General features: G+C 38.2%; 14 protein-coding genes and 1 long non-coding RNA gene across 23 annotated transcripts; 7 read left to right on the top strand and 8 right to left on the bottom strand.

Moving 5' to 3' along the window:
• The first annotated feature begins 24667 nt into the window (after window positions 1-24667).
• On the top strand, window positions 24668-29997 carry LOC112185543 (biotin carboxyl carrier protein of acetyl-CoA carboxylase). Its single transcript, XM_024323801.2, has 9 exons — window positions 24668-24821; window positions 25265-25453; window positions 26655-26731; window positions 27961-28020; window positions 28159-28392; window positions 28460-28522; window positions 29301-29369; window positions 29494-29539; window positions 29646-29997. Exons 1-9 carry the CDS (start codon window positions 24812-24814, stop codon window positions 29714-29716), a joined length of 819 nt encoding a protein of 272 aa, XP_024179569.1. The 5' UTR covers window positions 24668-24811; the 3' UTR covers window positions 29717-29997.
• A 2638-nt stretch (window positions 29998-32635) lies between these two features.
• On the top strand, window positions 32636-35527 carry LOC112189632 (mRNA decay activator protein ZFP36L3). Of its 2 annotated transcripts, none has more exons than XM_024328971.2 (2): window positions 32636-33598; window positions 34484-35527. In XM_024328971.2, the coding sequence occupies exons 1-2, from the start codon at window positions 32959-32961 to the stop codon at window positions 34663-34665; spliced, it is 822 nt and encodes a 273-aa protein (XP_024184739.1). In that variant the 5' UTR covers window positions 32636-32958; the 3' UTR covers window positions 34666-35527. The 2 variants fall into 2 exon arrangements, with proteins under 2 accessions (XP_024184739.1, XP_024184742.1); XM_024328974.2 differs by lacking the exon at window positions 34484-35527 and adding an exon at window positions 33952-34433.
• Window positions 35528-38712: 3185 nt separating this feature from the next.
• Window positions 38713-41008, bottom strand: LOC112185440 (broad specificity amino-acid racemase RacX). The gene is made up of 2 exons (XM_024323694.2): window positions 39855-41008; window positions 38713-39147 (listed from the first exon to the last, which is right to left on the bottom strand). The coding sequence occupies exons 1-2, from the start codon at window positions 40536-40538 to the stop codon at window positions 38866-38868; spliced, it is 966 nt and encodes a 321-aa protein (XP_024179462.1). The 5' UTR covers window positions 40539-41008; the 3' UTR covers window positions 38713-38865.
• Window positions 41009-42143: 1135 nt separating this feature from the next.
• LOC112190297 lies at window positions 42144-44608 on the bottom strand. Of its 2 annotated transcripts, XM_040515231.1 has the most exons (4): window positions 44276-44324; window positions 43684-43755; window positions 43289-43517; window positions 42144-42648 (listed from the first exon to the last, which is right to left on the bottom strand). In XM_040515231.1, exons 2-4 carry the CDS (start codon window positions 43701-43703, stop codon window positions 42382-42384), a joined length of 516 nt encoding a protein of 171 aa, XP_040371165.1. In that variant the 5' UTR covers window positions 43704-43755; window positions 44276-44324; the 3' UTR covers window positions 42144-42381. The 2 variants fall into 2 exon arrangements, with proteins under 2 accessions (XP_040371165.1, XP_024185499.1); XM_024329731.2 differs by lacking the exon at window positions 43684-43755 and having other exon boundaries at window positions 44276-44608.
• A 14579-nt stretch (window positions 44609-59187) lies between these two features.
• On the top strand, window positions 59188-61208 carry LOC112185615 (F-box only protein 6). The gene has a single exon (XM_024323877.2). It carries the CDS (start codon window positions 59691-59693, stop codon window positions 60840-60842), a length of 1152 nt encoding a protein of 383 aa, XP_024179645.2. The 5' UTR covers window positions 59188-59690; the 3' UTR covers window positions 60843-61208.
• Window positions 61209-72575: 11367 nt separating this feature from the next.
• Window positions 72576-77029, top strand: LOC112190329. The gene is made up of 3 exons (XM_040515152.1): window positions 72576-72581; window positions 72940-74001; window positions 74782-77029. Exons 2-3 carry the CDS (start codon window positions 72955-72957, stop codon window positions 76873-76875), a joined length of 3141 nt encoding a protein of 1046 aa, XP_040371086.1. The 5' UTR covers window positions 72576-72581; window positions 72940-72954; the 3' UTR covers window positions 76876-77029.
• Window positions 77030-77191: 162 nt separating this feature from the next.
• LOC112189702 (DNA replication complex GINS protein PSF1) lies at window positions 77192-80625 on the bottom strand. 2 transcript variants are annotated; one of them, XM_040515153.1, is made up of 7 exons: window positions 80352-80625; window positions 80132-80279; window positions 79981-80048; window positions 78747-78860; window positions 78470-78632; window positions 77606-77758; window positions 77192-77530 (listed from the first exon to the last, which is right to left on the bottom strand). In XM_040515153.1, the coding sequence occupies exons 2-7, from the start codon at window positions 80204-80206 to the stop codon at window positions 77504-77506; spliced, it is 600 nt and encodes a 199-aa protein (XP_040371087.1). In that variant the 5' UTR covers window positions 80207-80279; window positions 80352-80625; the 3' UTR covers window positions 77192-77503. The 2 variants fall into 2 exon arrangements, with proteins under 2 accessions (XP_040371087.1, XP_024184826.1); XM_024329058.2 differs by having other exon boundaries at window positions 77194-77530; window positions 80132-80270; window positions 80352-80620.
• A 1684-nt stretch (window positions 80626-82309) lies between these two features.
• Window positions 82310-83106, top strand: LOC112189542 (uncharacterized protein At1g15400). The gene has a single exon (XM_024328887.2). The coding sequence runs from the start codon at window positions 82499-82501 to the stop codon at window positions 82865-82867; it is 369 nt and encodes a 122-aa protein (XP_024184655.1). The 5' UTR covers window positions 82310-82498; the 3' UTR covers window positions 82868-83106.
• A 2954-nt stretch (window positions 83107-86060) lies between these two features.
• LOC112185876 lies at window positions 86061-90675 on the bottom strand. 5 transcript variants are annotated; one of them, XR_005805516.1, is made up of 5 exons: window positions 90500-90675; window positions 88225-89792; window positions 87891-87974; window positions 87723-87802; window positions 86061-86680 (listed from the first exon to the last, which is right to left on the bottom strand). It is a non-coding gene; the product is annotated as an uncharacterized LOC112185876 (long non-coding RNA). The 5 variants fall into 5 exon arrangements; XR_005805517.1 differs by lacking the exon at window positions 88225-89792 and having other exon boundaries at window positions 86061-86307; window positions 86390-86680; XR_002930505.2 differs by lacking the exon at window positions 88225-89792 and having other exon boundaries at window positions 86061-86307; window positions 86412-86680.
• Window positions 90676-91957: 1282 nt separating this feature from the next.
• On the top strand, window positions 91958-95426 carry LOC112188210 (probable polygalacturonase At1g80170). Of its 2 annotated transcripts, XM_024327288.2 has the most exons (9): window positions 91959-92269; window positions 92780-92911; window positions 93036-93206; window positions 93301-93321; window positions 93410-93617; window positions 94056-94137; window positions 94212-94320; window positions 94410-94526; window positions 94969-95426. In XM_024327288.2, exons 1-9 carry the CDS (start codon window positions 92027-92029, stop codon window positions 95266-95268), a joined length of 1383 nt encoding a protein of 460 aa, XP_024183056.1. In that variant the 5' UTR covers window positions 91959-92026; the 3' UTR covers window positions 95269-95426. The 2 variants fall into 2 exon arrangements, with proteins under 2 accessions (XP_040369672.1, XP_024183056.1); XM_040513738.1 differs by lacking the exon at window positions 93410-93617 and having other exon boundaries at window positions 91958-92269; window positions 93036-93186.
• Window positions 95427-96322: 896 nt separating this feature from the next.
• Window positions 96323-98969, bottom strand: LOC112187958 (peptide deformylase 1A, chloroplastic/mitochondrial). The gene is made up of 4 exons (XM_024326941.2): window positions 98466-98969; window positions 98080-98169; window positions 97902-97969; window positions 96323-97055 (listed from the first exon to the last, which is right to left on the bottom strand). The coding sequence occupies exons 1-4, from the start codon at window positions 98877-98879 to the stop codon at window positions 96815-96817; spliced, it is 813 nt and encodes a 270-aa protein (XP_024182709.1). The 5' UTR covers window positions 98880-98969; the 3' UTR covers window positions 96323-96814.
• Window positions 98970-99458: 489 nt separating this feature from the next.
• LOC112185602 (F-box/kelch-repeat protein OR23) lies at window positions 99459-119292 on the top strand. Its single transcript, XM_024323867.2, is given in 4 exon segments — window positions 99459-99755; window positions 118098-118369; window positions 118371-118463; window positions 118465-119292. Coding segments are annotated over 4 exon segments (1107 nt in total). The 3' UTR covers window positions 118910-119292.
• Window positions 119293-119411: 119 nt separating this feature from the next.
• Window positions 119412-120021, bottom strand: LOC112185603. The gene is made up of 2 exons (XM_024323868.2): window positions 119600-120021; window positions 119412-119516 (listed from the first exon to the last, which is right to left on the bottom strand). Exon 1 carries the CDS (start codon window positions 119966-119968, stop codon window positions 119672-119674), a length of 297 nt encoding a protein of 98 aa, XP_024179636.1. The 5' UTR covers window positions 119969-120021; the 3' UTR covers window positions 119412-119516; window positions 119600-119671.
• Window positions 120022-122636: 2615 nt separating this feature from the next.
• Window positions 122637-123758, bottom strand: LOC112189720 (eukaryotic translation initiation factor 1A). The gene is made up of 2 exons (XM_024329068.2): window positions 123520-123758; window positions 122637-123429 (listed from the first exon to the last, which is right to left on the bottom strand). The coding sequence occupies exon 2, from the start codon at window positions 123408-123410 to the stop codon at window positions 122976-122978; it is 435 nt and encodes a 144-aa protein (XP_024184836.1). The 5' UTR covers window positions 123411-123429; window positions 123520-123758; the 3' UTR covers window positions 122637-122975.
• An 8691-nt stretch (window positions 123759-132449) lies between these two features.
• Window positions 132450-138488, bottom strand: LOC112184530. The gene is made up of 4 exons (XM_024322795.1): window positions 138354-138488; window positions 133984-134034; window positions 133118-133886; window positions 132450-132997 (listed from the first exon to the last, which is right to left on the bottom strand). The coding sequence occupies exons 1-4, from the start codon at window positions 138486-138488 to the stop codon at window positions 132450-132452; spliced, it is 1503 nt and encodes a 500-aa protein (XP_024178563.1).
• Window positions 138489-141631: the final 3143 nt, after the last annotated feature.

Raw genomic sequence — 141631 nt, 5'->3', positions numbered from 1 at the left:
CGGTGCCGATCCCGAAGGGATCTGTCTCGGCTTCTGCTTTGGATCTGCTTATCGTCGTCAGAGTGGTGCGGGGGTGTCTTGCTGGGTGTCAGGGTGGTGCTGCGGCGAAGGGATTCGACGTGTTGCTGTTTTGATGCGTGGTGACGGCATGGTGGCTTTGGGGCTCGCTGGCAGTAGGAGGGGTTGCCTGCCGTGCTGGCTATCTGTTTGGGATGGTGGTCTTTGGGCTGGGCTTTTGTTCTTAGGCTTCTCTGGTTTTGTATGGTGTCATGGTGTTTAGTTACTTGTTTGTTTGTTTTCGGTGATTGTCTTACTGAGAATAAGTCCCTCCTCTTGTGAGTGAGGGTTTGGTTGTTTCTGGGTAGGGTCGATGCTTTCTGGTTATCAACGTGATGGTGAATCACCAGGGGCGGATCCAGGATTGAAACTTTGGGCGGGCTGAGATTTCTTCAACAATATATATATATATATATATATATATATTATAGAGAAGCTCGACGGTGCGAGAGAATTTTATTAATTTCAGAAAAATGTACACCTAGTCGGGGGGGGGGGGGGGACGTAGTGAGCCTTACCCCTCAAATGCATATCTATACAAAACTAGAAAACAAAATCAACAACAAAATAAACGTGCAATGCAATACAAGAACCTAAACTAACCACAATATAAGCCACAATGATATATATGCACTGATGCACAATGAAACTATGAAAGGAAAAGAAAAAAGCACCTCAGATTCTCGGAAAGCAGTAGACTCATTGACCTAAGCTTTTGCCATTCACTTAATCCCTTTGTGTTCCACTTCGTATTTCCAGATTTGGATTATCAAACAAGACAACAACTGCAGCTAAAAAAAGCAGCAAATAGGTTGGTTCAATGAAACCGCTTGACAGTTTACACAAATCAATCACAATTCAGTGACAGATCACAGATATGTTCCCATTTCATACAATCATACCTCCATTTATAAGTTCTCCAGTCGGATCATCCACTTAATCAATTATTCAAACATTCAAACCCACAGACCCACTTACCCACATCACATTTAACCCACAACAATTAAACAATAAAATGATAAATTGCAGATTTGCAAGACAAGGAGAAGGAGAGAATGCTCAACAGTCAACACTGCATACCAGATTTCCAGAATTCCAGACGATGAGACGAAGAGAATTTGACAGCAAGTCCCGAAGTCCGCAACCTTCATTCTTCAATGAGTTCAATCCACGAAATCTTCACCTGAATACAACCTACGAACATGAATTTCACATCAATCCTTAAACCCTACAAATTGCCCCAAATTGGATTGACTCAATTAAACAAAATCTTACATTGAATAATTTCCCCAAATTGATGTTGATGTCTTGGAGAAGCCGAGAATGCCAGAGCCCAGAGGCCAGAGCTGCAGATTTGCAAAAGTTTAGAGGAGGAGGAGGAGTGGAGGAGCTGACAGCTGAGGGTCGGATTAGACGAACTGGGGCTGGAGCGTAGTCGAAGAATCGAAGTCGACTAGTAGAGTGAACGAGAAAAAAAAAATTGGACCGGCTTGGGCTGGAGTGCTGGACAATACCCAACTAAAAACAAAATGTATATATCTAATTTTTTTTTAGCCCAAAATTCTCGGACGGGCTTGAGCCTGCCCCACTTATATACTAGATTCGCCCCTGTGAATCACCCCTACACGTGGTCTGGCTGTTTTAGACACGGTGTCCGAACGGGTGGAAATAGTTCATCTTAATTTTGATGGCGGGATTGCATCGATATAGTTAGGTTTGGTTAAGGGTTAAGTCTGGTTAGGGGTTGGGCCTTTTAGGCTTGTGTAAGTCACGTTGTTGACGGTCCCGTAATTGTAGCTACGTGGATGTGCAACCTGTATGGTTGTCTGGTTATTAATGGAATGTTTTACTTTTCTAAAAAAAAAAAAAAAAAAACTGAGCTACCAATTACCAACCAAAATTTTCGGTTGTTAATTATATCTACCAAATTCCATATTTCAGTTTTCGGTGTTACCAACTTTAGAACAACTAATTCTTTATAATATAAATTATTTTAAAGGAAAAACATATTATGTGCCTTCGTCAAAGCAACTGACGGAGAGGGAATCAAGGAATCAATGATTACTATCAATCAGCACAATTAAAGATCAATTAGCATTCAATGTATTTAATGTAATGCATATTTCCGTTGTAATCTTCTCCCTATAAAAAAGGACAATGAAATGAAATGAGTAGACCATTCCAATCCATTTTTACTTTTACACGTTATCAGCACGCTCAGAGCAAATAGCCAAGAAAGAAAAAAACCCAAACCCTAAAAAGAAAAAGTTTTTCTTCTTTTCTGCCGCCAATCAAAAAAAAAAAAAAAATTCGTGCAGCAGCCTCCACCCTAGGCCATCCCTTCGCGCGCACAGCCCAGCCTCCGCTCCCTTCCACAGACCGGCCTCACCCAGCCCAGAGCAATTGCTCTTCTCACCCAGCCAATTGCTCTCCATACCCAGCCCAGAGCAATTGCTCTCAGCACCTGCACCTGATCATCACAACTCATTCCAGACCGGTTGCCAGATCCTCCTCCGAACAGCAGCAGCGCCTCCGATCCTTGTAGCAACGCCTCCGACCCAGCCTTGCTGCCTCTCACCTGCAGATCCCTGCAACCCAGCACCGATCACAGCCCAATCCCAATGCTGCAACCCAGCCCCAGCACCGATCGATTCCTGCAACCCACCGGACATCAGCGCCTGTTGCATTTCCAGATCGATCCGGACACCAGCCCGCATCACCGCATCAGTCTACCGTCGCTCCCCACTGTCGCAGCAACCACATCGGCGACAACGTAGTAGCCCCGCGCACCAGACAGCCCTGCCCAGCAGCCCACTGCCCCGCGCCACCAGCCAAGCGCCCTCCCCGACCTGCAGATCCCAGACCAGCGCGCTCCTAAACCAGAAGGAAGGAAAGCAGGAGGAGGAAGAAGAAAAAAAAAGGAGGCAACTCGGGCCGAAGTAAGGACCCGGCCCAGAAAGAAAAAATCACAATTCAAAAAAAAAAAAAAAGGGCCCAAAGAACAGAAGGCCAGAACAGAACAAAAAAAAAAAAAACAGGCTCTGCAAGCCCAGAAACGAAAAAAAAAAAAACAGAAAAAGAAAAGAACAAAGAGAAGGCCCAAAGAAAAGACCAGGCCCAGAAAAAAAAAAAAAAAAGGGATCAAAACCCACTGCTGAAAAGGGAGAGGAAGCGGCCCAGTTTTTTTTCTCAAGCACACAAACATCGCTACGCACGCTTGCATCAACACGCGCGTGCGCTAGGATTGTTTTATTTTCTCGAAATCAAGTATGTTTTCTTTATTTTATTTTATGATTTTAACAAAGCATGTGAATTTTATTATATTTTGTTATTTAGCATGTTTAGTCGATAATCTTTTATCATTTGAAGCATGCCTTGTTATTTATGTTTTATATAATTACCTTTAAGCATGATTATATATTTCATTGTTTATGGTTTATTTATGAAATTTTGAGCATGTTTTTATTTTATTTATCCTTATATAAATTATTCCTAAGCATACCTTTATATTATGTTATCATTTGTATTTTATTTTATGCATGATATATTCTTGCTATTGTTATATGTAGTATATAATTTGTTGTATATTTGTGAAATTTGAGCATGCCATGTAATTTATTTTTATATATGCTATGTTTTATTATTAAATGTGTTATAGTTATTTTTGTAATACAACATATAAAATTCTGCTTTGCCATGATAATTCATGCGCATTTATACACACAACATTACCGTGATAAAGTATTTTCACATAGCATCGAAAAAAAATGTGACCATTACGAATCTTGGTCTTGAAATCTAATTCATATTTTTGGAAAATAATACACGTGGATGTCTTTATGACTGCGTAATTTATATCTTCTCTCTTGTTGATGTAGATGGCTGATCCAACTCGACCTGAATTTGACATTTTGGACTCAGAAGGACTTGAGTACCACCGTTGGGTTTCCGATGTAGAAACCGCCTTTGTGGTAAAAGAATACACTGCCACCATCAAAACTACCACTGACCCCAAAGACGATGGACTGTCTGATAAGGTAAAAGCAAATGCCTTAATGTTTTTGAGGCGACATATCGATCCTAGCCTACGCTGGGAATACCTTCAGTTGAAGACATCCAAAGAATTGTGAGATGCCCTTAAGGGAAGTTTTGGGAACATTCATGACACCTTGCTCCCAAAATTGACCGTTCAGTGGAATGAAATCCGCTTGCTTGAGTACAAAAGGGTCAATGACTTCAACAAGGACATGTTGCGCCTAAAGGCACGTCTAAATTTATGTGGAAAGGAACTCACAGAAGATGATATGATCCAGAAGACTCTTTCCACTTTTCCTACTTCAGCAATTATACTAGCGAACCAGTATAGGCTGGAGTATGATAATAAAAGAATCACAACCTTCAATAAACTTATCAACCTACTGCAAGTGGTTGAGAGGCATAATGAGGTTCTTTTGAGCAACAATGCCAGGCCCGTTGGGACAAAGAAAATTCCTGAGGCTAATTATGGCAAAGTCAAAGGTGGAAAGAACCCCAATGAAAAGAGGGTTGGACGTGCTGATCCCTACCCACGTGGCAACAATGCACCATGTGGCAAGGGACGTGGGGGTCGTGGTATGGGCCGTGGAGGCCCTCCCAATGTATGGCGCAGAGATGGTGGTGCTGGCCCTAGTGGTCATGGAAACAAGGTGCAAAGGGCACCTAAGAACCCTTCAGTCAAACAGGGTAGAGTTGGCAATGAACCATGCTATAGGTGTGGAGTCATGGGGCATTGGTACAAGAACTGTCAAGCAAGCAACAGAGTAGCTGCCAATTACAAGAGGTATAAGGAGTCTAAAGAACAAGAGGCTCACTATATGGAAGAAGGAGGCAATGACCCAGACGTCAACCTCACAATTGCAGACTTCAATGGCAACAAGAAACTTGCTCAGTCAATGGATGCTTCAGATTTTAACTGATCTGCTTTATTTATTTTATTTTCCAAACACAGTTGTGAAGGCATAATGCCTCATTTTTTTAATTAGACTATTACGTTGTCTTAAAGTTTATTTCAATAATTGTTTGAATTAGATTTCTGAACAAGACCTTGATTTGATTATCGTTGGCTTATTAATAAATTTCGGATTTTATTCTGAAGCATTGAATTTATTCGATTTTTATGTACTACACAAATTCACATGGTTCGAAAAAGCACTATAAAGATGTAAAGCAATACATCTAGAGAAAAATTATTAGAATGAAAAAAAAATTTATCATTCTAGTAAAATAGACATGCTCTAAAGAATATGAGTTATCTTTTCAAAATTAATAATATATCCCATTTATTTGTAGGAATGAATCGAGGAGAAATCAAGTGCTTAGTTGATAGTGGGACTACCCACACCATATTAAGGAATATGCAATTATTTATTGAATTAATAGCCTATAATTCCTCTGTGACTACGATGATTGGATCATCACAAGTAATAAAAGGGCGAGAAACTGCCAGATTTTTGCTGCCTAATGGCACAACATTAAAAGTCACAGACGCTCTATATGCACCAAGAGCTAATCGAACATTGTTAAGTTTCAAAGATATTCGTGCCAACGGTTATCATGTAGAAACACACTGTGAGAATGGAACTGAATACCTTTATATTACCTCTAATGAATGTGGAAGGAAACGCATTTTAGAGAAACTTATGAGTCAATCTAGTGGACTGTACCTCACTACGATTCAGATCATTGAATCATATGTTGTCACTGACTCATACAGGCTTTGGCATGACCGCCTAGGGAACCCTGGTCGTGACATGATGATCCGTATTTTGAAGAACTCACACGTACATCCCTTCTTTCGAGTGAAAAATAAAATGGGAGAAAAATCCGCCACACTGAAAGGTGTCGGTCCTCGTATTGCTCAAATGCAGCCATTACCTTCTGAAGTACCAGAAGCACTACCTCCCTCCCATTATGCCTCATTGACTATTTCAAAGGCACATAACTTGTTTTGCAAAGCCTGCTCTTTAGCAAAAACATGATCGAGACCTTCCTATGCTAAAGATACAAAACAAAACATTTCATTCTTACAAAGGATACAAGGAGACATTTGTGGACCTATCCATCCAAAATGCGGACCATTCAAGTACTTTATGGTTCTGGTGGATGCCTCGAAACGCTGGTCACATGTCGTTTTATTGTCCACAAGAAATGCTGCATTTTCAAAATTCCTAGCACAGATTATATGCTTAAGGGCTCACCACCCTGATCACCCTATCAAGTCTATAAGGCTTGATAATGCTGGAGAGTTTACATCAAAAGCATTAGATGATTATTGCATGTCTATTGGGATCGACGTAGAGCATCATGTACCCAATGTGCATGCACAAAATGGTCTCGCAGAAGACACTATCAAAAAGCTACAGATGGTGGCTAGGGCATTGGTTATGCGCACCAACTTGCCTATATCTGCATGGGGTTATGAAATATTGCATGCAGCTTTACTCATTCGTTTCAGACCCACTGCTAGTCAACCATTTTCTGCGTACCAGTTGGTAACTGGATATGAGCCTGACATTTCACACTACGTATATTTGGTTGCGTAGTATATGTGCCTATTGCGCCCCCACAGCGCACTAAAATGGGTCCTCAGAGATGATTAAGTATTTATGTTGGATACGAATCTCCAACGATTATCCGCTATTTGGAACCCTTGACAGGCGATCTCTTTACCGCTAGATTTGCGGATTGTCACTTTGATGAGACAGTCTTCCCGTCATTAGGGGGAGATAGGAAAAAGGATTTTCCAAGGGAACGACAGGAATTGTCGTGGTTCCCACTCTGTCTCATTTTGATCCCCGCACTTCACAATGTGAAAGTGAAGTGAAAAGACTAATCGATCTTCAGAACGTAGCAGATTCGATGCCTGATGCGTTTACTGATATCGCAAAAGTGACGAGATCACATATACCAGCTGCAAATGTTCCTGCAAGGTTAGAAGTCCCCAACAAGGGGCATGGTGCCGCAGATAGAGGCACTACAACCACACTTAGTGGAGGTATGGTTGAGGCCGTGGCTCCTCAAAGGAAGAGAGGGAGGCCACTTGGTTCGATGGACACTCACCCAGGGAAGAAGAGGGCGAGTAAGGCACAAGCCGATCCATTAATCATCAATGTAGAGAATCCCTCTCATGAGATTGTCTCTGATTATAGTTATGTCTATGAATCAATACTGGAGGATGCTCCGATGTTTGAAATGATTCCAGAGAACAAAGAAATCTCAATGGATTATGAGAGTGCGTATGAGTTGATAGAAAGATCTTCCATACACATTGATGATGTATTTGCATACACTGTTGCTCAAGAAATCATAGAGCACAATGATATCGAACCACGCTCTATTACAGAATGTCAACAAAGAGCAGATTGGCCTAAATGGAAAGAAGCAATCCAGGCAAAATTAGATTCTCTGACAAAGAGACAGGTATTTGGTCCGGTAATACTAACCCCACCAAGTGTAAAGCCTGTAGGACATAAATGGGTCTTTGTTAGAAAGCGTAATGAGAAGAATGAAGTCCTGAGGTACAAGGCTTGCCTTGTGGCACAAGGTTTCTCCCAACGCCCTGGAATTGACTACGAGGAGACATACTCTCCCGTAATGGACATTATAACGTTCCGCTACTTAGTTAGCCTAGTAGTTTCCGAAGGACTGGAAATGCAGCTCATGGATGTGGTGACTGCATATCTCTATGGGGATCTAGATTCAGAGATATATATGAAAGTGCCTGATAGCCTTACATTACCCAAGTCAAGTGACTCTAAACCACGGGGTGCGTTTGTAATTAGGTTGAAACGCTCACTTTACAGATTGAAACAATCTGGGCGGCTGTGGTATACCCGTCTAAGTGACTACTTGATTGGGAAGAGATATAAGAACGATGAACTATGCCCCTGCGTATTCATAAAGAAAACAAGTTCCGGATTTGCAATTGTAGCAGTATATGTCGATGATATGAACATAATAGGTACTCTTGATGAAATAAGAGAAACCGCGAGCTACTTGAAATCCGAAGTTGAGATGAAGGATCTTGGGAAAACTCAATTCTGTCTAGGCCTTGAACTAGAACACCGAGTTTGTGGAATACTAATCCACCAGTCTGCGTATGTCCAAAAGATGCTCAGGCTATTTAACATGGACAAAGCGCATCCTGCTAGCACTCCTATGATCGGTCAAACTTTAGATGAAAAGAAAGATCCATTTCGTCCAAAGGAAGATGACGAAGAGGTGTTGGGAGCTGAAATTCCCTACCTAAGTGCAATAGGCGCATTATTGTACTTAGTCCAATGTACTCGACCAGACATTGCATTCTTAGTGAACTTGTTAGCTAGATTTAGCTCAGCGCTAACGCAACGTCACTAGAATGGTATCAAGAACATTTTCTGATACCTAAAAGGAACCATTGACTTGGGACTGTTCTTTCCCTACAGAGAGACAAGAGGGACCGCAGATGGAACTGCAATCCCTGAAGGAAATATTGATGGCAAAAGTGCCACTCACTACACCGAAACGCCAAAAGATGTTTTGGTTGGTTTTGCTGATGCTGGGTATCTCTCTGACCCACATAAAGGTCGTTCCCAAATTGGTTATGTATTTACCATTGGGAACACGGCGATATCTTGGAGATTAACCAAGCAAACCCTTGTGGCTACCTCCTCGAACCACTCAGAGATCATTGCTCTAAATGAGGCGGTTCGTGAGTGTGTATGGTTAAGAGCTATCATCACACATATTCGAGGGACTAGTGGTTTTAGTTATACCACTGAAGAGCCTACTTGCATTTATGAAGATAATGCAGCTTGCATCGAACAGATGAAGCTATGATATATCAAGGGTGATAATACAAAACACATATCGCCAAAGTTTTTCTACAATCAGCAACAATAGGCCCTCCTCAAGATTCAAGTGAATCAAGTAAGGTCTGAGGAGAATGTGGCAGATTTGTTCACCAAATCATTGCCTAAGGCCATATTTGAGAAACATGTGAAAAACATAGGAATGCGAAGACTTTCCAAGCTCCCCCGATTAATGTAAGTATCAGGGGGAGGTGTAGACGTCAAGGGGAGTCTAACACACACATGTCATACTCAAATGTAGAAGGTGCGTTGTGCTCTTTTCCTTCGACCAAGTTTTATTTTTGTCCCACATGGTTTTTTTTTTGTTACTTGGTAAGGTTTTTAGTGAGGCAACAACTTATGCACCATCTCGTCTTTGACTTGGCACAAGGGGGAGTGTTAAAGGAAAAACAAATTATGTGCCTTCGTCAAAGCAACTGACGGAGATGGAATCAAGGAATCAACGATTACCATCAATCAGCACAATTAAAGATCAATCAGCGTTCAATTAATGTATTTAATGTAATGCATATTTCCGTTGTAATCCTCTCCCTATATAAAGGGACTATGAAATGAAATGAGTAGACCATTCCAATCCATTTTTACTTTTACAAATTAGGATTAAATTTAGTTTACTCCCCTGAACTTTGGGCCTAAAATCAGATTGGTCCCTCTTTCTGAAAATCGATTACGATGGTTCCTATACTCTCAAATGACATCACCCGAGTCCAAAATTTGAATTTGGCTCGGAAGATGACGTCACAAGCTGAGCTGGCCCCGACATGGGGGCCCACTTTTCATATTTTAGAAGGGCAAAATGGACATTTCTAAATTAATCTAATTTCTAATTTTTTTTCTCTCTCTACATTCTCTCTTTCTCTCTATCTCGGGTTCACACCTCACACACTCCCACTATCCACTGAAATTCTCCACCAAACTCCGGTCGACGGCGGCGCTTGCAGATGTTTCACCAAAGCTGGAACCGCACCACCTACAACGATGACGTTCACTACGTTCTCTACCACCAAACCGCACCAAAGCAGCACTCCCAAACTGAAATGGTCGGCCCCCAAATCTTCTCTCTACACCTAAAACCTCTTCTTTCTGGGCACATCCAAATCATAGGCCTCCCAAAAGAATAGACTTCCCAACAGATAACAAGACCAACAAAGCACGAATCTGTGATTGTTTACCTGAGGATGGATCAGAGATCTACGGCAGCGGTTGGAAGGGAAGCGATCGGAGGTTAGGAATGCCCCACCTGCAGGCATAACCGCTGCTGCAAGGGCTCTCTGGCCCGTCGGCCTTCAGCTCCGATTTGGTCCTTGCCCACAGAATACCACCACCTCCATCACTCCCCAAACCCTCGCTCGATTCCTTCACTTTGCAATCTGGTTGGGCTTTGGGTTGAAGTTTTCGTCTCAGGAGCTCGACTCGGAGGTTATGGAGAAACTAACCGGGGGTGACATTTGATGGAGTTGAGTGAATGTGAGAAATTAGGGCTTTAATCGAGTTTAGGGAGATAGAGAGAAGGGGTTGTGCCTACGCCACCGATTCTGATCGACGAGGAGCGAGACAGCGTGGTGTGGAGCTTCTGATTGAAGGGAGGTGGAGGTGGAAGTGGTAGAAGGGTTTTCGTGGTTGTCGATCTAGAGAGAGAGAGAGAGAGAGAGAGAGAGAGAGAGAGAGAGAGAGAATTAGAGAAAAAAAATTAGAAATTAGATTAATTTAGAAATGTCCATTTTGCCCTTCTAAAATCTGAAAAGTGGGCCCCCATGTCGGGGCCAGCTCAGCTTGTGACGTCATCTTTCGAGCCAAATTCAAATTTTGGACTCGGGTGATGTCATTTGAGAGTATATGGACAATCGTAATCGATTTTCAGAAAGAGGGACCAATCTGATTTTAGGCCCAAAGTTCAAGGGAGTAAACTAAATTTAATCCTATAAATTAGAATGAACAAAACTAGGTTTTTGAATTTTATAATCATAAACTTTGTATTCATGTACTAATTATAGCTTTCTTTTGTATATATGACATCAAGTTTTAGCAATTTTCAATAACACTAGGTTATTTAACCATCGTTCACTAGGTTACTTAAAATACATCTACTATTAATGTAGTATATGTAGTAATGTTCATACTATTATAAAAGTTTTTATGTTTATTTCTTAATATACATTTATGTGTATTGAAAAATGTAGTATATAAATCTAATATTTAGATAATCGGTAGATTCGGTATTTACTAAAACCAAACCAACTTTTTCGGTAATTTTTGATTTCGATTTTATCGGTCTCGGTTACCAAAAAGTCGGTTTACCAAACCTAAAATATTGGTTAGTATTAAGTCGGTTTGGTAATTACCAAACCAAGTGGCAGCCCTAGTAATTTATAAATTAAAATGACGGCAATACTGTCAAACACTGTTGGATTGGGTAAATGGGGTAAAAAAACTCTTAGTGGAGTAAGTGAGCAATTTTTAGGCTAAAATTGGGTAAGCGGTCACGACCCCTTTTTTTAATTCTCCCTTACCCATAACAACTTTAATAAGGTCTTCCCTATACCCAATTAAGTTTTTTTTTAGACTATTTTGCCCTTTCCTCTTTCACTAGTAAAAAAAATTGCATTCGCTTCGGAAATTTACGACGGAAAACATTTCCGTCGCAAAAAGTTAACTTTCACTACGGCATGTACTACGGTTATTTTTCTGTAGTATATTTGTTAGTTTTTGCGATGAATACAATGTTGCCGTCGTATAATTTTAAACCAATGCCGTCGCATAAATTGTTGAGGAAAAAATAAAATTTTTCTAGATCTAGATGTGTGGCCACACTCTCCTCCTCTTCTCTCTCTCTCTCTCTCTCTCTCTCTCTCTCTCTCTCTCTCTCTCTCTCTCTCTCTCTCTCTCTAGCTCTCTGCTCTTTTCGATCTTCTCTTCGATGGCCACCCCGACCTCAACCACCTATCTTATTTCCTCTGTTAATCACTCTATAATGATATGGTGGTGGAGGAATCACTGGGATGGCTGACGGAGTCGACCGTAATGCCAAGAAGCACTGCGCCGTCTCCCGCGTCGGAGCCTCTTCGATAATGGAGCTCATAGCCTAGCTTTACCAGTCTCAAGAAGATTCTAAGAAGTCTAAAGACCTCGCAGAGCCAGATGCCGAGTTTCACCTCGCTAAGTAGAAGATCACCGCACACGATGTCTTCTCCGCCAAGAACTCCGGCGTCGACGCCTGGGCCCACAGGTACTCAACTATCTATCTTATTGTCCAATTTTTGATATGGGTTTTGCTCTAATTTCCTTTATGCGCTATTTAAGTGACATTTGGATTGTTCTAGGTTAGGGTTTTGGGATCAGATTAGGATTAAATTTTGAATTGAGTTTTTAGGGTACTACTCAGTGATAAAGATGAGGTTTTTGAGCTCTCTATGTTGGGAGCGATGACTCATATCACAGTAAATCAATTTTTGGTCTCAGGGCTTAGAACATATAATAGTGGGTTAGCAATGGCATCCCCACACGCATTCACCCGTCTCAAGGAATTGAGACTTGGTCCATTTTGGAATGAGCTGGATTCATTCCCTGCTTTTTTAGGTTCTACCACAACTTAAATCTTGCGGGAATACCGAAGTTGATAGGCGCCACTAAATCTGGTGGAAACCATGTTGAGTTTGTAAGCGTTGATAGGTGTAAGGTACATGCTTGCATACTTAGAGCAACTCCAACAGTTTCCCTATAATTTTTGTATTATAGGGAAGCAAAAGTCAAAGCTTTAGCTATTTTTTCTTCTCTAACTCCAACAGATTCCTTATTTTGCAGCAATCTCTAAAATCTCCATAATTCTTCCTTAAATTTTGGAGTTTGCTGTAAATATAGGGAATTTGGTTTTCTCTCTCCTCACTTTCCCTAAAATAGAGATAGTTATAGGGAATTTGTTGGAGCAAAATAAGCTTATTTTTCTCTAAAGTAGAGAAAAATCAAAATATAGGGAATCTGTTGGAGTTGCTCTTAATATGTGCTCTGAAGTCATTTCTTTGGTTTTATGATGTTTTTCGGTAGATAAAGAGTACATTTTCTTAGCAAGAAGAAATCATGTTTTCGTTCTAATAGTTAAAGCAATGATTACATCTTATAGGAGGAGAACAGAGGCCCCCTACAAGGCATCAATTCCATTGATTCAGGCCACAAGCCCAGAAGCAGATATTTTACTTGCTTATGAGATGAATGGAGAGGTAAGTTGAATCTTACAGTTATGCCATTTGTTCAGCTTTGCTTATCAATCACATGTTTATGTTTTTTTGCATAAGTATTTGGTTATGTACTTGGTGCATTTTGGTCGGCCTTGTATTTTTTTACTTTGTCTCCTTTTCATTTCTGCCCAGTAGATCCTCTAGTGATTAATTTTTTGGCACATGGCATCAGGATATCAGTCTCACATTGGGTTTTGTTTTATATTCTCTTATCATGTGAAGACCCTAAATAGGGATCATGGGTATCCATTGCGTGTGGTCGTACCTGGTGTTATTGGTGTCCATTCTGTTAAATGGCTTGGATTCTTTAGTCTATTATTCATAATAATCTTTTATTATGAATAATAAACTGAAGAATCCACAAGCCCAGAATGAAATAAGAAGTTCAACATTAGAAGTTCTATTGAGATCAGCTAGAGAGATTAAATGCTTTCACTAGTGGAGTTATCATAATCGACTATGGGTTTAGAAAATTAGTCAGTCTAGGTAATCGAATTTTGTCAACAATATTCTTGCTGTGAGTTGAGTCATTTCTTCTTGTTGTTTATCCTTGATCGAATTATAACTTCACTTAGTGTGATTTTACTTTGTGATCTTTGGACTAAGGCACAATTTTTCCAAACAAACATTAACATGAGTCATTGTATTTCAACATGAGTCATTTACGTGCACGCCATTTTCTCTATTCTTTCCTTTTCTTTTTAGGGATGGGAGATAAAACTAGAACATGGGTATGCATCCTTTTCTTTGATTGGATATACCTAATTAAGTGAAATTGCATCCTTCCTGCCAGGTTGATTGAATATCTAAATAGTACTAGCCAAGACATATGGAACAACATACCTAAAAACCTTGTAGGGCTTGTTTATGCAAAAAGACTACAAAATGTTTCCACCTTCAGTAAACTGGTATAACATTAATTGGTCCACCAGGAGACCACAAATGGATTTTCCTGTCCAGGTATGGAAAGCCGATCTTACCTTTTGCTGAATTGCCATGAATTTTCTCAATTACAGTCTGTTCTATTTGGCTGACATAGGATATTGTTGATAGACAGTGTGTAATTTGTTCTTTAGAGGATGTGAATGCTGTAAAGCTTGGAAAGGTTAGTTCTATTTGCAAACTGCAATATTTTCCTTCTCTTTTGCAATTGAATATATCTATTGTTTACTTCACATTATGACATGCACAAAGACCTGAATTGCTGCTGTTTTGGCTCCAAATTCCAATTCAATAAGTTTCTTTCAGCATGCATGGTGAAGATCAAAGCTCTCTAGTGTTTTTACCTTCTCATAGCATAGAACTCTTATTTCGTGTGCATGATTTGGCTGGTGTAAATCCCATAATATTAGTCATTACTAAGGTATTAAGCAGCTCATTGATACTTATGTAACGTGACACTGGATTGTGGAGGCCACTGTAAAGAAGCTTAAGTAAGATTTGTTTCCTTGGCCATGCTTTTACTTATGCATAGAGTACCTATTTCCTTGACAGTGTTATGAGTGTTCATCTGACGAGTTCAAAGTCTTTGGTTGGAGTAGCTGGAGTTGCATCAGAGATTCAAAAGAAGAAGGTATTTACTTCTAAGTTTTATGAATGTGTGCATGTGTGAAATTTGTTAACTTGACTAAAGCCATTGATATCAGATAGTTAATTATAACCAACAAAATAAATAGGATTACATATTGTCATTTTGTACTTTTTGGTCAATGAAATGGAATATGAATTTCTGTCATTTACATGCCTCAAACTAAGTTCTTTAGATGTTTTATGGTGCAGGGGCGGGACATGTATGTTATGGTGAGCTACTTGATGGGAATTCTGGAAGTTTACTTAGTACGTACTGACTGTAGTTTTGTTAAGTGAATTTAACACTTTTCAAAACCTGAAGAATTTTTTACTTAATGCCCTTGCTTTAGGTAGTGTTGATAGTTTGGCAATTTTCTTCGACTTCTAATGAAGGTGCTGCAGTGTTGGCATAGATTGCTTTTTGCTAATCTTTGTTTTTAAACAACTCTTGGCTGGTCTTAGAATTGTGATTGTTGGTTGGTTATAGTTGATGGGTTTCATAATATTTTTCAATTTATGATATCTACTGTAGATGGTACTAGCTTTGGTGTGCAATTTAAAAGAATTATGATTCTGACTAAATTAGTTTTCCTTCTATTGATAATCACCAATATATACAAATATACAACCTTGATCAACAAGGAATTCCTATAATCTAGGGATACAGATAAAGCCATAATCCTCCTGTACATGATTTCCTAAAAATACAAGAAATCTATTCTTAATTAAATAATATTCTCAACTAATTACATAATATTCTCAACACTCCCAACTTGTGCAACAAATTCTTAAACCTTTCTTTGCCCAACGCTTTTGTAAAAATGTCTGCCAATTGCTGCAAGGTTCCAACGAACCTAGTGCGAACGGACCCATCAACTATCTTATCACGAATGAAGTGACAGTCCATCTCAATGTGACGAGTTCTTTCATGAAAAACTGGATTTGCAGTAATGTGTAAAGCTGCTTGATTATCACAATATAACATGGCAGGTTTGGCAATAGGTATGTGTAAATCAGCAAACAAGTTTTGCAACCAAGTAAGCTCACAACATGTACTTGCCATAGCTCTGATACCATAAAAGAATTATGATTGTGACTGAATTAGTTTTCCTTCTATTGATAATCACCAATATATACAGATATACAACCTTGATCAACAAGGAATTCCTATAATCTAGGGATACAGATAAAGCCATAATCCTCCTGTACATGATTTCCTAAAGATACAAGAAATCTATTCTTAATTGCATAATATTCTCAACTAATTACATAATATTCTCAACACAATTCACACCATTTTTTTAATTTTTATTTTTTTTTATAAATGAAATATTCTTTGCGACGGCAAAGTATCCGTCGCAACCAATTCACCCCACTTTCTTTTAAAAATGAAATATCTTTTTGCGACGGCAAAGTACCCATCTCAACCAATTCACCCCACTTTGTTTTAAAATTGAAATATCTTTTTGCGATGGCAAAGTACCCGTCGCAACCAATTCACCCCACTTTGTTTTAAAATTGAAATATCTTTTTGTGACGGCAAAGTACCCGTCACTAATAGTTTAGCCATTGCGACGGCAGCAGTTTTCCGCTGCAAATAATTTTTGCAACGGAAATTTACCGTCGCAAATAATTTTTGCAACGGAAATTTACCGTCGAAAATGGATCTTGTGATGCCATCTATTGCAACGCTGACATTTCCGTTGCAAAAGGCTCAAATTGCCATCGCGAAAAGTTTTTGCCATCGCAAAATAGGCGTTGCAAAAACAATTGTTTTTAGTAGTGTTTGTTACATAGAGAGAGAGAGAGAGAGAGAGAGAGAGAGAGAGAGAGAGAGAGAGAGAGAGAGAGAGAGAGAGAGAGAGAGAGAGAGAGAGAGAAGCCATAGGAGAAGTCGTTGGACTCGGGTTGCCGACTGCCAGATTCCTGCCAACTATCGCCAGATTTTGATCACCGGTTGCCGGAATTCTGTCACCGACCGCCACCCAAAGAGGTCATTAGAAATCTCATAGGTCGCTAAAAAAGGCAGCAGTTTTCCGTTGCAAATAATTTACCATCGCAAATGGATCTTGTGACTCCACCTATTGCAATGCTGACATTTCCGTCACAAAAGGCTCAAATTGCCGTCGCGAAAAGTTTTTGCCATCGGAAAAGCTCAATTTGCCGTCGCAAAAGCAATTGTTTTTAGTAGTGTTTGCTACATAGAGAGAGAGTGAGAGAGAGAGAGAGAGAGAGAGAGAGAATGGAAGAGAGAGAAGCCATAGGAGAAGTCGTTGGACTTGGGTCACCGGCTGCCAGATTCCGGCCAACTATCACCGGTTGCAGGAATCCTGTCACCGACCGCCACCCAAAGAGGTCATTAGAAATCTCATAGGTCGCTGAAAAAGTTTATTGCCCCCCCCCCCCCCCCCCCCCCCCCAAATAGAGGGGCAATAAACCTCTATTGCCCCCAATAGACCTTTATTGCGGGGCAATAAAAGTTTATAAAACCTTGCCAGAAGTGCCTAAAGATGTTGTCTGAGATCTTATATGAGACCGGAGAGGTTTATTGCCTCCCTCAATAAACCTCTGTTGCCCCTCAATAGACATTTCGGTTGCCAGAATGAGAACTAATCTTCCTGAAATTAGACAAATATAAGTTTGATTAAGGAAAAAACAATGCGATTACATTAATTCAAAACTTGTATTGCCCCCCAATAGACGTCTATTGCCCCTCAATAGATGTCTATTGCCCCCCAATAGACATTTTTTTCTTTTCTTCTCGGACTTCTGCGCACAGTTTACAAAAATAAAAAATAAAAAAAATAAATAACGGCCTTGCCCACTCTCGTCTACCCACTTTCTCCAAAACCAAAGCAGATTCAACAGAATTCGAGATGATGAACCAAACAATGGAAATTCAAAAGAGAGCAAAATTCAATACTACCGAGAGACAAGTTTTGGTCAATCAATAGGAAAAAAAAAAGACAAAATATAAAATCTGGGTTTCACTTTCAATATCTAATCCCATCGAACCCAAAACAGTATTGAATTTCGGATTGAATCAGACAGAGGTGAGAAGACGTGGTGATCGGCCGATCATGATACCGCCTTAGTGGACGCCATTACCGCCATGTCATCCAACATTATGATGCTAGATTAGATCATGATCGAGGAAGCGGGCCGAGGTGGAGGTTAAAGAGAGAGAGATTTGTCGGAAGCGGGCTGAGGTAGTGATTCTGCAGAGAGATTTTGAACGACTGCGACTATGATTTCTGGATACTGCTCTGACTCAACGGAGCGTCTTCCACTTCTGGTACGACAAATCCGAAACTGGAATCACTGGTTCTGGAGGACCACATCGACGAACCACTGTGCTGACGACAATCAATATGATGGTCACAAGAAGCAGTTTGAAGACGACGTTGTGGTGAACGAAGAGGATCTCGGCGACGACAAAATGATCAAGGGAGAAGACGACGATGACCCGCGCACAATTGATTTGGTTCTATAATGATATCATTGTGGTTTTGATGGAGCTCCGGCGTTGATATCTCAGAGAGAGAGAGAGAGAGAGAGAGTAATCTGGTGAGAGAGTGGTGGATCAGAGGGATGAGCTAGAAAGAGAGGAGAGAGTGGCATGAATGTAGTTTTTTAATGGGTTAATTACATATAAGTGCATTTTTGAATTTTTTTAGCCACAAGGCCACAAACTATTTTTTCCCTCTCATAAGGCCACTAGATAAAAAAATGTGTTAAATTTTGGATATAAAAATAAAAATATTTACATAAATGCCACTAGAGTAAAAGGTCAACAATCATTTTCTCTATCATCCCCTGCGAGGTTTTCGGCCAATTCCTGCGGGTCTTCGGTCAACCTCAGGCCAACTCCAACGGGTCTTCGACTGACGCCAGACCTCCAGCCAACTTCTGGCGAACTCCGGCGATCACAAAAGCTACTGTCACTAGTAACAAAAGCTATTCTGATGAAATTTCCGGCAACCTCCAACTAGGTCACAAAAGCTACTGTCATCAGCAACAAAAACTACTGTTATCAACAAAACCTACTGTCACTAGCAACAAAAATTACTGTTTTCAACAAAAATTACTGTCACTAGCAACAAAAGCTACTATGGCAAGATTTCTCGCAACCTTTGGCGAGGTCAGAAAAAGCTACTGTCACTAACAACAAAAACTACATTCCTCAAAACCAAAAGCTACTATCCCTACCAACAAAAGCTACTGTTACAAACACCAAAAACTATTGTTACAAACACCAAAAGTTATTGTCATCAACAATAAAAACTATTGTCATCAACACCAAAAAACTATTGTCATCAACACCAAAAAACTACTCTCACTAGTAACAAAAGCTACTCACACTATCATCAAAATCTACTCTTATCAATGCCAAAAGCTATAACCAAGTAAAACAAAAACTACTCCTAGAGATTGAGAAAGCTATTCTCAGAGACTAACAAAGTTGTGGAAATGTAAAGGATACAACCAAAATAAAAATGCTGCAACAATAGAGAAAAAGAAACAAATTCAATGGTATAAAAAGTATGCAGGGTTCAATAATGATATAATTATGTAAAAAGCAACTTCCATAGTTGTCAAAAGCAACTACCATAGTAATGAAAATCTATTACAATAGTTGTATAAAGCTACTGTCAATGTTGTAATACTACTGTCATTTTTCAATGGTGACGCTCTAAACCCATGGGCATAATTTTGCCACCTTCAGCACGAATAGACTTCATTTCAATATTTCTTGGTTGGCCGAATAATCTCTTGGTCAATGGAGGCTTCAATATCCAAATTCACATGATTTTCAAAATCTACTACTACATATGCAAAGGAGAAGAATTCTGCAATAACAAAGATACAACAAAATATTAGTATTTGAAATGAAAACTAAAAACAACAATAAAAAATAAGCAATCTAAAAAGTTATTTTCATACAGAAAGCTACTATAACACACGTACAAAGTTGCTGGACTAGTAATAAAAAGCTATTGACATAGGTGTAGAAAGCTACTGTAAAACTTGTACAAAGCTACTGGACTAGTAAAAAAAGCTACTAACATAGGTATATAAAGTTACTATAACACATGTCAAAAGCTATTGGACCCGTAATAGAAAGCTACTGACATAAATATTGATTACACAAAACCAGCTTATTATGCATGTTGATAGTGTAACACAAATTCCAAACAAGAAATGCTAATGATACAAAATCACAACAAGATAGAAATTGAATTTCATTCAGAACCATGCTTTTCCAATTTGGTAAGCTTTTGAACCACTCAAAACCAATCAAAATGAAAACAAAAAAGCTACTGACATCAGATTGAAAATATACTAATAATAGGGATAGAAAGCTACTATCACTGTGTTGAAAAACTACTATAACAGTTTTAGACAGCTACCAATAGTCTGAATCAATCTTGAAACATATGAAATCAAGTATAAGTAATTTTGCACATATAGAGCCCAAGAAATCAAAACAAAGCAAACTAAAGCTTGATATTCACCAACTTGGTGTAATATGACAGCATTGACTCTTCTAAGTATTTCTAGAACAAGACACTAGTCAACAGTTTGTAAAATTCATGTAATACGAAACAATTCCTAACATGTTATAGAGCAACCCTGCGAGCTTGACAGAGAGAGACTCTAAAGTTGGATAACACACTTTCACTATCATTTGCAAGTCACCAATAGTTGAAGGTGCAACCATCACTCTCCTCCAAAGAGTAGAAAGTGGACTCCCACCTATCGCCAAAGAGTTTTGACATGAACTGATGAACTGAAATATAAAATATCACTTGTTCTAATGTATAAATGACATTCAACACTATCCCATCTTTGATTACAATGGTTGGTGATGTAAGATTTTTTGTATTTAAAAAAGAAAAACAGAATAAAAACAAAAAGAACAGTACAAGTAGTGAACATGAATTCCACCCCAAAAAAAAAAAAAAAACCTATCCTAGAACAGTCAGGCTTCCACATCTAGACAAAGGAAACAACTAGGTATCTCTTCCAATACAATTGCATTTCAGTCTGGCCTCTCCCAGCCACGCAGACATTTAATACACTATTTTTTTTAATAAAGGGCTGGTGTGGCTGCCATCAAGCCTTGATTAATGAAACTGTCGAAATCACAGGGGGGGACATAGAGCCTAAACCCCTAATTACAATAAGCATCTAGAGTATTTTCTGAAATAATATCAGAAATCTCTACATGAGACATGTATTCTAACAAGCACCAACTAGCAAAGAGTGCACTATTGGCTACTCCATTTGCTTTGACATAACAGAAAGATAACTCAATATATGACCCGATTACAACAAAGCATAATTACCATAAGCATAGCTTTCCTACTATGTTGCCGCCGGAAAATAGATCTAACGACACTTAGTCTCATCCTGCCACTAGGCGGCAGCTACCATTTGACCATTTGACATTTAATACACTATTTGCAGACCATAAAAGTGTTACAAGTTGAAAAAGAAAAAGTAGGATACAACTACAGATATGCATAAAATTGTCTTTCAAGCTTTAAATATATCTTTTGGGATCTTACTCCAATCTACATACGTTGCTCAAATTCAACTACTACATGCATTAGTACAATTTAGATCACATTTTCAACATAGAGCAATGAAATGAAGACACTATTCCATTGTGATTTGCGTCTCAATGAGCATCATTACCTTTCTAGCAACCAAACAAACAAAGAAATGCGATTTATAATTGAATTACCTGAGATAGTGAGAGAAGTGGTTGATGAATCTATTCTTCTCAATCTCGTTACACCATAAAAACAAATGAAGCTCAGTTCAAATGGCAATCAGAAACGAAAGGAAAATTTGAAAGGATCGGAGGCAGAGATAGAGATACTTGATTTGGTTGAGAGTGGCTACCTCAGATTTGAGCTTGGAGATCTAATCAATGGCAATGACCATTGCTGAACTAAAACACGAGCTTCTTCAACTTTCTAGAGAAAATGAATTAGAGATCAGAGAGAAAAATGATAACTTGATGTCTGTGAATTGGAGGTGTACAATAAAAACACACCTGAGATGGAGGAATCTGAGGGAGTCATCGAGGGAGACATGGCCGGTGGCGTTGAGAGGAAGAAGAGAGAATCAGAGATTTGGTTCCAGTCGGCGTCGTGCATTGGAGATCCCATTCGTGCATCAAAGATCCAGTCGCGAAACGACATCGTACATAGGAGATTCAATTCTCAATTCTAGTCGCTGACGTGATAGTGAAGAGAATGAGTGTTTCGCCGGAGAGAGAGAGAGAGAGAGAGAGAGAGAGAGAGAGAGAGAGAGAGATCTAGTTCCAGTCGGTGTCGTGCATCAGAGATCCAGTCGCGAAATAGCGTCGGAGATTCAGTTCCAGTCACTGATGTGATGGTGGAGAGGAGTACTTCGTCGGGGGGGGGGGGGGGGAGAGAGATCAGATTTTTTTTGTAATTGCAGAGAGATATTAGAAATTTTTGTTTGTTCTAAGGTGGATGGGCAAAATTGTCATTGCAACAAAATAGTTTGGGTCTGAAATGGCTTTATGTGTACAAGAAACAATTGGTGGCTTTATGTCTAATTAAAGTTTCAAAATACCACTTATGAGTAATTTTCTATTTTTAATTAGACTGAGGGCAAAAGTATTTTAATTTGTGTAAGTGGGAATAAAAAAAGTTGATGGTGTAAGTGAGAATATCTTGACTTAATTTTAGATTTTGGGTCAAGGACCCTATATTTTAATCAGGAATAGTGAAAATAGCACCCCTATATAACACCTCATGGTTGTAGATGAGAATTGGGTGTTATATAAATTGTGGAAGAATGATGAGTTGCTAAAATGAGGATAGCACCCCAGATGAGACTTCATGGTTGGAGTTTTCCTTTAGACAAGCATTATACAGAGACTTAATTTTCATTTAAATCAAGCAGAATTTTTTTTGAATAAAGGGCTAGGGCGGCTGCCCTCAAGCTTTGATTAATGAAACTGTCGAATACAAGGGGGGGGGGGACATTGAGCCTAAACCCCTGATTACAATAAGCATCTAGAGAACATCCTGAAATATTATCACGAGTCTCTACCAAATGACTGTATTCAACTAGGCACCAACTAGCAAAGAGCGCTCTACTGGCGACTCTATTTGCTTTGCCATATTGAGGTCCGGTGTGGACATGCTTCAAAGCTTGTCCGTTTTAGGTAACCCTAGCTTGCTGCTTGATGAAATCCTAGGGGGGGGAGAGAGAGAGATCAGATTTTTTTTTGTAATTGCAGAGAGATATTAGAAATTTTTGTTTGTTCTAAGGTGGATGGGCAAAATTGTCATTGCAACAAAATAGTTTGGGTCTGAAATGGCTTTATGTGTACAAGAAACAATTGGTGGCTTTATGTCTAATTAAAGTTTCAAAATACCACTTATGAGTAATTTTCTATTTTTTAATTAAACTGAGGGCAAACGTATTTTAATTTGTGTAAGTGGGAATAAAAAAAGTTGATGGTGTAAGTGAGAATATCTTGACTTAATTTTAGATTTTGGGTCAAGGACCCTATATTTTAATCAGGAATAGTGAAAATAGCACCCCTATATAACACCTCATGGTTGTAGATGAGAATTGGGTGTTATATAAATTGTGGAAGAATGATGAGTTGCTAAAATGAGGATAGCACCCCAGATGAGACTTCATGGTTGGAGTTTTCCTTTAGACAAGCATTATACAGAGACTTAATTTTCATTTAAATCAAGCAGAATTTTTTTTGAATAAAGGGCTAGGGCGGCTGCCCTCAAGCTTTGATTAATGAAACTGTCGAATACAAGGGGGGGGGACATTGAGCCTAAACCCCTGATTACAATAAGCATCTAGAGAACATCCTGAAATATTATCACGAGTCTCTACCAAATGACTGTATTCAACTAGGCACCAACTAGCAAAGAGCGCTCTACTGGCAACTCTATTTGCTTTGCCATATTGAGGTCCGGTGTGGACATGCTTCAAAGCTTGTCCGTTTTAGGTAACCCTAGCTTGCTGCTTGATGAAATCCTAGGCTTGGGAAAAATGGTGATCAAACAATTAAGGTATGCCTAGGGCTTTGACACTTATCAATTGCAGACTAGCTTTTAAAAAAAATTCTTAGCTTTGGGAATAGAAACAAGTAGAGCTACAAGGATATCCTCCCCCAACTCACAAATTCGCCTATTAGCCGGAGCAGGGGGGGGGGGTGGCGGCACCGAGTAAGATAGCGTAGGGCTAACTATTTCTAGAGAGAAGATGCAACAACTATGCAACTATAAATTTTAAAAAGTTACTTAAAATATCGTATATGAAGTATTGCGTCCCATTTTTAATATTCTTCTTTTTCAAACCTAAAGGTCTAAATTGGATTTAAGACTTTAATAACAAAAGTCTCCAGTAGGGGTTCTTGTTAACCTAAGTTTCACGAACTGTTGAATGTTGCCTATATATGATCATCATGGTTCTTGCGCATCTTGGTTAGTTGTAATATAGATACTACTTTGAACACTTTGATAACTATATCGAGGGTTGGTGTACAATCCTACCTATGGTGTCGCCTTCACACGATAACTAGTTGACTGGTTTTAATAACAGAAGGCAAAAACGACATATAGAAGCTAAGAAGTAGATGAACATGCAGAAGCAAGACTTGGAAAATACTTTGGGAATGAAGAAAATAAAATACTTAAGCAGAAAAAGATTTCAGAGATTCATCTCTTTTTCTTTGGTCAGGTTCTCACCCTCAGATTTTGATATTTGAGCATGAATAAGCAGAGTCCGATTTTAACTAAAATACAAAAAAGAAAAAAGAGAGAAAAAAAGGGGCGGACATGTGGAGAAAAAAGATTGTTGGGCTTGGGCTGATGGGCTGACCCAGCGGTTCCTTCCTGGAACTTAACGGCCGTGTGTCCCTCTGCCTCCAACTCTGAACTCTCTGCTCATGTCAGTGCAAACTTTCAAGTTTGGGTTTTTCTGAACATTTCTGGAACCTCTGAACCCACTCTCTTCATTTCCTGGTCCCCCCCCCCCCAAATCATCTCAATGGCTTCCTGTGAGTTTCTCTCTTTCACAGAAACACTGAATTTGCATTTGATGTCAGTTGGGTGTTGCTCAATTCTGTGTCTCTGATTCATTGCTTTTGATTATGGGGAAATGGGTATTTGGTGATTTGGTTATGGTTAGAAGTTGGGTATTGAGATTCCTGGGTTTTTGTTCTCTTTATTCACTGAAGCTTTTGGGTTCTAGCTCTACACTCTGAAATGGTTAATCAAATTAATGATGTAGTGATTATTGATTGGTGCATGTTTGATACAATGCACTGAATCTGTGTGTTGATTCTGAGGTTCTTGTTGCAGGTTTCATTTCCAATAGTTGTAATTATTTCTTATATCAACCTAGTGTTTTCTCGGATTGATTTCTGTTTAAGACATAAAGCAAAGGAATTTATTTGTAGGTTATATAAAGTCGTTCGTTTTTGTGATATTATTTGTGCAGGTAGCCTAGGGACATCATATACTAAAGTTACAAACTTGAACTTGGGTAGAACAAGAGTTGGGATTTCACAATCTTATGGTGCAAGAACTTGGACACTGCAAAGACCGCAGCTTTACTCAGGTTTATCAATATCAAGACGGATAGAGAAAGTGTTACATGTGCGCAGCGCTCCATCTTTAGAAATCATATGTAAGTTCTTCCGGCCCTCCATCAGTAAATCATGTAATTTGGAATTTGGTTATCAGTGCTTGAAAATCGGAAATGTGAAGTTTGTTGGGTTATTGTTTAATAATTGTGTTCTCATGGATGCGTGTGTTTTGTTCTCACTAGTCTCTTGATGCTCAAGTTAAAATGACAAGTTTAGTGCTAGGAAAAGTAATTGAAAGGATTTTGAAGGTGATACAGACAATCTTCAGAAGATTTAGGAATCAGTAAAGTTTATTGCCTAGGTTCTGTTTAACATATCTATTGCACATGTTTCCTCGTGTGGGATGGGGTGAAAGTGCTTTCATGTTCTGACTTTTTTCAGAAATAAGCTTTGACATCCATATCTCTTAGTACATATCCCACAGTTCTGAAGTAGGTTTATGTAACTTATCGTTTTCCCTATATTGACTTGATCTTGTTATTCTTCCTGATTGTATCATTCAAATGGGTTTTGAAATGATGAATTATGTTTGTTTGCTTTTTCAAAAATCCAAATTGTGACCTGTTAATTAAAGGTATATTCTTATTAACTGGAACAAATAATATAAGTCTCAGAGAACTCTGTGGCCATATCTAGTCATTCTTTATACTGCCCAGTAATATAGGACCTAAAAGTTAGTTCTGGAATTTGCTAGGCCAAACATTCTGCATTTCCTTGCCAGTATTGAGATCCATTTGACAAAATATAGTGAGCTTGATTGATTTGGAAATTTCAGAATTTCAATCTTTTCATTTCATCATAATTTGCCTTTTTTTTTTCTTGAATGTGTATCCATCGATTGTCAACACTGCAACCTCACAACTTGCTCGTTTTGTTTCTTTCTACCATGCTTACCCTTTCCTTTTTGGTTTAGTGTATGTTAGTAGTCAAACTTCACAACTTGCTCATTTACTTAGTAAGTGAGTTTGGTATGTACATTCCGTACAAACAAGTAGATGGAAAAAATGTCTGAACATTCTCTTGCACAGCCCCTCTTTCGCTGTCTTTTTTATTTCTTAAGTAAAGAACGACAAAAGAAGTGGTTCACAAGAGACCCATCATTTTTCTCCCTTAATAATTTTGTTAGTGTTTGTAATATGAGCTTGTAGAAAATCAGAGAAGCTTTACATTGCATGTTATATTGGGGTGTAATGTTCCTGTTATTAATGTCATATCCCTATGTTCTTGTTGATGATGTAATAGCTGCTACAAATTTAGAAGACGCTTCTGAAGAGAGTGATTGTGGTTCAGCAAGCCCACGCATTCCAAACTTTGATGAGGTAAGTTGGCTTAAAATTTGTGAATTAATAGGTTATAAACTGGAGTTCCAGCTATGTGTCTTTTATTCTGCGCCATTGTCACATCTTTAGATATTAGTGGAGGTCTGAATGTTGGTATTTTTGTTTCTTGAAGTTTTACTTGTAGTTGAGTTTTGCATGTTATTCTTCCAGATCCAAATAATAAAACAAAGAGAGAAGCCTAAATTTTTCAAGTGTCAAATCAAGTCCAAAGAATCTGAACTACACCTAGTAGACATATAAATTATCTTTTTAGGTTCATACAAATCAAGCCTGTAGCTTTAAATCTCATATCCTTGCATCTAGAAACTTATCTTTGTTTGTATCTTATGCAAACTTCATACTTTTTGTTCTTTATGGGTTTCTTGAACGGCTGTTGTTCAGATGGTGCATTTGTATCCATATCAATTGACAATCGGTGGATAGATCGAAGATTCTATATAGTTGCTGTAGGGCTTAGATTATTGGATGCAAAATTTTGTATTCTGAAGATGCTCTCTCGTATGTGGTTGGATGAGCCAAAAAATGTGGGTAAATTTAAATTAGACTGGGTGACGTCCAGCATGTGGCTAAACCGGGTTAGATACACAAATGACTTGTCCATTTGGTTCCATGTTCAACATGGAGCTGAAGATGCTCTTCCGTATGTGGTTGGATGAGCCAAAAAATGTGGGTAAATTTCAATTAGACTGGGTGATGTCCAGCATGTGGCTAAACTGGGTTAGATACACAAATGACTTATCCATTTGGTTCCATGTTCAACATGGAGCTTCCAACCCAGAACATTTGTGCGATGTGTTACAGAGGCCTATAATTTTGACTTGTGTAAACTTAATGGTTGTATTTCAATGCACAAGTTTTGGTTATTTATTTCTGGCTAATGTTGAAAAGAGGGGATGGATATATTAGATTACTGCATGCAAGATATCCTCTTATTGATCATTGTACTATCAGAAGACGATGCTATTTTAATACGCAGAACATGGAATGGTTGAGATAATTTTAATCCATGTAGGCTTGGAAGTATGTATTGTCAGGTTTGGACTATTAAAGACCTGGATGGCTTGGTGAAATATTCCAGATATATTCATCTATTTCCTTTAAGTTCATCTCTTAAGGAAAAATTATTTTATTAATTTCATCCATGCTATGCTCCTCTTCATAGTAGTTGTCAGTTGAAAACTAATATTTTGGTTTGATATTGTCTGCAGATACAGTCTATGCTTTCAACAATATGCGATACAACTTCAGTTGCAGAGGTTGAGTTAAAAGTAAGCTGAATGGTTTAGATTGAATTGTAAATTGCATTTTTTTATTGCTTAAGCATAACTATTTCATTCCTGTTCTCTCTCCTTTTTGTCCTTCTGTTTCCTATGTATTAATATCACGCATTCCCCTTCTATAATCAGCTCGGTGGATTTCGGTTACATGTGGTGAGGGAGTTGACTGAAGAAGGTAGCACTCCACCTCCTCCAATTCCTGCTCCTGTCAGTGCAAGTACACCTGCTGATGCACCCAAATCAAATGGATCAGTTTCTTCACAATCTTTAGCTATCACTAGACTAGAATCTTCTTCAAGAGATATCCAAACATTATTAGATAAAGCTGCTGATGAAGGCTTGGTGTTAATTCAGTCTCCACGAGTAAGCACATAAATTGAGTTCTATCCATTATCTATGAATTTGGGTACTAAAACTACCAGTGGTGCAGGTGGGGTCATTTAGAAGATCTCGAACAATAAAGGGAAAGCGTGCTCCTCCATCATGTAAAGAGGTACAGTTTATATATATAAATTTTTTTTTTTTGGAGAACCTTCTTAATTTAAAGGGAAAATTTCTGGACGATGAGTCAACTAAAAACCAGGAAACAGGAATCTGTTTGATCCTACATGAGTCAGAAAGTTAATGGTTTGAGAGATTCTTAGTAAGTTATTCTAGGGGCTGTACTTCTTGCTCAGTCATATGAAATGGAGTGAATGGTATAAATCTGTCAAACTATTTCTCTAGACTTCTCTGTCATATTTTTCTTTCTTCCTTTTTTCTTTTTCCTAGTCTATAAAGCTCAATCGAACTGCTCCAACATGAAAGAACAAAAGTTTAGGATTAAAAGAACCTCGGTAGGACTAGTATAAATTAAAAATGCCACAAGAGTCCTAATTATGCAAGAAGTTAAGTACAAAGTTCTGGCTCTGGAATAGAAGTGAGGTCTGGCTTGAGGGTGCAGTGGCTTGAGGGCATTGCCGACAGTACAGGTTGATTGCCTTCTAGTTGGAGGCAAGTGAAACAGTAGCAGAGATTGAAATATAGGTTTGAGATACCGGTTGGATGTAGACAACTAAAAAGTGACTAATGAAACTGAGTTTCTGAACTTTATGTCTAATTTTGACTTCTTGCTTTTATCATTTAGTAAACCCCTTTCACTTCAATACCCTATGCCGAAATCCAATACACTTGTAACTTTAGCAAAACACTTCATAATATACTTGACGATGTAATAGCATTTTTTTGTCTTTTAACTGATTCTTCTAATTTTTTTAATTGTTATGCAACAGAAGCAAATAGTGAAAGAGGGCCAAGTGATTTGCTACATTGAACAGCTAGGAGGAGAGCTTCCAATTGAGGTATGTGGCAGATGAGAGAGGCAGGGTTGTTTGATTTTCTCATTGTACCCAGCTTTAATCCAACTCTTTTCTTATTATTATTTTTTTAATTAAATGCTTGACTCATTCTTTGTTTCTTTTGAAGTCTGATGTGGCCGGGGAGGTCATCAAGATACTACGGGAAGATGGTGGTAAGTTTGGCTGTCAGGCTTTGCTTTAGTTCTTTTGATGTAGGGATTTTGGTTATAACATTTAGTTGTGACTTGTGAGTTCTAACGTGAACTGTTTTCTTAATAGAACCTGTTGGATACGGTGATGCCCTGATTGCAGTTCTCCCCTCGTTTCCTGGGATTAAGAAGCTTCAATAGACAATTGGTTTGATATTTGTGTACTGGAATAAAGGACGATTTGTTCCAATTTTCTTTCTTTCTTTCTTGTTTTTTTTTTTTTTTTTTGCTCCGCCCAAATTTATACTTGCCTTTACTGTATGGCTTTTTTTAACTGGATGTTTTTGAATGAGCTCTATACATGAAACTGGATTGGAACTGGCATGTAGAGGCTTTTACGAGTACCATTTCCACTATCATACTGATTCTGCTGCCTCTTGCATGAGCTAATTCTAGTATGCTACCTTGCGGCTCAGTTTGTCTTTCTTTTTTGCCTTGGACCGTCTGCTGTTGGAATTAGGTTTCTTGCCTTGCTCTCTGCTTTTGGCATTGTCAAATGAGGCGAGGTTATGTCGAGATTTCAGACAATCGGGTGTGCTTGTTTAGGATGTGGTAGCATTGGTTTGCGGATGTCCGTAAGCCCCGAACTCAATGAGGCCCGAAATTTTTACATATAAGGGACACACACTTCCCAACTGCCAAAAGCGGGTATAAAAAGTAAAGGGTCTTTCAAATGTACCCGGCAAAAATCTTTTCACACCCAGCAACATAGTTTTTACTCCTTATTTCCCCTAGTATCCTTTTTTTAATAAACTGAAAATAGAAAAACAAAAGCAGCAATAATAGTAACTGCACCTGCACTCTCTTAATCAAAAGAACTGCACCTGCCCTCTCCATCGAAAAACAATTGCACCTGCACTCCGACACCTTTGTTCCTCTTCATCCTTTTTTATTCTTCTTCTTCTTTCTCTATATTCCCTTCTTCTTTTCGGTTTTCTCTTTTTCTCTAATCTTGGAGATCTAGATTAAGCAATCTAAGTTTTAAAACCAACAACTTGGTTGCTCCACTTCTATCTCTCACCTCTCATTTTTAATTTCATAGTTTCATATATTGTTATTGATTCATTTTTCTAACTGAATCAATCACGTATATGTATATCTTGTATGTCCAAACTAATGTTAACAACGACATAAGTAAAATTTCATACGAAGAACCAGTTTTACCTGAGAAAGAAAGAAAGAAAAAAGCAATAAAAAAAAAAAAATAGAAGCAGCAGCAGCAGCAGCAAAAGTAGAAACCTCTGTACGAGACCTTGAAGAAAATAAAACAAGATTCTCCCTCCCTTCAATGAAGAAGGTTTTGAGACTCTCAAATTGAGAGTGTGACGGCAGCTAGCCAATGAGAAATATGGGGAGGAAGAGACAGACTCACGATGGCGGGGTGTACGTTTTTCTCTTCTTTTTCTGTTTTTTTTTTAAATTTAAATAAGGGGTAAAAATGGAAAACTAAGAACAATAATTGTGTTGCTGGGTACACTAAGAACTTTGCTGGATACAAATAGCAACACCCAAAGTAAATTATAAGAAGATGCACGTTTCGTTGGAAAAATCTCTCATAAAAAATAAAATATAAAGACAGTCCGCTAATTAAAGTTCTGTTAGGTTTGTGTATATTATATCAATGTGTTAATACATTAAGTTGACTAGTCCAATTTAGAGTTAGACTGGCTTCATGCATTAGACTAATTTGAGTCCTCTAGTTGTATTGAATAAGTCTACATTTGTATAAAGTTATGTCTATTCGACGTATCGGTATATTAATGTACAATAAAACTTCTATTGTCATTAAAAGCCTTTCATAAAATATAAAATATAGACGGACACACATTTGCTGATGAATATATATTTCGACAAAACTTGCCTATAAAAAAAAACAAACACATATTTGCCCACAAAAAAGTCTCTCACAAAAAGTAAAAAAAAGGAATAGTAAAATTCTCATATTGTACTTGAACTATCACGAAATATATTTTTTGGTGCCTACAAATCTTGAGGGAGCTTGGTGGTACCTGTATTATCCCTCTGTTAGCCTCTTTAAAATTTCCTTCCATTACTCTGCTAAAGTAGAGATGAAATTATAAAATACTTATTTTAGTTATTTTTGACAAATTTTTTATTAACTAAACTAAGTTGTAAAAATAAAAAGTTTGCCGAATATCTAGATTACCTACTGCCTCTATTGATTGATCGGATTAATTATTCTAAAAGAGAAAATTAGTTTATTTTCTAAGGACATAATAGTAGAACAACAATAACAACAAAATTAGTTACTTTCTTTTTTCAGCATAAAAGAAAGGAAAAATTATCATTTTGATAACCCAATTATGATTCGGTCGACATTTTGGTCACTATACTTTTAGTAATTTCACTTTAGTCATTGAACTTAAATATTGTCTATCACTTTAGTCACTGCCGTCAACTTTACTATTAAATTCTTGTAAATAACTCATATTTTCAAGACATTTTGGTCAAATTGAGTACTGCATTCCTCTTTTTTTCCTTTTTATTTTCAAGATATTTTGGCCAAAAGAAATTAAAAGTTTTGAACTTTTCTCCGAGATTATTTTACTTAGTTCTCAAAACCTTGATCCTTCTGGGTTTTCCAATAAAGAAGCCAAATATAACTGTGTATTTTTTCTTTTTTAAATTATTCTCAATTTTAATATTTTTTTAGTAATTGGACCAAAATGTCTTTAGTTTTAACGGTAATTACTAAAGTTAAAAATAAGCCTAAACTTAAGTGACTAAAGTGATATTTTTAAAAATAGAGTGACTAAAATATCGATTGAGTCATAGTTTTTGTCAAAATTTCCTAAAAGAAAATTGAAATTTATCAGTTACTTTTTAGAAAAAGAAAATTGGGCTTGCTTCCAATTAAGCCGGAAGAAATTAGACCAAAAAAAGAAAAAGAAAAAAAAAGAAAGAAGAGAATCACCCAAGAAAAAAAATTGGCACGAGTGTGGCGCCAGCTAATTGGTTGGTTTTCAATAAAAAAGAAATTAGAAAGAAAAAACCAATAAAAATGATCGGTCACTCTACACTCGGGGTTTAGGGGTTTTCTTCTTGTTACTCTCATCTGAGACTCGTATTGTCTCTTCATAATTTGCTTAGTTAGAGAGCTTTCATTCGTTACCTTCCCATTTCACTGAATCCTCGTGTTTCTGGGTCAAATTTCATCTGGGTTTTCTTGATATATACTTGCATGGAGTCCATTCCCAACTCATCATCTTCACCTGTACTGTGAGAATGGGTCTCATTTCAGCATCTGGGTTCCTTAGATTTCAGCTCTAACCAGTAACCAGACACTCACCACAATTTTGCTTCTGGGTCCACCAAAAACTTTGATCTTCTGAGTTGGTTTTTAAGCTTTAAACTGTACCAACATGAGTAATCTTCAATCAACCTGCCAATTCTTCACTCCATTTCCGAGAGAGGGTCAAGAATTCGAAGCTGTATCGGACACTGAACCCCACCAAGCTTTCAAGAAACCCAGAGTCTCTAAGGTTGGGTCAGACTCGATGGTTATTGAGAGAAGATATAAGTGGTTGCATTACAAGACCCGACTGTGCAATAACTTCAAACGGGGTCGTTGCCTTTATGGTGAGGCGTGTCTCTATGCTCACGGCATTGAAGAAATCCGCAACACTTTGGGTAGTTCGGCGAATGAGAAGGGCATGTTGGGTAGGACTGAGTATGCTCGTCACAGAACTTGTGATGAACTTCGACTTTGCAAGTTGTTCTTGAATGAGGGGAAATGCACATATGGAGAGAAATGCCGCTTTCGTCATGTGATTCCGAAAAGTATCAGAGATGAGTCAGTGATCATTTTGACTAGTGGGTCTAAAGGGTCTCAAATTAGTGGCTCTGGGCAATTTGGGGGCAAGAGGTCTTTGGGTTTGGATGTTGACACTAATGGAGTGAGTGGAGGCAGGCATTTTAGGCAACAGAGCTCTGTTGCAGCTGGAAGAGGGATGCTGAGTAATACCTGCATGGCTAGTGGAAGCTTTGCTCATGGACATGCCGGTAATAGAACAGTTCTGTGTTTGATATGTTCGAAATGTTCATTGTTGTTATTTAATATGATTGCATCATTTTCTCTTGGCATATTTCAATGTGCATGACGTAGTTTTGATGTTGTTTCCTTTTGCTATGAACATTAAGATGTCATATCTAAGGTCATGTATGTTTATAATATAGAAGACTGGGAGCTGGGACTAAGTTATGTTACATAGAACTTCTGGTTTATTATACCAAAAAGGAAACAAAGAATAGAAGAAATTTCTGCTTTTGTGTTAGATAGATAAAACAACTTCTGGTTTTGCATCAATAAGTGGAAAAACTTGTTTGATATTAATCAAATGATTTCATCAATACAGGCAATAGACTAAAGTGATCTCTTATGGCCCATAAGAGCTCTAGATTTCATTGCCTAGGCTCATATAGCAGAAGATTAAAACTCAGGATCAGCCATTATAGCTTCACTTGTCCAAAGAAGTGTGAACAAAACCCACAGAAGTTTCTGAACCACAGCTGTAAACTGGACTGCTTACAGGACTTGGCATTTGGACAGCATTATTTATCGTTCATTAGTTGTAGAAAATTTATAGAAAAGATCCATATGTTATGTATCACTTTTTGTGGACTGGCATCCATTTTGTATTCCCTGAACTTTAGTACATAAACCTACATTTTATATTGTCATTGGAAAGATTGCATCCATTATCGTCTAGTCACGTCAAATGATGAATTTGTATCAGTTCATGATATCTAGAACATATGTAATTCCTTAATTTCTGATTATTCCCATTCTTCAATGCCCCTTTACTTGCTTAAAGACAGACTCAATCTTATGGGATGTACAATGATTCTCAGAGAACTAAGATTGTGAGATGTCTCATGGTTTTACAGTGCTCAGGAAGCTCTGTGGCTACACTACCAGGGAGACTAAACATTTAAAGACTTTTACTACTTCTAGGGAATTGCAAGTTACGGACGGCAACTTCAACTGGAATGAACTTGAGAAAATGAGTCGCATCTATGCTGATTGGATTGAAGAAATTCCTCTTGTACATAGGAAGATGGAGTTCTGAGTTTGAGTGCTTCATGGGAAAGATTTATTGGTTCTGTTTCTCTTGTTCGCTTCTATGGATATTAAGTGTGTTGTGTTTTCCTCTAACACCTTAGTTTTTGATGAATGGATAAGGGACTGATTTTGTTCTCAAGGCATGGCATGGTATTCTGGACACGGTTCATAGGAAGCCAGCTCTGCTGAATCAGGAAAATTATATTTCACTAGAATACATGCTACCCCAAGTGTGTACAAAACGGATGTGGAATATCTTTTTTCTGAATTTTTTTTCAATTGTCAAAGTGTATGGTTTCCTTTTACTAGATGCTTTGTGAATAGTTAATGTGGCAAAATTATGTTTGTGCGAAATCTTAGAAATCTCATTAGTTCAACATCCTATTTGGTACCTTTAAGAATGGTCCTTAATATAAGCTTCTGTGAGTGTGTGCACGCGCTTGCATTGTTGCATGTGGCTTCTCTAATTCACCTTATGAGTATGCCAGCATTCACAATGTTATGCTCCTCTTCTGACTATTTATTGTGGTTGATGTGAACAAAAAATGTGTAATGCTTGTTACTTCTTTTGCTCAAGGTTAGCTGGTAGCATAACAGACAACCGGAGCAGTTCCTGATATTGTCTTACAGCCAATACTTGGTCTATCTCTACTTTAATGTTTTACTCCACTTGTAAGTTTTCATGGTTGGAATAGAAAGGTCAGTAGACATGCTATTTGTAGCAGGTCTTCTCTTTGACGAAGTTGTAGCACTAAAAGCTGCAAATACAGGGCATTTGTTGCTCATGGTTGCAGATATTGCCTGTGTAGATTTGGGTCTGCATAACGAAACAGGGCTTGATTTTAGCATTTGGAAGGGATACAGTTATCTTATGGGTAAGTATTCTATATACTGGATATTTTCAGATGGATGATTAGTATTCTAAATACTGTAGGTTTTGTGGTATTACGGCTACCAGGTCTGTATTGTAAGTATGCAGTTACAAATAATCCAGCCAAAGTCATAGGAATTAGACCCAAGACGATTCCAAATAGAAAAACTTCAATCATTTCAATTTGTTTGAGAGGGAAAGGGGAGGTAATATCTATGTTTAAATATAAATAGTGAAACTCAAAGCTGCAGATGGGGTTGAGGTGCTAACTTTGCAGTTATTTGATAGCAAGTTGTGAACCGTATACTGCTGCTTCTGCTTGGTTAGTCTTAACTTTTGCGTGCTAAAACATTCCTAGAATGAGCTTCATTATGTGGTTGGCCATTAAGGGGAAGTTGGGCACTATGACTCTAGACAGAATTGCTTATGTCACTTAATTTTTTAGTGCCCTTAATCCGCTGCTGTTTGGAACCATGTCTTGGAAGTGTGAGTTGAACAAGTGTCCTCGATTATGGCCTCAAGCCGTCAAGTATTTCTTGCGCTCCAAAATGTCACTTTCAGCGGCTAATAGTATTATTAATTGCTTCCAAGTAGGAAATGCCTTCGAGCTGAGTTTGTTTTCTCCTTTTCTTTGATGTGCTCTCCTCCAAGTTACTTTCTTTTGCTAGAATATATATGCCTAGCTGTTCTTCATGGCTGTAAAACCATGTTGTACTCTGTTCTTTGGTTTTTTTCCCCTAATAAAATTCACAAATTATGCTTGAATCAATAAAATTTACGATGTGTAAATTAAGCAGCAAATTAAAACACACACACGCAACACTCATGCAAACTAATCATCTCGATCTGCACGAGACTTCTCGATTCCTTGTTATGGAGCATCATTCATGGCTTCACAGCAGACGGTGGGTTGACAGAGGGGGATGGTGCTGTTGCCTTTGCCTTTCTTTTATCTTCTGCTCTCATCTCCACGATACGACAGAGATCTTCGTACGTGAAATACAGTCATTTTTTTTCCCTTTCTGATATATAGAAATGTGTGGAGAAGCTGGGTGGTGATTGTCATATTGATAGATGAGTTTTGAGAGTATTGGTGGAGTTATTTTAGATAAAATTTAACATAAATTCTTCAGTCAATCACTGTGAACACTGACCTCTGTTATTACAATTTGAACCAGTATAACCACCCTTCCTTCTTTCCTCCAGATGGTCAAGCAATCACAAAATGCCCTATGCTTTGATCAGAAGACAAGAGTGATGTAACTAAAATAGTAGTTCAAACGCCAATTAAATTTTCACTTTCTATAATATATATGCCCAATTACCAGCAGAGGTAACTTCATCAAAAGGCCCACAACTCTAAACCAATTGCTTATAATTTCTCTTATAGTACATTTGGTTACACAAAGTCCTTTGAGCACTTTGCAACCAGTAAGTTTCCTATCTAGCCAATCCTAACTCCATATCTCTCTCACTTAAATGTCGTGTACTTGTTTTTATGTTTAATTGAGTTCTAGTTTGACACTCTGATGAGAAGTCTATAGAGTATTGGATAATACCCGTTAATCTTATAGAGTAGAGATTTAGAGACCAAAATCTAAAAATTCGAGATGTGACATCTAAGAACTTGTAGACGCCCAAAAAGAGGCCATTTATTTTTCTTTGTTTCATACATATGACCACAAAAAAGAGGGGTCGCATGTGTGTGGGACTGTTGAGCCCTAATGTCAGATTACTTCAGCTGAGTATCTAATAGAAGCTACGTACTTAAACTTTTCCTTTGCAATATAGTTTCATCCAAATTTCATTGTGGCTGTCTCTTGTGTGGCAGGTATATCTGATATGGAAAACTACTTTGGAACCTGCTACAACAGTTGCAAAAATCATTGATGGCTAGTTCCATCTTTTTACTTGCTTGCAGGAAAAGGAGTTACATGTGCATTTGGAATCAAATAAGCTGTACTAGACATTTTGTTCCATCCAATGCTTTAAATACTACCCAGAATCTTGTATTCCGATCGGTTGATAAGAATCCATAGAGTATTATGTGTACATGATATAAAACTTGAAATATATTACTTGTACAGAAGTACTATATGTCGTATGCCAATAAGATTTATTATCTGTTTACTGCTAATTTCAATGTTATGAAGCTGGAATGATTGCCATAGCTGAGGCTAGTTCCTTCTGAAGGCTTGGGATTTAAAGCTGTCTGTTCTCCAGAGACTCAGCTACTCTTGTCTTTCTTCTTTATAGTTCCTAGAGGAATCAATAAGCTCAATTGCAAAAGCTTCTACATTGCACATGATATGTTATTATGTTTGATGGGAGTGAGATTCCACGATCTAATGTTTCTAAGAAACAAAACCTGCCACTAGTCCATGCTCTATGGGATCTCTTTTTTCAAGGACACTACTGCTCTAAGCAAAGAGGCTCTAGAGCTTTTGTTTTCCTCGGAAAGTTTAACAGTGAAAAGTATAAATCCCTTTAGGAATTTCACCCGTAAGGCCCTAGCTTGACCAAGAGTGCTTTGTTAAATTCTACAACATCACTAAATTACATAGCATCCTTGTATTTAAGGTAGGTTGATATAGTTTAGCTTCCCTTGTGAAACCTGCCTTCTTCACCATTTCTGAAACCAGCATAACTGAGCTATAAGCCTATAACAGACTGGACTTTCTGACAAAAGCTTTGAGGAGATTGAAAAGAGGACATAAGGAAACCTAGGATAGCAAAGGCAACGATCATAAGGAAATGTCTCCCTCCTAAGAATACTTTCGTTGCTTTCGCCATTACTCGTAGTTTAGTCTGTGACATATCATGACTTTCTAAGACCTCAATACTGGGCAAACCTAAGTACTCATTAGAATATGGAAGACATTCTTTGATCCTCGAAATAGAATTAAGAATTTCTGGAGTCAAACTAAAAGTATTGAGGCTAAAATAGATGCTGGATTTTTCTAGGTATTTCTTCTAGCTAGCATGAATACCACATAACCTAAATGAAGGATTCTCAAATCTCAATATTGTCTTGCAGCAATGTGGTCAAATACCATGTTTCACCAAACCCATGGTTGATAGATTATGATTTTCTATGACATAAATATATGAATAAATAAATAATCAATTGAATACAGGGGAAAATGAGGTAGTTCTACCGAAGTTCTTTCCTCACTACGCTTCTTAAATGGGCAATAAATAAATATATGAATAAATAAATAAGCAATTGAATATAGGGGAAAATATTCTACACACATTTCCCTGACATAATACAATATTTAAGAATGGAGGTCTTATGATAGAAATACAGATTTAGATTCCCGAGGAACTGTATTTTCATGTACCTTTTTCAGCAGATGTAGCCCATTTTATGGTTGACCAGGCCAATGCATCCATAGGGTCAATGCATTTCTTAATAAGAGGATCATCTCGGGGAAGGAGATCATGCATATCATCAAAGGCAAGAATCACAGAGTTCACAGCCCTCACCAGAAGAACCTGGAGTGCAATCCTCAAAAGATTTTGTGACCCCTCTATGTCTTTTCTATTAAAAGCTTCAATAGCAGGGATGACAGTGTGTTCCATGGTCGCTTTATCTGGCAACACAACCTCAAATCCCTGCAATTGCAATCAAAATGAGTAATATTTTCTGGTCACAAAAAGAGTGCTAGTATGAATACCCTAACCAGGTGTCACAGTAACAAATAAATCAAGGCTAATAGTATTCAGTTATAACTTATAAGCCTCATGATTGCAACTTTAGTGCACCAAGGAATTCATATTTAGCAGGCAGGAAAGGAATGCAATTGTATGAAGTTACCACCAACTAAAAAGATATTAATAGAGCGGCACATGTTAATCTATAGTGAAAATGCCCCAAAGGAAGTAATCTACCCAAGCACAAGGACTTGGTTAAGTTGTGTAAGTTTGCATTATTGAAAATGCTATGCGATGTAACCAAAAACATCTATGCAGTGTAAAACTGGAATCTAAGTCTTTTCATTTCAATCTAAGGTATCTGAGAAATGACATAAATCTGAACCATGCTTGCTGTCAATCAGAAGAATTTGTATGTGTGAGTGAGTGGACTAGTGAACACAATGAAATTTTAATGAGGAACTAAGAAACACATTCATTTTCTGATGTAACACAGAATAAGTTGGATATCCAGTTCCCTTAAATCTAAAATTTATTCATGACCTTGAGATATTCTTCTGCATCAGTATTGTTCAACACAGTTCAGTTAAAAAACATATGGGGACTTGATACTAATTTATGCCTACAACACTACATAACCTGAAACAAAAGCTTCAACAGAAGATTACCTCCCTTTTCAGTTTCTCCTGATAGAATCCTGCTGTCAAAGTTGCATTTGTAGCAAGCACTCCAATCCGCAAAGGACTCCTGGCTTCAAGTGGCTTCAACTTTGCTTCCTTGAGCTCCTTGGCAACACACTCACCCATATGGAGGAAAGGAACAGAACATCCATCAGATATTTCATTATGCCAAGAATGTGAAATATGACAAGGCATTACTATGCAACGAGCACCAGAATTTTCAAGATAAATCCTCTTACTCCTCAGATTCTCCACAACTGAAGTAGGATCAAGTTTAGTTCGTTCATTTTTACTGTCAAGCCAAGGTAAGGAGCTTCTCTCTGTGAATAACAGCTCTTTATTTAACACAGGATCAGAGCATAGAATAAAAGGAGGGCAACTTTCTCCATTCTTACTCCAGTGAAATAGTTTTTTCAGAAAAATAACAGTAGAATCGACAGATTTCCCTCCAATTATACCAATTGTATTTGGTTGACCCAGAAAAGAATTGCTGCATGCGGTACTCAAACCAGAATTCTTCTTATACTCTGGAAACTTCCTAGTTTGCAAGAGAACTGGGGATAGAGCTAGAGCTAAACCCTGATTCCTCCTTGTCTTGTAGAGGGTTTTATGTGTATTTACAAAGCCCAATTTGCGGAAAGGATGGTTCAAAGTGTGGAAAGAAGTTGTCATACTTCCATCAAACCAACACCAAAACCACTCCTACATGCTAACAGCTCTGCAAAAACTATTGAATTTTGCAACTGGCCTCCAAAAAGTATAAACTTTTTCAACAAATAAACATGTAACATGAAAATTGCACAGAGGGTCCTGTGTAGAAACCCAGCTTCGTCAGTCAACAAGCAGAACAAAATACAATCCTATAACTACAGATTACTCCCAAATCCATAGACTCTCCCTTTCTAGTCTTACACAAATCCCCAAACCTGAAATCTCAAGGTCATTCTTAATTTCTATGATAGATGCAAGGAAGAAGAAAACATGTACACAGATGAAAATCACGATCAGAAAGCTAGAGAAGTAGAGCAAGCGAGTGAATGCGTAGAAGTTTTCAAAGATTTGAGGATTATAAATCACTTAATGGTCTTGGTTTATGGCCCTACAAGAAAGACATATAATTCACCAATGGACCATTAGTCAAGGAAGTGAGAATAAATATTTGTGCATGTAATGATCTAAATAGTGTCAAATTTGACACTAAATGTTGTCATGTTCCAGCAGACCAACAGGACAAGACCTAGCAGTTGAAAAGGAATGCAAATTAACTGTAATAATATTAACAGCATGTACCTTATTACCTGTGGATTATTTGCACCTTATTGGATCCTTTCTGAGGTCACTTTATTCTGGTGTCAAAATTCGATTCTTTTTACCTTACTAATTGCTCGACTGTTTTCGTAACCTAAACCCTAGACTGTCTCTCACAAACTTGGAGGCATAGTACTCTATTTAATTTCTATCTTAAAGAAGAATCACACCAACTAATAACAACAAAATTAATCAGTAAGGTGGGGAGTCAATGTCTCGATGACATATGATTTTGCAAACTTGTTCCAGAGTTACAGATGATGTCATGTGCATATGATTGTGTATTTGAACCCTCCATGTGAGTTTATCCACAAAAACCATGTACATATAGTGATGCCAAGCAGCATATGGACCACATTTTCATGCCCCATGATATGAGTGAGGCCACATGTACTCACCATTCTTGTGCAAGTGACAATTGGAAAAGGACTACTTGAATTACAACAGCACTGAGAAAAAAATCCAGTAAATTTTGGAAATAATATCACTTTGAAAACTTGGGGTTTTTGATGCGGGTTTGGTTTCAACTAGCTTAATGCATATCCATCATGACCATGCCAGCCGGTTAAAGAAAATGGATTTTTGTGGCCGAATAAGTATCAATTTGTGCTCTGCTTCAAATAATGGTTTATGCCTTCGAAAACAACCAAAACCAAGGGTTTTCCATATGATTTGGCTTTATGCTGCGTGAACTGTAATCTGTACCTAGTGATTCATACAAAACAAATACATAACAGAAAACCAGTGACTTCTCATTTCCTACATAGAACTCTTAAGACTCCTTCACCCCCCGGGTAACCCATTTTAAAATCCATTATATAAATTTCTGTTCCCTTTCCAATAAGGAATAGTAAGAGTTCAAAAGGCAAAGAATAGGAACCCAGAAGCTGCAGAAGTATACATGTAATGCAATATAAATTCAAAGAAAATTGAAAGCACGATCACCAAGTTAAGCAAACATGTTAGTAATAGATTACTCAGAATATTAAACCAATAGCTTTAGAAAACTCTCCATTAAAATTCCTCTCTAAATGCAGTCAGTTCAACGACAATACTGGTTTTGCTAGCATCACAGGAGTAGATCTGTTCCTTTCTCTTTACCTAGAGTAAAGAAAGATGAACTTTTTACATCAAAATAGGTTTCTTTCCTCAAACACAATTAGTCAAAAGAGTTTGAAACGAACTAATGATTTCTGACGTCATGTACTCATAAACGTTTTTCTTTTACAATCTGAAGACCTCTGCAACTTCGAATCATCCTCCTTACATCCTTAGCTAGAGACAAGAAGGAAGAACAGACGGCAATTGACATTGCTGGGTGGATGTATATAAGATTTGGACTAGCTGATTTGCTCAATATAATTTCCTTGACAAGGCCCCATAGGATAAGAAGCACTCCATAGAAGCTCATTCTCCATGGTTTTATAAGTCCACAGAATGCTCCAGCGACTGACAGGTAGCTTCCAACCAGAACCTGGTGCAAGCCAGAGTGAGAACAAGTACTACAGACTTTAAGCAATGTTCATGCTCTTTATCTCTCTTTCACTTCTTTTTTCCGTTTCATTCAGCATGCTCTATAACTCACTTTGTTCTTAAGTTCAGTTCATAATATCTCTTTTTTTCATTTTCTTTTTGTTGAAGCGAGCATACGAAAGGAGATCAAAGATATCAAAGAGATAAGGAGGAGAGGATGAATGATAGATAGAATGGACTGGAAACAATTTGCTAATACTTCAGAATTCAGAATTTATTACCAGTGGAGCTGAAATTGTTATCCTGTTACAAATTTTAGCAGGTCATTTAATCAAAAGTTAAAAGTCGGAACACCAAACTCAAAACTAATAGGCCATGAGTGGAGAAGGACAGAGAATTTAATACACACACGGAACTCTGGGCATTACAGGCAGATGAATTACATGTCTGCGCTGATACCATGTTAAGGTTGGCATAGCAAACTCAAAGCCAATTAACAATGATTAGAAACACTCAAGATTTTATATACCAAGTCTAAGACTTAGACTGCTCAATGTGAGAGTTCTGTACTGAAAAGCAGATACAATAGAGTTTTCAGCAACATCACATCCAGTTGAGAGAAATGTTATAAACGTACTAACCTCTAGGCGCTGCAGATCAGCAATTGCATCAGCTGCCTTTACAGCAGAGGGGTCATGTAACTTCAAGTTACTATAGCTTGGAATTGCTTCATTTTTCACCAATGCATTCGCAATGGCACTTGGGTAGACTAGTGCTTTTATTGCAACTAAAGGAAACAGATCACATGCCATCAGATGAGGGGCTGTGACTGCTATTGGTGATGTACATGTTCCAGATCTACACGGGACACTGGAAACATAGAAAATAAATATGTTTACTCTGATAAAGAAATACAGTAAATGCCTAGCATAGTTTCAGGAAATGAAATTGGCAATTCTTTGTCTGTTACATTTTGTTGGTTCTTTCTGAAATAAGAGTTACAAGCAGGAAGAATCTGCTGGCATGAGTAACATACCAAAATAGACCACTAAACATTGGATACCAACTTCTGTGTGCTCAACGCTCACACTTTTAACCCAATTTATTCCTAGCAAGCAGAACAACATTTGTCATATAAGCACTTAAAAGTGTTGTAGTATATTACTGCTTTGAAATAGTCACATGGTACTGTTCCAACTTCAGTAATAAAAAAACAGGAGCTAGTTTAATTTCTCTTTTACAATCATTTCTCAGTAGCTGCCAATTTGACCACATACAGCACATATGGTACCAATAAATTTTAAAAATGAGTAGAACCCAGATCTCACAAATGGAAACAAAGCAGTTTGGTCAACACATCGTAACAAACATATGAGCTCAGCTTGCACAATTTGGCCAATCAGAACAAAACCCACATCTGTTCTTTACAAAGCAAACTGAGTACTACATACATTTACAGATATATCAGTTCAGTTTCATCAAAATGTAAACCCATTACGGAGACCTGGAAAATGGGATTTGGGAAAGGAATGTAGGCGCATTTGGGTTTGCTTATTGCATAAAAATGTGTATTAGATTGGTGTGTAATGATGAAAATTAAGAGAAAAGAAGACAAAAAGTGGGATTACCTGAAAAGAGGTATCTGAATGATGATGACAGTGAAATAGATACACGAAGCAGCGAAGGATATGGTGGTTGCCCATTTCCTTGAAGAGGCCATGGCAAATGGGTTTTCAGAGAGAGAGAGAGAGGGGGCGGGGCCTAGTGGGGGAAAAGGTAGACGGAAAGCGGCAGGGGCGGTCCCGGAAAGTTATCGCGGGGGCACAACTGAAAAATTTTCTTCTTCTTCTTCTTCTTTTGCAGCACAACTGCACGAATCATATGTGAGGTAACTTTTCTTTTCTTTTCACTTAATCGTCCGGTGACTATGGTCCTCGTACACCTAATTTTACCTCTTTAACCTATCAATATAGGTGATATTCACACTCCATTTTGTATTTTGAATTACTACCCACACTCTCTTTTGGTGATTAAATAGAATACAAAAGAGAGGTTGGATAGTAATTTTTGAAAAAACTTTTAACTTCTTATCCCTTAGTTATTAAATATAATTTCAAATTAATATATGATGTAAGGATCCATATGTAATTTTATATGCATTTTGGCTAACAAAATATTTTCTCTTAATAATAGTATAGATATTGAGTATTTATATCCAACAGAAAAAACACGTCAAAATGGTTTTTTTTTTCTTTTTTAATTTTAGATTTTTTTTTAGAAGAATTTTTAATTTTAGATTATAATAATATATTAAGACTGAAGTTTACACAATATGTGACATAGCATTCTCTAAACAGATATGCTAAATTGGTGTAACAACGAAATTCTATTAGTAAGGATCGCATTCCTGCTTGAACACCGACTAACTGTCCTGAATCATTGACATATTCGTTGAAACCAAACTACATCTCCATGTGGTTCAGATATCATGTCTCCCCCATGTATTTTGAGGTTTCATTAATGGTCAAGGCCTGATCGCAGCCATACTGGCCCTATTTCAAAAAAAAAAAAAAAACTACATCTCCATGTTGATGTTTAAAATTGCACCAAATTAGCAGCTTGCATGTTAGCATGATTTTATATTTTAGGGGAAATGAGTCAAACGACCACTCACCACACCAAACCACATTCCCTAAACCACAAGCAAACTCATAAACTTAATTTGCTAATCTTTGAACTTTTTATCCTGAAATGAATGACCTCAAAAGCCTATACGAAACTTCTTTCTCAATTACATAATTCATCGTCAAACGAACCTATAATCATTTGAAAATCCCAGAAACAAAATTGGGTATGAAAGCCCATATCTATCTTTTTTTCTTCTTCTTCTTTAATCAATATTTGAAACACCACAAGCAACATTGAAATTGTCGTTTAGTCAAGAAATACTTGTTAAGGCAATTGAGGATCATTAGTAGTTTGTGTTTGTAGGAAACCCAATGCCATGGTTTTTTTTTTTTTTTGAGAAGGAAACCCAATGCCATGGTTTGGTGGTCCGTGGTCGATTACAGCCAAAAGCCTGAACTGCTAGTTACCAGTCCAATCCTTTCTATAGCTATCATTAGGTGAACACTTCCTTTATGTAACATCGTTTACAATTATGATGCTACGTACTGGGGATGGGATGAACATGCTCATTCACTCCACTTGTGATTAATGAACATACTCATTCAGATCGTTCGAGAGACATCAGTGTCTCCGACCGATTCCACGATCTAGCGACGTCGCGAACCGACCCAACTTCAGCTTCTGATTCCGACAATCTTAGGTTGGCGAACCGGTGGCAATTGAACTGCCTTGGCGGCACAAGGCGACCCGTGGCTTTGGAGTGACCAATCGATGACAGACGATGACGAAGTAAAGGCCAAAAGCTTTGCGTTTTTCTAGCAGTTCTTCAGCAAATTTGGGCATCTCTGGCGGCGGATTGACCTACATGAGTGGTGATAGTGATGTGCTCATATTTTTCTATATTTCTATGTCTCTTAATCTTTTTGTTTTTATGTTTAGTTCTCCTTATTTATGATTCATTTACATATTTTAGTGTTTTTGTAGGTTTGTTTCGTAGAAAGAAGAAAATAAGCTAGAATGAGCTAACTAGGATTGAAGGCAATGTGCAATCCCAAGTCTCAGAATCTGTTAGTGCAGAACATACAACTTCTCCGAATTACTAGAAACGTACCAGATCGAATCAGACAATGAGCTTTATATGCATTGAAAGCTACGGATGTCTACTTTCTGTAGAATTTTACGGATCTCAATTTCGATACTTTAGAGAAAGTTATGATTGTTTGAGTGAAAATAGGTCGGACAAGAAACTTGCTCGGGATTTTACAAACGTTTGTGGAGAACTCAAGTTCCGTGGCACAAGATCCTCAATCCTAATGTTTTGAGGGCAAAGATTCAGATGAGGATGCAAAGAACACATGATTCCTACTTCTACAAGAGATATTTCAAGGTTTTTTCATACCAAATCAAGAAATGAATTTGAATCCAAGCCTTACAAGGAAACTTGAAGCCAAAGATGTGTAGAAATCTTCCCTATATAAGAGAGCACAAATTTCATATGAGGAGGAGTCTTGGGAGCACAATGTAGACGCCTAAGGAGTAGAGACGACTCATCTATTTTCCCCTTCTTTTCCCTTTCCATTATTTTTATATTTTTCCTATGTTTTATTTAGATATATTTTGCTAAACTTTTTTCTAGGGTTAGGATGATGCCCTGTAATTATTGTTTATGTACTTTGATGTTATATTGATGGATTTATAGTTTCATTATGATGAAAGCTTAATCACTATTTGAATTGATGCTTTATGTGTATGGTCTTTGATTGATCACCTTAGGGCTTTGCATTTAGTAATTGGAAGACAAATTTGAAGCAGTGATGCAATATAATTTGATCAACTTCTTGTGATTAAGTGTGGTAAATTACATAACTTGAGAAAGAATAACGGTTTGCTTGATTCTCTTATTTTCTAGAACGTAATGAATTCTTGCAGTTAAATTTATACCTGAGAAGGATAGAAGACATAGCTAGGTGATAAGATCTTTACCTAAGAGAGAGAGCATCATACACGTAAGGAAAACTATGGTCTAGAGTACCTGTGAAGGACTTAGATACGAGAATTATCATCTAAAGAAACAAACGAATCTGTTGACTGCATCGAAACATAAATAGGATTGTTAGTGGTTGATTCTAAAATCCTAGGTTATATCATCTTTGCTTTTCAACTTATATTTTGTTTGTTTGTTTCTTTAATTTTCACGGGAGAATCTTCAGTACATAGTGTGAAGATACACGCACCATTGAGATTGGACGATTTTGAGTGATAAATAACGGACCCCACATATGGATGGCTGAGATTACATAGTTGGTGTGTGTGGACTTGCACCACCGTGTATAGAAGAATTTTTAAATTTTCACATTATCTCTTTATTCAAAAATCTAAAAACAATCGTTTCAAAAAAAAAAATCTAAAAACAATATCTTCTTTCTCTTGATTGTTCATTGTGTTTATGTGTCTTTAGTTTGGATTAATTAGGTTATGATTTAAATTGATTATTAATCTTCAGTTGAAACGACATCGTACTTGCACACTATACTAATGACGATTCATACGCTTGCGAGTTTTAATTAAAATTTCACAACAGATAGCATTGTAATTTCATATATTTTTATACCCTTAAATGTAAGATTTTAGGCTTAGTTCTTTTCATTTTTGAGTCATTTACTTTGTCTTTGTGTTTTGTAGTTTAAGTAGGAGAAAAGAAAGATTTGGAGCTTAAGATCTAATACATGGTTGAAAGTGTGCTTGCTATCCTGAGTTTCCAGAATTACTTCTGCTGAGCATAAACTTTGAGGATTAAACTGTACATTCTCACAGGGAACTAGCAGGCAAGACATGCACCATTGGAAAGATATGGATGTTAGCTTTCCAAGGAACTTTACGGAAGTGTATTCGCATTCTTTTAGAGAAAGTTATGATGATTTAAGTGAACCCAGTTCGGAAAGGCAGATTCTGACTAGTTTTGCATATCTTTTCAGATATCCAATTTGTGAGGCCCAAGTCCGTTGATCTTAGCACTCGATAGAAACAAGACAAAACGTGAATGAATACAATCAGGAGTTTTCTTCTTGTACCAAAAGAATCTCGAGAATTTCTCTCCAATTAAAGTGCAATCCTATTTCAAGTTGGATAAAGAGACGTAAGAGCCAAGAAAGCTATGTTGGTTGGACTTTCTGTCAAAATAAAAGGGTCAGAAAGGTGAGATACAAAAAGGGGACTTGGAGAGCAGATTGGAGACGCAATAAGAGCAAGAGGAGTCACATCCATCTTCATTTCTCATTCACTATGTTTTTCTTAGTTATGTTTATCGTTTCTTTTTTGCTAAATTTCTAAGCTAGGGCTGAGATGAAACCTCTAGTATGAATATTCTATTTGTTTAGTTGGTTTGCTATTGAATTTCTAGATTGCTATGTTAAACTCTCTTAATCACGGTTTCAATAGAACTTTTATTCAAAATCTTTGCTCAGGATCAATAAGACCAAGGTTCTGTTTACTACTTATTTGGTTGGAGAACATGAGGCTTGATCAAAGATTAGATGTTTCCTAGGGTGCCAAAAGATAATTCAATCTTGTGATTAAAGAGTTGTAAATTAAGGATACAAGTGCTTGATCATAGTTGATATTCTTGTTTGCATGATTTCCTAGTTCTTTTGTGCTTAATAGAGTTGAACATGTTTGCTTGAACCAGATCATTAAGTGAAGTAAATAAGTTGGAATTCATGAGTAATTATATAAGAAGAACCTTCCCATATGTCCAGGATCAATAAGGCTTATCTACGAGAATCTTTAGCATGAAATCTAGGGAATTCAATGGTTATCATCTATCAATAGAGTAGAAGTACTAGGTGGTGGATTCAAAGTCTTAGCATTCAATTCTCATAGTTTTCAACCTTATGAAAAACTCTCTTAACTCTTTTGTTTCTATTCTTAGCTGTTTAGTTATAATTTCAATTATCACAATCTTCCCAAATATTTTTTTTATTTCTTTGTTCAATTGGTTATTTGAGTTAGAATCAATTCGATTTTCAATACTTGTTGGAACGGCCTCGTGCTTGTACTAACTATACTACAATCGATTCGTGCGCTTGCGAGTAATCATTTAAAACACAACAAGAGGGAGAATAGATAGTGGTAGTACTCTAGTAGCATAATTGAGTAATTGTTGAGAAAGTGAAGAAAATGGGGAGTTTTTCTAGTGTCGTGTTCTTCGTCAAGAGGTTAATTCACCGATTTGGATTATGTTGTAGATTGATTTAAATATCAAGGACTCTAATTACTCGAGGAACCAAAGGTTCGTGACTTCTGATGACATGAAAGTATAAGTATCAGAATTCTGATCAATGGTAAGCCCATGTAGCTACGCCCATGATGCGAGTTAACCATTCCATGAGAGAGATTGTTGATGGCTTGAGAGTGAAGGGTGGTCACTAACTTCCTTGAGTTTGATCCCCTTAACCTCTGGAGGGTTAGCTACACCGGTCAAATGGTGATTTCGATCAATGACGACCCGTTTATATTGCTAGGTAGTGGAAGCTCTTGCTACACTTACCTGGTTATGAGTTGATTAACTTGATTTGAGCGTGGATGCAGATACTGTCCACTGATAACAGGACTGGAATGGACGGAGCTAGGTGTGCGGACTTTGATAACTTTTTTTTTTTTTTACTTTTTTTATAAGGAGGATCAAAGGGTTTCACTCCTGCCCACATGATGACTCGAACCCATGACTTCGTGACTTCGTACATAGGTAGTGGATGCTCTAACCACTGAGCTAACACCACTTCGTCACTTTGATAACTTATCGTATCAAAAATCTTTCATTTTCTAAATCACTCTTTATTAGGGCTGTCATTTGGTAGGTTCGAATCGATTATAGACATTACCAACTTCAAAACCAAATCTTTTAGTTTCAAATTGAGCTACCATGTGCCAACCAATATATTTGGTATTTGATCATTTCTACCAAATTCAATTATTCAATTTTTGGTATTACAAATTTGTCCCTTAAAATCCATCAAAAATTGTCCTTAAGTGAGCAGTTTCAATCAATCTATATCAAATAAATAGAAACAAAGAGCTTCAACAAATTTAAGATTAATTGGTGCTTCTCTCTCTCTCTGTGGCTTTTGTAGGTTTTACAACTTTTCTATCTCCTTTGTATTGATCATGTGTTTTGGTGTTTTGGTGTTTTGGTTTCAAAAGTTCATGGATGTAAATTGGTTTTAGCTCTAAGAAATTTCACCTACGCAACGAGTGACTAGGAAAAACAAAAGGTTCATAAAGAATAAACAAAAAGTACATATTTTTCAAACGTATTAGAGTTGTTATATTTGTACATCCTTCTTATATAGATGCATATATATAGATGCACATCCCAAAAAGGTTTTTTTTTTTTTTTTTTGGAACTATTAAATCTACACGTCCATCCAATACAAAGAAAAAAGAATCTGAAAAATTGAAAAAAAAAATGGACTAGAGAAATACAGACATTCATGACGAAGCCTTCCTCGTCGACCACCTTCATCGGCATTAATGTCGATCTTCTCAAAACATGGTCAAGACTATCTTCGTTGAGTTGTTTTCCTTGTCATATGATAAAGTTCTATTATCAAAACCATATAAATTTAAAAGAACAAGGACAAGGATTGAAATTTAGTTGAGCATATTTAACAAAAAAACTCTTTCACATCCCGCGTTAAATTGCACTTCAATTCACTCTACAATTAACAATTTATGTAGGGGGGGGTGAAATTTGCACACCCAAACTTACAAACCACACACCCTTTTATTTTTTTAATAATATTTCAACTGACATCTTTTTGCACCTCCTAAACTCTTTTTTTTTTCTTTTTTTTCTTTTTTTTTCTTTTTGGGTCTTCTCTCTCTCTCTCAAACCACGACAAACGGGAATTCCCAATCCCTTGTGGAGAAGAACTACTTGGACGCATAACCACAAGACATGCCTGAGAAACATTTTTATCTGTGGAGCCATTGATTGCATCCATGTTAGTCGAACTATTCACAAAGACTGGGTGCGAAGATTGTTGTTCTTTAAACGAAGTACTAGCTATTGTACTATTATCCCTACTAGATCCATCATGATTACAACCAGCACTTACCGGATGAGAAATGAGCTCCTTACTTTTGGACAAGCACTTCCCCTGGTTACTTGTGTCAAGACTTCTTAAACCTTCTTCTAAGACCAAAGAATACATAATTCGATCCCCAAATTTGATAATTGACCTGATTAATTAATACTGCCAATCAACAACATGACCCTAATTCAGCAATTTTTCATTAGCCACCAATATTCACAGATACATGATAAACAAGAAGTAAAATTGACGAAATGTAGGGATTCAAAAATCCTATTGAACTGGTACTACTATCGAGTGTATTGTGTCAAGAAACCCTAGGGTTTAGCAGAGTGTGGCAGCGTCAGAATCGATCACAGGCGCCGGCCGACATAGCGACGATGATGTTTCTTGTCGTGAGGCAGGGTCTCACAGACTGCTGGGCGTGCGTGTTGATGCAGGTACAGATCCAAGGCGAGGGATCTATCTCTAGTATTGGCAATCTGACTTGTTGGTTGAGCACCGGCATTCTAGGGAAGCAGATGAGGTCGCACCGGCCGGGGACTTTCGGTCTTGGGAGAGAGACGCGCGGCGTGCTGTCGTTGCAGGCTTGGAGGTGTGGCACCTGGCTTGACGTTGCTTCTCGTAGGTGGATCCGGATCGACCTGCAAGTCGGGCGGTCCTGGTTTTTCCAGCTTGGTGTGCTGCTTGAGGTCACCATGGCCAGGCTCAATCGTGGTCGGCCACCGGAGGGCTGGACAGTAGCAGCGGTGGCTTGGTTACTGGGGGATAGGGCTGCTGTCTTGGCAAATCAGGTTTGGGCTTAGGCTTTTGGGCCTGGGCTTAAACTTGGGTTGCCGGGCTGTAAACCTAGGCCCACATTATGGGCTTAAGGTTTTTTAAAGTGCCAGTACTAATTCAGATCATGGTTCTTCAGAATTGGTAATTATCTTGAGTTGGACTAGAGGAAGCGGCTTATGGATGAGGAACTGACTCCTATTTGTTTGCTGGGAAGTGGCTTTCTGTTGGTACCGCAATTGCGTGCCTGGCTAATGGGGATACTAGTCAATGATTTTGCCCTAGAAGACACGAAGTTGTTCTTTGTTTATGGGTCCGCTTCCAAAGTGGGCTCAAAATCAACTTGTAATGAGTTTACATTACTTAGATAGGAGCGTGGTAGTTACCCCGCCATTTTTCTGTCTTTAAGTGTATGTTTAGACTCTGGCTTTTTGGCTGGTCATCTAATTCAATGAACATTTGTTTAAAAAAAAAGAAGAAGTAAAATTGACGAAGGAAACTACAAAATCACCAATCTTTCACCAATAGCTTATCAAATTCATGAAAATAAACCCCAAATCAATCATTTAGGTTTTCTCCTTTCCACTAGAAAGCACCGACCTTTGCACCAAACAACCAAATCCCAAATCATCCAAACCGTCCAAACCCAATAAAGATAGAATCTTTAATTCAAATTAGCACAAACGAAATAATGGGTGATGAAGATGGAAGAAGAAAGGAAAGGAGCAACTCGTGAGCGGCACGTGAGGAAGAGCCTCCGCAGACGAGAGAGGAGTAGGGAACGATTGGCGGTGCAGTTGGGGCCGAGATGGGCGCGAACCCAGTTGACTAGTGCTTGAACCCATTTCAATTTTCAACAAGAAGAAGACGAAAGCTTCATAAATGAATAAAGAGATTGAGATTGATGATAATAGAAACACCACCTAACTGAGAAAGAAGGGTCATAGAGAGAAGACCCAAAAAGAAAAGAAAGAAAAAATCTGAGTTTGAGGGTATTTTAGGAAGTGCAAAAAGATGTGAGTTGAAATATTATTAAAAAATAAAAGGGTCTGTGGTTTGCAAATTTGGGTGTGCAAATTTCACCCCCTTTATGTATCTCCATAACTTCGAATCCATTTCATTTCAAATATGATCCACGTCAAAATCCCATCACTTTGCAGTCCCCTAGATAAATTGTGCCAAACAAGGGACATTGGTTTGGAGATTTCTATCTCCCTCCAAATTATCTCGTCCCATCTTCATCTCAAAAAAGGGGACAAGGACCCCTCACCCAAACATTCCCAAAAAATAGTATGACAATTTTACCATGAGAAAAGTGAACTGTTTTTCAATTTACAGTGGCTAAAACTACCATTGCAAAATTGCCACTAGTCTTTTCTATTTTATTTTACAGGTGGAAAAATCACATATTCCCATCAAACAAATACACGTAGTGTTATCCAAACAAGTCATTTGCGCCCTTCCCTGTAATTCCTTCATTTCAAGCTTCCATCACATTGGGGTCCATTTACTTCAAGCTCCCATCACTTTGAAGTCCCCTGGGCATTTTCCACTCCCTCACCCAAACACTGCCAAGAGGTTTTGATGAAAGAACTTGAGCATGGAAGCGAGTAGTGAACTAGTGACCAGTGAGGATGGCCTCTTTCGCGATCGAATTTTTAGCAATATTTTTTTGAGTTAATTAGAGTTAGGGTACGTAGATTTAGAAGTTCATAAAAGCAAAAAAAAATTAGATTGTGTATCTATATAAATAAAAGAGAAGTGCAAATAAAATTTCTCATCATATTGTTTGGCTCCAAAACCAGTTGGCCACTGTCTCTTTTGAGCGTGTGCGCAGGCGTGCCAGCACTGTGGGGTAAAGTCGTTGGGGGAGTCCCTTGACCTGACTTCTTCTTCAAGCGTTGCAGACGAGGAGAGCACCAACCTCGCCGCAAAGGTTATTTTCTAGCCTTTCGAGAAAGGACTTTTTGCCTTACGGATAAGGGCTTTGGGTGTGATCTCTTCGCGTCACCGAATCGATACTCAATGTTGTAGGCTGAGCAGAGCAATCACTGGGAAGTTTAGAGAAAGCACGGGTTTTTTGCTAAAGCGTGACTTTAGCTTCGTTGGGTTGCGAAGGCGTTACCCTTACTTCGCTAGTGGTATCGGTGGCAGTAGCACTGGCAGTCGGCTCTTTGAGAGACTAGAACTGGAAGTACGGTCACCGGGTTTCAACAAGGTTGAAGGTTTTCTCCGGGGAGGCTTTGTAATCATTGGGATTGATTGATTTGAGAGAGGTCCTTTCGTATATCGTCTTTAGCCTCTATATACAGGCTGCTCGTAGATTCACTTTCCAAATATGAATGAAATACTATATTTTAGGCCACAGTTATTGGCCTTGAATTGACGCGCTCAAAGCAAGCGCGCAATTTAACCCTGAAATATCGTTAGTAGTATAAGCAAATAGGGATCGTTCTATCCGGGGATTGAGGGTACACTTGTAATTGTGAAACAAATAAAGAAAAGTATTATTTACAAAATAAAATAAAGAATATAAATATATACAATTGTATAAACAAATAAAGAATTAAAATAATAAAGTATTATTTACAAAAATAAAATAAAGAATAGAAATATATACAAGTAACAAAATAAAAAGGCGGGGGGGGGGGGGGTTAAGAATTATAGAATTAAAAATTAAGATAAATAAAATAAAGAAAATGTAAAACATATATACAAGGGTGAATCGCAAGGAACAAAGATCAAAATCACATCCATATGCAAGAAATCCAATTACAATTCCTATAGTTGATTTTAAATGTCATGAGAGAGGAGTTGATCATGTGAAACATTCGAAAGCAAATGATTTCCCATATTTTACTTTTCAATGCTAATTAACCTAAGCGAAAGCACCTAGATTAATCCTATCAAACATGCAATCAAGCCCTAGAAAGCTAGTCAATCATGACATGTTCAACGCATTAGACATAGAGAAAGGCTATCAACTCAAGTGTACAACTTAGTATGGAAAAGTCCACCTAATTTCAATCCTCTTTAATTAAATTCGGTCTTTGCACAAAACCTTTACTACTTTGATTCAAGTTTACAAAAAACGAAAAGTCGATTTCATGTTCTTAAACCTAGCACCAATTATATCAAAACCCTAAGTGTTTGCAACCACATAAGATTAAATAACAAAAGTTTTCTATCATGCAAATTTAATTAAACAAACCCACATAAGCAACATAAAAATCAACATATAGAAATCACAACTTTATCTCAAAACATATAAACGGGCTTTAAACTTTGCCCTTAACATTATTTGTTAACTAGAATTCATAGTCTTACAAAATCAAACAAAGAAAACAAGAGAAAGGATATAATACACCTTGGAAGATGAATGATAAAGCCTTGAGACGAAGAACTTGAAGATCCTTGAAAGCAAGCAATCTTCTAGGGACGACACAAGAGTGGATGGCGGTTGGGAAATTGATGTATTGCATGGCTTCTCTTTCTCTTGGCTTGAAAATGAAGAACAAGAAAACTAGAGAATGGAAAAGAAATATGAAGAGGAAATGGAGAGACAAGGAGATGGAATGGATGAAGGAATGTATGGGAAAATGAAAACTAAGGAAAATGGAGAGGAAATGGTGAGACAAGGAGATGAAATGGATGAAGGAATGTGTTTTAGAATGAGAGGAGAAGGTGTTTATATAGGGAAGAAAAGAAGAGTGAAATGATGAGTGGAAGAAAATAATGAAAGTGGAGTATGAAAGTGATTTGTAAAATATGGAAAAGAAAGAGAAATGATGAAATGAAAGCAAAGCATGAAGGTGCAGCAACATGGAAGTGATGATGATCTATTAAAGAGATTGTAGAAAAAATATATCCAAGGAAAAGAGAAAAGCATCTAGCTTTCTTCATGTGGGTGGGAAACATGAATATGTGGTGTTGAGCTGTTTTCAGGTCAGTTTCTTCCCCTTTATTCCTTCAATTATTTCTCCAACAAGACTTCATTATATGCCTTTGACTTCTTCATATGAAATGTTCCACTATGAGTGTAGATCATCCTAACAAATTTTCAGAGCTTCAATCCATGTGGTTGGGCCGGAAATGCTGCTGGACCTCTTACAGGTCCAGTTTTCCGGTTTTGCTTCTGTAGAAAATTGGGCTGATTGTTTGAAGGCCTTCCACTCATATTTTTCTCTGGCACTCTTCATAAGAAATGATCCTTTGGGTGTCTAGAATGGATCTGGAAGGTTTCAGCTCATTTGAAGTTCATTTGGTCAGGCGGCCGCTCCTTCTTCCTTGCTTGGCTCTGATTCTCCTAGCCGGAGTAAGAAAATATTCAAGGTTGACTTTTTAGTGCATTTTCATTCTTCTCCATCATTTCTAGGTAATTATGGACCTAACGCTCATTTCACCTTCATTTACTCCAATGTACCTAAAAATAGAAATTGAATTAAAATCGATTCAGTTAAGGAATTAACTAAGCAAAATGTGAGGAATTAACTATTAAAATATCACATTAAAATGCTCCTATCATGAATCAAATCAAAACACTTAATAGTTTTGATAACTATCGTAAGTAATAAAAGATTGACTCTGTCGTAGCAATCTTCTAGGCAAAGTTAATTACCTTTTGGAGTACTGGACGTAATCTTCTTGGTCGCGAGCTGTTGGATATGCACGTCTTATATGCCTTCGCGAAGACTTCGTAGCTCCATGCAATTATATATATATATATATATATATATATATATATGTATGTATATGTGTGTGTGTGTCTTCTTGGTGACGTTCAGCTTAATTACATGGGCAAGAATTGATTGCTTGATTGGCTGCAAATATCAGATGGCCTGGCCCATGCATGAGCCACTATACATGCAATCTTTAATTGCATGATATATATTCCTTGTTGATTTGTAATCAAGGATAATTACACCCTTCCTATCCTGTTCAATCTCCAGCAATCTTTTGGGTGCAATATATGTGGGTCCCTTGATATTTCCCTCTCATGCATGACACCTTTTCATTTCCTTAATTATTGTCTCACCATGTCTTAATTGCATGGTAAGTATATATGCATGCCAACTTGATCTTCGCGAGCCAACCAACTCGTCCGCGCTCGCATCCTTGATTATATCTTCGCGAGGACTCTTTAATTGCAATATATACCTTCAGCTGCAAGTCCACGCCATTTATTACTTAATCAATAAGAGCCCCTGTTTTTACGTCCACAACCTTTCCTCCTGCTCAATCTTGGTAAGCAAACAAATATCCTTAATTATTTGATAATTAATGGTAGATCAAGGAATATTCAAATTTGCTTCAAGATTGCTTGGCCTCTAAGTAGGCTTTATTTAGCCTCTAAATAATGTATTCCGAACTCGTAGGAAATATATCGCTTGGGCCACGGATATTGGCGCGGATTTCTTCGAGTCTCCCTTATCGGAAAAAAATGTTAATTTTGGATTCAAACACATATTATACTAAAAAAAAAAAACTAATGAGGTATAACATTCTGCAACACCTATTATAGTCTGCATGTGTAGAAACTCATCATAGACAGCAGATAACAATTATAGATTGCATGTAACATCTATTAAAGAAATTCTTTGGGGTTTCGTGTATGAAGAAACTCTTTTAACAGTTGTTCTTACACCTAACAAAGTGATTATGATATACATCCTTGTGACTGAACCGGAAGAAATTCCCTTCTCACACATCATTGGGGGGTCAAACTTCATTGCAGATGTCTTACATGCTTTGGCTACAAGAATCTACCTACTAACGTCTAGGAGCATAACCTCCCCCTTTTTGAGTACTGCAACTATTATTTTTAATGTGTAATTCGGATTGTATTAGAAAATTGTCTTTGTAATTTTTTCTCTAGTATAAAAAAAAAAACAAAAAAAATATTTCTCTCCACTTGTGTAGTTGTGTTCTTCAATTTTATCTAAATAGGACCACAGCTGCAAACTGTTCCAAGGAATACAACGAAGAATAGGAGATTTTGTGAAAATGAGAAAACCTGTCAATGTTGTCATCGAATAATCTTCACCTGCTTCAAATTCTCAAAATTGAGCAACCCGATACATGTTTGTTGCAACATCAATCTCAGATTTTAGAAGCTAAGGGCATCTCCAACTCTTTAGTCAAAAGCCAAAGTCATTTGGAAAATTTGACACCCCTAGTGTCATTACTATTCATTTATATTTTGCATTTCCAACCATCTTTAGTCAAAAGTTATAGTCATTTCATAATTTTAATTATTTTAGATAATTATTTAACTACAATATGAATTTAATTATTTTAGATAATAATCTTATATAATATATCGTCGTTTAAATTTTTTTTAAAAATTTTTATTTTATTTTTTCAAGTTTTTCTCGTTTAAAACTACATTACTCTATTGTTAACCGTTGAATTTAATTCATCGCATTTTTCTGACTGTCAGATTAGAAATTAAGTAATTATATATTTATTTTTTAATTTTTGATATCAATTAATCTTGGCTTTCCATTTTGAATCGAATTCATGAGGAGTGAATCAGAGCCGCTCATTTTGAATAGTAGAAAGTGGGGTCAGCCTTCTTCCCCTAAGCCATTTTGGCTTTCTACCTTCATTACTTAGTCATTTTGACTCAAGGTATAGCTCAAAAGCCATTTTGACACCCTTTTGATTTGGATTGGAGATGGTAAAAAAAAACTCCTCCGTCATGTTGGCTTTTGCCTCTATTATTGGAGATGCCTTACCCAAATTTTGCTTCTAAATAAATGTGGCTAACCAGATGTTTAATTACTTGTCTTATTTATTAGAATAAATTGTGAAAGGGCGGCTCCCTGTCCTACCTTAAGGTGCCACCTTAATTCATGAAAGACATGACTCACCATCCCTTCACAACCGTTGATTGGTCTAACTAATTCTTATAAAAATTAAGCTGTCACTTCAGCGTCCCATAGTTCATCTTATCTTCAGATTAGGAGCTTTCTTGACAAGGAATCATACAAATCACAACTCATCTTATCATTTACATACCAATTTTTCCAAGACGAATATGACATTTTTTGTCCAAACCAAAGATGTATCACACCACTTGGGCATCATGAACTTCTCTCAGACTTCATTTAAAAAACCCAGAAACAAATCCTCATGATAAAAGCAGCGGTTGGCAATATGAGCGAGGCCAAAAGTGAAAACAGAATTTATGCATAGCTCCAATATCCCATTGATGTCTATTGTCCTTTGAGCTCTACCAAGAACCACTCCTTTTAAGGTCTTTCATTTTTTTCTAACACAAAAGTACAAAGTAGAGAAACAGAGGCTCTCGCATGTGGGTCTCTGATATCTTATAGTATTACTTAGCTCATGTGGGTTGCGCATCCCAAGCCTAATCTGTTTCATATCCCTCTCAAATAATTCACCACCAATTATTGCTACGTGACCACACTTTGCATCATCATCGTCTTCATCGAATCCTAGCGTTTTTCTGTTCTATATAAGCTTACATATATACCTATCTTCGATCTTATCGAAAGCTAGCTTCCACAGTTTTCTTTCAACTATGTGGAGCGACCTCCCCTTTGATCTTCTCTCCAACATCTTCTTCTTCCTCTCCCCCGACTCTTTTGCTTGCGCCAAGGCAGCATGTCGAAACTGGCATCAAGCTTGTGCCTCCACACCGAGCTTCAAGAACCCCTTTTTGTTGCAGAAGCAACTTCACCCTCCATGGTTCATAGCATTGCCTCTTCGAAACAACAGCCTTTCTTGCTATGCTCACAATCCAATCAACACCACCAACAACAACTGGTATGAAATTTCTTTAGATTTCTTAACCCACCCAATTCGTCTCGTGGCTCACTTTGAAGGCCTCCTCTTGGTCCGACCCTCGATCTCTACCGTTCTCCAATTGGGTGTCTGCAACCCATTTACAAGGCAATACAAGCAGCTTCCGACGTTAAACATCAGAAGAACCAACCCGGCCGTGGGGGTGATATCACTTCCAGCATTTTCAAACACTAAATTAATGTTCGGAACAGATTCATTTCATTGCTTCGGAATCTACGTGGCTGGTGGGATGTCTGCGGCGCCTCGCGGCGGCGCCACGTACGAGCCGACGCTGGAAATGTACGACCCTCAACTCGACGCGTGGCGAGTTGTCGGGTCGATGCCGATGGAGTTTGCAGTGAGGCTAACAGTCTGGACTCCAAAGGAGAGCGTGTACTGTGATGGGGTGCTGTATTGGATGACCTCTGCCAGGGCATACAGCTTAATGGGGTGTGACATTTCTTCTAACAGTTGGAGAGAGCTGAGCGTGCCAATGGCGGACAAGCTGGAGTTTGCTGTGCTGGTTCTGCGCAATGGGAGGCTTACACTTGTGGGAGGGACATGTGCTTTGGGGGTTTGTATATGGGAGCTTGGTGAGGGAGAGAGTTGGGTGATGGTTGAGACGGTTCCTAGTGAATTGGGGATGAGGTTTATAGGGGAGAAGGGAAGTTGGGATAGAACAAAGTGTGTGGGGAGTGATGGGGCTATTTACTTGTATAGGGACCTTTGGGCAGGAATGGTGGTTTGGAGGGAAGTGGGAGAAGGGAATAGTAAGTGGGAATGGTTTTGGATTGAAGGGTGTTCGTCGATTAGAGGTAAACAGGTGAGAAATATGCAAATAAAGGGACTTCTTATGCATCCTAATCTTGTACCCTCATCCATTTTCTAATCAAATAATACCAGTTGACAACAGAAGATGACTGTAAACCATGTGACTTGATTTCTTTTTCTTCGCCTTTGCCCTCTTTTTCCTGTATAGAGTAGTGAAAAAGTCTTCCTCTCTTTCTCGCGTATTTGAAAGCCACCGGCCACCATCAATACTTCAATAGCCACCAACCGCAACACCTCAATTTGGGATGGCAATGGGGCAGGTTGCGTTTCTCATATCCAAATTCATTCCTCGCCCCACTCTCTAATTAAAATTATCGGAGATTCATCATTCCTAATGATAGAAACTACAACGTATTATTTTTTTGTCATCTCAATCTTACAAAACATGAACAAAAGGGAAAAAGACTACAAGACAAAAAAAAAAGTGTATAAAACCACGTACTTTTTAATTAAAATAATTTATTAGCGTAAATTCAGAAATGAGAATTGGAATATCATCCCCGCCCCATTATCCATTTAAAAAAGGGGATCCCCGTCCATTCCACAATTATCCCCAAACTCCTTTCCAATTATGATCAGGGATCCAATGAAGACCCGCTCTTTGTTTTTTGCAATTCCTACCCCAAAGCATCTACTAACTACAAATGAGCAGGATGTGAAAAAGATTTTAATGTGCGTCGGGGAAAAGTCTTGAGGTTTGATTCAAATCTTGAAGCATCTGATCCTGAAATTGTTGATAAGGATGTTAATGTGCAGATGGCGGACAGCGAGGCTACTCAATTGGTGGAGTGTACTGCTGCGGAGGAAACGGTGGAATGTGATGTGTCACATTCTACTGATAATCTAGTTTAATTAAGTTTTTTTTTGTTATACGCCTTAGTTGAATCCTTTTATGTCTACTTCGAGGTTTTTTTGTTTTTGTTAGAATAAAGGTGCATGAATTTTCTAAAATGTGGGTGTACCAGGGACTTTTTGAGTTTTATTCTTCTATAATAGGGTTTTCAGAGGTGTTTCGTTTTTGTACTGCTTGCTAACTTTTAATGAAAGAGCTTACCTATTTTGAAAAAAAAAAAAAAAAAAACTTACAATTGTAGAAGAATTCACTATTGTATTTCCTCAACACGCATATGATAGAAAACATTGTTTATAAGAAATTACTTATAATAAAGAAATATTAATTAAATTGATAAGATCAATATACACCTTTAGAAATTGTAATTACAAAATGTGGTGGTACAAGTTCATGCAGGTGTGCGTGTCCCTGGATTTTTTTGGAGAAATCAAAGAGAGCAGACCCTATAAGTGATGAGCTCTGAGAAAGATATATGATTACAAGTTTACAACCCCAGAAACAAGGATAATTGCACTGAGCTTGTATCAAGGGCATTGCTAACCACTTCTGGCACTGTTTATTACAGTCAGCATAGCAATTTTCTCGGTCTTATTTATTACCAGAACTGATAGGGGGGCCTGGGGGGCTGAGATGAGAGTGAGAGTGGGAGTGTTACTGGCTTCAACAACTAGTGGGAAAACCATAGTGAACAACTGAACACCATATATCATTGACTCTATCAGAAATATATTTAGCAAATTACCATCACATACAAAATATGACATTATTACTACGCGCAAGGCCTAACTCTGCGCGATCTGTGCGGACACCCTTCAACGACCATGCGGTCTATTAAATATTATTACTTTATTTTTTTGTTTTTCTTTTAATTTTCCGTTATAGGAAAATGGACCAAAATAGCCATAACATAGTCCAATACCATTTGGTCTAGTGACATAGTCTCCCCTTTGTAAGTGGGAGGTTGTGAGTTCGACTCTCGAAAGACTGGTTGTACCATTTGAGTTGTTTATCTGATAAAAAAAAAATAGTCACAACATACTATATCAGATCTAGACCTGGATGTGGTTCATGACTCTCAGAGAGAGAGAGAGAGAGATTACAAAACTATTGTGGTTTCTGCTAGAAGATTAGGATTGGAGGTCAAGAAATGGTGGTGAGCTAGGTCACCAACGTCACTGCAAATTACTGTGATAAAGAGGAAAACTTCTCAACTTTTTGAAGAACCCAGTGACCAATTGTAAGAATTTGAGGTATAAAGATTTCGTTTTGAATTGATCTGTTCTGCATGTTCATTTTCTTGCTAATAGGTAGAGTAATTGTCTCAAACACCTCAAGAGGGAGTCATCTTGAGAGATTCTTAGACCTTCATGATTTTATAGCCTGACTGAGTTTGAGATTCTTTATTATTGACCTGCAAACAATAATTATTGTTGATGTAACTGGTTTAGAGAACTAAGATGTTGCTTGGGTACTTTTTGTTTGCTTTTTTGTTTCAAAATTTTTTAAGATATTTATTAATCACATTTCATTTGTTGTGTTTGTTTCGTTTGGGATGTTAGCATAAGTTACAAATTTGTATTTGATGGTCAGTAGCATTATTTGCTATTAATCGCCAGTAGCATTATTTGCTATTAACGGTCAGTAGAGTTGTTTTTTATTGGATAACAATGCATGTTATGGGCTTTTCAGCTAATTTAAGAATCTTAGTTTATTATTTTGTTTCAACAAGATTTTATGATCTTTTATTTCACCTTCATTTTGCTCTGTTTGGTTTGGGGTGTAGTTTACACATTTATTATTGACAGTCAATAACATTATTTGCCCTTGACGATCAGTAGCATTAGTTATCTTAGGATAACAATACATGTTTATAGGGTTTTCAGCTACTATACTTGTCTAGCTTGTTATCTTGTTTCAAATTTATATGATATTTTCTGGTCACAGTGCTATTTTGATATAAATATTTGGTTTTGGGTGTCAGCAACAATTACTCTACATTATTGACAGTCAATATTATTTTTTATTACTGAGGGTCAGTACCATTTTCATATTGATAGTTTGTTATTGAGAATATGCAACCTTATTTCTCAAAAGCTAGCAATACACATGTACTAATTTTGTTTGGTTATTTTGTTTCAAAGTGACTTGGATCTTTTGGAACCACAATTTCATTTTAGTTAGTGACGGTAATTGCGAATATTATTGATAGTCTGTTATATTGATTTTCAGGTGATAATGCAACAAGTATTCTAATGAAACCAAATGTAGAAGCTCTTGTGCAATAGAGAATGAGTGCTGTTCAGTTATTTCTCAGCACCACTTTGATTGGATAGTTGTGTGGCCTGCGTGCCTTTCTTCTTTGTCTTTATTTGCCTTGGTGGTTTTGTATGTCTTGGTTTGTGTTGTATTGAATCAAATTTTAATTTTTTTTTTTAAAAAAAGTGGTTATATAGGGACTGTCAATATTAATAGATAAAGTGAAGAGCATTTTGTGGTCTCCCCTCTTGTACATGCAAAAATGAGAGAGAGAGAGAGAGAGAGAGAGAGAAAGAGAGAAATGAGAGAGAGAGCGAGAGCGAGAGAGAGAGAGAGAGCAAGCGGTGACAATTAAAAATTAAATTTTAATTGATGTATTCACTGCATGGATCTTGACTGAGATTAATAACCTTATTGATAAACGATTCAAACCCTTTATAATCCATGTGCAGAAGATAAGATATATTGATTCACTTTTTGAGATTAGTATTACTTGAATGATTGTTGGGCTGCATATTACAGAACATAAAATCCTAAAGTCACTTTTTTATAAGTTTTTAACCATTGTTTCTAATGGGACTGGCATTATTTGATACTTTTTTTCTTTGTCTAGAGCAGAGAAAGATAATAGATGATAGGCCACCATTTCAAGCACGACACTAAGAGACATCTTCTAAATAACTTCATGTTGTAAAACAGAAAAGTTTTTGAGAGAGAGAGAGAGTTTGGACACATAGAATCAGATTGTGTGTCTTATTCACCTCACCATGAGGAGCCTTATATAGGACTACATGGTGTGCACAAAAGGGTAATGCTTAATTACAATCCAATCACTCCTACAATTACAACCTATCAATCACCAATCTATAGGGATAGGCACCTATTACTCATCATCTATTTACATGATTATCCACAAATATTTACAACACTCCCCCTTGGATATTCCATGTCAATAGTGTTGCATAGGCTGAGCGCTTCTAAGTTGCCTCGTCAAAAACCTTGCCAAGTAATAAAAACCCTGTGGGAAAAAAAACAATCTTGGTCGAAGGAGAAAAAGAGCACAACGCGCTTGAGTGTGGAGTGGCAGTATCACAGCTTTAGAGATAGGTGAAGTCTTCTTATCAGCACCATAAGTAGGTAGTATGTCTACGAGAGGGATGCATTAGAGTTGCTACACCAAAACCTTGCCCGGTAAACCCAGTGGGAGAAACCCGTGGTCGAAGGGAAAAGATGAGCAAATGCATATATGTCAAATCAAAGCATCTTCAGGATGTACTATAATTGGGGTGACCATGCTAAAGATGTGCCTCGTTAAAACCTTGCCAGGTAACAAAACCCAGTGGGACAAAATAACCCTGGACGAAGGACAAAAAGAGTACACGATGGTCAAGTGGGTATGCTTCAGGATACTCCCCTGATTTCGACTCCCCCTGAAAATTACATGTTAGGTAATTCAGATAGTTTACGTAGACCAATACCTTGAACATGCTTCTGGAATGTAGACTTTCGTAGTGACATGGTAAAGAGGTCTGCATGACTGTCTTCAGATCAAATCTGCTTAACTTCAATCTTCTGATGCTCTTGTTGTTGCTGATTGAAGGAGAACTTCGGTACAATATGTTTGGTGTTGTCTCCTTTGATGAAACTCATCTTTATCTGCTCTATGTAAGCAGCATTATCCTCGTAGATAATGGTTGGTTCATCAGTGGTGGAATGCAGTCCACATGTGCTTCGAACATGCTTTGTAACGGCTTTCAGCCATGTACATTCACATACTGCTTCGTGAAGAGCTAGTATCTCAGCATGATTCGAAGAGGTAGCAACAAGTGTCTCTTTCGTAGACCTCCAAGAAATTGCAGTATTCCCAATGGTAAAGACATAACCAATCTGGGAACATGCCTTGTGCGGGTCTGATAGATAGTCTATATCAGCATATCCAACAAGGAGAGCATCATTCTGAGGATCAAGGGGGTTTGATCCATTCCTTGATGCATAGGGATAGAATAAGCCCATATCCGCTGTACCTCTAAGGTGGCGAAAAATGTCTTTTATGCCATTCCGGTGGCTGCGTGTTGGCGCAGAGCTATATCTAGCTAACAAGTTCACATCGAATGAGATGTCTTGTCTAGGGAATTAAACCAAGTACAATAATACGCCTATTGCACTTAGATATGGGACTTCTGGCACCAATATCTCTTCGTTATCATCTGCAGGACGATACGGTTCTCTCTAGACTTTAGACGACCATGGGTGTGCTTGCTTTTATCCTCATTAAAGCATCTTAACATCTTCTGGATGTAATTTGGTTGATGGACCAAAATTTCATCTGCACTGTGCTCGGGCTCCAGGTCGAGACAATAATTTGTTCTCCCAAGGCCTTTCATCTCAAATTCCAACTTCAGGTGCTTTGCGGTTTCCTTGATCTCTTCAGGAGTATCGATCAAATTCATGTCATTGACATAGACCGCCACAATTCCAAACTAGGAACTTGTTTCCTTAATAAACACGCATGGGCATAGTTTATTATTCACATATCCCATCCCGATTAAATATTCACTTAGACGGTTATACCACCTCCGTCTGGATTGTTTCAATCCATAAAGTGAACGCCTCAAAACTAATGAAGAGCGTGTTCCGTGGTCTAGAACTATTTGCATCGGGTATATTAAGTCCTTCTGGAACTTTTATGTATATCTCTGTGTCGTGATCCCCATAGAGATAAGCTGTGACCACATTCATAAGCTGCATATTCAGTTTTTCGGAAACTACCAAACTGAAAAGGTAGTGGAACGTTATGACGTCCATTACGGGAGAATACGTCTCCTCGTAATCAACCACAGGGCGTTGAGAAAATTATTGCGCCACTAGACGAGTCTTGTGTATCACAATCTCGTTTTTCTCATTACGCTTCCTTACAAATACCCATTTAAATTCTACGGGTTTAACATGGGAGGTGTAGGAACAACAGGTCCAAACACCTTTCTCTTTGTCAAGGAATCTATTTTGACCTGTATTGCTTATTTCCTTGTTAGCCAGTCGTCTTTTCATTGATATTGATCAACAAAGCAAGGTTCGAGGTCATCGCTTATTATATTTTCGGTGGCCACCGCAAATACTAATATATCATCGATGATGATCTCATTCCAATTCCAAATCTCACTAAATTTACCGAGATTTCTCTATTCTCGGGAGTGGGTTCAAATGTTGGAGCGTCCCCCAACATAGTCTCTTCTAGGACATACCCATAATCCGGATTTATCTCGTGAGATGAATCTGTTTGAGATTGCGATGTCAAGAGGATTCGTTTGTGCCAAGTTTACCCTCTTCTGGGGATAAGAATCATTCGAACCTAATGGTCTACCTCACTTCTGGGCAGGGACATATGACTGGTTAGCCGCCATGGTCGTACCTCGTCCATCTGGGACGACACATCCTACAGGGACGTCTATCCTTGCAGGCACATTTGCAGCAGGTATATATGATCTCGTCACTTTAGCTAGATCAGAGAAAACGTCTGGCATATTTTGGGCTACACTCTGTAGATCTAGAATTCTCCGCACTTCATTATCACATTGTACGGTTTGGGGATCAAGATGAGACATAGTGGGGACATTCCACGTCAATTCACGTCGTTCATCAGGAACGGTAACGTTCTTATCTCCCCCTAACGGCGGGAAGACTGTCTCATCAAAGTGACAATCCGCAAATCTAGCGGTAAAGAGATCGCCTGTCAAGGGCTCTAAAGAGCACATAATGGATGGGATTCATAATCGACATGTATGCCCATCCTTTGTTGAGGACCCAATTTTGTACGTTGTGACGGCACAATTGGCACGAGGACTGCATACCAAAATGCGCGTAAGTGCGAAACATCAGATTCGTACACAATCACCAACTGTAACGCGGAGTAAGGTTAGGTAGCAGTGGGCCTCAACGGGACCAACATAGCTGCATGCAAGATTGCATAGCCCCACACAAAAACTAGGAGCTTGGTGCGCATTACCAAGATTCTATTTGCGAGACCATCTTGGGTGTGAACATAGGGAACGATATGTTCAGCATCAATCCCAAGGGATATGCAATAATCATCGAAAGACTTCGATGTAAACTCTCCGGTATTATCAAGTCTTATAGACTTTATGGGATAATCCGAGTGGTGAGCCCTCAATTTCATGATTTGGGCAAGAGTTTAGCAAAAGCAGCGTTTTCTTGTGGACAATAGTGTAACATGTGATCACTTTGTCGATATATCAACCAAAACCATTAATATTTAACTGGTCCACATGGTGGTTGGATATGTCCACAAATTTCCCTTGCATTCTGTGCAGAAAAATGGTGGTGTATGTACTAGTCTTTGCATATGATGGTCTAGTATTAAATATTCTTAACGAGTATGGCATAGTGTGTCATTATGTACAGGACCCTTATTCAGAAGGGGTTGCACCTACGATGAGTTGAGGATACAGTGCATCATACTTTGACCTGGGTGTCCCAAAAGGTCATGCCATAGCAAGTAGTTGCTTGAATTAGTTAGCTTCTAACTAACAGATTTCAATTTCTCCAATGTACGCTTCTGGCCGCACACTCGGAGGTTATGCAAAGATATTCCACGCATTTTTCTCAGTGGTTTCTGCGTGATAACCGTTGGTTCGAATATCCTTAATACTCAATAACGTTCTTCTGGAACGTGGAGATTATAAGGCCTCATTAATGGTAGGTTCAGTACCATTGGACAACATATAGTGGGTTTTGCCATAACCCTCTATCAGGTTAGATTGGCCTGATACGGTTGTCACAGAGGTATGAATAGACAATAAGTTTGAAAAATATCTCCGATCTGGGAGTATGGTGTGCATAATAGCACTTTTAACCAGACAACAAACTTCCCCACAGAATATGCCTATTCATTTATTTAATTCAATGGATCACATGTATGAATAAGTTTATTGAATTAAATATATTCGAACATAACCACATTTCTATAATCCAAAATAATTGAAAACATAAATCACCAAAATCCGAAGATGTTTCATTCATTAAGATGAAATAGATATGGCACAAGGGGCCAATTATACCCATGTCTTCGAGTTCTAATCCTCGGTATGTTCAGTAACTGCCTGAAAATCTGTGATCTCTAGTGTGGAATCAATAGAAAATGACCCTTTAATAAAGTTGGTATTTCGAGTTCCGCGACCGGCGTAATACTCATCTATTGCTTCGGCTATCGCACAACAGGTGCGGGACCAGCAGTCTATTCCTCCACATCGATAACAAAGATCATGCTGATTCTGGTGGCGACCGACCTGACCAGTGTTCCTTTCAACTCAGGCTTGTTGAGTTAGGGCATCACGGTTCCCACAACGTGGGCCTTGGCCACGTGGATGACGGTCATATGGGTTTTTTTTTTTTTTGTTTTGCCAATCATGTCTTGCTTCAAGCAAGAAAATGGTCATCTGATAGTGAAAGTGCTCTTCCAGAGCAACCCAAAGAGTCTGTGTATCCTCTTAATCAGGTACTTAACTTAGAGTGCTCTCTCCATATGTTTCTTTATGAACATTGTGGCACTTGCCTTAAAAGCCTCAGTGACGACATTGTCAATATCGATTGTTGATCTCATCTTCTTTGCAGACAGATGAATTTTCACATCTTGATTTCACTTTAGATAGTTTCTTCTGGAGACCTCCAATGCAACAATGTCAAACATGTTGAGATTTGACATTTCTTACAGGAAAGGAACAAATAATATTAGTGCTTTGGGTAATATCATCCATAAGCAAGTAATCAGAACTTCAGGTTCGATAACATGGTATGAAAAATCGGATTAGACATGTAAAATCTACTGGTTTTATCATGTGTGGTGAATTTATGAAAGGAAACTTCAAGTTTCTTAAACGGCATTATCGAAACTACAAGTTCGATTTATATATGAACTACGGGTTCATTTAGAACTTCTAGTTCATTAGGTACCTGCATTTTCTACACATATATTCTAGTGCGAAAATTCAGACAAGTAACACAATAATATTGAAAAAGGTAAATTGTAATAATATCTCACAAATTGGATAAATGGAAATCATAAATCAATTGAGATATTAATTGCATGCTAGTAAAATAACATATTAATTATCACACAATTATGTGAATAAATGCTTCTGGCAATTAATTACACATATTAGATATGGTGAATTTATTTACAATATGAAATCATTTTTATTTTGATTCTGCTGGACCAAAGAAGGAGTGGGCTTGATAGTGAAGCCTATCGGGCTTAGTCTGCAGGCTTGTGACCCGGGCTTTCATGCGTAAGTCAAATGGTGTGTGAGGCATGCTGGCCTGCTTGGTCCCACGGAGGGAGAGTGGGCCTGCTGGGCTCAGGCTGGTCTGCCAAGGAATGAAAAATTATTACTCAACCCTTTCGGTAACTCCAATTGAATACGACCAGGTAAGGAAGGATGAGGTTTAGGTGGAGCGAGGCTCACTTAAGTACACAGCCTCATTTGAACCTTACCTAGACATCGCATCCAACTGGATGAGCCTACTTTGAGAAGATTCATAACTTTTGTCATGGTAACATGTAGTGAGCTGTTATTCTGGCCTTGCAACTTGGGCCTGAGCTTCTGGCTCGAATTTGTTGTTATGACTTTGGGCTTGATTTGAGCTTCTGACTCAGCCTCTATTAATATTCACAATTATAACATAACCAAATTCAATATACGTTATTAAATCGTAACATAAATAAATTAATGCAGCGGTTATATACCTAAGGAAATGGGTTCAAATCCCATTAATGCTTCTGGCATTATGTACAGGTAATTAATTTGGCAAATGCTTCTGGCATAATGTTTATGTAATAATCACGTAATAATTTAGCCAATAATGCTTCTAGCATAAGGAATTATAATGGCATAATTCAAATTAGTGTAACAAAAATTAAGCCCATAATTATTCTATCATAATTCACGTAATAATTCAGAATTGTCTCAATGTGATAATGAAGTGATTGTGGTAATGAGCATAAATTACAATGGTAATTGCTTTGGATAAAATCAATCAAAATCAAATCACAGGTTGAATCAATTGATCAATCACCAATTATATGGAGTTGAATCTGCTTATGGCAGTATTAATATTAAATGGTGTTGATAAATTCCAGCTAGCCATAGTGGCATAGTGGACTATGTGCTAGGCTAATGCATGATGTGGCTGGGTTCGAATCCCAGGAGCAGCAAAATCCCTTTTCTTTTTGCTTGTTTTTTAATTGGTATGCACTATATGGTACTACTGGACCAAATGCTTCAAATCCAAGAATCCTAACCTTTTTTTTTCTTTTCCAACCAAACAATCCAAAGCCAAATAAACCAAGACACATAAACGAATATATATAAATATGTATATACCAAATATTAGGGTTCATGCATCATGGTGATTGTTCATATTCAATCATTAGGCTCAATAAACATGAATATGAAATTAGATTTTGGAAAACATTACTTGATGAAGAACGGATGAATCTTCAGCTTATGTGTGCAGAACTGAGAAGGTTGTCTTCTCAGCCAATCCAAGAACTATTCACCTCTTTTGGTAGGAAATCCCGAATCTCAAAGCTATTCGATCCAAATCTTAGAGCTAGTCGTGAACACGGAGCAGATTCTCTTCTGAACAGCTGCCACTTCAAATGGTGTACAGGTCTCAAAACGACTCCAATATGGCTGAAATTTGGAGGTCAAAGAGAAGAGACAGATACGAACAACTTTGATGAAGGAAAGATTTTGATCTGACGTCCCGATCAAGAGGTTTCGGGGCGTGCAAACAGGCTGCAGCAGGGGGGGGTTTTTTTCTTGGCTAGAGCTTTGGTTAGAGCTTCGTGCTGATAACGTGTTGTAAAACAGAAAAGTTTTTGAGAGAGAGAGAGAGTTTGGACACATAGAATCAGATTGTGTGTCTTATTCACCTCACCATGAGGAGCCTTATATAGGACTACATGGTGTGCACAAAAGGGTAATGCTTAATTACAATCCAATCACTCCTACAATTACAACCTATCAATCACCAATCTATAGGGATAGGCACCTATTACTCATCATCTATTTACATGATTATCCACAAATATTTACAACACTTCACATATTATAGTGCATCACCTTACCAAAAGTGACCAACTATGGGACAAAGAGTCCTATTCACCTGCTCAGTTAATTATCTGTTCAGTTGTGCTCAACTGTCATTAGAGGGTGGTTTAACGGTAGCATTGAAAAATTTCTCCTTGATGATGATTTTTCTACCGGGATCCACATATGCCAAGCTGCAGTTTCATTGGTTAACAGATTACCACATTCCCCACACGTGCGACATTCATTTTCACCATCATGCAGTTGACCATAGACAGTGCATCATCTTACTCGACGTTGTTTTCTTTTTCTTTTTCTTCACATATGGATTTGGGCAGGTCCTATGGATCTCCCCACCCACTAGTTTGATTACTGTGACCACTTTGAATCCAAAACCTGAAAGGTAACAGTATTGTCTTTCTCAAGTGTTACTCAATTTAGTACATGCTGCTATATGGTTGAAATCTTTCTTGAATGTTCAAAGTGCTTGCTTCATTGTTTGCTGGTGTGGAAACTGGGTTTGGCCTTTGATTGCTTGATGAGCACTGGAATTTGATCATCTTTGATTGTTAAGTTTGCGGTAAAAATCCATTCATTCTTTTAAATTGAAACTGGGTCTTTCTTGTTACATTGATATTGATGGTCATCAAAGCATTGAAAGAGTTGCTGATTTAGTTTAGCTAAATCTGTTTGATTGTTCATTGTTTCTTTATTGGTAGATTGGTTTAACTTGATAGTTAGAAGGGTCAGCATAGCTCTCTGATATTCAGAATGGCAACAGTTCCATTTGATCAATTCAATATGGTGTTTCTCTGATATATGCCTGTATCCCATTTCAGTGGTCCATTGGGACTGAGGTCAATATCCCAGAGATCAATTTGAATACTTTTGTGAGAATGTGTATTGAATTGGTCACAAATACTTGTCAAACATTGTAGCTTGCGCTATTAGTAATGGATGCTTTGCAAGTCATTTCTTCTGCAACACAGATAGTTTCAAGCATGGTAGGTGCCATTGATGCATTAGAGCAAGCATCTAGAAACTTAGATGAAGCTCCAAAGAGAATTCGAAGCCTAGAGGAATTTGTTTGTGATCTTGAGAACTTGATTCGACGACTAAAGCACAAGCATGTCAACAAACTTCATAATCCTCAGTTAGAACACCAAATCCAAAGCTTGAATTCCCTGATAGAACGTCTGCATCCAAACATCACCAAGGCCAGGAGAATGGTGTCAAAGAGTAAGATTAAGAACTTGGCTAAGGTAGTTTGGACTTCCATGGCTGGAGACCCACTGGGGAAGCTTGTGAACTCAATAAGGGATGACTTGAATTGGTGGCTTGAATCACAAAGATTGGTCCAGGATGTTGAGAAGACACTTGAGTCAACTGCAAAAGACGCCCGCGTTCGACTGAAAATTAGGACCGAACAAGGCTACCCAGTTTCTACTAAATGCTACTTTGTCAGGAATTTACTGGAAAAGAATGGTTCTCAACATGTCATTCTAATTGTTGGGTTATCTGGTATTGGGAAGTCATTTTTGGCTCGTCAAGTAGCCTCTGATCCCCCTGAGAAATTTATGGATGGTGCAGTTGAACTTGGCTTTGGCCAATGGTGCAGTAGAGCTGCTTGCAACAGAAGTATAGCTGAATACCAGAGGCGCTTGGCAAGAAAACTTTGTAAATTTCTGGTGCAGATTGGATTTTGGAAGAAGATCAGGGATGAATATAGTGGAGATCTAGAATATATATGTTGCTTGCTTCAAGAAGCCTTGTTTGGGAAGAGCATCCTTATACTTCTTGATGATGTTTGGGAGCAGGACATAGTTGAGCGGTTTGCAAAGCTATATGATAATGATTGCAGGTACCTTGTAACAACAAGAAATGAAGCTGTCTATGAAATTACAGAAGCAGAGAAGGTGGAATTAAGCAAAGATGACGTAAAGGAGACAAGCATGGAAGTTCTTCTCTACCATAGCCTCCTTAGCAAAGAAGAGCTACCGGTATGAACCAAATGAATCTACAATTATATTTTTCCATAACAACTACACTGCATTGACACAATTATCTCAGCTTCTACATTGTGTGATCTTTTGATGCATGAAACAAGCATAAAAGAAACATTTGCATGATAGATTAGCATCTGCAAGGATGTAATTTCGATTTGAAATGCATACGAAACAATTGCATGTATTTTTGCAGTGGTAGACTTGCTCCTTGATATATTATAGCTTATATGCAGAATTGCTATAATTTCGTTTCTGTGCCCTTTCCATAAAAGGAGGGGCAAAGTTTGCATTCAAGTGGAAATATTTGAGTTCAGATGGTTTTTTCAATTCAAAACATCAGAGGCTAGTGGCTGTGATACAACACCTATTATGCTACTTCAGGAGGAACTTGAGCAATAATAGTTAGACTACAAGATATATCATTCTAGTTCTTATCAACGAAAAAAAAGAAAAAGATATATCATTCTAGTTGATGATGTGATCTATCCGTTAGATAAATGATACAGCTCATTAGTCATCTAGACCAGTAGGCTTAATAATGTATTGCACATATCAGTTTCTCCTAATCATGTATGCACACAACCAAGTTCAGTAATCTGACACAAACACTTGTTAGTTTGAAGGTCAAAGACTTGGGTATTTTATGTTTGCTTCCTAATATTTGGTGTAATTTATTGCTTTAGTATCTCAGATACATTCACTCTCATTTTGTGCTCCTCAATCAATCTTTTGCAATATTGTTGACTTCTTTGCTGGAATTTTATTATACTACAGCAGGTAGCAGAGAACTTACTTGAGCGGTGCGGTCATCATCCTTTGACAGTTGCTGTTATGGGTAAGGCTCTCAGAAAAGAAACAAGAGCTGATCAATGGGAAAAGGCCATCACCAACTTATCCACATTTGCTACGTGTGCACCTGGTCCTGTATCATATGTCAATGAAAAAGAAGCTGAGAATGCTTTAACCATTTTTGGATCCTTCGAGTTCAGTCTAGATGCAATGCCTGGAGACTCTAGAGAGCTCTTCATAGCTTTGTCAGCTCTTGCATGGGCAGAACCTGTGCCAGAAGCTTGTGTGGAGGCTGTTTGGTCAGTTCTGGGGCAGGAGACCCTGTTCCCACTCATAGTCTGCAAGCTTGTAGAAGGCTCATTGCTGATGAAAATTGATACGGATCCCTTGTACTTGGTACATGACATGGTTGCTCTGTACCTTGACAGCAAGACAAACAATTCAGTCCAGATACTATTAAATGCATCCACAGCCGAAGAAGCAGCATTCATCTGCCCTTGGCTTCTTATATTTGGGAAAGAGAGAGTAAAAGATATTGCTGAAAAGAAAGTAGTGTCTTTCCTTGGTTCTTTTGAGGAAAAGCATGTGATTATCACCTTAAAGGCGACTATACAGGCTCTAATGGCTAGCAAGTCCATATCAGAACTTGAAGAAAGTAGAGCAAACTTTAGTAACTTATTGGGTCCTAGGACTGCAGACCTGATCTCCACTGAATCACAGAGCTTGATTGCTGTGTCTGCACAAGCCATCACCACTGTATTTAGCAAGAGTGACTATTGCAATTATTTTCCATCCCTTGAAGATACTGGTGCAGTCAGCAAGTTGGCTTGCATCTTAGAAAATTGTGATGACCCTGTGATCCAAACAGATATTTCAGTTGTTCTTGCAAAGCTTGCAGAATTTGGAAGCCAAGAGACGGTCGATAAGGTGCTTCAGAGCATTCAATTTCATCAGTTGGCAGAGTTGCTCTCTCCAAATAATGAGCAATGGCATGATAGTGTGTTTTCAATACTGATCTCATTGATGAAAGCTGGGAAATTAAAAGCTGTTGAGAGAATGCTTGCTTTTGAGATTGATAAGACTCTTCTTAGACTCCTACAGAATGGATCCGAAGTAGCTCAACACCATGCAATAGTTGCATTGAAGACATTTTATGAGTTGAGAGGCCCCCATCTGGTTGGATCTCTTGAACCCAAAAATATAAACCTTTTGCCATGGCAAGCTAGACATTGTTTGGAGCGATTTCTTTTGTTGGATCGAAGTGTTCCCCTTTTACCACAGCTGCAAACTTTTGAAGATCTTATTTATAAGGTACTACACAGTGATAGCAAGCTGGTATTGGAGGCAATGCAAGATCTAATACCAATCATAGAGAATGCAGGAGAACCAAGCATCAGAGACATGATTTTAGAAAGTCCCTTCATCAAACAACTCTCTGAACTCTTACAACGTGGAAGCTCTGAACATAATTCAACGAAATCTCAAGCTGCCTTTCTATTGATGAAGCTAGCTTCCTCTGGTGGGGAATCCTGCATTAAGAAGTTTCTTGAGTACGATATTATACCCGATCTAGTTAAGATGATGCAGTGCAGCACTATAGAGTTGCAGGATGCAGCCTATACAGCACTACACCAAATGCTTTTTGGAAGCAGCGGAGTTCTCGTTTTGAACCAAATCCTCCAGATGGGTCTCATAGAGAGGATGGCTCAATCACTGGAAAGCAAATCAATGAAGACCAGGGAAGTGAATGTGCACTGTTTTCTGGATATTGTGGAGCTCGGAAACAAAGCCTGCATCGAGCAAATGTTTTCACTGCAAGTGGTGGAGAAGCTTGTGAAAATAGAAAAGGCTAGTGGGGGAACTAGTGAAAAACTGCTTGGATTCATAAAGGGAATTGATAAATGTAAGCATCTATCTATGGCAGAGCGTAGAGTGATGAAACAACAAGTGGTTAGGAAGATAAGAGCTTCCCTTAAAGGCCATAAATTTGAGATCCAAATTTTGGGAGCTGTTGATGCTTGTGTATCTGAGGGCTCAAAAGTAGGTAGTAGCAGTAGAGGTAAACACAAAAGGGCATAGCTTTCCGCTTCTTGAATGGAGCCTTAGATGTTAGATCATGCTGCCCGAGTCTTAACTTTGTTCTCACCTTACAGTGAGATTTACATGTCAATAAGAATCTTATTCAAACCTCCAACAATTTGGAGAATATTTAAATGATTTTTAGTTAACTTCCTATTTAGTGTTTCTTAGTAAAGCCTGCTTAACTCTCAATATGATAATTCAGATTTCATTTGCAGTCAGACGAAAAAAATATCAAATCGAACCCATGTCCATAAAAACTGTAAACGACCACCAAACTATAGAAAATGTTGACTACAACCAAACCAAGTTCAATTTGAAATCTCGTCTGCATGCGCATAAAAATAGAAAGTAGTAAATATCAAGTGAATTCTGACTAAACATGACTGACAATAGTTATGGAGATGAGAACTCAAAGGTTTACCGCAAAGTTATTTGCACTCATTTACACCTTTCAACTTGATTATCAATTTATCATGTTTTCTGCAGGGAACTGCCGCACATAACATGTTTTACTGGTATAGCCAGAAATATACACTATTAAGAAACAGTAGAAGGATGATTGTAATAAAACAGCTCAATATATAGAGTTCGAGGAAGAATGACTTCGCAGGTCATGCCCGTTAGGTCAGTCTTTGAGCTCCTCCATCTTGCCCTATTAGTTCAGTACCTTGGTTAGAAAATTGGGAATCCAAATGGAGTATTGAAGCTGTCGGGTGTAAGAGCATACCTGTGAGATGAGCTGTTCGGCATCAGTTCGTTTAAGAAAATGCATTGAGTGACGAGTAAAATTTGCTTTCTTGTCATCACTGAGTAGTATCTCTCCACCCATGTCATCAAGAACTCTCACCTTGATGTAGGGATCTTTCGGCGGCACCATATCCTGGCAAACACAAATTAGCACGATGATCTTAAACAACAAGGACTCATCGTTTTCACTAATGAAGTACGGAGACATGGCTACAAATTTTTAATCATAATTTGTTAAGCACACCCTTGGAGCATCTACTAAATAATAGGCATATTGCAAATCCTGCACCCATACGATGTCAAGTATGTTTAACATGCAGATACAAGTTACTGTAATATATACTCACCCAAGTATTTATTTGGAAAGCTTGGCTTTGGAAAAGTTGGAAGTCAATATGTGCATTCGAACCAATGAATTATGTGGACCCTCACAGCAGTTGAATGCCAAGGATCGTTGCTTCTTCTATTTTATGTACTACCGGTCTCATTTCTGCAGCTACTACTAGTATTGTACTTTATAGGTGTTTGGATCCTATGACCACTTTATCTAAATGAGAACTAGGATTTTTTTGTTCCTTTCATATGTGGTTACTCCTCAAAATTGCTTTTCTAAACCTACAATTTTCTCCACGGTTCCATTATGCACATAAAAGTTAAAAGACTATAAATACCAATACATTAACATCTCCAGTAAATCAACAATAATCCTAATATAATCCACAGGAATATCTTAATATCAAAGTGAAAGACTCTGATAACCAAATAAAGAAGTGAACTGAGTTAGTCTGATAAAGGTCAATGTTTATGTATGCAGTATGCAGAGAGAGAGAAAGAGAGAGATTACCACTTCCAAATCGAGTTCCACACTTGCCATATATTTTTTTAAAGATGCTGAATGTTTTGTAATGTACTCTTTCTCTGAGTAGCTGAGTTTCTCTTTTATTTCTTCAGGAATTACAGACCCTACCTTCCACATCAGAGCTCGTAAGATTTCTGCTCGGTTGTACCTGCATGGTTATAAGAGCAATGTGCAACAATAGTTGGTGAAGATGATAACAGTACGACATACAGATCAGCAAGAAGCAGTTTAATCATGTAAATAACACCAGATGAAATATTACAGGTATGCCATCAAACAGCGTTTGTTGCGAACTAAAGAGAGGTGGTGGATGAGTGCCCCATAGTGGTCCTCATTTTTAGCTGTCTCGACATTCAATCCTTGTTCCTCCATTCTCCTATTACAACATCAAGTCAGATTAGTTGATTGGGTATACAAACCAGAAGATATATCATATGATATAGAAATGTTACAGAAAGAAAAATAGATGGACAGCTTTCAAATATATGTTACAGGGAGTTTCTAATTAAATAAATAACTGAGATTTCCAGAGGCAACTTCCAAACTCCCACCCCCCCCCCCCCCATTACATGATCGACAACTGAAATCAACTAAAATCCAGACTAAGCTCACAGTAGAGGTAAACTGTAGAACCTACAAGGCAACAACTCACCAAAAAAAGAGTTTTTGGACCATAAAGAAAGTGCAATGGTAATGATTTGCAAGGAACTGGGTAAACATTCTAAAAGTGTATTAATAGTCTGATATGTCTTAAATGAAAAGAGTCCTTTTTTTCCCAGCAACTCTTAAAATTAGAAAAGAAAATTTTACAGAGGAAAAACATAGTATTATACTAAAACTGAGCAGAAAGCCAGAGTGACATGATGTAATTATAATATTGAAATCAAGATCTGTGATTGAAGACTTCTGTCTTCAATCAAAGACAGTAGTAAGAGTTGCTCTACAGAGAATATTAAGTGAAATAATCAAAGACTCATTTATGGGAACCAATAGAAGATTGAAAAGAGCCTAAATGATTTACAAAATCAACTAAGTACTACAGAAGTGTAACAAGTTTTAGAGCTATCCAATGGTAACTATATGTCAATATTTACGCTAAAGCTTCACCCTACCACATAGGCAAAGAAATCAAATGTAGCTATCTGTGTCTTAGTAGTAGTTGTACTATTTGCAAAATAAAAATTCATAACTAAACTTAGACATAATCATGATTCTGAAGTCTGAGCAGTATATAAGTAAGTCGGCCCACTAAAATTCAACCCAACAACCAAAACTTATAAAACATCTCAGAACCCTAATATGGATATCTGGAAATGTTTCGATGCATTTGGATCCCGAGCCCCACCTTTATCACACCATAGCTACTTACTTAACACAAAAATAAAGTTATTAATAAATCAAAACTATTACTGGCGATTACGTCAGATTCTTGCAAACAACATCATCATTCTACAAGATGAAATGCTATCAAGTCAGAGGATTCAATTGGGTTTTACCTTATCAAGCATTCAAGCTCATGATAATGCTGTTTACATTCTTCAATTACTTCATCAAATAGGTCACTCTACAAGATGAAATGTTATTCAATATCATGGGAAATTAGAGAAATTTGGATAAAATTGAGAAACGGGGCAAGTCGTATCTTACACTGAAAGGTGTGAGCTGCCCCTTTTCGCCGCTTGCAATTTCTTTGACCAATTGGCTGGCTTTTCTCCCATACATCTTCAATCTTCAAAACTCGAAATAAGGCCCTTAAGTATCGGAATAATTTTCCTGCCTTGCAAACCTGCATTCACTGAAACATTTAATCAAACAGTTCATGTGCGTAAACTGAAACCCGAGAAATACCCAGATGTAAGAAACTCACACAAGGCCGAACTTGAACGAACTGTGGAAGATGATTAATGGGTCTTGGACTGATTTCAGATTAGGGGTCCACTGAGCACCCAATGTTATGGTTCTGGCGGGAAAGAGAAAGTTTGTTCTGAATCTCGTTTCTTGGTTTCGCGGGTTTTTGCTTCGGAATATTTGAATGGAGCGCTAAAAAGTAAAAACGATGGAATGGTTCCCTTTTTTTTTTTGGTCTTAATTGTTCTCTAATTACCTACAAATTAAACAAAAAATATATTAAGATTAACTTATTTCTAGTGTTATAGATATAGTTATGCATATTTCTATGTGTGTAATCACTCCATCAAGGTGTAAACATGAAGAGGTTCACCCTCCAAACAAAACTTGAACTAAACACTAACTCGTAACACAAGAGACGTAGCCACGTAGGAAGAAGATTAAGTTTGTCCACCCCAAATCGTCAATCCTAAAATTGCATAAATACTCCTCGTCTCCTCCTGACCATTCCAGATTTTAACGCATAATTGGATGAGAGATTCTTAGGTAGGGCAGGCGTGTCACGTGGCGGTACGCCCAGCCAATCATTACATATGCAGAGATAATGAGATATTTGGAGTATTTATTTTTAATTAAACATAAGTAATTTCATAATACAATAAAAAAATTGAGAAATATAATTGACTTGGCACCAGCCACATGGCACGTCTGCCCTATCTAAGAATTTCTGGAACGGAAGTTATTGAATTGACCCGAACACTAATAATATGAAAGCTCCATTAGAAATGGATCCAAAAGACCATCATAAAACACATTCACCACTATCGATCATGTACTGCTATTTTGTTACAGGTCATGAAGCTTTTGGAGCAAGCATTATGTATCTAAACATCACCGAAGGAACCCATCCTCCCGATCGTTTCCTGGAACGCATTTGATTTCATCAATCTCCGGGAGAGGGATCGTCAAAGCAAATATGCACCACGGCACCACCATCAGAGATCAAGGATTCGTCTAGAATCATAAGGTACGTACACATCCATTGAATCTCTAACACAAATTTTGGAGGCAACACTTGCCGCCATCTCCTCTATCTAAAATAGTACTGGAGATTGAAGAAAGTGCTTCTCACAAAAAAAAAAAAAAAAAAAAAAAAAAAACTCTAACAAACCTTTCTTTGTGACACTTAATTATTATCAAGTGTTTATACTAATTTATAGGCATACAGCGATTCATGATTTTCTTCAGGTGGAGACGCCAAAATATTTTTAATTGGAAACCTATATTGTTTGACTTGGTTTAGTAAGCAAGGTGGAGTTGCCATGTTTGAAAAACAAGTATGAAATTCTCCAAGTTCAGTGATAGATCGTACACGCTTACCTCACATTTCAAGACTACAACACTGCTACGTATATGATTATTTGACATTCGATATGCACTACAATTTATTCATTTATGTAGTAAATAAAAACGATCTTTTTTACATTACATAGGACCTCACAACTTCAGTGTAGATTTCGATATGTTTTTTGTGTTCCAATTAACTTGAGACCAAAATATATATACCACCATGCATGTACGAGTTGGGAAATTATTCCCCGTAGGGGTTAGTTGAAATGTCTCTGTAAGTACAGAAGAAAATCATATATGAACTAATTAATGAAGAAGTGATACAATATAATTGACACATTGAATTCAAAAGTCTCTGAATAGCTTAAAAGAAAGGAAAACCCTTAAATGAAGTAATTGATAGAGATAAGGCATCAAAACCAAGCGGCTAGCTTTACGTCGACGATGACCATCGATCACTATGTCAGCCGCCTTGGACAGAAGAAGAAATTCCATCATTCATACTCATGGTATTGCGTACTATAATTATTTAAAAATAATAAACATGGTATTATAATATTGATTATCCAGATTACAACCTCATCATACAATAAGTTAACTATAAACTTTTTCTATTGACCGGAGCTGCAATTTGATTTTCTGACCTGTTCGACCTGTTATCATAATCTTCGTGATCTCCAACTTTGTCTTCTCGAGCTCCCTATATATACGCACCAGAAAAATCTTCCTCATAGAATCAACATATTCATATATATTCAAAACTGTATCTTTAGAGAGAAAGCTAGAGAGGGAGAGAGAGGCTAGGGTACGTGATATATGGCTGGTTTGCAAAGATCTTCAATGTCTTTCAGAAGGCAAGGCTCTTCAGGGTTTGTGTGGGATGACAGGTTCTTGTCCGGAGAGCTAAAGCAACAACAACCAGCACAAGACCAAGAAAGCTCTGAGGAGAATGAGATTGTCATAGTTAAGGATGTTAAGCCACTGAGGCCAATCAAGACTGTACAACGAAGCAGATCCAACGGCGGAGGATGCGGCTACCGGAGCTCTGGGAAGATCTCGCCGGCTATTGAACCACCGTCGCCAAAGGTCTCTGCATGTGGGTTTTGTGGGGGTTTCGGTAAATCCTCCAAGAACAATGCGGTTCGGGGAGCAAAGCCTGGCAAGCGTAGCCGATCACGTTACTGATCGATGACGTGGATCTTCAACAATCCGGCACCTGGAATGGTGGCATACTCCGGTGGGATGTATAGAAGTTTCTCTTATAGGGGTTTAGTGTACGTCAGATATGTAATCACTACTTTTGGGGTTTGCTTGATGTTTGATATATGGATGATGCTCATGTAACAATGTTCATGTTCTAAAGTTAAGACATGGTTTTATTATGGTAATGAGTAAATGTAATTAATTATGGCCTTGGGTGTGTATATAGACTTGTTCCACAGTCCACACAGATGGTGTACGGTATTCATTGTAGCATAGAAAACCTTGATCCTGTGACTAGCAGAATCATATCAACAAATGATGATTCATATCCACAAATGATGAGCACAATTAAACTTTATTTACGTTTCTAAAAAACAAAACAAAACGAGGAGAGAAAGCTAGGGTTTGGAAAGAGCGAAGGAGAGTTTGACGCTCGTCCGGCGGTGACTCCTCGTCGACGTATGGCAGGTGTTTCCGGACGGGAGATGGGGGTTTTGTCTTCTCTTTGTTGGTCGGGGCTTTGCATGATTCTTCTCTACTCTCAAGTAGAGGCGCAGGCGTGGAGGGGGAATTCAGCGGCGGCGCAGGCTTGGAGCAAGGTGCCAGAGGCCAGATCGTGGTGGTGGCATGCCATGGATCGTATGGTGCTGGTCTCTGTTCGGAGGTTGGTCGCTCGGCGATGTTTGCAGAGGCGGGTTCGGGCTCCCAGGCGGATGGACACAGATGGGTGGAGCGAATTCGTTCCGAGGTGGAAGGGCACGGTGATTCCCCTCTTGTTTCTCGGTGGTTTGGTTTGGAGTGGATTTGTTTCCAAATCTGGATCCGGCCGACGACAGGCAGGTGTATCAGTGTGGCTTGCGGTATTGATTGGGTATCTCTGGGGAGGTGAGCTCGAAGGGCAAGATTTGTGGAGGTGGTCTGCCGGCGGGAAAATTGGAGAGAGGGAAGTTTATTGTAATAGCTTTGGTCTGGTCTTGGTTAGAGTTTTATTTTTGGTTAGTCTTTTCTGATCATTAGTATGTCCCTACTCTTTTGAGCTAGGGTTGGGTCAAATTGAGGTGCCATGGATTTGGTGTCATTCTTGGGGACGAGTTGGTTTAGTTTCGATTTTATCTTATGGTTAATGTGCTGACAAACGATCCTTGCATGTGGTGTGGTATCATTGGGACACGGTGTGAAAGAGGGTGTTGATTTTTATGGTGGTTGTCTATGAGGTGGTATGTAGATTCTCGGGATTCTCTGTAACCTGAGGGGTTGGGCGATATAGGTGGTTAGGGTTTGGGCCCTTTCAGCTCAAGGAGGTCATTCTGGATGACGGACCCGTAACTGTTTAGGTTTTAGGGAGGAGAGTGGGGAGTTCTTGTCCACCACTGGTCATTCCCATATTATGTAATTTTGGTTATCAATAAAGGTTTCTTATTCTCAAAAAAAAAAAACCAAAACCAAAACAAAATACTTTGTATAGTGGCATTTACTTGGCCAACAAATCACATGAATGTCTTTTGTAAGTTAAAACTGTTGGCGTGATAGCCAACTTGTTCATAATTTAGTTTTGAAATCATATTTAGTTTTAAATACTTCAAAACTTTGAAACAACATAAATGGTTTTTTTTTTTTTTGAACAATCAACAACATAAATGTATAGTGGCATTTACTTGGCCAACAAATCACATGAATGTCTTTTGTAAGTTAAAACTGTTGGCTTGATAGCCAACTTGTTCATAATTTAGTTTTGAAATCATATTTAGTTTTAAAGACTTCAAAACTTTGAAACAACATAAATGTTTTTTTTTTTGAACAATCAACAACATAAATGTTTAATTAGGAGTAATTTTGCTCTGAACTAATCGCTAATCACCTGAACCTGTGGCGGTCCTGAACTCCTAATCGATTAGCAAACACACATGAAATGATGAAACATCACAATCGTTACTATTTTGTGCTTGAAACTTGTCACCAGTTTGAAGTCGGGACAACTTGTCACAATTTTGTGTCATTAGTTTAAGGCGTCGAAATTTAAGGTGTCAAAACTTCACAATTTAATTATTATTATCTAAGCAGACAGTTTCATTAACAATTAAACTAACATAAACTGAATGGATAAAGAGCCTCGCTAGAACAAAACATTTCTCTCTCACCTTGAGAAACCCTATGCTGGGCTCTCCGTTTGCAAAATTGTTCTCGTCCGGTGACGCACGAACTTCCGGACTGGCCTTCAGCCTCGCTGCCGTCTTGGGATTTGCTGCCGGACAGGAGTTCTACTGCCCATGGGACTTCTTCGGAGGGATTTTCTTGGGTTTTATTCGATTGGGATGGCAGCAGGGGTGGTGATCATGTGGTACAGGTCGGTAATCGATCCTTACTGATGGGTTCTTAGATCAACAGCGCCATATATGGGTCTTGATCGATGGCGATGGGGATTGTGGGGTTTGGATCGGTGATGGTGTTATGTGGTGATACAGGTTGCGGCGGCGTGGCTTGAGACGGTTTGGATCCCAAAGATGAGATGGCTTGGCGGTGTGAATCATGGCGACGTGGGTTGGATGGAATTTGGCTAGACTGTGATGTATGACTAGGCCACAGGGGTGATGGGAGGAGCCGGTGGACTGGCCTAAACCAGGATGATGGGCCTGGGTGATCTCCTTGATGACTACCCTATTGGGCCTCAAGTTTTGGGCTGGGGTTCTGCCCTAGTCCATTGTTAATTTGGGTTAGGGTTTAGGCCCTTGGGCCAATCCTATGTTTTTAGCTATTTTGTCTTATTACAATAATTTCATTGTATTAGGAACCTAAATCTCTAGCGCCTCCGGCGTAGTACCAATGAAGGATCCCCGCTACCTCTATTTCTATGTACCACTATTTTCTTGTCTATCTATGTCCTTAAATGACAGCGGAAGAGTATGTAACAATATATTCTATTTTGTGATGAAGATATTACTTTGCCCCTGAGACTTGACTTAAAAAAAAAAAACAATTAAACTTACATGATGAACTTTGTGTTTGCTATTATTATTGTGATTATTTTATGATCGTACCCACATCTTCTCCATAAAAAAAAATATTTGACTAAATTAAAAAGAAAGAAAAAAATAATAAAAAACACAGCGAGCATAGTTTGGTACTTAGTCAAGGCCGTTGCTCATCTTATTTCATAATCTAGGCTTTTCCAGTGTCCTTCACCAAGAATCAGTTCTTATATCTGGGCTAATTGCCAAAACAAGAAAAAAGTGATTGTTCTTGGTTTTGATGATAAAGATATCCATAATAGTACAAATAATGTATTTCATACAATATTTCACATGACATCAGGCATTTCAGTTCGCATAGGAGCCTGGAATTGCCGCCCTTATGATGTACTGAAAGAACGTATCAAATCAGACGCGTAACCCATGCAGCACAAAAATTGGACCATCCGACTTGGTCTGCATCAAAGGTAAAATAACATGATCAATTATTCCACCATTGCAACTGTAATCCGAAACCAAAATTCGATGTGTAACAAACCAAGATACAAAACTAAGCCTACACAAGACTTGTTGACATCCTTTGACTGCTTCTTTCAACAAGTTAATTGCAAAAAGCTTCATGTAAGACCATGCAAAACCAGCTTTTTTCAGAAGGGGAGGACCAAATATTAACTTCAAATCTGATGGCAACTTTTTCAGTAGCTTACAAACATAGATCGCATGGGTGTAGATTTTGAAACAAAGCTGCCTCGTCTGGTCTTGTTCAGCCCAGTATGCAATATGCACAGTTAAGGTGAAGAGTTCACCTCAGCCCACGGCAAATCCACATCTGTAAATATCATAACTCAATTGGTTAATAGATAACTGACACAGCCAGATGGTTGGCAATGGAATGAAATACAAATGGTAGTTTAGTTTATTCTAAACATTCTTAGTTATGTAATAGAATTCTCCTTCCACATGTATAGGTAGCACAGGTTTGTCAAAAAAGAACTAAATCCTTGGCTTTGTTAAACTTAAACATCACATTAGTAATTTGATGCTTCACAGAGGAAATAGTTTCAGTTAGCTAGTAAGTTAACATAGACAAGCCAAGGTGTCTTTTTTTTTTTTTTTTTTTTTTTTTTTTTTGGGGTCTGTAGACAAGCCAGAGCTTGGCAATACAGAATGCAAATAGACAGTAACAAGCCAAAAATAAGTTTCGAGCTGTAAATCTGCATGATAAGCATTGTTTCATATTCTTCCATAATGAGGAATAGTATAAATAACTAGACACACACACACACACAGTCACATGTAAAATCACACCAGGGGCAAAACATGACTAACCATTCTGGTAAAGATGATCCAACTAATTCCTATCACCATCTATATTCACAAATCGCACAGCAATTACTGTAACTTATACACTAGCTTTGAATTGGATGTGATCAAGTGACAGATCGACCGACATCCATAAAGATATATGATAATATGAGACACCTCCTCAAAAGCTAGCTACTTCCCCATTTGCTTCTTAAAATCAAGTATATGTCTTTTCCAAATTCTGAAGAAGTCAATAGATTTTATGCCAAGAATTAATTTGACTGTTTTTTTCTTGCTGCCGCTTCCTTGTTTTCTCATTTGAACTCAAGAAGTGCTTACATAAATGATGAAGAAAGTAATAAACTAATTAGCACCAACAATAGGCATGTACAATACCACCTAGAACAAATTAACAAATTAGTAAGCACAAAGAACAAAACACAGCCACAGTAATCATGCCTCCATAGGCAAAGCAACAAATTAAACCAGGAAATATGAATCACGTTTGGCTTTCTCAAACATGAATAAGCTTTCAAATGAAAAGGAAAGGGGAATAGTTTGTTTACCTGGTTTAATCCCAAGGAAACCCAACAGCGAAAAGCCACACTACTGCCACTCGATCTGTGTTAAGCCCGAGACAGTAAGGCTGGAGAGTGAGACAAAGAAAGAGTAAGTAAATAGTTTTGTTCACATGAATAGGCTTTTGCTTTCAAAAGAAAAAAAAAAGGGAATACTTTGTTCGCCTGGTTTGATCTCAATAAACCCAACAGTGAAAGCCACCACCACTGCCACTCAGTGGCATGCCTGAGACAGCAAGGCTGGAGAGTGAGACAAAGTCAGAGAAAGTAAGCAACTAAGCATTCAGTTGGTGAGAAAGATGGAGCTTTGTACTATGTATCCAGGAACAGATGTATAGATCGATATTCACCGCTTGAAAAGAAACAAAAAAAAAAAAAAAAACAAAACAAAACAAAACAAAACAATGGAAGGTAACACTGCTGACAAAAAAAGTCATAACTGTTACAGCAAGACAGCAAACTTGTCAAAATCAATAAATAAAGAACGAACCTCTTATAGAGTCATGCATTATGTCATGGTGTCCTAGGCCGGGTCTCACAAATATCATTATCCATATCTAGCAGATCATACTAGTGAGCTTTGAGTAAGAATGGCAGATGTAGCTAATGAAACTGATGCAAAGAGGAATCAGGAAGATAGAGGCCAGAGGAGTATTTAGCATGAGGCCAGCATTGGTGGGAATTCTAGTTGGGATCTTGAACCTGATAAACATGTAAACAAACTTTGATTCACCTCAACAAAACTTTGCCCTGGTAATTTTTTCAACTCCTTCTGTCAAATCAGTCATCAAGTTTCTCAACCTAGCTTCGTCTTCCCATCTACCAGCTTCCGCATATATAATTAACATGAGAAAATAGAGGGTAGTAGTTTGAGGATCTAACTTGGACAAATGAGCTGCCACAAGTTCAGCTAGCTCATCATTGCCTTATATCCTGCAAGCACTAAGTAAAGCTCCCCAGACACCAATGTCTGGCTCAACCGGCATCCTCTGAATAAACTTATAAGCTTCTAACAAACAACCAGCTCGACCAAGAAGATCAACTACACAAGCATAGTGCTCTACACCAGGGACAAGGGAGTAGTCTTTAATCATGCTCTCAAAATGCTTTCTTCCTTCATCTACTAGACCTGAGTGCCTACAAGCGGTCAAAACAGCGGTAAAAGTGAAACTATTTGGCTTAATGCCCTGGTCTTTCCTCATTGAGAAAAGCATGAGAGCATCATCTCCATGACCATGAGATGCACAAGCCCCTATTATAGATGTCCAGGACACAACACTTCTATGAGGCAATTTCTGAAAAACATTCTTGGCCAGATCAATATTCCCACACTTTGCATACATGTCAATGAGTGCCTTTGTGACTGAAACATTGGTTCCAAAGCCTTTCCTTTTGACAAGCTCATGCAACCATTTCCCAGTGTTCAATGCACCCAAGCTAGCACAGGCTGAAATTACACTGACTATTGTGATATAGTCATAGTCCACATTTTCATTTTGCATCCTACGAAAGAGCTTTATTGCCTCCGTCCCTGCATTATTCTGTTCATAAGCAGCAATCATTGCATTCCACGAGACCAGGTTTCTTACTGCCATCCCATCAAATAAAGATCTTGCTGTCTCAAGATTCCGACACTTACCATAAAATGCAATCAAAGCATTCATGAATGACATATCTGAGTCAACTCCAACTTTAATTCCATGACAGTGAATCAGTTTTCCTAAATCCAAAAATTCTAAACTAGCACAAGCAGGGAGGATGCTGACCAGTGTAACCACATTTGGTTGGGAACCTGAAGCCACCAAGTCTCGAAAACACTCAACCCTTCTCTATACAACCCATTTTTCACATATCCTGCTATCATCGCGGTCTAGGAAACTATGTTCCTCACAACCATTTCGTTAAAAACAAGCTCTGAATTCAAAGTTTCACCATTCTGTGTATACATACTCACCAAAGAGCTCTGAACAAATACATCAGACTTAAACCCATTTTTAACTATGTTACAATGCACTTGTTTCCCTTCTCTCAAAGCCGATTGCAGCGCACAAGACCGAACTACAAAAGGAAAAGTATAGTTATCGGGTGATAAACCCCTTTGATGCATTTTTCTGTAAAAAACTATGGCTTCATGACAAGGTTCTCGATCAGCATAACCCCTTATCAAGGTGTTCCAAAGAAAGAGATCTCTTTCAGGCATGGCATCGAACAGGCTCCGTGCATAGTCCATGGTAGGGACCATAGAAGAAGCAAAAGTTACAAGCTTTTGTTACAATGGGGAGGTTTCGATGGTACCCAGTTTTGATGATTTTAGCATGGATGCATTTAAGGTCTGAAAGAGAAGAGCAAGACTCTAAAAAGTGGTTCAAGGGGAGGGAGGTGATGAACTTGAGTTTTGTCACAGACCACATGAACTCTTGAGAAGCCTAAAACCTTGAAGTAAATTCAAAGATGTAGAGACAAAGTTAACAATCACCCACAAATTTACAAGTTAGAGAAAAGCGAAACTTTGAAACAATTTCCCCAGTGGCATAAGTGGAACAAATTTCAACATAAGAATTAAAAGCATTACTGAATATGAATCTGATCAAAATAACAGACATAAATGAAATCCCTAAAGCTTAGGACGGAGAAACTTGTTGACAACCCAATCTGAATCATAAAAACAGATTAGCAAAGCTTCATTCATGGTAGTGTCCTACTGTGTTCAAGAGATGGTATATATGTTTTATCTAATATAGTAGAGTCTGGTGTGAGAAACTTACCGGATGTTTGCAAGTCTGAACTGCAGAAATTACATCAACCATTCAAGCTGAGAAAGGAGTCTGTTTAGTCCAGAGGTACGAGTTGCTTTGGGTTCCCAATTCATGTTTGGCACTCTTGGTTGCTTGCTTCAGTTTTGAAAAGCAAAGGCCACCCCTGCACAAATCATACATTTTACTCTGTTTACTGATGTTCTTTTTTAACTCTCCGGTAAACACTTTAAGAGCTTCTATTCATACATCCGAAATTTACATTTAGACTTCATCACTTAATACACCTCTAACTTACTTTTACAAATAACCAATATGTTATTTGCACCTCTCCTTTTGTTTTGTTTTTTTTTAAAGAGAATAACCTCAGAGTCCATGCCCATGAATCAAAGTCGCCCACGACAAGCATGTGATCCATAAACTCGAGGACATGTGGTATATATAATTTCTGTAGTCAAAGCGTCTTTATACGTCTACATACTTTTCTATAGAGAGTTCTCTTCTTCTCCGTCAAATCATTTCTTTCCTCTGCTAGATCTCTGATCTCTTCCTCTAGAAGCTTTCCTTTCTTTCCAAAAGTATGATCCAACTCTGCTAGCTTCTCTTCAAGTTTCTTGTCAATAGCATTTAACTTTTCTAACAGGGTGTCATCTTCCTCCTTCATGTCATTGAATTCTTCATCATCATCATCAAAAGCTCGGATAATTTTTTTTTTCTTTTTCAAATCCAGCATCTTCTAGAAGATCAAATGAGGGCTCCTGTTGTTCCTGAATGACTCCATAGTTAGTAGGATCATTTGGATCATAGGCTTCAGAGAAACAAAAACAAACCCATGAGATTTGATAGCTCGAAGCTATTTGCAACAAAAAAAAAAAGTTTATGGGGTTTTGCCGTTTAAATTTGTTGGTAAGGGTGTTATGGAACTCTTTGAAACCCAAACAATATCACCATAATTCATCAAATTATATTCTCAGTCAGCTTCTCTATGTGAGATCGTTTCTAGATTTTCATTCTTTTATTGACGTTACAAAAAAAAAAAATCAAAGCAAGAGGAAGACGAGGGGAAAGTTCATTTTCTCCCCAAAAAATCTTGGCATCCAATCAAGAAATGTCAATAAACGAAACAAAAACCACATAATTTCTTCAAGTTGAAGACTACTGCTGTTCGTAGAGGTAAGAAGAGATTTTTTTTTTTTTTTAAAAGTTTTTGTGTTGTTATTGGTAATTTAACATGAGTTGACAAAGTCAACTATCACTTGAAAAAAAAAAAAAACTAAATGCCAATTTTGGAGATTTAAATCGAACCTCCCAAATACTTTTTGCTCTTATTGTGAAAAAAACTTTCAAAAAAAAAAAAAAATTGTCGTTAAAATTCTGTATCATGTATTGACCAAATTGTAAGTAAGTCAAACATATAAAATTATATGTAAAAAACCACAAACCGACACTTCCGTTGTAATATAGTGTTTTTTTTCTTTCTGAAAGATGAGTTTAATAGTAGCTTTCTTCTGATCACTGTCTGACACATTCTCTGACACTATGAAAACCCTTCGATTCTGCTCATCTTCTTCTTCTTCTTCTTCCACTTGTCTCATTCTTCTCCTTCATATATTCTCTCTCTTTCTGAGCTCAAATACTACTCCTACTACTGATAGAGAGAAATTTGACTCTCTCTTACGGCTCCCCCAATCCGGGTCTACCAGAACCCGACATAGATCCAAGAGGGTTCTCTTTGTTGGCGATTTTGGTGCCAAAGGAGATGGCATCACTGATGATTCTCAGGTAACAAATTCCACAACTTTTTTTTTGTTTTTGTTTTGGCTGAGCTTTCGATCATCCACTGATTATGTTTAATTCTTTTCCATTTTGGGTCTTGAACTTCTATTTGGGTTTAGATAGAATCACATTGTTATTTAATTATTTTAGTGGGTGAGTTTATGAAGTGAGTGATCAAACTTCATTGTGTATGGACAACTAAATTCTTCCCATTTTTCAGAAACGATGATTGGTTTTACAAATGTAATACTCATCCGTGTTTTGCACTCATTGATCAGCTGGTTTCTATAGTATGGTGGCTTTAAAAAAGTTCCATTTTTCTTGGAACTAATTAGAGAATTGACCAAACATCTTTAGCAGAGAAAAAATGTAATTCCTTTTGAAGAATTTTAAATCATTGATGGATTGAGGAAAGGGGTAAAACTGTTTTTGTTTTCTACATACATTGCGTGTAACAGATGAATGGAGATTTATGGTTAAGCCATTCCTGAAATGACAGTATTCGCATCCCTTTAGGCTTTCAAAAATGCTTGGGAGGTTGCTTGTTCTATTCCCACACGGACAAGAATTCTAATTCCCTCCGGAAGGACTTACCTTATCCATCCTGTTGATATTGCTGGACCGTGTCGATCAAAGGTGACTTTAATGGTATGAATCGATCCTATTACCTACTGTATTCTTTTTCAATTACCAATATTTATGTGCTAATGCATCTACTATTCATTTGTTACTTAAAACTTTCATTCAATAATTACATTGCTTGTCTTAATAGATCTCTGGTACCATCATTGCTCCCATCAATCCTGATGCTTGGATTGGTTTAAATCGACGCAAGTGGCTTTATTTCCATGGGGTGAACCATCTCACCATTGAAGGGGGAGGAACAGTCGATGGTATGGGACAGGAATGGTGGGCTCGTTCTTGTAAGATCAACTCAACAAATGTATTGTTCTCTTGAACCTGTAGGATTATGTTTTGTTGTAAATAGTGGTCTACCTGTGTTTGTCTAACTGAAGGCTACGTTTTGGTTTTGGCAGCCATGTCGACATGCTCCAACGGTTAGTGGCTTTTGTTTCCTTTGTACTGCACTTTACAAGGATTTTTGCCTCCGATGATTTAGTAGCCTTAATATCAAATACTTTCCAGGCCATTACATTCCATAGGTGCAAGAATTTGAAGGTAAAAAATATTATGATTGTCAATAGTCAAAAAATGCACATGGCATTCACCAACTGTATGCGGGTATTAGCATCCCATCTCCAAGTTATTGCACCTGCCACTAGTCCCAATACTGATGGAATCCACATTAGTGTGTCAAAGGGTGTTGAGGTCAAGGATAGCATAATAAGAACAGGTGATTTTCCTGAAAAAACTGTTAGAATACATAACTCTGTTCAGTCTTCTTGATCAAAGAGATAAATTTTTTTAATTTCGAGTTTCTACATAAAATGCTGTTAGCTGTTAGCTGTTAACTTACCTTTAGATGTTAGAGAAGGATATATATATATATATTTTTTTTTTGACCAATTGCTTTAGTGTAGATATGACTACTAATATCCAGTTTTTTGGTGATTTCAAAATAAAATTTATTGATAGGTATCAAGGTTTTTGTAGGTACAGAGAGGATAGAAACTGAGAACTACAAATTGATAGCTTTGATATACTACATTGAAAAGGAGTTTTTATTACAACTTCTCTCTATATAATCATGTTTGAATCAGTAAATATCAATATGCATTGGAACTTTGGAACTCATTCTCTGACTTCTATTGAGTTGTTATACTTAATCCAGGGGATGACTGCATTTCTATAGTTAGCAATTCTTCACGCATCCGGATCGTGAATATTGTCTGCGGCCCTGGTCATGGCATAAGGTAAAAGAGATTTCATTTTTATTAAGGCTTCACTATGTTGACCACCTTATCTAATTCAGAAATGCTTCCTTAAGCATCGGAAGCTTGGGAAAATCAAACTCTTGGTCACATGTGCGTGATGTAGCGGTTGATGCAGCATTCCTCTCTAACACTGAGAATGGAGTGAGGATCAAAACATGGCAGGTAATTTTCTTCTCTGAGCTTTCTCTTGACATGGACACACATTGGCAATATGGAGGTAACTGAAATTGGTTTTCTTCCATCTTCATCAGGGAGGTAGTGGTTTTGCCTCTAACATTGCATTTCGGAATGTGGTCATGGACAACGTATCAAATCCAATTATAATTGATCAATATTATTGTGACTCCCAGTTGCCATGTTTAAATCAGGTATGAAATTCTAGAAACTCTAAAGCGCAACTTCCATGCGTACCAAACCCTTCCTAAGAATTAGCCTAGTTATTAGAAGTAACTGGTTCTAGAATTAATGCGTTTCTTTAGTTACTGACCAATATTACACTAACATTTCAAATCGATGTTCTAGAAATAAAGTATCTCTTTTTTTTTGGGGCAATGAAGTATCTCATTCATCCATATCCATAGCCTCATACTCTTACTTCATTTATCAGTTGCAATACTTCCTCTTTATCTGTATTCAGTTACTGCTAATGTGCATGTTTCAAAATGTAAATCTGCATTCCAGACTCTTAGTTCATACATCCATAACCTCATAATCTTAGCTTCATGTAGAGTCCTTCTCCATCAAAGCAGAAAGGCCTATTCAAGCCAAAACACACCAAGTCACTAACATCTATATTTTGAGATAATGCAGACTTTGGCGGTCAAAGTTGAGAATATATCCTTTATACACATTAAAGGGACTTCTGCTACAGACGAAGCAATACGATTTGCATGCAGTGATGATTCTCCATGTGAAGGTTTATATTTAGAAGATATTCAACTTCTACCATCCAATGGTGAAATAACAAGATCATTTTGTTGGGCAGCTCAAGGCTCAAGTTTGGGTTCAGTTGACCCACCTGCATGCTTTTCCGATAGTGAAGAATTCATTAAACAAAAAGTCCTCATACACCCTGTAAGTTTGGAATATGGAGGAAAGGCAATCCTATAGCTCAGTATTGTATTGTCTATTATAGCTCATAAAATGGATTTTTTTTGGATTCCATCTTGTTGTTGGAGCTATACGGACCTATAGACCAGAGGTGTTTTGTCTAGATTACAGCAGTGAATAGGTTTGCCACAAATGGACTATGATACTGTACAAAAAAAAAAGGGAAAAAAAAGAGCCGGTTTTGTTTTTTTTTCTTTCTTTTTTTGGTACATATTCATGTAGAGGTGGAACTGATCACTCCAAGTTTGTATTATATATGTTTGTGAAAATAAAAAATGTAACCATTACAATTAACTAATTTGTTGCGTTTTTTTTTAACTTCTTAGAAATGCGTTTGTTATGTTTGTTCTACATTCTTTCATGACTTTTTGCTTGTTCTAACTTCTGAGAAATATGTCATTTTTGTTTTACTTTCTTACATGGTGATAATCTGTATCTACGTCTACAGCTTCTGAACATTCTTTTGCAGCTTTTGAATTCGATTTGTCCATGTCTGAGTAGGTCTGTTCTCAGGTTTTACCTTTTTCTTCCATTTTATGGAATGAAGTGTGAATTGAAATAAAGAGATTGATCATTAATTTGTACTTTGGTTTTCTCCACCGTCTCAAAAGGAGTCTTGATCCACCAATCCACCATGAACTCTTTAATCCAAGAATTCATCCATATAACCATATAAATCTTTTGCCCCTGCAGTGAATTGATAGCATCTTGATTGTATAAATTTCCTATTTTCTAATATATAAATTCTTTTAAGCATTTCTGAAATCATACTCCCAGATGCTGTGTTCAAATGAAAAAATTGTATACAAAATAGATGGTGGGGGTTTGGTTAATTCCTAAATACTTTACCTCCAAAGTAGCTAACAAACATGAATTTGGCTATCAACTTCATCTTATTTTTAATCAGTGATTGTAGGTTCTCAATTTATATCGTACGTCGATGAGGTAAGAGCTTCATAGTTCATACATAGTACACAGTACACTCTTCTTCACAAACTATTTCTCCTGTTGATAAGGTAAGAGCTTCATAGTTCATACAGTACACAGTACACTCTTCTTCACGAACTATTTCACCTATCCAGTTCGAGTACATGAACATCATGTGTCCCCAAGGTCCCAAAATACAATGGAATTTTCATGGATCTAATGGTATTTCTGAAGTAAACTGCTAGGTTTTATACTAGTTATCTTCCCGAAAATGTCTAACCGATCTGCAGGATGTTGTAGTACTTCTGCAACTGGTTTCTAAATTACCTCAAGTAAAACAATGATAAAACTATATTGGAATAGGTAATGGGTATCCACTATTTATAAAGAAACACAAGAATATCTTAAAACAACCATTAAGGTCACTCCCAAACCAAAAACGTTGAGCCGATGGGAACTGAGCTTCGTAAAACAGAAAGCAAAATGACACTTGCTGTTAAAGTATTAGATTGATCCCCAACAGTCAATTGCACCAGGAGTACCAGAATCACTTGCATAAATCAGATGGCAGCTTTATCTGCAATTCTTGTTTTATCCAAGTCCATATTCATACCATAAGCTAGCAACTTCCAAGCTTTGGACACCCCTCAGCAAGAGGCAAGTCCAAGTTTTCAACTGTTCTAAATGTTCTAGGGAGCATCTTATCAACATATATAGTTCCTTCCAAATGATCACACTCATGTTGCAAAATACGAGCCTGCCAACCTGAAGCATTTATTTTGATGGGCTGGCCACTACGATCGAAACCTGAAACTTCGACATCCAGATATCTTTCTACCACTGCTCTGAATCCATCAACACTGCCAACAACACAGCAAGAGAAAAATTACCAACTATGGATGACATAAATTGTCCACCAACATCATGATCAAGGTCTAACTGAAATGCAAAAATTTTGTAGCACTTTAATCAATTCAAGATTCTTGGAAAGTTCCACAAGATAATAACTACTTACAAAAACAGGGACATAGATACTATCATCTTGTGTCCAATCATTTTATGAACTGATTATAGTCATTAAACTTAGATGAACTATAATAAAAGAAACACCGTCTGTAGCCCACCATATTTTCATATATGAATAAGTACTGTTTTTCCATTATTTATAGAAGATAAAAAACCATTGCAGTGGTAGTTTAATGACATCCCTAAGAAAATAAAGAGCCTATAAGTTCATGTCATATCTCCACTCAACCGAGGAGCGATTGTTGACAATATGGGATTAATTCTGTCTAGATTTCCAGGGCGCCAGAAAATGAAATCAGTTCGTGGTGGGAAAATAAGCGAACAAATAAATTGAGGATGCAGATTGTATATGGCCGTAACATTAACAAGCTTAACAAAGCTGTTTTCAACAATCCTTCCATAATAATAGGGCAACACAGAAAACATGGTAATCTCTCAAATGGGAATGATTCATTTACTTTATCCTCCAAAGTGGATCGCAGATTTAGCTCATTTCCAATGGGGCAAGAAGTATCAAACAAACAATAATGGTCCCAGAAACAGAACCTTGAGATCAACGTTAGCAAAATTGGAGATCAAAAACCATACATTGAATGTCAGAAACCATGCTATGAAGTAAGGAAAGTGGCTAAAACATTACAAATTTGCTAATTGTAGAGTTTTACAGTTCTAACCCTCACCTTAAGCAGCCTTCAAAGAATACGGCAGTCCTGTTGCTCTTCTTTTGAAGCTTTGGGTTAATAATCACCTGCCTCAAAACAACAAATAAATTTGTAGAGTGAAGTGAAACTGCTTCAATGCAAGGAATTAATACGTTATTTGGATATTCACCTCATACATAATCACACATTAACATACCAAAAGATCGAAAGGCCGTCTCTGTTGAACTTTAATCTCATCCTTGGGTGCATAACTAATATATTCCTTTGTATCTTCCAAGACTATTATCTGCAGATATAAGAATGACAAACTTGTTACTAGACAAAATAAGAGACTGTTGTAACACAATATCCAAACAGCCATTACCTACATACAACCCTCCCACTAAGACAAAAATACTAACGTTCTAACCAAATAAATAAATAGAAAGCAATGTAGCTTAAATCGAACTAGCTACTAGAGTTTTGTCACTTCAATCAAATCAACAACAACTATAGAGCTCGATGGTGATCCAAGTTGACTCTTCATTCAAACGAACACACATTTTCGAAGAATGAAATGATCAAAAGCTAAGCAGAACTGACCCTTAAGGGAAGTCCAATCTGTGGAGCAGCAAGACCAACCCCAGGAGCCTTCCTCATCACCTTCACCATATCATCAATTATCTTCTGAATCCTCTCCGACCCAATATCCCCGAGCTCAACATCTCGGGCCGGCTCGTGCAAAACCGGGTCTCCAGCTTTGACTATATCGGGCAGGCTCAGGCTCTTGTTCTTCTTCTCTCCGAGGCCCAGAAACCAACCAGCTTTGGCAACTGGAGAAGGAGCTGAGCTGTAACTTTTGCGGCTCGTTAAGAAGGCCGGTTTCGGGTTTAGAATGCCGGGGATAGAAATGGGTAGTCGGATTCTTTTGGATTCCGGGGCGGTTGGTCGTGTAAGGCATAGTGCAGAGAGAGATATGGGAAGGAGACGAAGTGTGGATCGGTGGATGGTTTCCATTTGTTTGGGTGTTCAAATTGGAGGAGAGGGTTTTTGAAGGAGATCAGACTCAAATTCAACGACACAATTTGTGGTGTCGTACAAGCTTGTACATACACATGGTTGGTTCCCTACGTTTTTAGCTTCTGTCACGAGCCAACGAAAGAATGTTTGATACAAGACAATGTATAAATCTTATTGCATGGCAGTAATACTATGACAGATTTGCGATAATTGTTTTACCTTATTTCTTGACAGACTAATAGTTGCACTAATCACAAAAATTGATGAGATAAAAAGATCCACACACACTAGCAGTTTAGAGACTTGAAGGACTTTCTCTTTGTTCATAAGCCGGATCTAATTTTTCTATTAGAGAGGAAGGTGACGTTGTGTCAAATGGGAAAATTGAAGTCTCGTTCGTTTAGGCTTGGAGGGATGAGGAAGGTGGGTGGTTTTTCAGGTGGTCTGTGTATGATGTGGCGGAGTAATGTTTATGTTTCTTTACTATCGTCTTGTTTTTTCTATATTAATGCACTGGTCACTTGGGGAGGATGGCTATGTGTGTTGGTTGACTAGGTTTTACGGTGAACCAGTGGCATGTCAAAGACAGTTGTCATGGAATTTGATGAGACAGTTGGCAGGGCGAGGGAGGGGCCTTGGTTGTGCTATGGAGTTTCCAATGAAACTCTTGAGGCCCATGAAAAGATGGGAGATAATATTCGATCTCAGAAGTTGATTAACAACCTTCATAATGTTCTTCAGGATACGAGTTCACTTGGGACAATCGCCGGGAAGGAGCGGCCAATGCTTAGGGAATTCGGAGGTTTCTTGTCATACCATCTTGTTTCAATGTCTTCGGATCATTATCCTATTCTGATTGAAAACGTGGCTCCGGTAACTGCGGGTGTGAAAGTACCTGAAAGGATAAGAAACCATCTGGGTGGGGGGTGAAGGGGTGAATAGGCTAACCTAATAAAACCCACAACTATTTTCAAGTGACACAACAGTTTATCTACTGAGGATTGAAGCGAGTTTCGAAATACCAAATGTTAAAGAACACAGAAGTAGCAAACTGGAAAGAGCAAAACAACTATACAGCAATCAAGAAGCACAAGAATAGTTTGCGCAGTAAAACCCTCAAAATGAGGTAAACAACTACGGGGTCTTAACTCTTGAAGGCCCTAGTGAAAATCAATCAACTTAATGGAAAGATAGAAGTTCACTTTACATATAACCAATAGCACTGACCTCGACTATTCTACTAGACTCATTCTAGAAGGTTGTCTGATCACAATGTTGTAATTCTTCTCCATTGTTGAACTGCGCGCTTTCACTAATTTTCTTGAATTGACAAGTATTGACCTTGACCTTTAATCTGCTTGTACATCATTGACTCCAACTAATCTCGAGAGTACTTTGATATGCAGAATGTGATGAGTGAATGTGTTTTGACTCACTAATCTACTCAAGCATGGAACAAGTAAATCAATGACTATATGAAGCACATGGTTTTTCAAAAACAAATGGAAAGCTTCTCTAACTCTTAATGGATGCACAAATTGTTTTTCTTTCAAAAAGTGTACACAATGAATAAACTGTATGCAACTATATATTGTATGGCGTCCCCCTAAAACCTTGGAGAGTTTGAGACTCTCAAATCTAATTGAATCCTATTTGGAAAGAACATCTCCTTAAAAAACAAAAAAAATCAATTAACAAACTATTTAAGGACATCTAATTTATGTGTCTGCTCGAAACTCTAGTGACTTGTTCAAGTTGTAATAGGGTTAGTCTTACAAATATCTTCGGATATTCTAATCATTGTATGATTCAGTTTCCTTGTAGGACTTATATTCTCTGCTTGTAATCCTCTATATAAAGAGGCCCCTATTACCAATGAAAGCACAACTCAATTCTCTCCCAATTTTAGTTTTCCTAAAACACATTATTAGCACGAAGCCCTAACCCTAAACCCCTAAAATTGTAACCTTCAAACCTAGCTTCCTCCACCGCACACCTTGAAGCCCTTGATCCCAGGAGTCCAGAACTGACAACCGAACCATCAGAATTGGCCCAAAAATACCCGAACGGGCAATCGGAAAAATTGAGCCGGCTCTGTTAGCCTGGCTTGCCCCTGAGCCTCCTGCCGAGCACGTTAGCCTGGCTTTAGGCCCTAGTTAGCCTCACTTCACCTCCTGCCAGCATCTGCGCACGCTCCAAACGCGATTAGCCTCGCTACCCCCAACGCCTTAGCCTCGTTCCGTGTGCATCGTTAGCCTCGCTCCACATAGGTGATTAGCCTCGCTTCATCAAGTTAGCCTCATTTCCTCCTCGCAGTTGTTAGCCTCGCCTGGGCGCTCCTGCGCTGCAGTTTTGCGTAGTCCCTAAGCACACCAACAAGCAAACACACTAGCACATAACGCGCACACCAGCGCCAGCAACACGCTCAACCCACACACATCCCTTTCACGAGGTTAGCCTCGTTACTAGTAAACTTCAGCCAGGTTCCAGGTAGCAACTAGCCACAGCCTGCGACTTTTTCGGCCATCTCCGGCCGATTTTTCCGGCAACATTTTGGTGACCTATATTTAGGTAATTTTTATTAAACGTTCCTGTTTTCCGTACTTTCGATTTCTTTTCTTTTTCTCAGAGACTTGCAGCCTCCCTTCTTCTACCCCCCTCCCTTTTCTATCTCCAAGCTTGGAGCTTGTTGAGACCTCCAAACTTTAAGTTTGTTAAGAAGATACAATCGACCACAAACACATCATTGTTTCAATCTAATCCAATACCTCTTAGAACTGAATTTCTTGGGAGTGATTATGTTCAGAAATTCCTAATTTCTTGGGAGTGACTACACTCAGAAATTTCTTTTGTTTTCATAGTAGCCTTTTTGCTTCGAAACTAACCCTTTTTCTTGTTCCTTTTCAGGATGAGTAACATGAACAAACTGGACTTTGCTCCATTGGGAACAACTGGCTCTAGATATCACAAATGGGTTCGTGATGTTCGTCAACATCTCAAGGCCCAAGGAATCCTAAAAATGATTCTTGAGTCTAGCCCGGATGTGGTAAATATTGAGCAAGCTCAAGCTTTGGAAGCAAATATAGCAGCCTTAGAGGCAAATAAGGTGAAAGCCGTCATCCTAACGACTCGTCATATGGATGATTCGCTCCAGTACGAGTATCTGAATGAAGAATACCTTAAAAGGCACGGGTCTCACTCAAAGAACGCTTTGGCAACGTCTATGACACCCTGCTTCCTGACCTAGAAGTGAGATGGCATAATCTCAGCTTCTGTGATTTCAAGTCATTTTTTTACTACAACTTGAAAACACTTCGCATAAAATCCTCAATGTAATTATGTGAAAAAGATATCACGGATGCGATTTTGAGAGGACTCTCTCTACCTTCCCCATCTCTGCCTTGATGGTTGCTAAGAGCTATGAAATCGATGCCATTGCAGGACGGATCACAAGGTTTCATGAGCTCATTGGAGCCATAAATGTCATTGAAAAGCATGACAACATCCATGTGAAGAACTATAATTCGAGACCCATAGGAACAGAGTCTATTCCAGAGTCCAATTATAGTCGCGCTCCTAAGGGAGGGCTCCAAGAGTGAAACCCTAAATCTAGAAAAAATTCTGGACGTTTTGATCCATATTCTCGCTCTAATGAGAAAGGTAACCTCCACAATAGGCGGACATGGTACCGAAGATGTCAACATGGAAAGAGAGGAGGGAGGCAATGCCTCTAGCCATATTGGTGGCGCCACCAATACTAAGAGTCATCCTAATGACGCTTTCAAAGCACCTTAAGCAAGGGAGTCTAAGCACAGAGATGTATGTTCTCGATGTAGAGCATCTGATAATTAGGCACACATTTGTAGAGCTCATGAGAATATTTCCACTGCCCACAAAGCATATTGTGAAGCAAGATAAACTCACTATGTGGAACAAGAAGATCAAGAAGGTGATCTCGAACTAAGGGTTGAAGACTTCAAATATGGTTGGGATCAATAGATCACCGATTTTGCTTAAGTCTTTATTTTTCCAAGAGATGTAATAGGACAATTGCCAGAGTATTATTAGTGGCTACCATTGGTTAAGTTTTTCTTCAATTAGGCTCATCCAAAGCGAGCATGATGTCTAGGAAGGTTTTGAGATAAGTGATACTTAAACGAGTTTTGCTCTACCGACATCTCTCTACTCACCTGGTCATATTTATTTTGGAGTTACCGAAAAAAGTTAAACGACTACCTTTATTTTGCATTAGCTAGTTTCGGATTAGATATTCTTTTGGTTAAAAAAACAATTATGTATACCGTTGGCTTATGAATAAAATTTCGAGTTCTTTTATTATGACTCCATTTCAATTCTGAGCTTTTGAGGAATGAATCCTAGAGAACTTCAATATCTTGTGGATAGTGCGACTACGCACACCATTCACTGCCATAGGCAATCATTCTTAGAGATGTTGCCTACACTTTCCTCCGTGCCTACGATGGCTGGGCCATTAAGTTTAGTTGAAGGACATGGAATAGCCTAAATTCCTTTAGCCAAATGGCACCTTGATTACTATCACAAAAACTCTCTACGCACCTAGGGCAAATCGAACCCTATTGAGCTATTTAGGCCAACGGATTCCATGCAGAAATGCACGTAGAGAACATAAAAGAGTTCCTTTGCACTACCTCTAATGATTGCGAAGGCGCATGTTAGAGAAACTTATGTGTCTCTCTAGTGGATTTTATGTCACCACTATTCGAGCTATTAAATCTAATAAAGTTACGAGAGAAGATCACTTAGATTTATACACATATTAGCTTTGTCACGATAGGATAGGTCATACTAGTCATGATATGATGATCCGTTTACTAAAGACTTCACCCGGACGTTCATTCTAAAGACTTCACCCGGACATCCATTCTTTCGAGCGAAATGAAGCATGAATCAAATATTGATTCCTGGACTGAGTGTGACGACCGTCGTTGCCTCTAGTGCGGCCACTGTCTACCACCATCCTAGGGTTGACATCTTCCCTATCCATGATGCCATGGATGGCGTCCATCATGGTAATGACACCCCAGGTGATGCTGCAATCATCAACTTTGCTTCCAGTAGCATTACAGACTCTCAGGCCCAACCAATATCCTCATTGGTTGCTTTTAAGGCATTCGCTCGTTCTACAAAGCCTATTCCTTAGGGAAATCAGGACCGAGATAGTCCTACGCAAAGGATATGAGAATACTCATTCTATTCTTACATAGAATCTGAGGGGATTCAGTAGATTGCTTCAACCAACTTGCGGACGTTTAAATATTTCATGATGTTGGCTAACGTGGAAACACGCTGGTCACGTGTTTTTACATTGTCCACTTATAAGGCTTCTTATACTACACTCCTAGCACAGATCATATGGCGACGAGCTTATTCCCTGGATCATCCCATTTAGTCAATTGGATTTGATAATGCTAGAGAGTTTACATCGAAGACTTTTGATGATTATTGCATATCACTTGGACTAATGTTAGACATCATATTCCTATGTACACACCCAAATGGTCTCGCGGAAACGACTACGTTGGTAGCTGATAGGAGCATTTTAATGTGATATTTTAATAGTTAATTCCTCACATTTTGCTTAGTTAATTCCTTAACTGAATCGATTTTAATTCAATTTCTATTTTTAGGTACATTGGAGTAAATGAAGGTGAAATGAGCGTTAGGTCCATAATTACCTAGAAATGATGGAGAAGAATGAAAATGCACTAAAAAGTCAACCTTGAATATTTTCTTACTCCGGCTAGGAGAATCAGAGCCAAGCAAGGAAGAAGGAGCGGCCGCCTGACCAAATGAACTTCAAATGAGCTGAAACCTTCCAGATCCATTCTAGACACCCAAAGGATCATTTCTTATGAAGAGTGCCAGAGAAAAATATGAGTGGAAGGCCTTCAAACAATCAGCCCAATTTTCTACAGAAGCAAAACCGGAAAACTGGACCTGTAAGAGGTCCAGCAGCATTTCCGGCCCAACCACATGGATTGAAGCTCTGAAAATTTGTGAGGATGATCTACACTCATAGTGGAACATTTCATATGAAGAAGTCAAAGGCATATAATGAAGTCTTGTTGGAGAAATAATTGAAGGAATAAAGGGGAAGAAACTGACCTGAAAACAACTCAACACCACATATTCATGTTTCCCACCCACATGAAGAAAGCTAGATGCTTTTCTCTTTTTCCTTGGATATATTTTTTCTACAATCTCTTTAATAGATCATCATCACTTCCATGTTGCTGCACCTTCATGCTTTGCTTTCATTTCATCATTTCTCTTTCTTTTCCATATTTTACAAATCACTTTCATACTCCACTTTCATTATTTTTCTTCCACTCATCATTTCACTCTTCTTTTTCTTCCCTATATAAACACCTTCTCCTCTCATTCTAAAACACATTCCTTCATCCATTCCATCTTCTTTGTCTCTCCATTTCCTTTCCATTTTCCTATCACCAATTCCTTCATCCATTCCATCTTCTTTGTCTCTCCATTTCCTTTCCATTTTCCTATCACCAATTCCTTCATCCATCTCATCTTCTTTGTCTCTCCATTTCCTTTCCATTTTCCTTCTCCATTCTCTAGTTGCAAAGTTCTGCATTTTCAAGCAAGGAGAGGAAGAAGAAGAAGGAGCCGTGAAGATCATATCCTCCATCATCCACCTTGAAGGCTTGCTTCCAAGATTCAAGATCCAACCATCTAGCTCTCCATCTCCATCTCCACTCACGGTGTAATTCGTTCCTTTTCCTTGTAACCTTTTTGGTTTCCTTGTTTGATTTCGTATGAACTTGTTTCTAGTTAACAATAATGTTTAGGGCAAAGTTTAAGCCCAATTTCTATGTTTAAATAAAGTTTTTGAATTCTATAATTGTGATTCTAAGTCGCTTATGTGAGTTTGTTCGATTAAATTTGCTTTACAGAAAACTTTTATATGTTTATCTTATTTGGGTCGACACTTATAGGATTTGCATGTAATTGGTGCTAGGTTTAAGAACATGAAATCGACTTTTCGTTTTGTGTAACTTGAATCAAAAGTAGTAAAGGTTCTGGACAAGAATTGAATTTAATTGAAGAGGATTGCAATTAGGTGGACTTTTCCATAACTAAGTTGTACACTTGAGTTGACAGCCTTTCTCTATGTCTAATGCGTTGAACATGTCATGATTGACTAGCTTTCTAGGGCTTGATTGCATGTTTGATAGGATTAATCTAGGTGCTTTCGCTTAGGTTAATTAGCATTGAAAAGTAAAATATGGGAAATCATTTGCTTTCGAATGTTTCACATGATCAACTCCTCTCTCATGACTTGGAAGAACAATTATAGGGTTTGAATCGAATTTGATTACATGGAATTGATTTTGATCTTTGTTCCTTGCGTTCCACCCTTGTATATATGTTTTTACATTTTCTTTATTTTATTTATTTTAATTTTAATTTTAAGAATCCTAATCCCCCCCCCTTATTTGTGTTTACTTGTATATATTTATTCTTTATTTTATTTTTGTAAATAATACTTTATTATTTTAATTCTTTATTTGTTTATACAATTGTATATATTTATATTCTTTATTTTATTTTTGTAAATAATACTTTTCTTTATTTGTTTCACAATTACAAGTGTACCCTCAATCCCCGGAATAGAACGATCCCTATTTATTTATACTACTAACGACATTTTCAGGGTTAAATTGTGCGCTTGCTTTGAGCGACATCAATTTTTGGCGCCGTTGCCGGGGATTGAAAAATCACTTGTTAAATTGTGTCATTTATTGTATATATTTGTTGTATATAAATTGTTTGAAACTTAGTTTAAATTAACTAGAATATTATTTATATTATTGAACACGAATTTTAATTGTAGGTTGTAAATTGAGAGGAATAGGTGAAGTCTCTTTTGTTAATATTGGCCTAAACCCCTTATTGGTACCAAGCTCAGGTCCCTTAAGGTTGAGGGCGGCCTTTATTAACACTTGTTGAACTGTCTTCACACTTATGAACTTTTTATCTTAGTAAGAAAGCCTATGTGAAATGGTGTCTAGGAAGGGGACAACGTTCATGACGGGTTTTTGAATCCAGAAGTGCTTGCAAATGGGCCTAAACCACTATGTGGGAGTAGCTCATGCCAAAATGGATTTTTCCTCTCGTGTTCGCCCTCCCCCACCTGGCCATTTCAGTAAGGTTGCCCAAAAGATTTGAAAGGGAGTTTGTGTCTAGGCGACTATACTTGGGCCGCACGTCCACTTGATTTACCGCTTGGAATTTGATTCGATATCAATAATGTTTATAATAAAAGAAATACTTGTGAATACTCTATACGTGTAAATTATTTTGTTGTTTTACACTTTAAACTTGTAAAAATACTTTTCACGTTTTATACTCACTTGTATACTTAACTTGTGTCTTATGTACAATATACTTTTTAATTATACTTGTAGTTTGTAATTAATAGTTATACTTGTTTTTATTTTGTATTTCTTTGTTAATTATAGTTACTAACTTTATTTAATGTAGGTACCGTCTGGCTGCAAGACGTAAAATACAAGCGCTACTTGGGAGGCAACCCATGCAAATCAGATTTGCTTTCTCTTTCCCTATTTCTTTTTATTTTTCTATTTTTCTCTTTAGTTTTTATTTTAGGATTTGTTTTCGTAAATGTCTTCTATCTATGCTTACTTATTACATTGCATGCTTTTAATTGATTACATTGAGGATAATGCAATATTTAAGTGTGGGGGAAGAGATTTATATTTTTGTCTTTCATTTTGAGTCCTATATATATATTTGTCTTTTATTTTTGAGTCATTTATATAAAAAAATATAAAAAAATATTAAAAAAAAAATTTGCATTCATTCAGTCTTATTAAATTCAGCTATTTACAAAAAAAAAAAAAAAAAAAAAAATTAAAAAAAAAAATATATAATAATAATAATAATAATACTAAGCCATGTCTGCATCTCTGTAGGAGTTGAGACTGAGCTCAAGGGAAATGTGAGAGCCACCGCCATAACCGCCACCTCCCTCGGAAGTAGTCTTCATGTTGCCCAAGATGTCCTCACCATGCATGGGGAATAGTGGAAGGGTTTCAATCTCCTGGTGATATTCTCCTCGTTGTTCCATGATCGATCCATCAGCACCATAGCCGACACGTGACCCAAAGTTTAGATCAATGGATCTGTCAGTGGATCTGTCATTACTAGTAGAACCAGTGGAACCAAAATTGAGATCGAGAGATCCACCAACCGGAACGTTCCGAAATTCCTTCAACTTCTGCCTCTCACGAGCCTTGAGGTTCTGGAACCAAAAGAAGACGTTTTTGTCCTCGATCTGCCCATACTGTTTCAGATGAAGGCAGATCTCTTGAATCTGCTCTGGAGTTGGGTACTTAAAACCCTTATCATAGTAAAGGCCCTTGAGGATTCTTAGTTGAGGCGGTGTGGGAGCCCACCGGTTATTAGTCCCGGCTGCTTGGTTGTTTCCTCCATCCTCGATTTGTTGCTGGGTCTGTTGCTCCATTAGTTGCAGAGTTCGTGGTTCCATGTTGATGAAGAAAGGATTTGAGTTTCGAAAGAAAGGCTGAAGGGTTGAGAGAGAAAGGCTGGAACTCGGAAGAATTTTCTTTTGGAATGAATAGTCGCTCCCTCAGAATGCACCTATTTATAGAACGAGTGAGCGGATCTCCACCGTTGGATGGACGATCTCTGAGATTAAATCTACGCGTTGGATTAAAGTCACCCGAAAACACGGAAAAGCTGTTGGTGCGTGGAAGACACGTGGGGGAACCAAACGAATCTCGAGGAGCTGTGACAGACAAGCTACAGCAGAAAGCAGGTTTAATTGCCGTGAATCAAGGAAAAGAAAGGACGCGTGGGGGAATCAAACGAATCTCGAGGATCCGTGACAGACAAGCTATAGCCGAAAGCATGCCATAAATCCAGGAAAAGAAAGGAATATTTACACGTGGGGGAGTTTCTTGGGCCGTGAACTATCATAACTCTTCTCCTTCCCGGAGAAGCTTTGTTAAAACCGTGTGCCTGTTGAGATTTCTACCCTATTTTGTGCTTTACATATACATCCTTTTTTGTCTCCTCCAGATTTTACTAAGGTTTGTCTAAGCGTGCAGTTTCAAATTCCTTCTACTTCCTCATGGCTCGAACCAAGGTAACCCCTCGCAGGGGCGTCAATCAACGCCGTGTTCTCTCTTTGGAAGAAGAAGGTCGTCAAGCGGCCACTAGAGCTGGGCTTACTCGTCCATGGGACCATCGTCCTATCCGTGAGCGTACCCGCAGTCCCCCTCCTCTGCCTCGTCGCTCTCCCAGACTGCATCCCGGAGAGTCTTCTTCCTTTCCAGCTGCTCGTGCTCCTCGGCCTATGGCCACCCTGGAAAGCTTGTCGGATTTGATTGATGATTTGCGTTCCTCTCTCCGCGATGGCATTATGGTGACAGATTGGAGAGTCAATTGCATGATCGATTACATCTCTGAGATGAACTGCTCTTTGATCCGCTGTCACACTGCAATAAACAAGCTTGCTCAGGAAGTCAATAACTTGCAGAGTTATCCTCCTGGGTTTCCTCGCAAGGACGCTACTGCATCACAACATGAGGACCCACCTCCGAAGGCTGAAACCAGCAAGAGGGCTGCCACTCGCCCGCACACCGCTCCTCCAAAGGAGTAAATGGAGGTACAAGTCTAGGCTGAAAGACTTTAAACATTAAGCGCTGCATGGGAGGCAACCCATTTCAACCGTATCTGTGGAGGAGCCATCAAACGCAGATTTGCTTTCTTGAACTCTTCCTTCTATTTTATTTTCATGAATTTTAAGTTGTTTTAGGTTTCGTTGTGTTCATTTTCTCTTCTATGCTTGATTTATGCTTTGCATGATTTATATTTGTTTATACATTGAGGACAATGCATGAATTAAGTATGGGGGACGGATTATTGCTTTGTTGTGTTTTTAGTAGTTAGTATATAAAGAAAAAAAAAAGAAAAAAAAATGTGTTTAACAAAAGAAAATGTTGTGATACACTAAGGTATATTGGATTAAATATAGTCTTGAAAAAGGGTAGCTGTTTCAGTCCCATTGCACATCGAGACTCCCTGTTCCCGTACCTAAGTGTTGAAATTAAATTAAATTGTAAAAAAAAAAAAAAAATGTTGGTTTTAGAGTGTTTTTGTTTGTTTGAGTCTTAGGATGCTCCTAACGTCTAGGATGAACATGTCTCTGAATTCATGGCTGAAGGTTTTCACAATCAAAATAGGACTTAATTGAATTCTGTGGTTAATCGACATTGTGATGCTTGTATAAAGATTTGAGATAGGATTGTAACTTGGTTCATTAAGCATGCTAGGATTAAGTCTGATTCATTTGACCCAAGTGAGCTGTTGAGCTAAAATACTTTCTTTTTGAGTGCTTATTGATAATTTCAGAATTTCATGGCTGTATTTGCAAAACCTCATCTTTCTTTGAAAATCCAATGATCATGTGCCATAGATTTTAATGGACTAGAGAGTACTAGAACTCGGCTGTTGTGACTGTCAAAACTTGTATGCCATAATATGCACTGATCCTGGATAGGATAGAAGGCATTAGGGTAACCACCAAAGCCAAACAAGCATGTGTCCCCAATTGTGCCCGTCGTGGGACTCCTTAGAATGAACCCCTTTGAGCCTACGTTGAAAACCTTTGTTTCATCACCCTCACTACCCTACCATGAGCTTAGTACAGGATATCTCTACCCTTGTCTTAAGGACTTAGTAGAGCATGACATAGTATGTAGGGGTGACGATGAAAGACAAGTGTGAGGTGGGGAAAATCCAAGAAAAAAAAAAATTTTGCCTTGAAAAAAAAAAAAAAAAAAAAAAGAAAGAAAAGCGGCAAAAGAGAAGAAAAATTGAAAAGAAAACTCTTGGGAAAATGTTGAAGTGTGGTTTTGGACTTGCAAATTTGTAGAAGGCTCAAAGTTGAAAATTATGCCTTTGTCCATTCCCATGTTGGTTAGAGTGAAGGTTTGGCCCAAAACAATGATATTTGGTCTACAAAAATGATGACATAAGGTGGTCCTTATATGCTCTGCTAGGTCCTTAGGATTTTTTTTGTATCCTTAATCTTCATTTCGAAAACCCTAGCTTAGCCCCATTACAACCTGTTTTAAGTGCTGACTTGATCCTTGAGATGGGCAGTCTTTGGTTAGTGGAGTCAGTTACGCAGTCGAGCTTATGGTTTAGGTCCATTTGTGCACTTAGTCATTTCATAAGGTCTTTAAAAATTCTTCACAAAATGTGTTTATTGATGAAATATGCAAGCTGTTTGTTGCCTTACAATTTGTTCTCTTGCATATACTTGAGTGTGAAGCTTTTAAGCATAGCCATTTCTGAGAGAAAAATCGAGAGTATGCCCTGTAAGTTTGGATTGGACTTGTTCGAAACATGCTATCATTCACTGTATGACTTAAGTTCTCCATATCTGGCTTAGTCATATGAATGTCACAGGTTTATTAACCATGGAATTATCTTTGTGATTTTGATTAAGTGTTTAACGTGAAAGCCATGAGTTTGGAGTCTCTGAGACAACAGTTAGGAGCAATAGAGTCATTTACTTGCCTTTTGTTAAGTTTTTGTTCTGTTTTGGATTTTTTTTGTTTTGTTTTGCTAAGGGACTAGCAAAAGCTAAGTGTGGGGGAATTTGATAGGAGCATTTTAATGTGATATTTTAATAGTTAATTCCTCACATTTTGCTTAGTTAATTCCTTAACTGAATCGATTTTAATTCAATTTCTATTTTTAGGTACATTGGAGTAAATGAAGGTGAAATGAGCGTTAGGTCCATAATTACCTAGAAATGATGGAGAAGAATGAAAATGCACTAAAAAGTCAACCTTGAATATTTTCTTACTCCGGCTAGGAGAATCAGAGCCAAGCAAGGAAGAAGGAGCGGCCGCCTGACCAAATGAACTTCAAATGAGCTGAAACCTTCCAGATCCATTCTAGACACCCAAAGGATCATTTCTTATGAAGAGTGCCAGAGAAAAATATGAGTGGAAGGCCTTCAAACAATCAGCCCAATTTTCTACAGAAGCAAAACCGGAAAACTGGACCTGTAAGAGGTCCAGCAGCATTTCCGGCCCAACCACATGGATTGAAGCTCTGAAAATTTGTGAGGATGATCTACACTCATAGTGGAACATTTCATATGAAGAAGTCAAAGGCATATAATGAAGTCTTGTTGGAGAAATAATTGAAGGAATAAAGGGGAAGAAACTGACCTGAAAACAACTCAACACCACATATTCATGTTTCCCACCCACATGAAGAAAGCTAGATGCTTTTCTCTTTTTCCTTGGATATATTTTTTCTACAATCTCTTTAATAGATCATCATCACTTCCATGTTGCTGCACCTTCATGCTTTGCTTTCATTTCATCATTTCTCTTTCTTTTCCATATTTTACAAATCACTTTCATACTCCACTTTCATTATTTTTCTTCCACTCATCATTTCACTCTTCTTTTTCTTCCCTATATAAACACCTTCTCCTCTCATTCTAAAACACATTCCTTCATCCATTCCATCTTCTTTGTCTCTCCATTTCCTTTCCATTTTCCTATCACCAATTCCTTCATCCATTCCATCTTCTTTGTCTCTCCATTTCCTTTCCATTTTCCTATCACCAATTCCTTCATCCATCTCATCTTCTTTGTCTCTCCATTTCCTTTCCATTTTCCTTCTCCATTCTCTAGTTGCAAAGTTCTGCATTTTCAAGCAAGGAGAGGAAGAAGAAGAAGGAGCCGTGAAGATCATATCCTCCATCATCCACCTTGAAGGCTTGCTTCCAAGATTCAAGATCCAACCATCTAGCTCTCCATCTCCATCTCCACTCACGGTGTAATTCGTTCCTTTTCCTTGTAACCTTTTTGGTTTCCTTGTTTGATTTCGTATGAACTTGTTTCTAGTTAACAATAATGTTTAGGGCAAAGTTTAAGCCCAATTTCTATGTTTAAATAAAGTTTTTGAATTCTATAATTGTGATTCTAAGTCGCTTATGTGAGTTTGTTCGATTAAATTTGCTTTACAGAAAACTTTTATATGTTTATCTTATTTGGGTCGACACTTATAGGATTTGCATGTAATTGGTGCTAGGTTTAAGAACATGAAATCGACTTTTCGTTTTGTGTAACTTGAATCAAAAGTAGTAAAGGTTCTGGACAAGAATTGAATTTAATTGAAGAGGATTGCAATTAGGTGGACTTTTCCATAACTAAGTTGTACACTTGAGTTGATAGCCTTTCTCTATGTCTAATGCGTTGAACATGTCATGATTGACTAGCTTTCTAGGGCTTGATTGCATGTTTGATAGGATTAATCTAGGTGCTTTCGCTTAGGTTAATTAGCATTGAAAAGTAAAATATGGGAAATCATTTGCTTTCGAATGTTTCACATGATCAACTCCTCTCTCATGACTTGGAAGAACAATTATAGGGTTTGAATCGAATTTGATTACATGGAATTGATTTTGATCTTTGTTCCTTGCGTTCCACCCTTGTATATATGTTTTTACATTTTCTTTATTTTATTTATTTTAATTTTAATTTTAAGAATCCTAATCCCCCCCCCCTTATTTGTGTTTACTTGTATATATTTATTCTTTATTTTATTTTTGTAAATAATACTTTATTATTTTAATTCTTTATTTGTTTATACAATTGTATATATTTATATTCTTTATTTTATTTTTGTAAATAATACTTTTCTTTATTTGTTTCACAATTACAAGTGTACCCTCAATCCCCGGAATAGAACGATCCCTATTTATTTATACTACTAACGACATTTTCAGGGTTAAATTGTGCGCTTGCTTTGAGCGACATCAGTAGCCCGAAAATTGGTAATGCGCACCAATCTCCCTATATCTGCTTTGGGTTATGCATTATCGCATGAAGCTATGCTAATTCATCTACGACCCATCGCCACTCAATCTATCTCTACGTTACAGCTAGTGATTGGGTATGAATATCTTGTACTTACGCATACTTGAGTGCGCCATTTATGTGCCAATTGCGTCACCACAGCGCACCATGATGAGTCTTCACAGACAAATGGGCAAATACGTTGGATTTGAGACTCCAACAATCGTCTGCCACTTAATACCCTTGCTAGGCGATCTCTTTACCGCTAGCTCTGCGGATTGTCACTTTGATGAGACACTCTTCTCGTCGTTAAGGGGAGATAAGGCCATCTCCAGCTGTAGAGAGCCAAAATAGCCCCCCGGCTAAATTTTAGCCCCCGATAATCACTATTTATGCAAATAGTAAGGGCTGTAATTTCTACCATCTCCAACCCTTAGGGCTATAAGTTTAAATACAATTTTATTTTATTGTTTTCCCTTTAATCTCAGCCATTGGTTTTGTTGATCAGAATTTTTGGCCACCAGCATGGTCCCTACAAAGAAGAAGCCCAAGGGCTAAACAAAGAGCTATGTTTAGCCTCCCAAATCAGTTTTTGTTATAGCATATCCTTGGGTTGGAGATGGAAAATGGTGTTTTTTAGGCTATACTAACCCCTTAGCCCAGGGTTGGAGATGGCCTAAGAACATGGATGTTCAATAGGAATGACAAGAATTGTCGTGGTCTGTCCCCACTATATCTCGTCTCATCTCGATCTCCGCTAAAGTGACGAGATCACACATATATGCTGCAAATATTCCCGTAATGATGAACGTCCATACGAGAGAACATAGTGCCATCATACATGGAGGCAGGCATGGCACCATCGCTATAGAGAGTGGCACTCTGGTGTCATTGGCCATGACCCTAGTTAGGATGCGTGGGAGGCCAGCGTGTTTGAAGGATATTTTGGCACAAGTCAATCCTTTGATCATCGACACTCAAAATCCATCTCATGAGAATGTACCAGATTAAGGTTATCGTTGGGGGATGCCTCAAAGCCAGAACATATTCCTAAGAATATAGAGCTCTCTAAAAATTACATTGGTGTACATGAGACGTGGGATAGAAACTCCATCATAATTGATGATGTATTCGTGTATTTCTTTGTGCATGAATTTGTTGAGTCTGATGATAACGAACCACGCTCCGTTGATGAATGAATGCCAACATAGAGAAAATTGGCTTCCATGGAAAGATCCAATCCATGTTGAGTTGGATTCTCTAACAAAGATGAAGGTTTTTCGAGCTAGTGATGTCAATACCTCCTAACATAAAACCTATTGACTAATGAGTCTTCATTAGAAAGCGTGATGAGAAGAAGTGATGGTGATCTCTCGCCTTATGGACAAGGCTTCTCACAAAACGCCCTGAAATTGACTACGAGGAGACATATTCTCCCGTAATAGATGTCACTGCACTCAATACCCTGTCAGTTTGGTAGTTTCCGAATAACTAAACATGAAGCTTACGAATGTGGTCACTAAGTAACTTTATAGGGATCTAGATATGAAATATATATATATATATATATATATATATGAAGGTTCATGGTGAACATCATTTACCCCAGCAAAGTGGCTCTAGACCACGGAGCGCTTTTGCAAAGAGGTTGAAACGCTCACTAAAGTGACTACTTGATTGTGAAGAGATGTGTCAATGATGAACTATGCCCGTGCATTTCTATGACAAGTTTCGGATTCTATCGCGATTCATGTTGGTGACATGATCTTCATTGGAAGCCCTTAAAGAGTTAAGAGAAACTGCTGAACACTTGAAATCCGAGTTTAAGATGAAGGATCTTGGGAGAACACGATTATGTCTCAGTTTGGAACTTGAGCATTGTGTTGATGGATGCTTAGGCGTTTTGATAAGGTCATGCTTTCAAGCACGCCCATGATCGTCTATAGTCTTGATCCTAAAAAGGATCTTCTTCGTTCAAAGGATGACGGCGAAGATGTGTTAAAAGAAAAAGTGCCCTACTTGAGTACAATAAGTGCATTATTGTACTTAGCTTAAGGCACAAAACCAGACATCTCATTTGCAGTGAACTTGTTAGGTAGGTATAGCTCTGCGCCAACACAACTCCATTGGACTGCTGTAAAAGACATTTTTTTATACTTGAGATGTACGATTGATATGGGCTTGTTTTATCCCTACAGAGAGATAATGGATTCGGACTCATCACACACCAAGAACGCCGCCAACACTGGCCTGTGTCCTCTATCCCTATCATAAAATGGAATAAGTGTTTTGGAAGGTTTTGTTGATGCTAGATAGCTCTCTGACCCACACAAAGGTCATTCCCAAACTGGTTAAGTGTTCACCATGTGTAAGATAACCATATCGTGGAGGTGTATAAAACAGACCCTAGTCGCTATATCTTAAAACCATGTAGAAATTATTGCTCTTCACAAAGCGGTTCGTGAATGTGTATGGATTGAATCCACAATTACGCATGTTAGAAGCAATTGTGGTTTGAAGTCTACTACATATGAGCCTATGAGCATTTATCAGGATAATGCTGCTTGCTTTGAACAAATGAAGCAAGGCTACATCAAAAGCGACAACACCAAGCATAATCAACAACAACAGACTCTCTTCAAGATCGGAGTGAACCAGGTTCGATCTGAGGACAATGTGGCATTACCTAAATCCACGTTCGACAAACATGTTGCAAGCATCAGTGTACAGAAGTTATCCGAACTCCCATGATCATGGTCATCAAGGGGAGATGCAAACATCAGGGGGAGATGTCTACATGTTTGGTCTGAAACGTGAAGGGTTTGTTGTACTATTTTTCTCCTTCAACGGAGGTTATTTTTGTCCCACTGGGTTTTTGTTACTTGACGAGTTTTTTGACGAGACAACGAGATGAGCACCACGTTTGGGCAACACAAGGGGGAGTGTTTAAAGACATCTAGTTTGTGTGTCTGGCCCAAACTCTGATTACTTGTCTAAATTGTTATAGGGTTAGTCTTACCGATATCTACGGAGATATTTTAATCATTGTATGATTCAATTACCTTGTAAGACATAGCTTCTTTACTTGTAATTCTCTGTATAAAGAGACCATTATTATCAAAGAAAGATACAACTCATTCTCTCTCAATTCTCTCTGCATCTCTTTTTCTAAAACAATAAGTACATTAATTTTCTAAAATTTAAACATGTAAGGAAAACTAAATACATAACCAATTAATTAAATACAAAGAATTTCTCATTGGATAACATAAATCTTCATCTTCTCCACCTAAATTTGAATTTATTACTTTTTTTTTCTTTTTTTTTCCTTCTCATATATTAATTTGTTATTCAATTCACAAAACCATTGGTTTCAACTTCATCAAAATCAATCACCACAGGTGGTCGAGTTGGTAAGATCCTCCAGGTGTGGAACCCCCACACACGGGTTCAAATCCCGCCGATGCTTATTGGAGTTACATCCCAATATATTCTTGGTGGCCAAGGGAGAGGAAGCGTACGTTCTGACATGATCCCCCAGCACGGATTAGTCTCTGGGTCTATAAATCATTTGAGGAACCGTGTGATCTCAAATCATTTTACATGGATTGAAATAGACGAACATTGAAACTGAAAGAAAAATAAAAAAATGGAAGTAAATCAAATTAAGATTTTATTAGAAAACTTTAACATAATTTAATTTTTTTATTGGAATAAATTAAGTGAAGACATTTCCATTTTATTTGATTTCATATAAAGATATTTTTGGAAAGAAAAATGGGTTAGAGAAGTAAAGAGCAACTAGGGTAAACAAAAAAAAAAAAAATCGCAATAATCGCACCCATTATAATTTCATTCATATTTAATTAATTAGAATTTAAGATATACTTTCCAACAAATACGAGAGAAATGCATGCTCACCTGAAAGACTGTTTTTAAGGGACTGTGAGGGACAAGTGAATCTGACAGCTGAAAATAAATGCACAGTTTTAAGTTGTTATAATTTATGCTTTTATATTTATTACATGTCTCACAGTCCCTTAAAAACTGTCTCTTAGGTGAGCAAATCTGTACGAGAGAATCATCATCGATCGTAATTAAATTTAGGGCAAATTACTATTCACACCCTGTACTTTGGGCGCGTCGACAGTTCAGTCCCTAACATTCTAATTTTAACAAATAACTCCTCAGACATTTAAATTTCACACAATTTCATCCAAAATGACCATTTTACCCCTCACAAAATGACCATAACAAAAAAAAAAAAAACAGAGAGAGAGAGAGAGAATTTTTTTTTTTGTTATTTTTTCTGCTTCTCTCTCACTCACTCTCTCTCTCAGCTCAGAGCGAAAACCGACCTGATCTGAAAACCAATAGATCCCAGCGAAGTCGCCACCCGATCCTGCGCCTCTTCCTCTCCTCCAAAACCCTATTCGCTTCCCGCCAAACCCACCGCAACCTCTCCCACCTCATCTGCATCTTCCCTCAGGACCCTGCCCTCGCCTGATCCTACCTTTTCGACCTTCGCCACCTCGCCTAGTACACCCTCCCCCATGCCCTGTAACCCCCACGTCTACGACCTCTACAACTTTACCTACGTCCCGATCGGGCCCCACCTCGGCTGCTCTCTCTTAGACACCGCTCCTTCCAGATCGACGCCCCACACCGTCGTCGGCGGTGTTCTGGTTTGACTTCACCACGGCCTCCTGGGAGTACCGCGCTCCGATGCTAACCCCACACGGGAGCTTCGCATGTGCGAAGGTTCCAGATTCCGACCAGATCATCGTCGCCGGAGGCGGTTCCCGCCACACCATGTTCAATGCCACCGGGAGCAGGATGACCTCGGTGGAGAGGTATGATATATGTAGAGACGAGTGGGTGGCAATGGAAGGGCTACATAGCTTTCGGGCCGGGTGTGTGGGGTTCTTTGCTGGAAATGTGGAGGAGAGGGAGTTTTGGGTGATGGGCGAGTACGGCCAGGCCATGACTATATCAGAGGTGGTGCCGGTGGACAAGTATTACCGGAATGCGGTGGTGATGGAATTGACGAATCGTAATAGTGATGGCAGGTGGAGGGAGACAGGTTGATAATGAGGTTGATCTTGCACAACCTGGTGTGTTCATGCTTGATGGGAATGATATATTCAGGTAACTTTGCCAAACTCTAGCTGAAATATATATTTGTTATGGTCTTTGGAATTCGATGTCAATGAAGTTTAGTTTCGTGTGTAAAGTTTTAGTTGGAATTTTAGATTGCTGTAAACAATAGGCATAATGGGTTTGAAATGTTGTTGTAAGTCCTTGTAATGGGAGTGTAAGCATTTTGTGCAACTGCAACGAAATGAGGATTACAAAATGAATGAAGGAGATCGGGAAGAAATTCTCTGTATATGAAGGATTAAGGAATTCGGTACTCAAGAGTTAGATTGAATGTTCAGGCGAGTTGGCGAGAGAGAGAGAGAGAGAGAGAGAGAGAGAGAGAGAGAGAGAGGAAAAAAGTGAGGGGTAAAATGGTCATTTTAGACCAAATTGTGTGAAATTTGAATGTCTAGGGAGTTATTTGTTAAAATTAGAATGTTAGAGACTAAACTGTCGACGCACCAAAGTACAAGGTGTGACCAGTAATTTACCCTTAAATTTATTACATCACGTTATGACTTATTGCTTGACATCCTCATATGTGAATCCCTCTGACCTGCAATGCAATATCATTATAGATTGTGACAACTACAATCAAATAAACAGTACATCTTATACAATCAATTATATATCACGTACAGAAGTTTTATGATAGTAGTAGTAGATCATGAACATGCATCATGGAAGTTTTAGGATGATATATGATCTCTATTAGAGCCCCCTTGCTAGCATTTGCTCGTAATTCTCGATCGACTCTAGCCTTTGGATCATCAGCTGCTTTCTGAACTTCTTGATGAATGCATCGGCGCTTTCATTGATGTCTTCGGTTGTCTTCCTCTCTAGCTTCTTCGGTGCTGCAGCTGCTGCCTCTTTGTTTTGATCCAGATCAGCATGAGACCTTGCAGCAGGTCCTTTCTCGAGTACCCTAAAGCTTTTGGCTTCTTGTTTCTCAGGCTCTTCGAGAATGGGAGAGTATAAAGGATGAGGAGGCATGGAGCTCTTCTTCATTGTTGCAGCTTCTGTTTTTATTTTTTCTGAAATTAACAATAGATGGTGCCTTTCTGAGCTCCTTTGCTTCCATATTTATATGGGAAAAAGTCGTACGTATAGCTTGTAATATTCATTTTTTAATTTTATTTTTAAGCAAGCTACTAATTATAAAAGATAATTACCATGAAAAAAAAAGGATAGGGAGAAGGAAAAAGCAAGATACTGATTTTGACTGGATAAAAAGTGCAGATGCTTTATTTCGAGGTTGAGGGGCTTGTCAAATTCTTTTCGTCCTTTGAAAATCTTTTATATCCAAAAAAGATTTTCAAACCTATTTTTGATTTTGAGTTACATGCATAGAGCGGACTAATGGAACCCTGCTAGCTAATTATCTTAATTTTAACTGACCATCTGCGTGATGATCAAAATCCCTTTCGATAACCGGTTATATGAATTTCGACTTCTATAGCTGTACGTCTTAATCCGTCTAGTTAATTTCCAGTTTTACTTAGGAACAGCATTCCTTTTATTAGGCAGATCGATCAATGAGGAATATCATACCTTGCTAATCACATGCGTTTGGTCAATGAAATACAACTAGTTTATCTGTCATGGAATTAATAAAAGTGTTTGGTTTAACAAAGATTCCAATAATGCCGAATGCCAAATTGACAATCCTCTAATCCACCAATTTTTTATAAAGTAGTTAACCCACAAGCATGTGAATTAAGTAGACCTTTCCAATAATTCGTGCGGCTAAAGAGGAGGGGATTCATGCCGAAAGCGCCATATATAGTTGTTGCACCAAGGCATTATGTCTATCTATATATATACCTTGAAATGCAATTTACGTGTTTATATCTCTATCTGTCTATTATTCGATCAATCAAGAAGAAGAAACTTTCAGCAGTTGACTGGCTCAGAAATAAAGAATAGTATGGGCTATTGGGGCATCTAGACCTAACTCTCCAGCTGCCTAGCTACGGTACACTGCATGCACACGTTCTATGCTTGAAATTTAAGGAGTAGAAGGCACATGTTTGTAATAATTAACAAGGGATGGCATTGGCAGGGGGTGTCGCCCATATGGGTGCCCTAAACTTTAGGGATGGCAAGGAGTTCGATTGGATCAGGTGGAAGAGACAAGAACTTGGCATTCGTGCCTTGCCCTTTAACTTTGCCTTTCTTTTATGTTTCGGTGGAGAAGAATACGCTAGGTAACTGATCGAGAACGTAACTGAAAGTAGGCAAACTGGATATATGATATGGATTAGGACTCATTTGGGGATTGAGTGGGATAAGGCATATTTAACAACTTCGATTCTCTGAGAAAGTATTGACAGAATTTTTTAGAGGTTTTTAGATATAGGTCTAATTTTATTCTCTCATATTTAGCCCAGAATCCCAACAAAGAATATTGAGCCATCAATATCTTCTTCTCTTCTTGTTGCGTTGTTGATGTAAAATCCTGTACATACCACTGAATAGAAAAAATTTCCTACAATCTTAAACTAACTGGAATAGAGCATCAAGTTCCGGTAAAATTACTATTCTCACTGGTTTGAAGGAATTACAGGGTCAGGGTACGTAGAATAACTGGGAACTAGCACTGATTTGAAGGTGAATGAATACACAAAAGCTGAGCTGCTCGAGGACTTATTCACGAATCTGATAGTTATTAATGTGGAGTTCACTAAAGGACAAGGCTCTCTTTTGAGTTCAACCCATCTCCCATGATGACGACAAACCAATTCCTTCTGTTCCAACCAACACTGGGATTCTAAGATCTCTACCAAATTGTCAAATGCCTTGTTCACTAGGGCAATATCCCTCCTAGCTAGAATTTGACCTAAAGCTAGTTTCTTTACTTAGAAAGCCATCCACAAGGTGAAACTAAGTCTCAGGCCTATGGAACCTCATCCTGGCATATTGAACCCCTGTTTCCTGAGATAAGATGACAACTTGAAGTCAAGTGCTACCTCGGCTCTAACATATGAATGCAATCCTCTAAAACTTGTGCATAGTTAAAACAAGAAAGGAAACAAAGATAGAAGCAGTGAATATTTTAGCATCCCAGCACAGTTATGCCACTAAGGCATGCAATACCAAACTCTATGGCATGAAGAACTAACAACCACTCTACTGCATAACATATTCAGTTAACTGTGGAGAAAAGATACATTTTTGTATTGATGCCTACGATTCCATATATTTGTGTGCAGTAATGCATATTTGTTCAAAGGACTCTTAACTTTTAGGTTTATGTGATCGAGGGAGGAGCTGGGAAGCACTATATTCCATGCGACTTTCTTATGGGACCAGCCCAATAAGTCCCAAGTTTTGGTCGTTTGTTTCACAATTTGTTAAAACCGTACCGTTGGGTACAATATTGACAGGAATTTCAAACATTTTAATAAGACACGTCCTACTCAGTTCAGTTAAAACCCCTGCCTGTATGCATATCAGTTATTAGATCATACATAGATAAGGTGTATCAAGGGTACTTCAAATTTACCCAGCAAATCTCCTAATACACCCTGATCATACATGTACCCAGCTCGCAAGACATTTCAATAGGATTACATGAAAAAGCTCTTGGGTACTAAAACTCCATACTCTCCTATTGAAACCAGCCAAAAGATTTCTAATCAGGCCAATAGATTAACTAACTACCAGACAAAGGATATCTCACAAATGTAGGCAAATTCATCAACTGACTAACAGTAGCATAGCTCACTACAGTACTTATGCGCTGTGCACAACATATAAGAAAAGAAATCAATCGAGAAATAAAAATCATATGACACATTCGCAGTTACGAGACAAAAGCAACCTAATTATAAATCAAAAAGGAACAAAGATCGATATACTGTATATTATTCAAACCACAACCCTATGTAGAGCATTCAATTGTTCATGCTAACCACACAAGGAAGCAATGTATACCTTATTCCAACAGTGTACGCGATTGAACCGTCAGCAAAGCTAACATAGGTAACACTGAAAAAGAGTCGGTCTGCCAACCTTAAATCTTATCAATGTCTTCATCCTCAAACTCGAGGTAGTCATCAGCAGCACCTTCATTGCCATCTTCAAGACTACCAACACCCTCGTTAAGACGTACATTTTCTGAAAGCTCTCCATAAGCCTTGAGCAGCCTAGCCTCATCAGGCATGTACTTGAGAATGACATCAGCCTTGTCATCCTGATAGTCACGAAGGCCAACAAGAATGATATCCCCAGCTGCAATCCAAACCTTCTTGTGCATCTTACCACGGATATGGCAAAGTCGCTTGGGTCCATCAATGCACATGGCTTCGCACCGACCATTACCCAGCATGCGAAGCACTTGGGCATACTCCTGTCCATCTTCCTTGAAGACAAGCTCACGCTTTTCGTCGTCAGCCTCGTTCTTACCTCTCTTCCTGTTCTTTCCTCCCTTTCCCTTGTTCTTTGGCATGATTACTGCTTCTGCTTCTCTATTTCATGAAATGGTAGCAGATCAAATAAATTCAATAAATTATCCACATGAATGGATTAATGTTGAGAAACCAAACTTAACAACAAACCTTTGATGTAACTCTGGCTCTGATCTAATTATTCCTTCACGAAACCAACGCCACGTCCACAGTGTCGAATAACTATGGTAAACAACCCGATCGAAGCCACCAACCACCGCCAAAAGATTTTCTTCCCTTCGTTGTTTCCAGATCGAATAACCTAGATCGAGGGTTTGTTGAAGAGAGAAATCTAAGGCATGATTTAATAATTTTTTATTTTTTTTTCTGTTGAAGTATTGGAGAAATTCCCTATATTATTTTATAGGGTCCGTGACCACTTACCCAAAATATGGCCCAACATTCCCCAAACACTCCACCTAGTTTTGTTTGTGCCTACTCACCCAAACCACTAGTGATACGACGCATATAGGCTCCTCAAATACCATGATTTACAAAACTGCCACTAACCACTAAATACACGACTCAATTGGTGCCAGGTTTCTCTCTCTCTCTCTCTCTCTCTCAAGTCAAACCGGTTTGAAACTCTCCGTCCCGGCCTCCATATCCGACAGTCTATCTCCCTCTCTCTTTCTCTCGCTCGGTCGCTCGCTCTATCTCTCTCTCTCTCTAATCCCGAGTAAACGACCTCGATACTCACTGAAGACCGTCGAGTAATTTTGTCGGTCCGGCAACGCTTCTTGTTCCTCCGGCTTTGGAAAAATCGAAAGAGGTAAAATTTCGATTTCCAACTTATTTTTCCAGATTTTCATGTTTTCTGCCGAATCTATTACATAAAGATTGCATTTAAACTTGTTGATGGATTGAATTTGGTTCATTTCTGTTAAGTCTGTGATATTGACTTTGCTTGTGCGAAAATCTGTGAAAACTAGGGTTTCTGTATTGCATGTGTGGAATACTGTTCAGGAAGTTGTTTATTGATTATAAACTGGTAATTGAATGATAATGCAGACTGAAAGAAAGCCTATTTTGAAGTCCTAACCATAAAAACATAACTCTATTACCCCCAGTAGACTTTTTTTGGGGGGGGGGGGGGAGTCAATGATCAATGTTCTGTTTATTTCAATACACTAATCTGATATTTGAATGTAAAAGAAGGTATTAATGGTGGTCTACTGGGGGCAATAGGGAGATTATTGCCAACCAGTAATGTCTTAACTGTGATTCATTTATCCCTTGTAATTAGGTATTTGAAATGTGTTCTTCTGTTTTTTTGTTGTATTAAATAGCAGTAGTCTGTGACTGATTGAAATGTTGTGTCTATTGCTGGTCTAGTGGGGGACAATACACACATTACTGCCTCCCAAAAACGTGTGGATTTTAGAAGTAATCTGATGTTTTGAGTGTAAAAATGTGCAGCACTCTATGAACCATAGAAAGGTGTGTTTTTTTAGGGGGTCTATTGGAGGGCAGTAGAAACATTATTGCACCTCAATAATGTTTTTATTTCGGGCTAGTAATCTTCTAATGTTGTTACTAAAATGATCATTTTGGTTTTTGTTTGCTGCTCAGAATGACTAGACCTAAATTCACCTTGTTGAGTGCCCAAACCATAAAAACGTAACTCTTTACCCCCCAGTAGACTTTGTTTTGGGGGGTCAATGATCAATGTTTTGTTTATTTCAGTACTCTAATATGATATTTGAATGTAAAAGAAGGTATTACTGGTGGTCTACTGGGGGGCAATAGGGAGATTATTGCCAACCAGTAATGTCTTAACTGTGGTTCATTTATCCCTTGTAATTAGGTCTAGTGGGGGGCAATACACACATTACTTCCTCCCAAAAACGTGTGGATTTGAGAAGTAATATGATTTTTTGCTCGTAAAAATGTGCAACACTCTGTGAGCCATTGAAAGGTGTGTTTTTTTAGGGGGTCTATTGGGGGGCAGTAGACTCATTATTGCACCTTAATAATGTTTTTATTTCGGGCCAGTAATCTTCTAATGTTGTTACTAAAATGATCATTTTGGTTTTTGTTTGATGCGCAGAATGTCTAGACCTAAATTCACCTTGTTGAGTGATTCTGAAGAATCTGTCCGCAGTTCAGAGGCTTCCGATGCAGGAACTGAGAGTACATTTAACCAGCCACTTCAACCGAAACTAGACCAAATTAGAAAGAGGAACCGACAAGAGGCAGAAGAGATTACGGATGAAGCCTCTGCGTAAGAAGGGGTCAATCAAGATTCGGAACAATCACTGGAAGACGAATCAGAATCACAAGGCGAACAGACAACAAAAAGGTTTATCATAAAAACAAGACAACAGCCAAAAAGGAAAACAGTCGAAGATGAAGACAATTCAGGCAAAGAAGAAACAAGGAAGAGGAGAAATGTTCATGCCGCCGAAGAGTAAAGGGAAGAAGGCAATAAAAGGGACAAAGAAGAATGAAGAACCGAAGAAGGAGGTCCAAAAAGCTAAGATTGAATGGAGGCAGCAGAAGTGCACACTCAGTGCCTTCTGGAGAGTGGTAGGTGCACACAAGGAGAGAATACCAGAAGAAACAAAGGAAATTTTGAGGGGTACTGATTTTGGTGAGATGATCGAACCATTCTGGGAAGACAAGATAACCGAGAACCAGCTCCACAAACATGAAGTGGACTTGGAGGTAATAATGAGGCACTTCGACCTCAACAGCAACAACTGGAAGTTTGGTGATGTTGTTATGGAAATTACGGAAGCAGACATCACAGCTTTGTTTCACCTTCCTACTGAAGGAGAAGTGTTCAACGTGAACAAGAGGGTGGTCAGGGACGAAATGGAAGACTCAACAATATTTGGCAGCCCTTCGAAAAAGCAGGCTATCCTTAGATCTGATGTGGAAACAAAGCTCATAAATGAGTTGAAGAAGCCGGCAAAACTGAAGGACTCGCGGAAGTTAGCCGTGTTGATGATCACGTACCTGTTCAGCACGTTCTTCTTCAGCAGAACCGGGGCTCAGATTACATGGGATATGGTCGCTGTTTGCGAACACATTGGGACCATCAATATGTACAATTGGCCAAGGTTGATTCTGGACTTCTTGATGGAAGGATTGCAAAAATATTGGAGAAATAGTCCTGCAACAATGAATGGATGCCTGCTTCTGATTTATTACTGGTTCCTCGAGAAGATGAAGGCGAAGACCTGGATCCAGAGCAAGCAGAATGAAACTCCAAGGTTTCGTCGATGGTCAATAAAAGAAATTTTCAACTTGGAGCAGCTTTTCAAGAATGAGAACCTGGCTGTGGTAAGCAAAACAAGAAAACTGTATTTTCATGCACCTTACGTAGCTCATTTACGTAGAACTGACTTAAAAATGTAACAGGATCTAATCAAAGCTGGACCGTGGACTGCGGATATAGGACTGGGCGACATCGAGTTGGATGATGAGGTGCAGGCCACCCCGAGCTTCGACAACTGGGTGAGTATAACAAACTGAGCTTGTCTGCTGCCAAATACTGGGGGCCAATAATGTGATTATTACCCCCCCCCCCCAGTAATGTCTTGACCTTGTGAATTTATTACATAAATTAGTGCTTTGAAGAGTATTCTACCTGTTTTTGTGCTTATTAAAGAACATTGGCCAGTGAAACATTCAAACTGTAGCTATTTTGCTTATCTACGGGGGGGGGGGGGGGGGGGCAATAATTCGTTTAGTACCCCCCAATAACGACATTATTAGGCCCCAGTAACTTAAATGGTTTTGTGCCACTATTTGCAGGTTCCCCAGGCAAGCCAAGCCGAAGAGGAATAAAACGAAAGGATTACGGGGAACATCAAAGAACTCATCAGTGAGATGGGGGCAGCCATTGGTGACACGAATGGCACCAAAGAGATAGAGGAAAAGCTAGGAAGGCTTGCCAAAGCAAACGAGGACCTGAATGCACAGAACAGGGATTTATGGGCAAAGCTAAAGCTGGCAGATGAGAGGATTAAAGGTCTCGAGGTTGAAAAGAGAGCCAAAAACAACCTCATCAGGGCTCTATGCATTAGGCTCGAAAGGGAGAAGGCAGAGGTGCCTCCACAACAAAGACAGCTTCAGGTAGTTCCATTTACTCCCAGAGTGGCACAAGAAGAAGTTGAGGAAGAAACTCCAAACTTTGGAGCAAGTCTAAGAGAGGTAACAAGTTATCCAGCCAATGTGGGACATGAGACGGAGAGGCTGATAGCAGCATGTCCAGTGTCTATGGAACTACCTGAACACCAAGAAGGTGGGGAACAAGAGGAGGAAGCCCATCTTGATATGATTGTGAACAAGATTGCCGATAATGAAGAGAATGCAGACCTTGGAAAGAAAAAGGAGGAAAAAGGTGGCCCAGACTTGCAAAAAGAGAAGAAAAACAGGGAGATCATGTCTATAGAGAAAAATGTCAAGACATACAAGCGGGGTGTGAAGAAAGCAAACGAAGATGACTGGGAGTACGACACACCCGAAGAAGCAAAGATGAGGAAGAGAGCCTCACCTAAGAGAGCAAGGATCGTGCCACATGCCCGAAGAAAAATGGAGAACAAGATCAAGATCAAGGGAGTCAAATGCGAGAAGCCTACTTGGAGGACACTGGACCAGGCAATCGGAAAGCACTTTCAAGAATTCTTCAATGCTACTGCGAAAGACACGTAAGTACACAGCCTGGTTTCATTTAGTTTATGTATTTCATATAGTTTACAAACCAATTAGAATCGATTGTTTCTGTTTGTGTAGTACCGAATATTGGATTAGCAGTAATATTTTACACCGGATAACTAAGCATGACCTCAGAGTGATAATACAAGAGGGTGATGTCGAAACTGATGTAAGTCTGGTCCAATCAACACGTCTATTGGAAGCCAACAATGTGATTATTGTCCCCCAGTAAAATGGTTATTTTTTAGACAAATAATGTTAATTTCCTCTCACATATAGTTCTGATGGTGCGTAATATCACATTTTTGCAGGTGATCAGCGTTTATATTGACTTGTTGAAGTATGTTGCCGGAAAGCTAAAAGCTAAAGTGGGATTTCTCTATATAGACGCAGCGGTAAGTAATCGAAACCAAGCAAATGGAGTTTTGTGTTTATTTAATGTTAGTAGATCGTGAATTACTGAAATGTAGCCTTTGTTAGGTGGTTTATTGGGGGGCAGACACATTATTACCCCTAGATAATGTTTTGATTCTAGTTTATTCATCGTTTATTTCATGTCTTTGAAAACTGTTCTGTTGAATGGAGTTTATTGACTGTAAATGGAGTGTTTTGTGATAAATCATGAGTTGAAGAAAAGTAAACTTGTTTCATGTCTTTGAAAATTGTTCTGTTGAAAACTGTTCTTTCAAAAGTAAACTTGTATTAACTTGGTTATGTTGTGTACATAGTACTATGCGATAAATCATGAGCTGAAGAATGAAGCAGGTGAGGATACCAGACCATTTGAGTGTGGTGTCGAAACAATGTTGATCGAACCACTGTGGTCGATCTTTCGTTTCCCAAAGGTGCTTGCAGCAATTCACCACAGCACAAACATACACTACAGTTTGCTGGTAATCGATAATGAAAGAAGGTGCTTCACTCACATGAATTCATTGAAGCCACCAATCAATGAATTCACAAATGAGGAGAAGTACCACCTGAATGCATCAAGAGTGGTATGTGACAAATTCTACTGACAAGTTCGTTTCCATACACTTGAGGATGACTTTCCAGAACTAATCCTTTATATCTGCAAAAAACAGGTGAGGCACATCAAGAAGTTCATACATGTTGTGAACTTGACAAAGATCAGGTTCCCTGGTGATAGCCAAGATCCAAAGGTCACGCGAGAAAAATGCAAAGGAGAAGATGAAAAAGAAAACCTGATTATCGTTGAAGAGGAAATGACCGAGGAGGAAAAAGAAACCAGGAACTGGATCTTGCAAAACAACATTGTGGAGACAGGCTATGAACTCTATGAAGACTTCAACTACCCGCAGCAGAACACAACATCGTAAGTACCTCAACCCACGCGGTTTGACTACATCTTAAAGCTGCAAATATGAACTATCTATTTATTGTAACCCAATAAATTGAACATGACTTTACTTACTTCAATACAGTGCTTATTGAGGACCGTTTATGCTTCATTTCATGGAGAGCATAGTGAATGGCGAAGAACCAAGCAAGGAAGGAGGGGACAGCATGATAAAAATAATACTAGAGAGAATAATGCACCTAAACTTCGGAAGAAAGTGAAGCCCTAAAACCAGGATAACCTATGTAGCAATTTAACTTTAGGATTTCAAAAGCAAGGATTGTAAATACTTGGGCAGTTAAACTTATTTTGAAATTATGGTCAAATTACATACAGTATTGGATGATGTAATGTACCTTTGTTACCTTCAATTTATAACAGGTCCTTCCAAAAAAGCTGCTATTAGAATCATGCACTAATATAGTCAGGTTTATTGCCACCCAATAATCTTCACAATTTTGGTCAGAAGGTGGACGTTTGGCTTTAGGTTAGTTTATGTAGGTAAACATCTTCGAATCAAATACGTGATGAAATCAAACTTCGTCAATAATCGGGTTTATTGGGGGGTCATAATATCATTATTGGGACCAAATAATAGTTAGGAAGAATAATAGTTAGGAAGATGGTCACATGTATCAAATTTGGGTTTTAAATTAGGTTGCAAAAGTATAGTTAGGTTTCCAATTACAAGTTGTTCTTAAGTTGTCTCATAATCATAAATTATTGGGGGGCAATAATCTGTCTATTGGGCCCCAATAAACCAGCTATAACCAATAACTGCAACTCAAACATGTTAATAATTTCATTTTATTTCTCTACAAGGAATTGAAATATGAAAAAAGTTAAAATATGTAATTCTGAAAAGAATAATGGTTCAATGAGCATAAATTCTCCACAATTATTGCCCCCCAATAAACATATTACTGCCCCCAATAGAAAAGTGTAAAACCTATTAGCCCTTTATAGAATCATGTACTACTACTGAACCAGAGGTTCTGTGCAGCTCAACTTGTTATGAGTTCCCACTTTTCCACAACGGCAGCAACGAATCAGCTTCTTTTCGACCTCTCCAATAGACTTGAACCGCTTCACCCTGGGCCACCCGGGTGGTCTCTTCTCAAGGGGAGGTAATTTAAAGTCAGTGGCAGAATCAGAAGAAGACATATCAACATTGGTTATTGGCCGGAGAGGAAAACTGTAGCTCTTCTTGAACATATCAACATGAAAGTACTTATCAATATAATCATAGACATTTTCAGAAGCAGCTTGTATTGCAACAAGGATGTGAGGACAAGGAAAACAATTGATCTGCCATTTCACACATGAACGTGAATGCTCGGAAATGTTAACTACGTACGAAAAGTCAGATCGAACCTCATAAACACCAGGGCTAGAATAATGGACATTGAAATGACGAGATTTCTCCATCTGCACCTTCAACATTTCCTCCATTTTGGGAGTTAGTTCTGTCGTCCAACGTTGTGCCTCATCCCTCCTCTCACCCATCTACTCCATTTGGTTAATTCTAGTCTGATCCAACCAGAGCTGGCTCTGAACAGGTGCATTGAGTGCGACGGAACAGGGCCCCAAATTGAGAGGGCCCCCAACGTTTTTCTTTAAGGATTTATGTTTGCATGATTGAATATAAAACACTTGGATCTAGGCACGGAACACTAACATTGATATGGAAATAGGGCCACAGAATTTATATTTTTATATCTATTTATATAAACAATAACTTAAAAGAAAAAATATGGCCCCATACACTAAATCCTTATCCTCTGCTCTTTGCATTCACACACTCACTCTCTCTCTCTCTCTCTGACAATGTGCAGTTGGTCACGGTGACACCGACCACGGGTTGTTCGTCCTTGTACTTACCAAGACTTCCAACAATTATCTTCGATCAAGAACGTACTGAATAAATACAAATTAAATGCATACATGCAATATTATAATTAGCTAGTTAGTTTGGTACGTACCTAATGCCATGGCCATGGCCAGTGGCGGAGCCAGAAAATAATCTCAACTGGGGCACTTAAAAGTAAAAAAAAAAATGAAACTTAAACTTAAAATATATCAAGATTGTAATAAAAATAATAATTAAAAAGGTAGGGGAACGATCAATATCTAGTTTTGTACTAAAAAAAGATCAATATTTTTTTTAAATTACATATTTTATTAATAAAACTTATAGTTCATAGATTTTAGACAATTTTTCCTAATGGAAATATAATTTATATTTGAACTTTGAAACTATATGAAATAATACTATTAATGTTTTTTTCCTGAGAAGAAATACTAGTATTAATGTTAGAAAAAAGAAAGAAATAAAAAAAATTAGAACATTGCTGCTACCAGCAATCGAAACAGGGACCAAATTAACATATGCATGTGCCTCAACCACTACGGCAAAGGCAGCACTCAGGTCAATTGTTGAACCAGATTGTATATATACTTAAAATCTCATTGGGGCACGGGACCCACCATGCCCCAACGTGGCTCCGCCTCTGGCCAGAGCCCTCAATTCTCATCGACCCTTCTCTATTCCCATCGATCTCTTCTATCCTTTTTCATTCTCTAATTACTCTAAAAAATCCCAGACTAATTCTCTCCCACTTCAAGTCTTCATTCTTCAATTAGTGATTTAGAGGCAAAATGAAGCTCATCAGTAATCCCTACACCCTAGTCATGACTCAGGTATGATTAATTGATTTGTATCCACATATAAATAAATGTTTCTTTAATATAGTTCTCCTAATGGTTTGATTTGTTTTTCAAATTGCAAAGGCCTAGCAATTTTCTGGAAATTGAGAAATGTAAATCAAGGATTGGAGAGATCAAGGAGTGAGGAAACTCAAGAGTCTCATGCTATACTTTGAGTCTTTGTTCTTCAAAGAATCAGGTTTCTCATAACACATTGATTTGCTTGGACTGTTTGGTGATGCTGTGTTTGAGATGGCTCGATCGTCTCAAACACAACATTTTAATAAATCAAGTATTAGAGGGTCGCATTTTAAACTTTCGCACAGGGCCTCCGAAAAGTTTGAGACGGCTCTGGATCCAACATACAATATACCGACATCAAACGCTCAAGTGAAATCCAAGAGTTAAATGATTCTGCCATCCCATTGGCCATTTTTCCATATCGGTGGCCTGTATAAAATGCACGGCACCAATGTTCAACTAGAATTTCAGCGAGAAAAGGGTCAATAATCTCGGCACCTCCAACTTCTCTAAGTTTATGCAAATTGAAACGGTATTCCTTCTCGGTAGAGGAATATGCAACCGTAAAAAACTTCTGCTTAACATCTTCTATCAAGATAGAATTACCTTTACCCCTATATTTACCGGCAAAGTTAGCCACCAAATGCTTGTAACAAAACAGGTGAGGATGTCCAGCAAATACCTTATCGAAAGCACTCAACAGTCTGGTACCCCGATCACTAATAAATGTGATGACTCTTCCTTGAGGTTCAAGTAAACTCTTCAAATGCTTGAGAAAGAATGTCCAATTTGCTTCTGTCTCAGAATCACAAAAACATATGGCTAGAGGGTAGAAACCTGCACAAACCAGAACACAAAAACGTCAGTCTACTAGTACCCAATAAACAAATTATTAGGGGCAATAAACTAAGGAGTTAGTTTGATTTCCATTCCTTCCAGATGCAGAAAGAATCTGACCCTTGTAAATACTTTTACCAAACGTTTCATCAACATACAACACCGACAAACAGAATTGGAAGCCTTCAATACAACCTCCATAAGCCACGAAAAGCCTATGAAAACGATTAGTGGATGGGTCAACTTCCAACACAAAAGAAGAGCCCGGATTACTCTCCAAAACGGCTTCCTTATACCAAGATAACTTGCTGAATGAATCTGCATCGGAACCATAAATTGCTTCCTTAGCCCTTTGCTTCACTTTCAAGGAAACCTTGTAGGTAATATCAAAACCATATGTTGACTTGAATTTACTCATAATTTCCCTTGGCTTTAGTGAAAGATTGTAGCTAACATCAGCAGCAATGCGAGTCTTCACAACCTTAGATCCCAGAAGCCTATGATTTTGAGTCCTAACTATGCCCTTAATAGTGTGAATATTATTCAACTCCGTTATATAAAGGCAACCATTCTGAGATGATGAAAGAGCGCGAAGATGCCAATCACATCCTTTGGTTCCAATATTTGAACAAACTGCATGAATACCGTCCAAATCGTTTCTCAAAAACACAAACTCGAAACCAACTGCAATTGCATACTTCCTGAGTTTCTCACGGAGCTCAGTTGCACCATGAAACTTCTCCCCAACACGATAAATATAGGAACTCCACTCATCAGACAAATACGACTTGTGAACTTCAATCCTAAATGCCTCCCCTAAATAATCGTCCTCATCCACAACTTCCGAACGACTATCCACTGAACACGTGTTGCTGCAACTTCCACCATTCTAACTTTAAAACAGTAATCTCAACACATTCTAACTTACATATTCTAGCACCACAGAACAGCATTTGGAAATCACGATCGGAACAAAGAAAACATACTTCACAACCCGGTACTAAATACTGAAGCTCAATAACATCACTTGCCAAAAACTGGAACGTAGGAAAACGTCTTCATACAAGTCAGAAAAGCTCATACAATGATTCAAAGGAATCATATAACCTTTGCCAGAATAAATGCATCTAGCAACCAGGGAATCAGGCATAATCCTGAAAGAAAATAAAAGAACAAAACTATTATTGCCCCCCAATAGAGACATTATTGCCCCCCAATGATTTAAACAGAACTACCAAAACACATCAGAAGGATTAACAAATTACTTTTAAACTAAAGAAAAGTCTCTCTAGACAAAAAATAGAGACACTTCATAATAGTTAATACACATTACTGCCCCCCACTACGCATATTATTGGGACCCAATAATGAAATAAAAACTACCAAAACTCCTCACAAAATGTAACAAATAGCACTTCACAGAAATTAAAAGATCATTAAACAACAAATTTAGAATCTGAGTAACAATTAGAATACATTACTGGCCCCCAGTAGACAAATTATTGGACCCCAATAATATAGTCAAAATAACAAAAACACCTCAGAACCAGCTCAAAACTAACACGAATCTCAGATAAGCAAAAACCAGCACGTACATAACACCGTAATACATAAACAACAAAATGCACACAAAAAAGGCCTAGAAAACCAAATCGTACATAGTCAAGACCTAGAAATTCAAATAGAGCTAAATATAAAACAATCATAGATAGAAGAAGAAGCTAACCACAATGGAGGAACAAAAAGAGGTGCTCCATCTCACTCCATGTGATAATCGCATCAGATCTTCCCTCTCTAGGAATCGCAGGTCTTCTTTCAAAAGAAATCGCAGAGCTTCTCACTCTAGAAAACGCAGGGCTCCTCTGAAAATCGCATAGCTCCTTTCTCTCTCAAAAATGTAAGAGCTTCAATCTTTCAAAACAGGCGAGCTTCTCTCTCTGGAAATAAGCCGATCCTCTCTCTCTAAAATCGGAGAGCTTCTCTCCCTAAATCTCGTTACTGTTATGAATTTGAAAGATGTCAGTTATAAAAGGGAAAAATCGGCAGAAATTTAGAGGAAAAGCAGGCCCGTTTTGAAAAGATGGGTAAATGGGGTTAAAAAGTGTAACCTGTTGATTAAGTAGTCAATCTCTTAGAGTGTTTGGGTAATTGCGATTAATTAGCCCCAAAATTGGGTAAATGATCATTTCCCCTGTTTTATATTTCAAATTTTTTTAGGAAATCGATATTTGGGAGATGATTTGCTATGCTTTTATTGATAAAATGGGCCTCTTTTATATAGAGGATTACATGGAACATAATCGTACATTGATTAGCTATCTACCAAGATTCTCCGAGATTATCTCTAATACAAAACATATTACAACTAGAGCAAGTAACCTAGAGTTTGGGTCAGACATATATTCTGGATTTACTTGGACCACTCCCCATTGTGTCGCCTAAACGTGGTGCTCCTCTTGTTGCCTCATTAAAAACCTTGCTGAGTAACAGAAACACAGTAGGACAAAAATAACCTCAATCGAAGGGGAAAAAGAGCAGAACACACCCTTCATGTTTCAAGATTAACATGTAAACATCTCCCCCTGATGACTTCGATCATGAGAGTTCGGATAACTTCCGCAAGCTAATACTTGCAATATGTTTCTCAAACGTGGATTTGGGAAATAACTTAATAAACAAGTCTACCACATTGTGCTCAGATTGAACCTGGTTCACTTTGATGTTGAGGATCTTCTATTGTTGCTGATTGTAGAATAACTTAGGCGATATATGCTTGGTGTTGTCTCATTTGATGTATCCTTGCTTCATTTGTTCAATGCAAGCAGCATTATCCTCATAAATGTTGGTAGACTCATCTGTGGTAGACTTCATACATGCGTAACTATGGATCTAAACCATATATATTCACGAACCGCTTCGTGCAAAGTAATAATCTCTGCATGGTTCGAAGATGTAGCGACAATAGTCTGTTCTGTAGACCTCCAAGATATCATAATCTTACTCATGGTAATACAAAACCAATTTAGGAATGACATTTGTGTGGGTCAAAGAGATACCTAACATCAACAAAACTTTCCAAAACACTAATGTTATATTGGGATGGGGAAAGAGAACGCAGCCAATGTTGGTGGCGTTTCTGGTGTATGCTGGGTCCAAATCCATCATCTCTATGTAGAGATAGAACAAGCCCATATCAATCGTACATCTCAAGTATCAAAATATATCTTTTACACCAGTCCAATGGCATCACGTTAGCGCAAAGCTATATCTAGCTAACTAGTTCTCTACAAATGAGATGTCCAATCTTGTTCATTGGAGTAAGTACAATATTTTGATTCGGACGAAGAGGATCCTTTTCAGTATCAACACTACAGAAAATCATGGGTGTGCTTGAAGGCTTGACCTTGTCAAAACACCTGAGAATCTATCAACACGATGCTCAAGTTCCAAACCGAGACATAATCGTGTTCTCCCAAGATCCTTCATCTCAAACTCGGATATCAAGTGTTTCGCGGTTTCCATTAACTCTTCAAGGGCTTTCAATGAAGATCATGTCCAACATGAACCGCGATAGAATCTGAAAATTGTTATGAAAATGCGCTGGCATATCCCTTGCCAATCAAGTAGTCACTTCAATGAGCGTTTCAACCTCATTGCAAACACGCTTCTTACTCTAGAGCTATTTGACTTGGGTAAATGAAGTTCTCCATGAACCTTCATATATATTCCGTATCTAGATCCCCATAGAGATACGTAGTGACCACATTCGTAAGCTGCATGTTCAATTATTCATAAACTACCAAACTGACAGGGTAGTGGAGTACAATGACATCCATTACGAGATAATATGTCTCATCACAGTCAATTTCAAGGTGTTTTGTGAGAAGCCTTGCGCCATAAGGCGATATTACGATCTCTTTTTCTCATCACACTTTCTAACGAAGACCCATTAGTCAACAGGTTTTATGTAGGAGGTGTTGGCATCAGTGGCTCGAAAAACCTTCCTCTTCGTTAGAGAATCGAACTTAACCTGGATCTCATCTTTCCATTTAGGCCAAATTTTTCTATGTTGACATTCATTCATCAAGAAGCATGGTTCGATATCATCGAACTCAACCAATTCATATGCCATGAAATGCGCGAATACATCATCAATCATGATAGAGTTTTCATCTCACGTCTCATGTACACTAGTGTAATTTTCATAGAGTTCTATATTCTCAAGAGTAGGTTTTGACATTAAGGCGTCCCCCAACGATATTTGGAAGACTCTTATGAGATAAATTTTGAGTGACGATGATCCAAGGATTGGGTTATGCCAAAGTATCCTTTGAACCCACAGGCCTCCCACACATCCTAGCTGGGGTTATGGCCTGTAACGCTAGAGTGTCACTCTCTATGGCGTTGGTGCCATGCCCCTACCTCCTTTTAAGGTGGCGCTACGTCCTCTCGTAGGGATGTCCATCCTTGCAGGCATGTTTGCAGCATATATACGTGATCTTGTCACTTTAGCGAGGATTAAGATGAGACATAGTGGGGACAGACCACGACAATTCCTGTCATTCCTGTTGAACATCCATGTTCTTATCTCTCCCTAACGACGGGAAGACTGTCTCATCAAAGTGACAATCCACAAATCTGGAGGTAAAGAGATCGCCTGGAAAAGGTATTAAATGGCGGACGATTGGGTCTCAAATCCAACTTAGTTGCCCATTCGTCTGTAAGGACCCATAATAGTGCGTTATGGCAGCACAATTGGCACATAAATGACACACTCAAATATGCGTAAGTACGAGTTACTGGTACCCAGTCACTAGCTATAACATAGAGGTAGATAGAGTGGCGGTGGGTCGTAGACCAATTAGCATAGTTTCATGCGATATTGCATTACCCTAAGCGGATATAAGGAGATTGGTGTGCATTACCAATGTCTGGACTACCATCATAGTAGTTTCCAAGAGACCATTTGGGTGTGTACATAGGAATATGATGTCCAACATCAGTCCCATGGCAATAACCATTGAAAGTCTTCGATGTAAACTCTCTAGCATTATCAAATCCAATTGATTAAATAAGATGATTCGGGGAGTGAGCCTGTTGTTATATGATATGTGCTAAAGTATAGCATAAGCAGCATTACAAGTGGATAATGGCACAACACGTGACCAGCGTGTTTGCATGTCAACCAACATCATGAGATATTTAAATGTTCGTAAGTTGGTTGAACCAGTCCATAGAATCCCCACTGACTCTAAGAACATAATGAGTATTTCATATCCTTTTCATAGGATAATCTCGACCATAATTTTCCTAAGGAACAGACGTTATAAAACGAGCGAGAGGCCTTAGAAGCAACCAATGAGGATTTTGGTTGGTCCTGAGCATCTGAAGCACTATTCGGAGCAAAATTTGTGACTACATCACTCATCATGGCGTTAGGACCATGGGAAGTGGCATCCATGGAGCCATGGCCTTGGGGATTGACATTCATGGCGTCATGGCTATAGGTGATGCCTTCTATGGCGTTGTTAGGGGGGACAGTGGCAGCCCTAGGCAGTGGACAGCGGCGGCTCCAGAGGCCGCAACGGCGGTCACACTTAGTTCGGGAATCAATCTTTGATCCTTGTTTTGTTTCACTCAAAAGAATAGATGTCCGTGTGAAATCTTTAGTAGACGGATCATCATATCATGACTAGGATGACCTATCCTTTCATGACAAAGCCAATATGTGTCTAAATCTAAGAGATCTTCTCTCATAACTTTATTGGATTTAATAGGTGACATAAAATCCACTAGAGAGACACATACATTTCTCTAAGATGTGTCTTTATTCGCAATCATTAGAGGTAGTGCAAAGGAACTCTTTTCTATTCTCTACATGCATTTCTGAGTGGAATCTGTTGGCTATTCATAAGGTGATATTAGCCCTAGGAGTGTAGATGATGCGCTTAAAAGCAAGCGCATAATTTAACCCTGAAATGTCATCGTTAGTATATAGTAAATAGGGATCGTTCTATTCCGGGGATTGAGGGTACACCTGTAATTGCAAAAACAAATTAATAAAAGTAAAAAGTATTATTTACAAAAATAAAACAAAGAATAAAAATATATACAAATGAACACAAAAGGGGGTTTTAGGATTATTAAATTAAAAACTAAAATAAATCAAATAAAGAAAATGTAAAAACATATATACACGGGTGGAATGAGAGAACAAAGATCAAAACCGAAACTATGATCAAATTCGATTAAACCCTAATATTGTTCATCTAAGTCATGAGAAAGGAGTTGATCATGTGAAATATTCGAAAGCAAATAATTTCCCATTTTTTACTTTTCAATGCTAATTAACCTAAGTGAAAGCACAAAGATTAATCCTATCAAACATGTAATCAAGCCCTAGAAAGCTAGTCAATCATGACATGTTTAACGCATGAAACACATGGAAATGCTATCAACTCAAGTGTGCAACTTAGTATGAAAAAGTCCACCTAATTGCAATCCTCTTTAATTAAATTCGGTTTTTGTCCAAAACCTTTACTACTTCGATTCAAGTTACACAAAACAAAAAGTTGATTTCATGTTCTTAAATCTAGCACCATTCATATCAAAACCCTAAGTGTTTCGAACCACATCAGATTAAAATACAAAAGATATCTATAAAGCAAATTTAATTCAACAAACTCACATAAGCAACTCTCGAATTACAATATAAGAGTCGAAATTCTCATTTAATCATAAAAATTCCAGAAATAATAATTTTGTTCAATCATGAATGTCAACTAAAACAAAACCAACGAAATTCAAAGCAAAGGTTACAAAGTAGAGGTCGAATTACACCGTGGATGGAAGATGAGGATGGGTGATTGACGTTGCGATCCTTGAAGCTTGAAAGCAAGTCTTCAATGGTGGATGGTGGAGGAAAAGGTCACGGCTCCTTCTTCTCTTGCTTCGGTTTTGCTTGAATCATGTGGCTTGCTTTAGAGGATGGAGAGAATTTTTCTAATGTTTATTTTCTAATGGAGAGAGGTGTCTGAATCAAGAGGTGTGAGTTGTGTTTAAACGTCTAGCATATGGGGGTTTATATAGGGGAATGGCTAAGCTTTGCCACACAGCTTCGACCAATCACGTAGTGCCACGTCAGCTCTGTGTGTCATCCAACCAATCAAAAAGCTCCAAAATCAATCCCTAATATATTGTTGCTGATTTTCCCAAGATTATTTCTGATTTTTCTCTTAATTTTCGGCCAAATATCTAGGCATGAACCTAGACAATGTATCTAGATGCATTTTGGACATTTCTTCCCTTAAATCTCTCCATGGCTTTATCCTTAACATCCTCCCCTTGATTTTCTCTTGATTTTCACATTAAAATTGCAGATTTTATTCTCTAATTTCAGCCAACATATCTTGAGGGAATTAAGGAACGAATCTGGACTTGTTTTGAACATTTTCTTCCTTGAAATTCTCCCTTGATATTCTCCACGTAATCTCCTTGATTTTCCATGCAAAAATCAGATTTAATCTCTCAAAATATCTCCCACGTCATCATGTTGTCTCCTAATGCCTTCAGGTTTCCTAGCCTCATCAGGATTCCTGTGTTGACTGGGATTCCTAGTTGGACCAGGAAAACTCCATTTCTTCATTTCAGCTCCATTTATTCCAATGTACCTAGAAAATAGAAACTTTTATTAAAATTACTAAAAATAGAAACTTTCTAAAGATGGAAACTTTCCTAAACAAGAATGATTTATTTAAGGAAATAACTAAGTAAATATGAGGAAATAATTATTAAAACGTCGCATTAAAATGCTCCTATCAGTAGAGAGTTTTTATGAGAGTAATCAAGTTCTCATTTGGCAAGGGGAACTTGGGCTATTCCATGTCCTTGAACTGATACTGATGACCTAGCCATCGTAGTCACAAAGTAATATGCTCAGAATCAAAATGGAGTTATAATGAAAAGAACTCAAAATTTTATTCATAAGCCAACAGTGTTAGATCATTGTCTCTTTAACACAAGAAAATCTAATCCAAAATGCTAGCTATTGCAAAACAATGGTGGTACTCTAACTTTTTTCGGTAACTCCAAAATAACAGTGACCAGGTGAGTAGAAAGATGTCGGTGGAGCAAGACACGCTTAAATACCACTAATCTCAAAACATTCCTAGACATCACACTTACTTTGGATGAGCCTATTTTGAAGAAAGACTAAACCATTGGCATCTACTACAAAACGAATATGGCAAGTGCCTACATCTCTTGGAAAAATAAAAAAACTTAATCAAAATCGCCAGTCTCTTGGCCTTTGAAGTCTTCAACCCTTAGAGTGAGATGGTCATCTTGATCTTCTTGCTCCCTGTAATTTGCCTCTTTTGCTTCATGATACGTCTTGTACGCGTTTGCAACATTCTAGGGTGCTTTACATGCTTTGGCCCAATGTTTGGACGCTGCACACCGAAGACAAGCATCATTATGGTCAGGCTCCCTTGATCGAGGCACACTTGGGGTGCGTTGGGGACGGCTACTATCCTTGGTGGCGTTCCCATAGCCAGAGGCTCTGCCTCTCTCTCTCTTCACACATTGATCTCCATGGTTCCGTGCACGCCTATCTTGCCAGTTTCCTTCCTCTTG

The sequence above is a fragment of the Rosa chinensis genome, chromosome 2, assembly GCF_002994745.2.
Source record: "Rosa chinensis cultivar Old Blush chromosome 2, RchiOBHm-V2, whole genome shotgun sequence".
Classification (NCBI taxonomy): Eukaryota; Viridiplantae; Streptophyta; class Magnoliopsida; order Rosales; family Rosaceae; genus Rosa; species Rosa chinensis.
Note: the sequence above shows the minus strand (reverse complement) of the source record. Positions and strands in the feature narration are given on the sequence as shown.

What these genes read in the sequence shown, in the direction of transcription:
- LOC112184530 (XM_024322795.1), bottom strand. Translation starts at nt 138,488, where the DNA reads ATGAATGTCAATCCCCAAGGCCATGGCTCCATGGATGCCACTTCCCAT. An exon ending in ACCAACCAAAATCCTCATTG is followed by an intron (nt 134,035 to 138,353) that starts GTTGCTTCTAAG and finishes CCTACGTTCCAG; the next exon opens with TTTTTGGCAAGTGATGTTAT. An exon ending in TGGTAAAAGTATTTACAAGG is followed by an intron (nt 132,998 to 133,117) that starts GTCAGATTCTTT and finishes TGGTTTGTGCAG; the next exon opens with GTTTCTACCCTCTAGCCATA.
- LOC112189702 (XM_040515153.1), bottom strand. Translation starts at nt 80,206, where the DNA reads ATGTATGGGAGAAAAGCCAGCCAATTGGTCAAAGAAATTGCAAGCGGC. An exon ending in GGCAGCTCACACCTTTCAGT is followed by an intron (nt 80,049 to 80,131) that starts GTAAGATACGAC and finishes TTCATCTTGTAG; the next exon opens with AGTGACCTATTTGATGAAGT. An exon ending in CGCTGTTTGATGGCATACCT is followed by an intron (nt 78,633 to 78,746) that starts GTAATATTTCAT and finishes ATAACCATGCAG; the next exon opens with GTACAACCGAGCAGAAATCT.
- LOC112185615 (XM_024323877.2), top strand. Translation starts at nt 59,691, where the DNA reads ATGTGGAGCGACCTCCCCTTTGATCTTCTCTCCAACATCTTCTTCTTC.
- LOC112187958 (XM_024326941.2), bottom strand. Translation starts at nt 98,879, where the DNA reads ATGGAAACCATCCACCGATCCACACTTCGTCTCCTTCCCATATCTCTC. An exon ending in GACGGCCTTTCGATCTTTTG is followed by an intron (nt 97,970 to 98,079) that starts GTATGTTAATGT and finishes GTTTTGAGGCAG; the next exon opens with GTGATTATTAACCCAAAGCT. An exon ending in TTCTTTGAAGGCTGCTTAAG is followed by an intron (nt 97,056 to 97,901) that starts GTGAGGGTTAGA and finishes TGTTGTTGGCAG; the next exon opens with TGTTGATGGATTCAGAGCAG.
- LOC112189542 (XM_024328887.2), top strand. Translation starts at nt 82,499, where the DNA reads ATGGCTGGTTTGCAAAGATCTTCAATGTCTTTCAGAAGGCAAGGCTCT.
- LOC112190297 (XM_024329731.2), bottom strand. Translation starts at nt 44,367, where the DNA reads ATGGCCTCTTCAAGGAAATGGGCAACCACCATATCCTTCGCTGCTTCG. An exon ending in ATTCAGATACCTCTTTTCAG is followed by an intron (nt 43,518 to 44,275) that starts GTAATCCCACTT and finishes CTATGTTTCCAG; the next exon opens with TGTCCCGTGTAGATCTGGAA. An exon ending in CTGATCTGCAGCGCCTAGAG is followed by an intron (nt 42,649 to 43,288) that starts GTTAGTACGTTT and finishes GGCTTGCACCAG; the next exon opens with GTTCTGGTTGGAAGCTACCT.
- LOC112189720 (XM_024329068.2), bottom strand. Translation starts at nt 123,410, where the DNA reads ATGCCAAAGAACAAGGGAAAGGGAGGAAAGAACAGGAAGAGAGGTAAG.
- LOC112185440 (XM_024323694.2), bottom strand. Translation starts at nt 40,538, where the DNA reads ATGACAACTTCTTTCCACACTTTGAACCATCCTTTCCGCAAATTGGGC. An exon ending in AGGAGAAACTGAAAAGGGAG is followed by an intron (nt 39,148 to 39,854) that starts GTAATCTTCTGT and finishes TTGCAATTGCAG; the next exon opens with GGATTTGAGGTTGTGTTGCC.
- LOC112185603 (XM_024323868.2), bottom strand. Translation starts at nt 119,968, where the DNA reads ATGAAGAAGAGCTCCATGCCTCCTCATCCTTTATACTCTCCCATTCTC.
- LOC112185543 (XM_024323801.2), top strand. An exon ending in TTGCAGAGGTTGAGTTAAAA is followed by an intron (nt 28,021 to 28,158) that starts GTAAGCTGAATG and finishes TTCTATAATCAG; the next exon opens with CTCGGTGGATTTCGGTTACA. An exon ending in TGTTAATTCAGTCTCCACGA is followed by an intron (nt 28,393 to 28,459) that starts GTAAGCACATAA and finishes CCAGTGGTGCAG; the next exon opens with GTGGGGTCATTTAGAAGATC.
- LOC112189632 (XM_024328971.2), top strand. Translation starts at nt 32,959, where the DNA reads ATGAGTAATCTTCAATCAACCTGCCAATTCTTCACTCCATTTCCGAGA. An exon ending in CTTTGCTCATGGACATGCCG is followed by an intron (nt 33,599 to 34,483) that starts GTAATAGAACAG and finishes ATGGTTTTACAG; the next exon opens with TGCTCAGGAAGCTCTGTGGC.
- LOC112190329 (XM_040515152.1), top strand. Translation starts at nt 72,955, where the DNA reads ATGGATGCTTTGCAAGTCATTTCTTCTGCAACACAGATAGTTTCAAGC. An exon ending in TTAGCAAAGAAGAGCTACCG is followed by an intron (nt 74,002 to 74,781) that starts GTATGAACCAAA and finishes ATTATACTACAG; the next exon opens with CAGGTAGCAGAGAACTTACT.
- LOC112188210 (XM_024327288.2), top strand. Translation starts at nt 92,027, where the DNA reads ATGAAAACCCTTCGATTCTGCTCATCTTCTTCTTCTTCTTCTTCCACT. An exon ending in GTAAGATCAACTCAACAAAT is followed by an intron (nt 93,207 to 93,300) that starts GTATTGTTCTCT and finishes TGGTTTTGGCAG; the next exon opens with CCATGTCGACATGCTCCAAC. An exon ending in AGTTGCCATGTTTAAATCAG is followed by an intron (nt 94,527 to 94,968) that starts GTATGAAATTCT and finishes GAGATAATGCAG; the next exon opens with ACTTTGGCGGTCAAAGTTGA.